The sequence below is a fragment of the Netta rufina genome, assembly GCF_964035555.1.
Source record: "Netta rufina genome assembly, chromosome: 7".
NCBI classification, from domain to species: domain Eukaryota; kingdom Metazoa; phylum Chordata; class Aves; order Anseriformes; family Anatidae; genus Netta; species Netta rufina.
In genome coordinates, this window is record NC_140130.1 from 9,716,554 (window position 1) to 9,860,421 (window position 143,868).

The 143,868-nt window shown below is 38.5% G+C and overlaps 3 protein-coding genes across 6 annotated transcripts in view; 2 read left to right on the top strand and 1 right to left on the bottom strand.

Moving 5' to 3' along the window:
- Positions 1-325: 325 nt before the first annotated feature.
- On the bottom strand, positions 326-17,830 carry LOC311211610 (mitochondrial import inner membrane translocase subunit Tim23). Its single transcript, XM_084290449.1, has 7 exons — positions 17,673-17,830; positions 17,384-17,442; positions 14,778-14,871; positions 14,490-14,574; positions 12,131-12,189; positions 9,476-9,586; positions 326-952 (listed from the first exon to the last, which is right to left on the bottom strand). Exons 1-7 carry the CDS (start codon positions 17,773-17,775, stop codon positions 837-839), a joined length of 627 nt encoding a protein of 208 aa, XP_084146575.1. The 5' UTR covers positions 17,776-17,830; the 3' UTR covers positions 326-836.
- Positions 17,831-17,871: 41 nt separating this feature from the next.
- PARG (poly(ADP-ribose) glycohydrolase) lies at positions 17,872-81,522 on the top strand. Of its 2 annotated transcripts, none has more exons than XM_084290443.1 (18): positions 17,872-18,183; positions 19,917-19,983; positions 22,472-23,446; positions 26,761-26,947; positions 28,192-28,314; positions 28,785-28,868; positions 30,944-31,018; positions 46,895-46,987; positions 49,038-49,195; positions 59,003-59,082; positions 60,904-60,964; positions 61,594-61,669; positions 62,978-63,125; positions 68,978-69,056; positions 70,016-70,124; positions 73,843-73,948; positions 77,771-77,899; positions 78,679-81,522. In XM_084290443.1, the coding sequence occupies exons 1-18, from the start codon at positions 18,045-18,047 to the stop codon at positions 78,840-78,842; spliced, it is 2,853 nt and encodes a 950-aa protein (XP_084146569.1). In that variant the 5' UTR covers positions 17,872-18,044; the 3' UTR covers positions 78,843-81,522. The 2 variants fall into 2 exon arrangements, with proteins under 2 accessions (XP_084146569.1, XP_084146570.1); XM_084290444.1 differs by having other exon boundaries at positions 26,764-26,947.
- A 14,160-nt stretch (positions 81,523-95,682) lies between these two features.
- OGDHL (oxoglutarate dehydrogenase L) overlaps positions 95,683-143,868 on the top strand; it is a gene marked incomplete at both ends in the record, with an annotated part of 49,395 nt that continues 1,209 nt past the window's right edge. Inside the window, 20 exons of one of the 3 annotated variants that reach the window (XM_084290583.1) lie at positions 95,683-95,889; positions 101,469-101,652; positions 107,380-107,523; positions 110,315-110,430; positions 111,742-111,896; positions 114,790-114,936; positions 115,553-115,643; positions 116,513-116,692; positions 117,071-117,199; positions 117,590-117,769; positions 118,033-118,185; positions 118,762-118,864; positions 119,585-119,713; positions 122,258-122,408; positions 124,779-124,906; positions 134,617-134,795; positions 137,912-137,983; positions 139,468-139,593; positions 140,755-140,827; positions 143,221-143,384. In XM_084290583.1, the coding sequence (XP_084146709.1) occupies positions 95,683-95,889; positions 101,469-101,652; positions 107,380-107,523; positions 110,315-110,430; positions 111,742-111,896; positions 114,790-114,936; positions 115,553-115,643; positions 116,513-116,692; positions 117,071-117,199; positions 117,590-117,769; positions 118,033-118,185; positions 118,762-118,864; positions 119,585-119,713; positions 122,258-122,408; positions 124,779-124,906; positions 134,617-134,795; positions 137,912-137,983; positions 139,468-139,593; positions 140,755-140,827; positions 143,221-143,384 (2,811 nt within the window). Of the gene's footprint in view, positions 95,890-101,468; positions 101,653-107,379; positions 107,524-110,314; positions 110,431-111,741; positions 111,897-114,789; positions 114,937-115,552; positions 115,644-116,512; positions 116,693-117,070; positions 117,200-117,589; positions 117,770-118,032; positions 118,186-118,761; positions 118,865-119,584; positions 119,714-122,257; positions 122,409-124,778; positions 124,907-134,616; positions 134,796-137,911; positions 137,984-139,467; positions 139,594-140,754; positions 140,828-143,220; positions 143,385-143,868 lie in introns of those variants that run through there. The other 2 variants (XM_084290584.1, XM_084290585.1) reach the window with 2 other exon arrangements.

Below are 143,868 nucleotides of genomic sequence, written 5' to 3' on the forward strand. Positions count from 1 at the left end.
GTCTTGGTTTCTGATTATTGGCTGAACAAGTTTTAAGGTCCTAGAAGGCCTAAATGTTTTTATAACCCAATGACAGGGGTCTTGCAACAGTTACTGGGTTTCAGGCACAGCACCAAAAAACAACTACTTTTGTGTTGGTTACAAGTCAGGGAGCAGGGTCAGCCAGCCCCTGCCCAGTATGCCTCACTACCATTGTGCATCACCCATTAGTTCATTTCCTCTCACCCAACTCCCTCATGACTCTATCCCAGCAGTCCTTCTAAACTAAATTAAGGAGCAGCCCCTCATTGTCTTAGCAGCAGGAACAGCAAAGCATAGGAAGAAGTGTTGCGTAAGTACCACCCTTTTTATTAATTCCAGTATCCCTTTTAACAGCTTACCCTGAGCTGCACGAGTGCCAAGCCTTGCCCTGTGCCAGCTGCTGCTGGGGCTCTGGGTGTTGAAGGAGTGCAGTGCAGCTCTACGGACACAGACTTTATTAGGAGGCGCTGTCGGGGTGGGACATGCCACCCAACCGAGCAGCAGGTACAGCTACGGGACTGGAGCATGCTGTGGAGCTCTGGCCCAGGGCTAGCTGGCGAGCATGTCAGGGAGACTCTATCTCGGTGGCCACTCTGCTCACTCGTGGGTCCAACAAATATTGCTGCCTCCAGCAAGCAGCTGGCAGGAGGGAAAGGGCCAGTCCAGCCAAATGGTGTCAAGAGGTTCCTCCCAGCGTAGCTTCCCTTGGTTTCACGCTAATTGTAAATAAAATAGGAAGGGGCACCAGACAGGTCTTGCAACTGATTTGATTGGTGACTGCAACCGTGTCCTCTGTCCAGCGCTGGCTGCCCTGCTCAGAGCGACTGCCGGGCTATGGAGCCCTTCATGTGCTCCCAGTTGTTGTACAGAGCGTAGAGGCCAGTGAGCGTCAGGCCTGCGATACCACCGCGTGCTATCCCACGTACTCCACCTACAAAGAAAAAGATTAAAACTCAGAGTTCTTGCTTCCAAGAAATGGTTAACTGCAGCAACTTCCAGGAATTTGTCCAAATCCAGAAACATCTGAACACCGGTTTGCTTTTTTAGAGTAACCTTCCAGCAAGGGTACCTGTGAGACTTCCACCCTCCCATCAAACCAGCTCCCAAGCTCAGGAGAGGTAACTCCCTAATCCACCCACTAATTCTGATGGTTTGGCTGCCTGTCAAATTCCTGCTGACGTATTGGCGCTGTGGCCTTAGCAAAGCACTACAGAGCAGTTCACACAGTAATAACTGACCACAACAGGAGCTGCTGTAGACATAACCTGGGGCACTAGAGAGTCATGAGGGCCAGCAGACAGAGCCTATCGCTGCTTTCGTGTTTTGGGAATTTTAAGAGCTTGGTGGAGGGGGAGGTGGAGATGAAAGGGATCAACTGGCAAGAATTTACTAGGGCATGCACTGGGTAACTTTCTCAATTTTTATTACTATTCATCTTCAAAGTCACCTTGCAATGGCAAAAACTGAGTCACATGGACAAACATGTTTCTTAAAGCTGCTTACTCAAACCTTGGTCAGGCTGTGTGCAGTTAGCAGTGTGTTCTGGGAACACCTGAGCACTTGAGCCTCCAACACTGGGGAAAATTCACTGAGTTTTGATTCTGCAATGTTTATCAATCCCAAACTAAGCAAGCCAGATATGTGTACAGTATATAGGACAAGGACAGTTTCAATGTACAGCGAGATAAAACCTGCCTGCTTTATTGGCAAAACTGACAGTGGGATTCAAGCTGCTCAGTCTTTGAAAGGAAATGCATCCCAGCAATTGGTGATTTACCCCCCCCCCCCCCCCAATTATGGCCCATAAACTGTCTCACAGGTTTGCCTTTAGGCTTGTAGTGAGGCAGGAAGCTGTTGGCTGCAGCTACACTGAGGCAGCCTTACATGTGTTGCAAGGTTAGATGGATGTCAGTGGAGCTGTTAAAGCAATTCCGGTTGCCTGGGCACGCAGCGGAACCAGGAAGCTGCAGAGGGCACAGCCGCACTCGGACTTGGAACTAGAGGTCACAGCTGGCTACGCTGCTCGGAAGCTTCATTGCCAGGCTGGCTGTGGGTTGGGTTTTTAGGGATACGAGTTTGCTGCCCTAACTGCTGAGAGCTCAACAGCTCTAAGCAAAGCTCCAAGCAGTACGGAAAGCTGTGCCACTTCAGTACCTACCTGCCTAAACCAGGCTTTAAGGGGACTCAAATATAGGTGCCTGCTTTTGGTAACTTATCCTCAGTTTGTTGCACAAAAAGCCTTTTCACATGAAGGGCTTGCAGCTGAGTACACAATGGTGTGCACAGGATAATCCAGCTGCAAACAGCTTCTGGCAAAAAGCCACAGGTGACATTTAAAGGACACTTTGTGCAACACTGATGTGTGGGATTACCTGTAAAAATACTGAATGCTTGTTACTTTGTGGGGAAAAATGAATGAAACATGAGCCTGGTGTTCTGCTGTTTATGTGAAGTAGCAATTCTTCATGGAAGAAACTTCCAAAAGAGGGCTCCTACCCTCTTGCAGCTATACAGGGAAATGCGTGAAACATGAACATCCTCACAGAGCACAATGCAGTACAGGGCTATGGCTGTTTCTGTAGGCCCTTTCCTTGACCTCCAGGTCTAATTTCCCTCTTTTCACCTTGAAATGGTGTTCTTCTTAAGGAAGAAAGGTAGGTTGGAGACTGATCAAGCCTTGTTTCAGGTTCTGGGAAGTTAGGATTGTCTAAGAGAAATATTTTTAATTTGGATAGCTGAGCCATTTTGTAGCATCCATACAGACTTGGGCACGGTGCTGCTAAGATGGCTTCAGCATATGGAAATACACATATACACACCTCTTAACACCTCCTTTGTGCTATGAGCAGTACACCAGGTGAGGATGGCAACCCTAAATCCACTTAAAACGTTTCAACTGCATAGGCCTAAAGCAATCTGTGGCTCCTGTAGCCAGTTTATGGTACCTACGACTTCGCTGAAGATGTTTCAGTAGAAGCCTTTCATGAACAGAAAATAACCTTGTGCAGTTCATATTAGATGCATTACAAGTTAGTTTGGAAAGAAATCAGAACAGGAACCCCATGAGAAGTGTTTCTTAACAAGTTCTCTGTTTCTGCTATGAAGTTTTACAAAAAAAAAAAAAAACAAAACACAAACAAAACAAACAAAAAAACCCTGCCCTGTAACTTGGTCTCTGAGCTACCCAAAGTAAATTAAAAAAAAAAAAAAAAGATTAAAGAAAGAACTTTCCTCTCCACAACTGGTTAGATTTGCATTTGAGTAAAAACCTCCAGGTCTGTGGCAAACATCAAACAGCAATGCACTGCAGAATGCAGCCCAGTTGCTGGGCAGGAAATATTAAGCCCTCTGAGAAGATTACCTTGTGTTTAAAAAAATAAAATTCTCCACTCCCATCTCAGCTGTGTTTCCACGATAGACCAAGTTCTCACCCCTCCTCTACAGTCACCCTTTGCAAGCCTCAGATACCAAGTCTGCCTTGATAAACCCTGCTAGAAATGTGGTTATAAGCCTCTAATCTTGCATGTTGGAGTAAGATAAAGTTCCAGCTGACAGACACTTGTGAAAGCAGGTATTTTTGAGATCGGGCCGCTTTCACAGCAGTTGAGAAGCTGTGGCTTTCTGAAGGACCATCTGATGATCTCTAAAATGACAACTTCATGTGCTGCTTGGCTGCAGCTGATGCACCCTTCCACCAGAGTTCTGTCCCTATGAAATGTTTCAGAGTAGACTGCAGTGACTCCAGACTCTAACAGCACAGCTCTGCATTTCTCGTGGCAGGAGCCACTTCTAACACTGCATTTGACTCACAGTAAGGAAGACCATGACCTACATCATATAACATAAGAACAAAATCTTTTTTTAGGACCTCACTGCCTCTATTTTCAGAATGTGTTACTTCACTATCACTTTGTGAGATATTTAAAGCAAGAACATCCAATGGTAAACATTAGAAATACCTTAACTGAAAACCCAGACCCTTATATTGCCATACAAAAGCACTGTAACAGCTAAAACATAATTAGTTTTGCCTTTCTCTCCGATACTCAGAATGCAAACAGCTTCCCTTCCTTTAGGGATTCTAGGAACAAAAGTATTTCTAAAATGACTTAAAAGGGTTGATTTTCCAGATGTACAAGGCAACCTCAGCTTTGCTTCCAAATTGAAGTGTGGTGGTAGCTAATTGGACACTCTGAACCTTCAGACAAATATTTGTTGAACATCTGTGGGTGGTCCCATTTCAGGAGAAAACTCTAGGAGTTTCCTTCTGTTGCTCCATGGGAATAATTTAATGAAATCTTTTAAGTGTGGGCCAAGTCTGTGGGTTCAGGAATTACCGAGGAAACTGTAATAATTTTCCTTTCAGAAGCAAGAAACATTGCAGAGAAATGTTCTGTTTTCAAACCACTGCAGCTCAGACAGTACCTCGGTGAAAACACAGAAACAAGAGCCTGAAAATGAGAAAATTTCCTGTAGCAACCATGTTGAGAAGGCCACATTAGGAAAAAATGGAAGCATTTACCATTCAATTTACAATTCATAGCTATTAAAGCTGTTGAAGTTGTATGGCATGCAATAAAATTCCATCTTACTGAGTGAGGCCAGCAGCACTTAGTTACAGGAGACCAGTGCAGGTACTGTAAAAGGCAGCACGAACCCTGCAGATCTCTGCAGCAGGGAGAGCTTCGTTTGCTGTTTCTGCTTAGCAGATCTGGTCAGATGGCAGCGCTGACTCAGTGGCCACGAGTATTGTTGGACACGAACTCTCAAGTAACCAAAAAAAAAAAAAAAAAAAGCCTTGACAAGCTGTTACCTTGAACATCTGCTTGGAATTTGCCCTTATCTTGCTCACTTCAGACCTGAATCAAAATTCTTTCAGCAGGCACCATTTGATTAATAGTCCTATAGACTTGTTATGATGTTAAAGGAGGTTTTAACAGAGATCACTCATTTCTAAAGTGGCTGACATAAAGCTTAAGTTCAGAAGCAAACCATTTACTTGCTTTTCTCCAAATAACACAGAAAACTAAGATATCCCAGAGCCATACCTGCAGCAGTCTGCAAACAGCTCCTTTCCATCTCCCCCACCTTCCCAAACAGAACTGAGAGAAGCCTGTCTGGCCCTAAGAAAAAGATTGAACCCAAAGGGAAGATCCTCTTACAGCTGTAGATGTACTTAGCTTACCCAGCTGCCCTCAACTCCTACCTGCTGCAGTCACAACACTGATCTTTAGTTCTGTCTAGACTTTACTGCTAGCAATATAATATTTATCCCTTCTTAATTAATTAGTGATATATTGACTGAGGTCTTAAAAGGACAACTATTGCCTTCAGTTATTGCCAGCATGCATTTCTCTTCAGATGGAACGATTTTATACTAAATGATGTACCATCTGCTGTGCAAAAGCATGAGGAATCCTATCAGTTCCCTACTGCACAGAAGTACAGTAAACAAAATAATTTAATTTGTCCAAAGGACTAGTCTGTTCTTGCTCCTATCTCCTCTGCTGTCCAATGGAAAAAAAAAATCTAAGAAACAGAACAGCTACAACCTGAGTAATGCTCAGATAAAAGTTAACAGTTATTTAATTTTTCTGTTCAGTGAACTCCATGTCGGGAGATTCAGTGAGAAACCACTGCCTGTCACCCTGGGTCAGAGCAAAGTCCCACCTGGTTCGGTATCTTTCCTCCTGACGGATCAATACCGTGAGCCGAAGAAGGCGGGTAGGATCCTCGCCCACCTGTACCTTTGTGACATGGCTAGAACCACGTGCATCACTGATGGGTGAGGGGGAATAAGTGGCAGAGTGCACAGGGACAGGCAGCGCTTGGAGTTCTGCTACTTTCAGAGTCCAGTATAACAATGAGAAAATGAAAGATGTTTGATTTAGAAAAGAGCTTGAAAACGTATACAAGAGCTAAATATGTATTTGTTCTGAGCTGGCAGAACTAACAGACCTTCATTTCTACCTTGGTTTGAAGCTGAAGAATAAAGAGTAACGTCTGATTAGAAGGAAAAGCCATCCTGGTGGACTTAGGGAATCAGACTGCCATCTAGTCAATCCTGTTTTAGTTTTGCTATGTTGCAACACTATTTTGTATGCCACTGACAAGGAAACACAAAGACTTTTTTTTTTTCATCCATCCCATAAACTGAGAGTTCTGGATAAAAGTCAGGGTGGGAGCTTGCAGTGTAGATTTCATGAAATGGAAAGTTTAGTGTAGCTAGCTAGTGCTGTACTTTGGTAATGCTACATTTGGGATAAAAGCTAGCCAATAATCCTAGTATTAAATTTCACTTCAAACCAGTGTGAAAGCTAGAGGTGTGCTGCCTCCAGGTTCCTCTAACTAGTTCTGCTTTCAACACATCTGTTCACCTAAGGCACACCCAAGATGGGTTCTACGTTAATGCTAACTGTGGTGAGCTGACAGCGCCTGACTCACTGCAGGCCCATCAGAAGCCCTGGGGGCTGAGCTGCTTCAGTCACTTGCAATGGGGAACTTTCAGTGACTAACCCTGCTTCCAACGAACACAGGAGGGCAGAACGTCCACAGTCCTCACTGCAGGCTTTTTTAGACCTCTGTGCACAAGCTGTGTGAGTTAGGTAGCTTTGCACAAAACTGCTTGCAAACCAATGGCTATAGAGTGTGGGTGCCTCAGACAGCCTTTTTTTTTTTTTTTTTTTTTTTTTTTTTTTTCTGACTGCTAGTATTTTGGTAATGATTAACACCTCTGCAAGGACAACTTGTGAAAACTGGGACCAGTTTGGGGCAACAAATTTCAACCTTCAAGAAATCTTTTCCTTCTGTCCACTCATCCCCCTCACCAAAGGCTTCATCACTCCAGTTTCAGAAACTCAGTCTCAGGGAGGCTTTGTATTATACACAAAAGGGGATTTTTTTTCTGTGCAGCGGAATTGCTGATGTTTGTTCCATCAGTGCTATGCCAGGAAGTCATAACAAAAAAAGCCAGGAAGTCATAACAAAAAAAGTTGCCTTCCTTTATACAGTTTCTTTTTAAACACATTCCTTACCTCTTTACAAAACAGAAATGATGGAAGTGGAAGCTCTGAGTGCTTGAACAACGCTGCCTCTACCAGCTCTGTGTCCACCCCTTCTGAATTACAGAATAGTCTTGATTTGATAAGGGGTGTTTATGGGAGCTTCCGGCTGTCACTAAACTGATGAGGGCTTTATAGGAAATATTTCAGCCTTCCAATTTTTCTTTTTTAATGCCAACACAACATGGCATTCCACAAAACCCCAAGCTTAACAAGCTTAATACACACCACAGATATGAACTGATCATTTGCATATGGCTCTAAGTATTTCAGGCTTTTTAGATACAAGTATTGACGCTGGGTAAAGGTGTAGCTTTAAAAGGAAGCTCTACGACACTGAATTAGGAAGGGCACTCTGGTATAAGGTGACTGGAAAGGAAGCATGGGAGAAAAAGCAAGATGGGTAGAACAGAGAAAGGGGGGACGGAAGAAAATAAGGTTGGAATTCAGCTCCTCAAACAGTTGTAGATATCTTTCACACTTCCAGAATTAAGGCTTTACCTTCAAGATCTACTTTGCCACTCAAATTCCCTATATATGGTGAAAATACATTTTAGTTCCTGTGCCTTTAGTTCCTCCTCCTCCTTAAGTAGGAGGCATACTTGAAATACAACACTGTAATGAACACAAACTTATTCACTATGTTTACCTTTATCAGTGTGACTATTACCTCAATAGATCTTATGTTACAAAACAGAAGTCCCACTGTGCTCGGGGAAGGTATTATTATGTCAGATGATGGCATGTGACAGGAGTACTTATGCATGGTTACACAGCACCAAAAGAGGCTGCACATCATGCCACCTCTACTTCTGAAAGGCACGGGGGAAGCTTCCTCTGGAGTGCAAGATGGCAATTCTCCTTAATGACTTTGTACAGAAAATGTTAGAATTCGATACTGCCAACCTATCCTGCTGTTGTTGGCAATCTGACACATCACTCATGAAATTCCAAATAAGTAACATTACAAGAGAGCCATATGTTCTTGCAAGGGTAAGTGCACAAGCTAGCACTTACAAGACTGCTCAAGCCAATTACTTTTGCTTTTAATTAGGTTAGGTGAAGAAGAGAATAAGATTTCTCATGCTGTCTTGTTCTATATATACAGATGACATTCAGGAATATTTCTAAGGCACTAAGGCTCAGTAAGGTATGCAAAAGCACATGGGTTAGCTGTAAACTATCTCCTTAGTAACATACAATCTAACCTTTACCAAGATACTTAAAACTCATGTATTTTTTTCCCATGGTAATGTCAATCTGTGGTACCCAATAATCCTCTTAAAAAAAGCATTTTTTCAATTGTTGAGCCTGGAATACGTGTTAGCAGAAGCTTTGCTGATGCAGTTCAGCCCCCCTCTTCTGCAAACAATTCAGTATTCATCAGCCAGCTAACCTTAAATCCACGCTGTTCTCAAATAACATTGTTTGCTGGTCTTGATCACTATGCAAAGAGTAGAGTCCTACCATAAGGCAACAGCTGCACAAACAACTAAGTTATATCTTTACAAATATATTGATTTTTCTGCACATTTTAATGATGTGAATCCATAAAAACTCAGCTTTACCAAAAACTTTTCTCAAGTATTAAATCTGAATTACTGTGTGCTTTTTTTAACCTTCCTTGCAAGTGATTTTAATTAACTCTCATTTCAAAAGTAATTCTGTCTCAAATTATTTAGAATTGTACTGGACAAATATCACTATTTCATCTACGGTTAGAGAAGGCCACAGTCTCACCTTACTTTAATATATCTGGTCGTTGCTTAACCTCAATCTGACAGCATCAACCTACGTTTTTTTCTTTACTTGCATAAATAAATAATTTCCATTAGCTGAAAGAAGATACTTAACTTCACTGAATCTAGCAAATAACTGAGACCTAACCCAGCCGTTTTTCATGTAGCTAAGACTCCTGATGGGAAACTTGCACTTCATACAAGTTCCTTTTCTTTCTAACTTGCACAGACCTAACAATAATCCTGAAAGCCTCTGTTTGTTATATACTGAATAAACAGCCTAGTGTTTACTTAGGTTTATAGTGAGATCATACAAAATGCACACCCAGCTCATTCTTAGCCATGTTTTTCAGGTATAGCAGGAATAAAAACCAACACTCTCAAGTCTGCTAGTGGATACAAGGGAATGGGAATTGCCATCCACAATGAAGGGGAGGTTTGGGATGGGAGGTGAGGAATATACAGAACACAACCTGATTGCTTCAAGGCGAAACCTGCTGCAAGTGACATAGCAACAGCTACCTTCCAGTTCTGTGCCTAACGAACCATTTTTATACTCTCTATTATCACAACAAAGCAGTATTTAGGAAAATTAATAATCTTAAAAGAAGAATAAAGCACAAGAGGAAAACTAGAAATATTCCGTCACTCTACCAGTGCTTTTGTATAGCATTCCTGTCAAGGTTCCAGCAGCTATGGTATTCAGGTCATCCTCTGCACCTCGTGTTTTTTCAATGACGACTCCAAATGCACTGTAAAGTAGAGCTGGAAAAGAAAAGCATTAAGAAAGCCATGTTAAAAGTCCCATTCTCTGAAATGTAAGGCTTAGAATTCAGGGTCAGTGTAAATACTTAGAGTATGCACAGATTCTTCCCTTTTCTTAAAGGGTGAGAATCCTCTACCAAATTCTGTCTGTGGTTTTTATGCCAGACCTATTTGTTTCCACAGATGATCTTTCCTTCTCTAGCTGTAATTTGGTTATAAAGTAGAAATTAGTACTAGACATCATGAAAAATGCTACCTCAAGACCCAACAAACAGAATATCTAGAGCACTGACAGAAGCTTAAGCCTATTTTCCTAGTTCCAATTGTTTTATAAAGCTTCTGAAGGTTTAACTCCATACTGGCAGGCTTTATATTGCCCTCTGCATGACACTACTAAGCTATAATATATGTATAATGCAAGTTTTTTAGGTGTAGCATTCAGATTATGGTATCAAGGACTGGACATCAATGGCCTACGTTTCCTGTATATATGCTTATTACATTGCTTAGGATTTGACATTTACGATTGCTTCACCTCTGCCTCATATGACAGCCTTGTCCCAAGGCTCGGGAAAACTCTGAGGACTGTCCCAGAAGGATTACAGGGTGTAATGCATGGGTTTCCAGTACGTATGCACATATAAACTAGGCTTTCTGAAGAAAGGAGAAGCTCCCCCATCTACCCACAAGGAGTCCTGTGATATGTTTCACGGTTACAAAGAACAGGAGTAGGTCGGTGTCTTAAAGTGAAAAAGACACTGCTACTTTCAGCCCTGGCCCTCCAAGAATTAAAATCCTTCCTTCTGCTTTGAGTTCTTCATAAGCAACCATATTAAAGTCAATGAGACAAAAGCATCTTTTTCATGCAGCATAGGCAATGATATTTTCCTTGTCTTAGTAGCATGTCGTATAAACAATGAGGGAAAGGAGGAGCCACATTAACCCAGGTGTTAATGTGGGTCTGCTTAGGAACAGAATGACAAAAATTGTCCGTAGGGACAAAAAGGAATTTGAGACACAGAAATACTGCAGAAGTGAAATCATATGCAAAAATAATTCAGCTTTTTTCAAAGATGTCTCATAACCAGGACAAGGCAGAGCTCAAACCAACTCCCAAAATATCAGTTCTGCTTAACCCTATGACTCGGGAGCTTATGCTTTACAAGGAAAATAACAATTTGTTGTTGGAATGCACAAATATCTTCTTGAGTAATCTTTCTTCAAACACAGCTGAAAGAAACAGTTAATGTGTCACTCATCCATGAACCTTGAACTGCAGTGTCCCTGCATCTCATCTTTCAGACGTGTTTTGATTAGAGTTGAAAAAGAAAATCCCCACCTCAGGCTCCCTCACAAAAAAAAAAAAAAAAAAAAAAAAAAAAAGAGAGAGAGAGAAAAAACTACTAGGCAATAGGCATCCCCTATGGAAATTGTCATGCCCGCTGTAGTCCAGGATCCCGTCTCTAGCCATGGCCTCTACATTATGCCTCAAAAGTTGATGCCTGAATTAAGCAGCAAGCTAACCTACTCTTTAAAAATAAGACTAAAAAAAAATGTAATAAATGCAACTTAGCCTGTGCTTAGTATTTTTTCAAAATTAAAATATTTGTAGAATGGATTATGATGTGATTTAACTTGTTTTAAAATATCGATGATTTTTCTTCCATTACCACTTTATGGTGTAATGAGTCCCATCATTAGTCTACTTCAAAGTAACTTCTTTTCATCAGTTCTTTCTCCTTTCAAAGTAGCTGAGCCTCATTTGTTCTTTTAAGACTGGGGAGCAGGAGGGGAATATACAGAACAAACCCAAGAGTTTGTTCTCTAGGGCATTAGTTATTCCCTTCACTTTTAAGAAGTTGTTTTTCTGAGGCAAACCATGTGATTCTCCCCTCTCCCCAACCTCAGCCTACAGAGAAGTTTCTTTCTCACACCAGGTTTTTGATTGCTCTTTGCCCCTTTTTAACCAGTAGTAATTCAATCTGTCTTAGTTATAAGCAATGTTTAGATCTGAAGTGGGGTAGAATCATCTGCAATTTTTCTAAGCTACCACCATAAAAGGATAAATCTTTGTAGTTGCTATCACATTACTTTCACAGAACATTTTGACTTTTTAACTGGAGACAGACATTAGGCAATTGCTCATATGACCAAAATCTTTTTAGGTTGTTAAGGTTACTTCAAAAGGATTCTTTTTTTTTTTTTTTTTTGCCTTAGGTTGCAAAATTAACTGAAACTTAATAACAAATAAGCATTGCCTACAGTTTTCTGTTATTCTTGTTATTCCATAGCAAGAGTTCTTGCTTCTAATATGCTAAAAATACTGTTTTCTAATTACAGGCCTCTGGCTACTTGTGCTTAAAACTCAATTTTGGCCTTTAATTCCTTTCCAGTGTCTGCTGAAACAACCTCATGTCTCAAAGGAAACTTTGCATTTCTTTTTTCCTGGGGGAAGTCATAAGTAACATTTAGAAGGATACACTTTGCCTTCAAATAGTTATATCTTTATAAATTATTTTCCCTTAAAATAACAAGTTCACTTACCCAGAGATCCCAAAGTGTTGGCCCATAATGCTCCTTGCCTTGTCACCATATTTAGAATTCTGTAAGGGAGTTTAAAAGGTATTAAAAGCTTTAGTACTGTGTTTACATTGAAGGAGCATCCAAAGCCATTGAATTAATGCTATAGGGTTTATGACAGCAGGTGTAAAGTGTTTACACATTTATTAATAAAACTGAACAAATGAACTAAAAAGCCTTCCAAAACAAAGCAGTGCTGAGAAGCACACAACTCGGTAGTACAATCTCTTCTATCATGAATACTACAAATGACAGTGGATGCAATACTCGAGGCAAATATTTATCCCTGTCAAGTCTTCAGAAGAATATCTTTCTTTCAAGTCAGACCTGCACCATACCAAGAGTCCGATCTCTTCCTTACAAATGACTTTCTAACCTTAGTACCTTGTTTGTTATGCAGTGACTTCATGTAGCTATTGGGAATGACTGATATGCTTATGCTGATTTAACTGGGTAGAAGAGCTCTAAGAAAGCTAGAGTGCTCTTCCAGAAGCTGCAGGCAAAACTGGCATTGTGTGTCAGGGAAAAAATGGAGTAGATATCAAAAGCAAGTCTGAAAAAAGAGCACATCAGGAGGAAAAGAGGCAGTCCTTCTGTGCTTCCACTTGTCAAAGGCAGCAGACAGCAAAAGCAAGGTACCCTGAACATTTCTGCGTGTATGCTTCCGGACTAGCACTAGAGGGATAGCAAGCCCTTAGCACACTCTCATGGAAGCACAAGGCCACTTCTCCTTGGTTTCAGCTGTCTCCAGAACGGAGACAACAGCCAGAAGAAGTGACTGACATTTATCTCCCAGCAGTGTAACACCATCACAGGCACTGTGCTGCCCTGGACAGTTGACTACCACTGGAGTTTAGTGCATCATTTAATGAAATGACACTATTACACACTGTGTTCCTTCTGATTTGAGTTCATTTCTTGCTACTTTTCCTCTTTTATAACTTTCATTAGCAGACACAGGCCATTTCCGAATGTGGTTAGATAATCAGCTAAATTATTACGGAAAACTTCACTTTGAAATCAGAAGAACACCCAAGAGACTGGGGTATTGATAATTTCATTGAGATTATAATCCCCAGCCTTTTTTTTTGTCAATATTCCATAAACTTAGAATTGATGAGAAAATTCTAACTTTAACATCTATGACATACCATGAGCTATCCGATGATGGGGGATTAGTAGCAAAATTCAAATTTCAAAAGAAGCATACATTAAGGATAAAATTTAAAGGAAATCTAGAAATGCATGTCACCTCCCTGCCTCTGACTAGGAAAACGTGGAACTTAATATGCTGCTTCAAGACGATGATGACCTTCAATGTGCCTTTTCCCTTAAAGGGCAAGGGCTACTAAACAGCAGCCTGGGCACTGACTGCCACCTGCTGGGCTGGAGCCATCAAAGTCACACTTAACAGGTATTTGACTCAGCTCATCATGAATGCGTAAGATACAATTCTGTTTATCTAGAACATTACAGAAGAGATGTAATTCTAGTGGAAATACTTTGGTTCAATAGTTTAAAAAGAGTGCAGCTAGTATAAACGGTACTGTGAAATACTGAACTCCTCCTCTAAAATTACCTCTTCCAAAGTATTTTGGAAGAATGAGAATGGTTTCCCCCAGTTATTTCACTTCTCTGATTTACTGTGGCTTCCTCACAGCCACTTGTTATTTTAGTTGTGTCTAAACTACCAGTAACTCTAGGAGTAGCAAACTGCATGAAAAAGGTGTCCCCAGTTTTATTGCAATATTTCAAAGTATCAGAGAAGGTGACAACGTGGGAATGCCATGAGTGTTCGTGGAGGCTGTGATCCAGAAAAAACTGTACCATGCAATGCTTGCTCAGTAGCAGACAGTAATTTCATCTCTAATGCAAATCCAGGCAGGTTCCCCCATTCCTCCAAACTCTTTCTGGTTTTGAAAAGTTCAGGAATGCAGAGAACTTGCTCTTAAATAAATGTGAGGGGGGGGGAAATATCTCAGATTAAACTACATTTCTTCTGGAAATATTTTCAACTCATAAGTGTTTTTATATGTTGCAATAGATTTCCAGTAAATATTGAAATAGTAACCTAGTCTCAAGTACTAAACATAAGTCAGGGAACCTACCGATTGTCACTAAATGAAAAGCAAAAACCTTGAACTGAACAACTTTATAACTAAAAGTGTTTCATAACCTTATTGATAAATACCAACTCTCGTTTGTCCTGACCAAAGACACAAAAAATACATTTATTTTTGCAACTTATTCGGATCTTTGTGCAAGCTAGAAGAAAAAACTTTGTCACCAAGATGAACTTTTTATTTTGCAGTAAGACACTTACTGTACATTTCTAGGTTTTGACCATGCCATGTTCTGAGTCTCCTTCAAGCCAAGCCGCAAACCGTTCAGTGCACCAAATGCTGCCCCTGGCGTTACCAGGAGAAAATGAACAAAAAGACAGTATCAGAAGCAGGCATTGAGAATATTCAAAGTGTACAGTGTGAAGTTAAATAGCTGTTTATGCAAGACTATACATAAAGATTGCAGAATGAGACACTTAAGATCTCTAGTTACTGCTGTAATCAGTGTCATCTGGACAGTTGGGAAACGTACAAACATGACCACCTACCTGTCATGCAACATCCTCCAATGGTAAAAAATGCTAGCTCAAATCTACCCCGAGTTTTGTTGGCTCCTGTAGGCAAGATGAATTCATCTGTATCCTGGCAGGGGAAAACAAACAAACAACTTTGTATTGTGTACCTGCTTTGAAATGTAGGCCTTTTTTTTTAAATGCATGCAATGCTCTAAAAGAAAAGCAGATACAATGAGTATTTCTGGATACCTGTTGTCTACAGCAGCATTCAAATGGAATATGCAACTTATCTATTCTAGTAAGAACAGAAATACTTCAAAACTATAAACTGATTTGAGTGCTCTTTCTTTTCCAGATGTCATAACTTTATAAATGGCATCAGGCAGCCATGAAATTTATATTCTGTGTTTTTTTTTTTGACAACTATTTGCTTATTTATTATCTTTAAGCAGGCAATACAAGACCCACTGTACTTTAAAGGCTCTCCTCTTGTCTGTGTAGTTCCTCACCGAGCAGCCTATACGGATGCAGTAATGCTTAAGGCTTCCCACTACTTTGACAATAAAGGGAAAACCGTCCTTGTATTATACAAAGTATTTCCCTGCACTCAGATATGTGACCTACTGTGAAGAAATGAGAAAAGTAAGGAATGCATTCAAAACCAGTGATGATTAGGCATGAAAAATATGAGGCTGGCAGTTTTTCATTTGTTGTCTTTCTCCCATGAGGACAAGCTTGTGTTCTTATAAAACTAATTAGTCTAAAAAGATGAACCGATAAAAAAACCTGCTGCTAATTAGCATGTGGTAGAGGTATGGTCAGCCAAAGCACTTTTTTCATTATGAGACACTAACAAGATGTACACATGTTGATAAGGTGCCTAAGCATTAAAATCTTTTTTTATGTTTCTGTGCTTTCTAGCCATGGTATTATTCATCCCCTTTTTATTTGGTGCATCACCACAACTGCAGGCACAAGGAATTTGACTCTAACTGGTTTTCTTAGTCCATACTTGGCACTAAGGGTGGATCGTAATAGAGAAGGACATGCAGCTTCTAAAATTATGAATATAGTATTAATAAACTGAACCTGTAACATATTTATCTCCTCTGTAACTACATATTTGGAGAACCGTGGCGTATACGCTAGTTAGCGATTTGTCTACAGCTTTTAATGTTCTCCAAAAAGTGGAAATTGAGCAATCACTGTATGTAGTGTCTGTTTTTGCACAGACAAAAACCTAGGAAATCCACCCTCTAGTTCTGTGGCAGAATGTCGTGCCTATTTATAGTGGATGCCTGATGAAGTAAACAAAAGCATTGCAGAAAACGCATTGGTTTCAACCTGCGTTAAGGAATTAACAAAGAAAGTAGGTTTTAAAGTCATGAGTACCACCATTAGAGCGTTCATTATGGCCAGCATTCCTGGCCTGTAAGGGCAGGATCAAAATTAAAGATTCTCAACAAAAACACTGGCTTTCACAGGGAGAACTATTCACTCAGTGTTCTGAAAGCGTATTGATGCTCTTTAAATACAAGAGCTATATAAGATGACTTTGGAGGGTATTTTGGGTTGAAGTCTAAATTTCTTGGTATTTTTTTTATTGAATAGTCAACAACAGCAAGCACGATAATTGTGCCAGTGAATCCCTTCCAAGCAGAGGCTGTACTGGGTCTGGCTGGAATGTCCCTTGTTGCCTACCGTTACAAGAATGTTAGGTTGCAATTTTGACTAGAACAGCTTTTAGTGAAAGAAATAGAAAAAACAGCCCTCACTACCACATTCAGAGCTTTCCACTTACAAAAGATGCGGTGACCCGGTGTGCCATGAAACAAAAGGCACAGATTAGCAGATACTATGCAATGGTTGACCTTCAGTGCTACTGCTGCAAAATTTCACGTTCGCACACAATGTAAGCCATATATAAATAAATGAAATAATTGACATGCATCCTTACTGGATTAACTTGAATCTTTTCAGCCTTTGGTAAATATTGTTGAAAAAGAAATACTGGATTTTTATTTTTTTTTCCTCACAGTGGATTGTAGGCTATCACGTTAATTACTACAAAGTCATTAGTGCAATAGCCATGTTATTCTATGTGAATAAAACCCAAAGTTTTACTTCATAAGGGCTTCACTCCAGCTGAGAAGTGACACAGGAAAAGCAGCATAAGATTTATGGCTGCTGTGATGACAGCACATATCTTTGTGGAACCCGTATCAGGTTTTGGCTGAACATCTCTGTCAACTGCTTCAGCTCGCCACAGTACAGAGCGGCGATCCACGTGCACTGCAGAGCTCCTGGCCGCTGTTAGGGGTTGGACGGGCTCGGGGGAGGGTGTGCCAACTTGTGCAAGGCGTGCTGGGCCCATGTGCCTGGAGCGGGAAGGAAGGAGAGCAAGGCCTCTTCTGCTCAACAGCAGTGCGCTGACACAGCTGCCTTGCCTATATTAAAGTGGGTTTTCTTCTAGATGCCACGGCACTGTACGCTTTTAGTGGGAACAACGTAAAAAAATGATTCTTTCAAGGGCTGAAGCCGGGCACGCAGTGTGGAGCACTGCGGGCATTTTGAGGTCTTTGTGCGTGACCGCCTCACCTCACCTCGCCTCGCCTCACCGCGGCCCGCGCTGCGCTCACCTGCACAAGATACCTGGGGTCCAGGTTCAAGTACGGGGACAGGGGGCTCATTCCCGTCACTGGAAGAGAAAAGAAACGCTCGGTCACCGCGGCCGCCTCCCCCCGCCCCGTCAGCCCGCGGGGGCTGCCCGAGGCCGGGCACCGAGCGGGGCTGCGAGCCCCGCACGCGCCGCGCGGGCTGCGCCTCAGGGAAGGGAGCGGGCGGCGCCATCTTGAGCCCGGCAGCCCCTCAGCCCCCCGCCACCCGGCCGCGCCTCGGGGGAGGGCCGGCGGCCGCCCGGCTACTCACGGGGCACCCCGGCCAGGTCGGCGTGCGAGTACCCGGCCCCGCCGGCGCCGAAGAGGCCGCCGAGGCCGCTGCCCTTGGAGTTGCCGCCGCTGCCGCCCTCCATGGCGCCGCCGGGCCCGCGGCCGCCGCTGCCGTAAAGCCGCCCCGCTTTGCGGCCGCCGGCGGGGAGGAGTGTGGTCGCCATGGTGACGGCGCCATTTTGCTGCGGGCCGCGGCGGCGGCTCCCCCCGCTCCCTCCGGCCGGGCAGCAGCGGAGCGAGCGCGGAGGATGCGGAGGGGCGGAGCGGCCGCCCCGTCGTCTCGCCCTCTCCGGGGGGCGGCTGCCGCCTGGCCCCGGCGGCCGCTGGCGGCCCGGAGGCGGCCCCGCCGAGGATGAGCGCGGGCTGCGGGCGGGACCCCCCCGGGAAGAGAGCGCGGCTCGGGCCCGGCCCCGGCCCCGGCCCCCGCCAGGAGGGGCCCGGGGGCAGCAGCTCCGCCGGCGGCAGCCCCGGCACCGCCGTGGGGAACAGAGGTGGGCGCCGGGGGGCGGTGGCTGAGGCGCGGGGGTGGCCGGGGGGGACCGGCCCGGCTGTGGGGGCTGCGGCTGCCTCCCCGCGCTGCCGGAGGGGAGGGCTCCTGTCAGGGACGGGTTTGCTCTCTGTAAGGCTTAAATGCCCTGAAGCTTTTCACCCAACGAGCCAAAGCTGTTTTGTTCTGTTCCGCTGCTGCTGTTGCTTCTGTTTACTGCGCTAGGTAATAAGCTTGCCTTTCTCCACACGAGTTTTTACCTCAAAAGTTAGCTGCCTTTGAGGAGGTTTTATTCATCCCCCATTTCAAGAGGGGATCCCTTCTGTTTTATCTGGCTGCTTCTTTTCCCCTCCGTGGTACAGGTATGCTTGTGTCCTTAATCTGCGTTTCTCTTGACATTACTCCCCAGTGACCTAGTCTCACATGGGCACAGTTTTTGCACCATTGTTTCTTTCGGATCAGCTTAAAATTACTTAAATAATTTGTGGAGATTTCCTCTTTGTGCTAGAAATTTTATACTTTCGATGAAAATATTTGACAGCCAGCTGTGGAAAAGCATTCAAGGCCTTGGCTGTTAGGGAAAGTGTCACTGAAGCAAAGTCCTGAAGTTGCCTATGGCCTAAAGTACCTGTGTTACGCAACTTCCAGCAGTAAAAGGGTGCCTTTCCTTAGGGACCATGAATCAGTATAGCTAAATCTGTTGTACTGGTTTTTAAGTTCCGCAAATCTACTGTTGCAACGAGGGAACTAGTTTTACTTGCCTGCCTGACAGCAGTGAGGAAACACCTTGAAAGTTAGAAATTACAGGCAGGTAAATTCACCCAGCGAATAGAAAGAAAGGGAACTGAAGCCAATTGCCAAATGTTCAGAACTGGGTTTGAGAAACAACAACAAAACAAAAAGAAACCCTGCTTATGCTAACGAAAATTACTTTCCAGTTGTGAAATAACTGCTTTGAGTTTTTTTCTTCCTCCCAGCCCTCCAGGGTCTCTGCATAATTATTTTATGAGATGTTCTTCTATTGAAAGCTTGTCTGAACTGTAGCCTCATGGAAGTGAGGCAGGTCAAACAAATGTGATCGATGTGGTTGGTATTGAACGTGACAGAAACATCCCTCGTGTTTTGTTGCTGTTTAGGGGAGTAAACATCAATAGGCTTTATCAACAGTTTATGGTTGAAGGGAAAAAACCAAGTCCTTTTTTCAGCAGTGGTCACTTGTAATATGCACAGTCTTTATATTAAGTCTCCCTCAGGATGCTACATATAAATAAAGTTCTCAGCTGGATGTTTTAGGATGCCTCCTCAACAGATTTTGCTTTTGAAGTTTTGTACTATCACTTCTTCGTTCTGAAATCCCACATAAGTCTTTCAGGGCTTACTGTGTTGGTGGCAGTAATTAAAGGTGATAATGACAGCAGTAAAATTCAAGTTGCTATTTCTTTAAATCTTAAGATTCACTGTGCAGTTTTAACCTTATTTTTAAAATGTGTTGGAGGGGAATAAAAACAAGAAGCCTGGAGTTTTTAAAGCTATACCTGCTTGCTATGTTACAGATGAAATACTGCGTCGCAGGTAGTTTTAGTAGTACTGGTGTCTGAATGCTTCCTGTGCTAACAATAATAGACCTAATGGAGATGTTTTTATCTTAATCCAATACAAGTTGTCTTATTCATATGTAAATGTGTTGCAATTTTATCATTTTCCATGTAATAATGTAGTGGATTGTGTTTTTTTCAGCTTGTAAACAACGGACAATTACCACTTGGCTGGAGAATAAAGGACCCAAGACGACAGAGTCTACAAGGTAAAATGCACAACATACTTGTTCATGAGCAGTGTTCTCTGAGTGGGCTTGTGGAGAGCTGAGTGCAGGTTGCTGGTACAGCTGACTACTGAAAAAAGCAATCCCATTTCTGCTGTGTTCCTTACAGTGCCTCCTGTCCTAATTATAACTGCCCAACAGAGTTTCACTACAAAAAGCTAATTAGACTCTACTGAAAAAAAATGTTTTGCTGACTTAGCTTTCTGAACCACCTCACTGTTTTGGTTGTTCTCTCAAAGGAATAGGTGAGAACGTGCAGCAGGGGAAGGCAGAGCGGGACTGCTGCTTTCAGTGGCAGCTGCCGTTAGGTCAAGTTAGCTCCAGTTATCAGGCCGTGTCCTTAGGCAACAGCTCTGCTTTAACATAACTTAATAATAGCTGGGGATTTGGGCTGTATTCATCTCTCAGTTCTGTTGTTAGTTTACAGACGAAAGTCAGTTTTGGTTTATCTCGTTGGACTGTGATTGTAGTATAAGTACATGTAACTTAATATAATTTTACCAGAAATTACAGGGTGTTCAGATGTGCATTCAAGTGAAAGATATTATATAAGTGTTACTTTTGAATGGTACCAGCTAAAGTTTTGAGAATATTTTCCCATTAATGGAGTCTGTCAGGAGCTATGTTTGCAATATAACATTAAAACAAGATACCTGAGCATGTAACTATCTGATCCAGACATATATCAGATATCACTCTTCTGTCATTACAATTATAAATATGCAAGTTTATTTTTTGTTGGTGTTTGTTAATAATTAGAGATCAAAATCTATAGTACTGCTAAAATGATCAACAAAACCAAGGAAAACTTGTGAATATGATTAATCCAGCAGTATGGAGGGCTTGGTTACAGGCTCACGGTTGCAAAGATGTTAAAAGGATGCTTAAGGAGGAAGTGAATCTTTCTTCTTTAAGGTTCCCTTTAGAGTGTTGCTTTTAAATGCCCTTCCCCAGCCTCACTGACCAACTAAAGCCTAGTCAGTTTTAACCAGTTAAGCAGCCATGTAAACACTTAGCCTTCCTCCCTATGGCTACTATTGGCATGATTTTAATTTATTCTATTGGAATTAGAACACAGCATTTTTTCAGATTTTTATCTCATTTTAAGTTGCCAACATGTTTTGTCAATATCTTTAACCAGTCATTGATTGAGGTGGTTGCAGTAACGTAACATTAATTTTTCTTCATCAGAATTTTGGTGCAGGAACAAATGCATGGTGGGGATAAGGTAAATTGTAATATGAAAGCCTCTAACATCCAACTAATTTTTCTATGGGATAAGTTCCATTTTATCGTCTGTTAATTCCAAGGCCCCTGTGTTTCTGGTGCTGTGTTTTTTTTTGTTTTGTTTTGTTTTTTTTCTCCTCTTCTGTAGTGATAAGGGTGTGAATGCTTTCTTTTTGTCCAGTGCTCTTCTAGAAGAGGTTCTGTTCATTTGTGAAGCAAATGAATGCCTTCAAGAATCCATTAAGATGTTCAGTTGCTGAATTTAGGATTGTGTGATACTTGTGTATTTCCCTGTTAATTGTAGATGGGGAAACTGGGCAATAACCGAAGTTTAACATGCTTAGTTTGCATATGAAATGTTTTAACAATATGTTCAGGAGAAGGTGTTGTTTGGAATGGTATGTTGACCAAGACTAGCCTTTTTTTTTTTTTTCTTTTTAATATTCCTATATCATCTTAATATTTCTCCTCATCAGTCAGCAGACACTGAGATTAGCACATAGGGGTGAAATGACTTGTCAGTGCCTTCCCGAGAAGTTTCAGCAGATCATATGAAGTTTAGTGCATTTTCCCTTGTAATTGTTAGGACATATTTGTTTCCATTCTTTGTATAAGACTTGGTGCAGGACAAAAAAAAACTAACAGTTGATTTTATGTGTCTTTTATTGTTTTCTTTTCAGGTCTAAATATACTGTACTATTACAGATCTTCCAAAATCAGAATACAAAAGCAGAGGTTGCTTATAAGACTAAGGAAGGAATATGACACTGTTGAGATTGTGGGTTACTATGTCCTGCTTTTATAACAGATGAATTTGTAGCACTGAGGGAATAGCTACAAAATTCAGTTCTTACTCTTGCTCTATTTAGCTGATTAAAAATAAAGTTAAGGAGGATGATGACTTTGAACTTTTTATTTGGAGAAAATACTTAAAAAACAAACAAACAAAAAAGACTTAATACTGATTTGATTTGAAAACAAGTATAATGAATGACTGGAATAGATCACTAGGGTGAGCAACTGATTTATCATCCTTTAGATCCTTTACATGGAAATAGGCTATTACTGGAGTACATTCTTCATTTCAGTAAAACTTGTTGGTCCTGACAGTGCTCGCTTAGGGTGTAATGGGTGAAATTCTGTACTTCCTGTTGTGTGCTTATAATGACTCCCTTAAAAAAAAAAAAATACAGAAATTTCACTTGGAAATAAGACATTAAATTTCTTTACTTCTCTTCCACAGTGACAATACTGAAGCAAGTACCAAGATGACTTCTGTTAAAAAAGAAAACTTCTGTGAGCATGATCTGAAAAAGCTAGAGAATGTTTGCCAGCAAAATTATCAAAAAATATCTGTGGAAGTTGGTGCAAAGCACGTAAATTTGCCTCAGACAGGCAGCATGTATAACTGGGAGGCTGAGGACAAAGATCCAATCTCGGACAGAGAGCCAGTGAAGGTTGGGCAGTCCGGAGACCTCTTTAAAAACGCCAACATCGATCAGATGCACAAAACTGGCAAGCAGGTTCAAAGAGGCTGTGAAGAAAGCGGTGATGCTTGGACTCAGAGGAAGCTATCATCGGGCCGGTCTTTGAAAATGGGAAATACAAAACTTTCTTCAAAAGACACTGAGATAGATGGACAAGTGGCTTCGTGCAATTCGCAAAAGCCGAAGATTTGCAACTCTGTCAATGTGGTCTGTTTAATGGGTGAGCAAGAAGAAGGGGATGTAGTTCCAGAGAGCCCACTTTCAGACGCTGGGTATGATGCTTGCGTACCTGATCTGGGGGGTCCTGGGAAACTGAGCAAATGTCCAAGTAGTTCAGGGGATTCACCTGCTTTTGAGAAAGAAAGTGAGCCAGAGTCACCAATGGATGTAGACAATTCTAAAAATAGCTGTCACGGCTCAGAGGCTGATGAAGAAACAAGTCCCTTTCTTGATGAACGAGAGGATAATAATATGTCCAAATCCATAAGCAAGTCTTTTAGAACTCAGTATGGGGATGCTGAACTGGAGTCAAGGAAGTCACGATTTTCTGCCAAGGGTTGTGAAGGCTTTGAGGGAATAGATAACTCCCTCAAAGAGGACGATCTGCATACAAAATCACCTGGGATCGCTCCTGCTACATCATCGGAATGCAAAGGTGCAAAACCAAGTGTGAAGAAAGACTCCAAAATCACCTCTCACTTCATGAGGATACCTAAAATTGAGGAAAAAAGGTAGTGTTTTGTCTGCCTCTTCATCCATCTGATTCACATTGAAAATTTCTCTATTGATAAACTTCAGAGGCTTGTGTAAAGAGTATTGCAAAACGTATTTTAAGACATAAAGACTGCTTTGATGCTGGCTTGAAGTAATTTATTTATAAAGGGACTACTTTTTTTTTTTTTTAAAAGGATACCTTTGCCCAGTGCAATTTTCTTTAAAATCATTAGAGATTTGTTAAAACTGGGAATTAATGATACTGTAGGAAGGTGATTTTCTTTATTGAAGAAGTGATTTAAGATCATGAGATTTGATGCTGGAAAACAGCTGGTGGTACAGGATTGCTTTACAAGCATGGTTCTAGCATTCATTATTTCATTCAGAACATTTAGGGAAACTGACGTATTATAGTTTTACTTCAGTTTTTATCTCTGCTGTCAAACTACTGAATCAATTTTGTTGAAGCAGCAGTGCTCCCGATGCTCTGATTTAGATGGACATGAAAAATTTCATTTTTGAAAGAAGTTGTAAAGATGTGGTTGTTTTTTGGTCTTTCTAATCTGGTGGAGAGGAGGACTAGTGACTAGATACTACATCAACAGAAGCCTGAGCATGACCCAGGACTCTGTATGCTAGATGTTCCATAAGGACTAAAGGATAACCTCTGTCCTGAAGAGCTTAGGTTCGAGAGGGAGCTGAGAAAGTGAATAAACAGCAAAAGAGAAAGTGGAAACGAGGACAGTGTGTGTTGGTGCCAAAAGCAATTGTCTCAGTAAGCTGTCTCCTCTGAAGTCCCAAGGTAGGGCAAGAAGGTGGCTTTGCACCTCTTTGTTGGGAGCTTCTTCCAGACATGAGTAGCTGCAGAACCCGTTCTTTCCAAGGAATTGAGCCAGAGGGTGCTGGAGGGTAGCTGCCTGTTGGGAGGAGCTTGTGTTTGGTAAATCTTGGGAGATGAGTAGGCTGGGGGTGGACTTGGAAAACAAAAAGCAGAAGTTTTCTAGAAAGTTGGATGGAAAACTTTCTAAAAGTATGGAAAAGGTGGTCATAATGTTCAAAGTGGGAGTGGGGGTAATTAGTGAATATTCTTTTCACTAAATTAAGTAGTGGCTTTTGTAACAAAGCAGCAGAGGTTGAGAGAGGCAGGCCTGCAGTTGTCTGTGTAGGCACATAGTATGTTGCCATAATTGCATGTTTAAGAAGGGAAACTGACAGTTTTTGCTGTATGGGTAGATGGAAATCCTAATAGTGCTTTACAGAATAATTACTGGGTAGGGGACGAGGCTGTGGAGATGTTCTGAGTCTAAGCAAGATGTGAAGGTTATAAACCCCAGTGCCCTGCAGGGTAGTGGTGTGGTCTGTAGTGCTTAGAAGGCAATTAAAAAATACTAAAGCTTTCCTCTGAGTCTTCATTAGACTAGTTCTACAGTGGAGAACTTAACTTGGGGAGGAAGAAGCAGAAGTGTATGGAACAGGTATCAGTAACAGGTAACTCTGCCAGAGTCGCTGTTTGGCTGTCAGATAATGCACAGCAGGCCCCTACCAAGCATGGTGGGGCTGTGCCAGTTTGCAAGTGATGAGGTCGGGGCATTATCTGTGCCTGAAGGTGCTGGCTTATGCAGGGACACAGCGAACAGGTTGGACAGCATCTTTATCCAAGGGTGGAGCAAGTTTGCTAAGGGGAATTTAGGGGTGTAAACAGGACCTCAAAGTGTAGGCTTTCATCTTGTTTTGCATTTTGCTCTGTGAGCTTTTGGTTTTGCATGAGAAACATCTGGTTTCACATCAAATATACAGCTATGGAGAATTCTGATCTCTAGGAATGGTCATAGCTGCAGTGCAGAGGCTCTTAGCTGGTCTGGCCAAACTAGGTGGTTGTGATCCAGGGGGAAGAGGAGTAGGAAGGTCTGCTGAGAACAGCGTAGGGGCAGCGTAGAGAAATGCAAGCTGGGCAGACATGCAGTTAGCACGGTCAGTGCAACATGCTGAGTGACACTGCATGTTGTGTGATGGGGGTGTTTGTGCTGGGGGAAGGGAACCAAGTTTGTAACGGATTGGCATTTCTCTTCTTGTTAATTTCCAAGTAATATTTGTCTCCTGTGTCAGTTTACAAGGCTGCTAAACTTGGAACGCATTTAACGCAACAGTAATCTAAAAGCAGCCTTCTCCAGAAATAAGGTGTAAGTTAAGAGGGTTTCCCTGTAGTTATATTTTCTGATATCACAGCAAAACATGGGGAAAAAAAGAGTTGGTTTTTTTTTTTTTTTTTTTTAACAAATCGTGTGGATTATATGCTTAGCTCCACAAACTTTTTTTTCCTGTTTGAATCTTCTTTAAAGGAAAATTAGTGCACCCATTGCAAATGTTCCATGCTATTCGAGCAGAATTGGTAGAGGTTTCATTTTTGTCTTAGGAAAAAAAAAAAAAAAGGAAGCTAAAAACAACAACAAACCGCAAAGAAACACCAACAGAAGAAACTGGCACATTCTCTCTTATGGTATAAAATTTTTTGATGCATTTCACAGCTTCTCAAGAGCATTACTGCATCAAATGCTCAATCAATATGATTATATTGATAAACTTACTTGTATCCAAGTTTTATTTCTATCATAGGATAGATTTAGTTCTGTTACTGGGCAAAAAAGGTCTGTTTTCTCTGTATCTGTGTGTAACGAGAGTCTCTTTTTTTGTTGGTACAGAGTTGGTTTGTTGGGCATTTGCATGTTTTGTATGGGGGTTTCAGCAGGTTCAGGTTTTCTTCAGCAAAATGTCTTGGATCCGTGGAAATACCTATGATTGTTGAAGATGCTTTGTTCACCTGTGTTAGGTTACTTTTAAATTTAAACACTTACTGCAAATATAGTTGGCATGACAAACACAACCCTGGTGAGAAAAGGTGATAGAGTAGGTACTAGTTTAAAGGAGTATGTGCATCTGTGCATGCACGCATCTGTATTCTTGAGAAGAGTCTGTAGAAGAGATTCTGGCAAATGCTGACCTGTCTTCTGTGCCTGGTGAGGTCTTTGCTAAGGAACAAGATAATGATTGAGCACGTGGTTAAACAGAGCCTGTTGGGAAAGAGCATGGCTCTTCAGAGGAAAAAACTGCCTTGCTAACCTCCTGCAGTTCAGTGAAGGTGCCTGTAGAGAAGAGCGTTTTGATGGGCACTGTGTACGTGGATGTGTCAGGGATGAGGCTGTTAGTAGTAGGTGTTTTCCCAAGACTAATGTTTAACCTGGGCTCACAGCAAAGACTAGCAAATAAACTGGCTTGTTTATAAATGTAGGCTGAAGTGAAAATAAAATGTTTCAATGTATTTCTGTTTTAACAGCAGGAAAGAAAAGTGTGAATTCAAACCCCAGAGGCCAGGACGGAAGATTCCTAAGTATATGCCACCTCCTCTTCCAACTAATAAGAAGTGGTTTGGGACACCAATTGAAGAGATGAGAAGAATGCCCATGTGTGGGGCCCGTCTTCCTCACCTGAGACCCTCAGCAAATCATACAGTAACCATCAGAGTAAGATACTTATGTGCTGAAATCAAATTTCATAAAGAGTTGGTCAATAATGTGAAATGCCATATGTTAGTCTCGCAGTAGTAGCAGGTTTTGGGAATCTTTCTTTGCCATTCCTTGTGGGACAACTGACTTTCCTGAAAATTGACTTTTTGATGCATAAAATTAGGGTATTGGGATTCTAAAGAAATGTAATTTGGGCTTTACTGCCTCTAGACTATTAGGGACAAATATTTGTCTTTTGCGTAGGAGCATGTGTCTGATTTGAGAACTGTGGGAGTTTAAATATGTCTGCAAGTAAAATTTATACTTCAAAACTTTTACGTTATATTTTAATTTTAATGCAATTCTGGTTTTGGTTTGGGATATACAAAAGGTTCAAAGTGTTCAAGATATGAAGAGAGAAAGAAAAGACAAATTGCTAGCAATTTTATCACTGTATTTTAGGCCAAATCTGACATATATGCCTTACTACTTTGGAGTAATATGCAAATTATTTTTTAACATAAAATGTGACCAGTAACCTGTAAGGTTATGGGTGAATCCTAAACAAAAGAAAAGCACATGATGTTTGAATGCAAATAATGAGAAAATCAGTGCTGCCAGAAAGATGTACAGCAGATTAGATCTTCAACATCCCATCACTTATTTTTACATTTCTGATACTATGTGGAATATACTTGAAATATTACTACATCTGTAATGATTTATCATTCTTTTCAGTCTCAGATTAAAGAATGGAATTTCTATACATGGCAATGGTTACATTTGGAACTCTATTTTAAGTATTTGGAAAATATTTGCATGAAACTGTATAGATGCTTAAATTTATAAATGAGGAAGTCTTCAGCTGATGTTTGGGACATAAAAATAGTGTCATGTATAACCTTTATTTCACTATGCATCAAGAGGTCAAATGATATTTTTTTCACCAAGTTTAAGACTTGAGGGGATCTTCAAGATTCTGTAGTTTTTACCTCTAGTCTGAAAGGAGATACTGAATATTTCCCACTCATTTGTCACTGCACGTACATCTTTGGCTTTGAGCTGTGTCTAACGTTACTGTGGATTTAAAAGAGTGAAAGATGGATTTTTCTAACCAAATAACTTGTAGCTTTCCCTATTCCAAAAGAGGTAGTTATAGATGAGCTTTTTCTTAACTAAATTTCTGATCTTTATTTTTTCCATTTAAAAAAAAAAAGAAAGTAGACCCTAAGTGTTTTCTTTTTCCTCCTTCTTTGTTTTAGGTAGATCTTCTGAGGGAAGGAGAGGTGCCTAAACCTTTCCCAACTCACTACAAAGATTTGTGGGACAACAAACACGTTAAAATGCCGTGCTCAGAACAAAATTTATACCCTGTAGAGGATGAGGTAAGACAAAATACTTACAGGAGTGCAATAAAATAAAACTGACTTACATATAGATAAGTTTTCAGTGTACTGTGTTTTCATACATACTTGGTTATCAAGCTGTGTATGGAAACTGTAAGATCTAGTAGATGAGCATCTGGTCTGAAAAAACTGAATTCTGGGTTGTGATGTTTCAAACAAAGGGGAAGACTTTTTCTTTTAGTTGTTTTACCTAACCCTCTATGTGATTATGTGATGGTGTATGTTACATGTTTAGTGTTTTTTTTTTTTGTTTTTTTTTTTGGACACCAACAAATATGAATGAAAGTGATACAGAGGTATTGTGCAGATACTCAAAATATTTTGTTTATTTTAAAGAAATTCACAAAGTAACCTTTAAAATTTTGTGGCAAGGAAGTTAGTTATTACTAAATATATCATTCTGTTTTGAATAACTTCATCTGACTTTATTTTGGGCTTTTGTTTTAAAGAATGGAGACAGAACTGCTGGAAGTCGATGGGAACTAATCCAAACTGCCTTACTTAACAAATTTACATGCTCCCACGATTTGAAGGTAAGTTTATTGGTTTGAAATCAGGTCTATATACATAAACGTATAGAAGTACTTTCAGTCTTTCTGTGTACTGTTGTCAAGAAGTCTGGTTCAGTCCTATATATTTGTTATTAAAAATAAATGAATAAACAATCTCTGCTGTTCAAGGCATTTCGTAATGAATTTTACAAATTCAAAGGTGGAAGTTGGGAAACGTTTTGATTTTCTCCCTGTGATCACTTCTGGTACCTTAGATTTTTATTAAATAACAGCTTTGCTGTACTGCTGCTCTGAATATAATAGCTGCTGAACAGCATTATCAAGGTCGTGTGTTTAATTCTCTTAAATGAGGTGTGTGGTGTTAGCTTTTTGTCTGTTTTTTTTAAACTCAATTATAAAAAGATTATCACACTGTTTTTGGAACTTCAGTGTATAATCTATTTCCTTCCCAATTAGGACTCTCTGGTTAATTAAAAGAATTAAACTGAAGGTTTAAAAATAGTACTTTCAGTTGTTTGGAATCTATAGTCTTCCTCTACCTTTTTTTCACGTCTTCTGATATAGTTCTATTTTGAAGAACTCTGCAGGTTATTTGATGCTTGAAAAACAGCTGCTCAGAGTGCTAGGCAGCACACACATTGAATAAATAATGCCACCAGTAATTTTAATCAGAAATTATTCAGCAGTCAGTTACAAAGAAATTACTTTATTGTGGAAGCTACAAAGACCTTCATGATAAAAACGTCCTTTGTAAATGGCAAGGACGTCACGAAAACTGGGTTGTGATGAAGCTGCTCTCGGTTCCTGTTAGATTCTCTGTTGGCTTGTCATTTCTTAGATCGTGGGATGGAGCATAAATATCCCTGTTAGCTCTGCAGTTCCCTATGCAGATGCAGAAAGAATTCTAAATTTTCATCTGTCTAATGAACTGTTAAACCTTGCTGAAGTCTTCATACTGACATCTGCTGTCAATATCAGATGCTCATACGTGACTCTTAAACCTTGGTATTTTGCTGTATCACGTTTAATCAGGGAAAAAGATTTTTATTACTGTGTTAAAGAGGCGATTCTATCTGAGAGTTTCTATGGCTTGCTTGATGTGTTTTCTTGTTACCATACTGCTTAGAACAAAGTCCTGTATATGCAATGTGCTTGCATACAATGTCTAGGAAAAAAGTTCAGGTTCTTAAGTGTTCCCACTGAATTTCTTAGCTCTTGTTAAAACAAATTCTACTCCATATATCTATACAAAGCTGTCCAGAGGTAGCTACTGCTTTGTTGATAAATATAGCATGCAGGCTTCTTCTATAGCCAGGAAGGTAGGGTGATGCACAGAAAAGTGAGTTTGAAAAAATAACTGTTCACAACAGCATGCTCAATTCTAGTTGCTGCAAAAATCTTCAAGTTTTGGAGACTACTGCTCTGTTGATAAATCTTATTGTTCTTGTTGGCTCTTCCATCAGGAATTAATGAATTTTAATTTGTAGCAGCTTAGAATTGCTATTAGTGTGTTTTTTTTTTTCTTTTTTCTTTTTTTTCCTAAAATTAACATTATTCAGATTATCCCTGAAAGGCAAAGAAGACTATAGAAAAGCTGCAGATTCACTTTAAATAACTTCTGTCCCCCAGCAACTTGTGAAACTTACTTTTGTTAATTTTGTTTTTATTTGACTTTTTTTTTTTTTTCCTGTGAGCTTTTTAAAGGCTGAAGGGTCTAGTTGATTTTGTTCTGGTTCTGATTCTGTAGTCTGCTAAACTGGTAAAAATTCTGCTAGACTGCAGGGGGATGCTTTTTCTACCTCTATAAAGAAAGCAAGTTCTGGGCAGGGTGGAATGTTTATATTGTGTGTTGTAGGCAGATGCAGGTGTACCATGGAGCACTACCGACTCTAGTGTGCTCAATGCTGGACCTAAAATACGGGGTTCAGTATCATGCAGAGCTGCACCATATTAATACAGTTGCATGGATTTAGGTAGGCTCTGTGACAGGTTGTATCCACTAGATGGTACTATTCCTTCAAAAAGGAAATTAATAAAATTATTTTTCTTTTGTTAACTGAATGTCTCTGCTTTATTTTGTTGTGCTCTTTCCGCAGGAGGCTATACTGAGATACAACGTTGCTTATGCCAAGAAATGGGACTTCACAGCACTTACTGACTTCTGTGACAAGGTAAACCAAGTTGCTTGAAAATGGGAAGAAAGGCAAAATGTAAATGACTTTTGTCTTTGTGTCATAGTACTTCTGGCTTCCTTTCCCTTTTCAAGAGTAAAGGTATTGCAGTCATTTATGGGGATAGTTACTTGCCAGATAACTCAGTTAAAATTATAATTAGACTTTATAAACTAGATTCATTTTAAATCATAAGAAGCTGATTTGAGTGCATTGTAACTACTAAGGTTACTGAAGGTAAGGTGAGCAATGCGTTTTTTTTATGGAAACTGTGCTTATTAATCGTTTGTTTTGACTTTTCCAGTGTCATGGTTTATTGTTTTTAAAATGTTGCTTTGTACTTCCTTAAACAACTTTAATGCTGTATTACAGTGATGTTTATATAGACCGTGCTTTGGTGGTCTAGTGTATGCTGGGATGATTAATTTAAACTGTGAAGACTCTTGAAAGGTTGCAGTGGTTTGTATCATTTTGTATTAGCTTCTCAGAAAAGAATGGAATAGAAAAATGAGTAGTAGGTGACAAATGCAGGTTGGGCTACTTTTAATATATATCCTGACTGATGGTAAGAAACTAGGCTAGTTAATACAGTACGGGAGATGAAAATGAGATGTAATAGAGAGCATATTATTTTTTTGCAACTCAGAAGTTGTGTGTACCTGTGCTTGTTTTTTGGGTAAGGGGTTGCTAAGTTGAGTTAAGGTTCAGTAGAAATTAAATTTGATTTGAAGTGGATTTGTTAGTTACATATGTTTAAAACAGATGTCTGCTCTGTTCATGTGATCAGAGGACTGTTCTTTGGTTGCCTCTTTCCGTTGCTGTTAGGGACTGCTATTTTACAGGAGTTTTGTTTTGCATGCAATGCAATGTTACTGCTGAGAGAAGGTAGCTACAGAAATGCTGGTGGTATCTCTCACTATCTGTTGGGCATCAAATCTTTCACCAAGAGTGAAAAGGCAATTTCTGTCACCTGGGAATGATGATTTACTTCTGGGACTCCCCGATGAAGGGAGAAAATCAGTTTAAAAACATGTATTTTAGACTAACTTGAAGAACATGCAGCACTACGTTAAACGAGTAACAGTGAAGCACTATAGAATAGTGGCCCCTTAACTATACACGTAGGAGCAAAATCCTAGCCTGGCTTTGTTTGTGGAATATATTGAGTTCAGTGAAGGGAATGTGTGGAGGGGAAACACGCAGAAAGATGCTTAAAATCGCTATTATCAACAGATGTGGGAGCTCTTCAAGCTTTGTAAATCAATGAGGCGTCTGCTTTCAAAGCATTTACAGTCTGCTTATCTGAGCAGCTTCTCAGTGAGAAGGTGAGATCCTCTCTGGAAATGCCCTGAATACAGTAGCTGTAGTGGAGTGTACCTTTTGGAGCTCTTGTATTTGGGAGCTAATGATTAAGGGCTTACCATTGGCTGTGTGTTTTCTTGTTTATCCCATGGTTTTGAGGGAATAGGGAAAGCATTTCAGGTGATATTTGCTTGCCAGAAGTTGAATAGTTTGCTTGAAAAGAAAGCTGGCTCAAGTAATCAGGCAAAGGGTGGAGCAGCCCAATAGAGAGCTGTGGGAAATAGTCACAAATATGTATTAAAAGAAAAAGATAAGACAGTCCTTGAGCCTCAGACATCTGTGCTCCTGGGCACTGTCAACTCCTAATACGTTCTTAACCAAGAATTCTGAGGTCTGATTTAGAAGGGAACTGGTTCCACAAATCTAATGGTGTGTATTTCAGTGCCTCATTTGGGCCATTGTGTTGAGATAGTACTTTAATAGGCCTGTGTTTGAGGAATTATAAAGCCTCATTTGATACTGTATATTCCAAATCTGGGCACAGCTCACCTCATCTATTAATCCGTTAAAGTTTTCGTATCAATGGGTTTCTCTTACTTTGTGTTTCATACTTTAAGTAGCTTCCTTCCAAGTTACACAGACAAAATAGGTGATCTTTTGAAAACCTACCTGTGAGTTTCAAATAAATTTTCATCTAATAGTAATTACCAATTTCTTGGACTTGTTTTTCTGTAAGATGAAACACTTTCAACTTTCTCAAGCAATAGGAAATCAATGCTGTGTATGTGACCCAGGTTTTCTGCTGTGTAGGTGTGGGTCATATTTTTTCCACTGTCTGGTACTAAGATGCATGTTCACTACCAAAAAACAAATTGACATGAGTAGACATCTTTGTCGTCCTGTGCTATATAGAGACACTTACTTTTGAATCTGTCACATTGAATTAGTAAAAGAGTGATTTTTGTCTCCTGAAGTGGACTTTTCTGTCTTGCTGAAGTTTTCTTTTTTAATGGTCAGACTTGTTGGGTGGCTTGGTGGAGGCTTCCAGGAAAGCCTGGTGGTTTTATGCAGACTGTATGGCTTTACTTGGTCCCTGTGCCATTGCTTGCTCTATAGGGCTGACCGCAATACTGATGGTTCTTGGATGGCAACAGGAGTTCAGTGGTGCATTAAAGCAGATGAAGAAATGTATATGCAATAAAATAAGTGCCCCTCTCCCTCACCATCCTTTATACTTGCAGTGCAGTTCCTGGCATCCAGAGGTAACCCCAGCATGTGGTGTAGAGCTGAGCATCTTTGTCTTTTCCTAATACTTAGTTTGCAAGGTGCGCCCCTTACGGCTGTGGACAGTATGCTAATGGCAGTCTTCCAAAGGTAGCTCATTTCTTAGACCTGTAGCTCAAACGCAACATGAAGGATATTTTCCTCCTCTTAAGACTCTCTACCATACTCGGTCTTCTGTGTAGCTGTGAACAAGAGTCTGTAGAATAAAATGTAATATAATGAGCTCATTCGGGGAGACAAGTTTCACAGGCCAATTCAACTTCGTCACATAAAGCCAACAAGTTAATTGCTTTGGAATACCCAAGCAGCACCAGGCTAAAGCTTTGTTTTATTTTATAGTACTGTTTTACAGAAAGAGCTGTTATTTGGGAGAAAAAAATAAAGTCAGGTATCAGCACAGTAATGGTTACTTTTGATGTGTTTCTGGCTGGGTATGTTTATGAAGTTCATTGTCCTTTTTCACCAAGCTTTATCCCAAAAGTTTGTGTCTATTTACAGTCTTCGGGCATAAATGGAAAACTAGGCATTTTGACATTGTAGGCATAAATTTATCAGCAACAGCCAGACTGGATTTTGTGACATATTTTGCTTCTTTGTGTTTCAAATCTTGGATTTAAAATATAATAGAAGTCTTTCTGTATTCTTCTCAACACAAAAACAAACTAAGAAAAATGAAACATGCGTACATACCGTGACAAATAGAGGTGGACCAGTCCTACAAAGCTTCGTCAGAAGAGGGAGCCCTCACACTATTTTCAAAAAACTTCAATGCCAGTCAATGTTTGAAAGTAAAATTCCTATTTGTACAGTGAAGTAAATTTGGGGGCTTGGTGCTGTTTTTTCTGTTGTTGTTTCTTTTAAAAAGTTCACGGTACCCATCAGCAATGTACATAAAGCTCTTGGTGGCTTATTTGCTTCAGACATCTGACAGGTTTGTTGTCCTCTGTGGAATTTCCGCACAGTCATATTGATTTGTTCTTCCGTCTGTTTGTTAATATTGGCAAACAGGCTTAGGATTTATTCAAGTTATTACTTACTGGGTGAGAATTATTAGTGCTAACATTTTTCATCTTACTTGCAAAATTCTTGTCATTTGAAAGTCATCCTTGCATTATTTTCCCAGAAGTTAACTAGAAACCAGAGAAGAAAGTACAGAAGGCAATCAGAAAAGGGAACATGAGGAAGCTACTGTGGATTCAGCTGTCTTGAGACCCACACCAGTGTGCATGTGGATGAGCTTTGTTTACATGAATGATGATAGCACGTAATACATGGACAGTCTTGCAATCTACACTGCTATGTACTATAGTAGGTTATTTTGTGTTTGTTTGTTTTTGTTTTCCCTTGTAGATTGGCCCTTCCGCTTCCAGGCAAGTCCAAACACCTCTGTTCTTTCCAGAGTGCAGGAAATAAAAAGTCATCGTTCAGGACTGAAGCTTTATACTTACCTCTAGCAGTAGCGCCTTTATTTAAAGGGAAAAAGACTGTTTATCATTTAAGATGATCACGTGGCCTGCTGCTTTAGTTTGGGCTTGTTGTACTGGACATTCTTTATTATTGCATTGTTCTAAAGTCTCTTAGTGCATAAGCATAATTCTTATTAAGGCTGTTTTATGAGTTCTTCCTCTTAAGGCTTACATTTGTTCTGTTCTTTCAGGAACAGGGAAGTGTTTTTAAACCTGAAAGTTACATGACCTTGTATACATGGTGCCTAAATTCCTGAACAGGTGATCTTTTAAAAAATAAATAAATAAATAAATCCATTTTAGTTGTGTAGTGTACGAGAACTTAAGTCTGTAGCACTTAACATTGTGAAGCTTCAGGAACTTAATGATATGGAACCACTGTCATCATTAAAATCTGAGCTGTTCTTAGATGAACCTGTCTGTGAACAACCTCATGTTTTGTTTTTGTCCTTTGCACTAGAACTGCATGAAATTGAATTATTGGGTCATACCTGAAACCTGGGAGATTTAGCAGCAATACTTAATAACAAATCTACTGGAAAATATGCAGGAAAGGCACTTAAAGTTTCGAAAAGGAACTCTTCATGCAATGAAGCAACAATGGGAGCTTTTATTGCCTACATTGTTTAATTTCAGACTTCTAAAGTCCTTTGAAACCTGGAGGATAACTATGGCACTTGCATCTTAGTTTTAGTGTCAGAAAACAAAGGAGTATTCTTTATAATTTTACCTTGCAAGCTATCTAAGTTATAGGTTCTTCTCATATGAGTTCTGTGAGTTACTGAAAAAATGTCATACTATCTCTTACAGATGTTCACCTTGAATCTGTAACTATTTTTGTTTGTCTGGACTCCTTGAGCTTGATCCTATTAGTGAAAAGCTTGTACCTGGGAAATGGAGAAGATAAAATGAGAGGAGTCAGGAATGGATTAAGGATATGTAATAGCTTCCATATGAGGAACATTGAAATAGTCTAGGAATCTTATTTTTCGTCTTAGTTGAGAGAGAGGTGAGGAATAGATATGACAGTGGTGTCCTAAAGGAATATAACAGTCAAGAAGAAATGACCATTTATTCCTCTAGTACAACAGTTAAGGGACACTGCACAAATATTCCTATTAGGTGTGGATTTCAAAAATGAACAAAAGGAATTACCTAATTAAATAATGCATAAAAAGCTGTGGAACTCCTTTTCTCAGGGGGAGTTGAAGATGCTAAGGGTTTACATCAGGTTTTGAAAGGACTTGCACAGATCCCTGGTACAGAGATCCTGTTAACGTATACACAGATACTGTGGTGATCTCTGGGCATTTTTTAAACACTGATTACTACAAGTAATGGTGGTGTGCTGAGGGAGTGTTGCTGACTGCTTGCTGTTAGACTTTGCTAGCCATCTTTTATTCATCTCTGTCAGACAGGTTTGAGGATATTGTGGACATTTGTCCATTTTTACATTCTTCTGACTTTGGATTGAGGATGAGAGGCAGAAGTAGCCTTCGCATTCAGCCTGCACTGTGTTGTAACACCAATATGAGATGTTGCTGACAGAAAGACATGGGAATCTATATGCTACTTGCTTTTAGAAGGACAAAATAGTTATGTTAGTTGACACTTTAAGTGAGCATCACTTGAAGGTGCTTATGCCTTTTAAAATTATTTTTTTTCAGGTGTGCTGCAGAACTTTAAACCCCTTGTTCCTACTTGATGCAAGTAGGAAGGCTTGAATGGAATACACTATCATTATCTCTACAAAGAAGCTCTCTTTCTCCACTACATAATGCTCGGTTTTCAGTGACTGGGTTTGGCTTTTGATGTTCAAAAAAGCACGCGTGTGGTTGCAGTGACAATTTATGGACATTTTGTGGTCTTTTTGTCTTCTGGGAAAGCTGTTTGAAGCCAATCAAACTGTGTAATGACAAGGATATACACAATTGATTACAGTGTAAGCAAGACTCACTGATTTAAACCTTAAAACTGGCTATTAGAAGTTGTGGGTATGTGGGTTTGGTTTTGTTTTGTTTTTCCCTTATGGCAGTCTCCTTATGGCAGTTTCCCTTATGGCTGATTCTAAAATCTGGTACAAAGCTATGTAGCAGGAAAACAAGGTCAGTTGTCACATTGAAGCAATGCATTGTAATTTTTCTTCACTCTTTATGCTTTTATGTGATTATAGGATATAGGCTATTAAAAAACATTGTCTTAAAACTGCAACTAATTAATTTTGAACCAGGATTAGAAAAGGAGTCCTACTTCTCCCTGCTTCTTTGCATTAAAACTCACATGATGATCATTCTTCTGGATGTTAGATCCTTTTGGAAGTCTGGAACAGTCAGGGCATAAGGCTTCATTGTCATCTATTTTTATGCACAGGAGTCTGTAAATTTCTAGAAGAACAATAACTCTTTCAGATTTCCTATAAATATTTATTAAAATTTATCAAGTTTATATATTCATTAAAGATAAACGTGTAGCAAATAGGCAAATAAATTTATAAATACAAATGTATAGTCTTTTCTATTTTCTGTAAATATCATACATCCATATTACAGATGTTTTGTTCTTTCAAAAGGCTCATCTCCTTTTTCTTGAAAAAAATTAAGTTCTTCATTGTACCACAAATTTTACATTTACTCAAATATTTATTGTCTAAAATTTGGCTTAGCAACATTCATATGGAAATGTGCCCATACTTTATAAGTTAGCACTTTTTTCTACTGTAGATGTTCTGTGCAGTTTCTAGAATATAGGAGGATGTTCTTAATGAGTGGTGCAGGAGTCTCCTCTACAAGGAGTCTTATTCCTATTAGTTGGTGCTTTGTATTTAGGAATAATACAAAGAAATGGAAAAGAGATGTGGTATGTTACACTGAACAATGTAGCAAGTGTGTTATGTTGAATTGTGGCATAAAACTAGTAAAACCTGGGATAAAATCTACAAGATGCCTTTACTGTATCTTTTGGTGGAAGTATAGTTTCACATTGGAACGTGTTGCCACATAGTATACTGGTGCATCTGGCATGAGCTTGTTACTTTTAGAAGATGTCAGATACAAGTAATTGATGTAAGAGGGACCACATTTAAAGCTTGATAACTTAGTATTTGCACCTCTGATTTTTCTACTGACAGTTTGTCTACTGCTTCTCTAAGACTTCCTTGTGTTTTGAGATCACCAAGCTGATAAGAATGAAATTAAAAAACGTGCTCTTAAGTAAATATTTCCATTGAAAAATTGAAATTGCAAAATTTCACAACCACAGAACCTCAGCCTGTGGTCTTAAGCTTTATTAAATACCCTTAAATTTAAGATTAAGAAAACTTAGAAAATACCTGGACAATTTTGGAAAGGATACTTCCTTTGTTTTAAAACATTATTTCCATCTTTTCTTCTAAGAAAGAGAATGTAAACTCAACGTATCTGAAGATGATTTGACTGTAGTTGGATTATGACTGAGCTCTGGATTTTCCTTCATTTTTTGAAAAGGACTACACTGTTAAGAAAACTATTGCTGTTTAGTATATGTGTATTCTGAGAGATTTTCGGTTCTAATAAGGCTTTACGCTATTCTTGACTCCTAGCAGGTCTTAGGAACTATGTCAGTCTTTCCTGTATGTTGTTTGAATGACCTGCTGGAAGAAAATGATTGCTGTAATCAGAGGTATTGGAACAGAAAGAATTTTAAAGGACCAAATTGTTCTGGTGACTGGTTTTTTGATAAATCATTTTTATAATTGTTTGGACAGTACTAACAGAAGTGAGCATTGTACAGAGATGTCAGCATTACAAAGGTAGGCTTTTAAGCAAGAAACAAAATGTCCCAAGGCTGAAAAGAGCCTATCCATTGCTCTTCACTGGATTTCATTTTAGTCCAGATGTTTTTAAACAATTTTCATTGCATCAGCCTACCTTTTTCAAATCTAAACTGAAAATGTCTTTTTGAATGTGCTGAGAAGGGTTTCCTTTTCACAGCATCAGAAAGGAATTTGTCCCCATATTGTAAAAAAAAAAAATAAAAATGTAAGCTTCTCTGGGGAGAGAGGGAAACATGCATTTTGTACCCATTCAAAATGCTAGTAGCTAAGCATTGTAGAGGTGAAATGGCAATGTGTACTGAATTGCTTATTGTTCGTTTTCTGTACTTCCCAATAAAACAGCTGAGTATTTTTGAAGTGGTGCTTTATAAGCACCATCACAATGACTGTTGCATAGACTCAGGATTACCAGGGAAGGGATTTCTACATATACCAGGTGTAGTTCTAATTATAAAGTCAAAAGTGTTTGTGGATATGTAATGCTTTGAGACAATGGAAAGATAACCCGTAAGATCTCTTCAATAGTTTTACCCTGTATTGGGAACATTCCTGTTTAAAATAATAATAATAATGAATACGAAGATCTGTGGTTTAAAGTCTACCTTCTGTTAGTTGTTTTGTTTGTTTGAGGGCAGAATGCTGATGGAAAAATTTCTTCGCTTCCATTAGATTACATTTATTATTTATCCATACTTTACCCTACTATCGCAAATGAATGAAAGAAACTTCTTTTGTTTGCTATGGTTTTCCTTAGCTGCTTTATGCCTTTAAGTTTTTAACGTCTGGAGCAGTTAAAACAAAAAAAGTGGTGGTGGTAATAAAAAAACAACAAAACCTCATGAGATACTCTCTGAAATAATTGTTAAGTATCTGATAACTTTTAGATGTTCCCCTAGTATAGGTCTTAGCAGATGTTTTCAAAATCATAGCAGTAATGAACTTTCCCCCCTGCCCAAGTATTTTTTTTTTAGGGAGGTAAAAGTTTTGAATGAATGTGGAAACTGATCTATTTTATCCTCATCTTTTCAGTCAGGTGAAAGATGGAGGTTTTTCCCTCATGTTACGGCCCTGCTATAAAAACAAGGCCATAGCCTTTTTCAGTGCTTTGTACTTCCCAACTCAGGAGCATTTGGAAAGTGGTATTTGACTCTTCCTTCCAGGAGTCTGCCATTGCTTTGGATATGGTTGTGGCACTTCCGCTCAGGATAGAATTGCTTTTCAAGCATGTGCAGGTGGAGCCTGCTTGTGGCCTGGGGAGAGCTGGGACGCAGGTTTCACTCCTTGCCAATGAGTGTGGTTGAGGTTAGATTTCTGGTACAGAGGAAGTATAAAAGGGGTTTTTAAAACCATTAAAAGGAGATACAAAATTAAATATATTTATTTTTTTTCCTCTCATAAATGACTGGACTTTATCTAGAATGTTGAAAAGCTTTAAGAGCAAAGCTGCAGTTGTTAGGGATGATACACCTGAGAGAGCATTTCAGGGCTGGATTGGCAGAAGACGTGAATGAGCCTTCAGGGGGGAAAAAAATAAACAAAAGTGAATTAACCTCTGCCTTGTAAGCTGTCTTCCTTTTTCCTTTTGAAGTGTCAGTTTGTGGTTTTGATAAATGTCAGAAGCATTCTTCTTCTCAAATAAGAGTCTTTTCTGCATAATCCTGTGTTATGTCTTTTTTTTTTTTTTTTTTCCTCCTCCCTCCATAGATTACTTTGTCCTTGCTCTGGTTTCTAATCAGACAAGGGCTCAAGAAATGAGATGGATTTGACAGCTAAGTGTGTTACCTACTGAATTAGTTTTGTAAGGGAGCTAAAGGAGGCAGGTGAGAGTTTATTATTTCCTGGACTTGTAGAAGTTCATTAACTTAAATAGGAACTAAAGTAAAACATTGGGTTTTCCTTGCCCCCTCTCTCATCTATTCCTCCCCCGTGCTTTGCTTCAAGGTTTCAACCTTGTTTATATGTATAATATTTTGCATTATGGCCAACAGCCTGTTGTACGTATGCATACAAGTCAGTGTGCTGCAGCCTGAAGTCTCTGTCTAGGTACTGGGTATGCCAGTAGTGGAGGCACAAGAAGTTTAAATAGAGTTCATCTGCTCTCTGGCCAGAAGAAAAGACTTTCCAGAGAGTATGATTTAGTGAAGCTTTTTATTTCATGCATATTAAATTAATATACTAGTTTTCAAAGTCACTTAACAAGAACTTGTTTGGGCTTTTTTGTTTTGTTTCCCAGCTGTTCCGAATAACCCATTGAGAAAGTCTGCTTTCAGGATTCTCTGACTCTTAAAAGTACTTATGAAAAGAATGAAAGTAAGGAAGGCAGTGCAGATTGGCAATCTGAGGCTGTTCTACGTTCTGGTAAAAGACTTGAATAGTGTAGTTCTGGTATTATAATTCTGCTAATAGACTTGAATATAATGGACAATGACTTGGTTATTTTATTGGCACTGAAGTGCTTTAGTTGTGGATGGAGACTCAACCAGGTTTAAGTGTTGCACAAACAGTGAACAAAAAGCATTTGACTTCTATTTGGGACAGAGGAGAACAAGTATGTAAGTGTAGCGTGCTCAGGAATTAAGAGAAAAGGAAGACATTATACTGTACACTAACGATCTGTTACATGATTGCTTAAATACACAAGTTTTTGTATAAGCATCATCTCAAAGGAAAGCTTTAGCTTAAGGGGAGACACTTCAGGATGTCTCGGAGGGTCTTTTGTGGAATACACTTTTGGGAAAAAAAAGTGGGAAATGGAAATTATGAACATTATCAAAATGTGGACAGGAGCTAATATTATGTAGAAAAGTGAGAGCACAACAGAGCTTTTCTCTCAAGTCAGCAATAGAGGACCTCTTGGAAGGGAGGTACAGTCTGTGCACTGAATGGGGGAAAAATATTTTAAATGCTTACAAATAGAAAAAAGGTTTTAATGCTCTTTTTAATTTCTTAAGAAATTAAGCCTTCAAACACAAGTTCCTATTCTCCTTTTTCTCCCAAATTAGTTCTCACTTTTTTCAGTTTTCTGTTTTCCCTGTAATCCTCACCAAAATTGAAAAATCACAAAAGTTGATCAGACTTCTATTCAGAAAACCATTCTGAGTTGCATTAGGCTTCATGGTTCAGACTGATACCAGATTTCTTGCATGTGGCACTGAGCTAGTCTTCCTCTTTGGAAAAACGTGACTAGTACTCCTTTGTTCACTTTCCTCCTTCAGGTCTGCGATTCAAAGACAAGGAGATATATTAATGGTATGTCTAGGTAAACTAGATACGTTATATGCTACGCTTCTATTTGCTGTCAGGTTTCTCAGTTCGGAAGTGTCTGATATGTAGATCTTAATGTCTTGTAAATAAATACAGAGTTTGTTTTATTTGAGACAAATTGAAGGTAGTGAGGAAAGAATCCTGAGACTAGTAGAATAAGATTACTGTGAATACAGTAGATAGAAGTTACCCAGTTGGTCTAATGTATTAGTTAGGAGGCCATTACCACCTGTAACCCTATGAGATCTTACATTAGAGCAATTAGGAAAACTCACTGGAAAGGCAGTTCAGTGCAGTAGCTGATTATACAGTGCATTTACAAGCAGGAACTGAAATAAAGCAGTTCTAAGAAAGTACAGGCAGCACTGTGACAGATGGGAAGGAAAAAGGAGGCTGAAACCCATTAGAATTAGGGAACGAGACATCAAGTCTGAAGTCTGACCTCTGTTTTTCCTCTTCGTCCTTAAGAATGTGGTTCAGGTGGTCATTGTCCTGCTGCTGAAGTTAATATGGGGAAGTAAAAACAAATTGAAAACATTAAGCTATTGCAGTCTTAGCATCTTGTTTTGCCTGCTGACTTGATTATTCTATCTATCTTCCCATGTGATAGATGGAGGTGTCCAAGTTTGTGTTCTGTATGTGTAGCTGGTTTGGTTTGATGAGCTGTCAGATTTAGATTTAAACTCTACCATCACTATCAACCCATGCTACCTCAGATCCTTCTTGCTGGGACTGTCAGGCATGCTCATTCGTTACATTTTGGAGGACTAGTTTATAGTGACAAGAGGCTATTACTTACAGCAGTAGTTAGACCTCTTTGCTGCTCTGTAAATGTTCATTTTGTAAAATTGCAATGCAAGTTTGGCCAAGAGCTCTTACCTCTGCTACAGCTCGCTGAACCATTTGCATCTTATGAATTGGAGCCCTAAGTCATTTTTGTTTAGTCAATCACTCCACTGCAAATACTGATGAAATCGCTGAGGGATTTCTTTGGAAAAAGGCAATTCATGTTTTATAACTCTGATTACATGTACTTTCCCGTTGGAGATAACCCCTGCTCTTATTCCATTCCTAAATAATTTTTGCATGATTGGAGGACTATGAATAAAGTCAACAATATATTTTTGTTTTGCTTCGAACCCTGAAAGAAGCTGCAGAGGGTATGTATGTATAATAAGGAAAGGAGAAAAAGATCAATTCTTTAAAAAAAACAAAATTGCTATGGTAGCTAATGTATTTTTTATCAAAAACTTTTGAAAACCATTTTGTATTTTAGAACTCTTTAAGTTATAAAACAAATACTGAACATTCAAAAATGAAATTCACTCCTTTTTCTTAATGTTTGCATAGTTGCAGCCTTGAAAAAGACTGTATATAGTTAAAAGCACATTACTGAATAAAGTTACTGAATTTTAAAATACATACAATAAAATACAGGTGTCCCTGTACTAGACATTCTTCAGTGAGATTCTTCTTGCAACAGCTTTGCACTAACTGCAACGCTGCTTCTTCAGCAAAGAGTTGCTTTGTAGCCCATTGGCAAGGGGACTGTCTGGTTCTGTTTTACCTACCCTGCACCGGGTTGGTAATGCATGACCCTTTGGTAGGCTGCTCTGACTTACCTGTCCTCCACTGCACTAGTCCCCCAGGTTATTTTCCTGTTGGGTCAGTAAGCTGAAGGATCTCAAGAACATGGGGTGGGTGGGTGTATTTGAGGATGAAGAATTATACATCCCTCTTTCAGTGACAATAAGTAAGTAGAATATGCAGTACGACTCTAAATAGGTTGCTTCTTATATCAGTACAAGTCATTGCTTTCTGAAAAGAGGGTTTCCTTCTAAATAAATCTGTATTCAGTTCTGTGACCAGGTGTTCTCTGTGCTGCTGCAGGGTTCTCCCATGCTGGTGTTTGTATCGTGGGATGTCTGTCAGGTGTCAGCACTCCATATCCTGGAGTCCGTTTACCTTCCATGGCTGTCATTTTTTTCCTTTTTTTTTTTTTTATTGTTTTCTACGTCTGAGAAGTGTGTTACAGATGAAAACCAGGCTCCACACAGCACTGAGCATAGCTGAGAACATGTACTGATAGTGGGTGGCCTAAAAAGCTGCTGGTATGCTGCTTTGGTGGTCAAGAGGATGAGGGTGAAGCAGACAGGGTTTTGCAGGTGTTCTCTGCCTATGAAACCTCATAGGAAGAACCTGGGCAGAAAAGGTAAGGGTAGGATTACACTGATGTGGCTGTGACTCAAGTTACTTGGTTCTCTAGGAACTTAAAGGTGAGGAAGGCTGTGTGCTTCTGACTTATTGCTGCTGTTCAGTAATGGCTTATAGCCTCAAGAGAAGCACAGGACTGAATATTGCACCCAAAGAGTTGTTTTTAGGGAGAAAGTTTTTGGGAGAAGTCAGAAGAGCTGTACCCAAATAGGGGAGCATTTAAAACAGGGACATTTAGGCTGCTTGGTTCAATTAGAGAAGGGTAGAGCTGGCAGTTCCTTGGCAAGGTTTGTGAGCTTAGCTCTTGTAGTGGTCGTATTGAAGTTGTGGGGTCCTTCAAGTGACTTACCCTGTGACAATCCTTTCAAAAAATACAACAACGGCAGCAATAAAAAGTCATTTGTCATTTAGATGTAGGAATAGCAACAAAAAGCCATTTGTCATTTTGATGTAGGCATAATCTGTCTGAAGTCCAATGAAAATGCTTCTGAGCATTAACAGCTTGCGATTTTGATGGTTTTGTTAGCGAAGGTCTAGTAAAAATTGTGTATGGGAATAATTTAGAAAGGAGGCTGTTCTGGTACAACATTAGGAAGATAAGGAGAATGAAAAGTAGCATTTCAGAGTTGAAAAGTAAACTTTCTGGTTATGTATTCTGTATCAGAGCTGAGCTGAACAGTTGCTGGCCCTGCTTCTGCTTTGGGAAGAAATCATCTCATACCATTGTTATATTGTTTTAAAAGAAGCATAAAGAGAAGGTTGAAGCCTTGACAGCTATGACAAAGTCCGGTGCCGTAATGTGTCACCAGATAAGTGATACTGTACAGTCTGTGGCAGTCAGCAAAGCACAGCAGCCACTCTTTATGTGTCAATTCTAGAAGAGAAGAAGTGTTACCCGAAGGGGAGAGAATATCAGAATTTGACAGCCTGGTAGACATCTGAGGTTAAGTGTCATCTCTTGAATAGATTTAACTTACATATTCATTTTATTTATTGAGATCTGAAATTCAGTCCTTAAATGCATATTTGGTTTGTTTCTGGTAAGTAAAAGCATCACACATAAGAACAGGGAAAAGTTTCCTGCTAGAGCAGATGATGATAAAGTTTGGGTGATAATTTTCAGTATCTGACCTATTCTGTGTAAAACTAAGTATATATGTAGCCAACAGCAGTAGAAGTGAGATAAACATTTATTAGTCTTAAAAAAGAAAAAAAAGTTAGTTGCATTCCTCCTCCATTGAATGATTTTCAGATCTCCTAGGTTTGCTGTTCTTTGTAAGTTCTTGTTTCAATTCACAATTAATTCACCTTGTTTGTATGTATCCCTGAGCAGCATACGTAATGTATGGGAAGTAACTATGTAGGCATTGGGATTATTATTTTATTCTTTCATACAGACACATACCCACAGTGTGCTGTTTGTTCTCTGACTATTTGTTTTGTTGTTTGTTTGTTTGTTTTTTTAACTTCCTGAGCACTCGGCATTTCATATCACTTGAAAGAGGATGGACTAGAGCAGAGATACTTCTGTTATTTTAATGATCTCAGAAGATCCGAAACTGCTAGCCTCCAAACAATATTTTCAGCTTGTGTTTCATGGGGAACAGTACGTGTTGGAAAGTAGGCATCTTCATTTCCGTTGGTTGAGCTTGGAACTGGCATTTGCAACTTAGAAGAGAGAGCTGGGCTCCTTGCTGGCAGCTCTGGCTGCATTGGCTTGATAACCAGATTGGACTTGCCAAAGCTGCCAAACACACAGGCTGCGGGCCAGGCAGTGTCAGGAAAGGAGTTGAGAATGGGGCAGAGGGGCTGGGTGTGACCAGGTCTTGAGTGTAAAAGCTTTGAAAAACCTTGTGTAGTTGCAGTCTCTCCATCTGGGGAAGCCAGTTACAGGAAGAGGCCGGTGAGGTGGCGGCTTCAGCATGGGAGAACTTGAGGGACCCGGCAGGTTGCATCCTTTAACAAAAGTAATCCGGTGGCTGTGGGTACTGGGGGAACATGATGGGATGGGGGTGAGGAGCAGAGTGGCCAGGCTGGCGTGCTCTTAGAGCATTTCCTGTTGCTGCTGCTGAGGACCATCGGTCTGCCCCACAGTGTGTTCCTGTGTCCTTAACAGGAGAATGTTACAGGTGCTTGCCTTGGTGTACGGCCTGAATATGAAAGTAAATCAAACCACGCCAGTACTTCAGTGGTTATGTAGTGATTTGTGCTAGTGGAGAATTTGGTTCATTGCTTTGAAAAGAGTTAAACTAACTTATTCAAGATTCTTTTGTAGTGCATTTGATGACACGCAACTTTTTAGAGAGAGAGAATAGTTTGTATATTTCAGTTTAGTGGATTATTGCATAGTAAAATGCAGTGAGGTACTATGATAATAAATGCTATGGATTTGAATTAAGCTAATAGAACCTGTTTTTTCCTTCCATTTCTTTTGAATGCATCCTGCCTTCACAAACTTGTTTTTTACAGTTATTTCTGAGATTATTTTTTTTAATTATTCTTTATAAAAAGGTCTATTTTTTCCCTCTTGAATAGGTTCTTGAAGATGCAGAGGCCCAGCATTTGTTTCAGTCCATTCTTCCTGATATGGTCAAGCTTGCGCTTTGTCTCCCTAGTATCTGCACACAGGTAAGTAAACATAGCTAGTAAAATGTTCTCTGGCAGACCGGTTTTCTGCAAACTGAAACTAATGGCTAGGGTCAAAAGATCAAGCTTACATTATATTCTTAATAAAGATACAGCTTTTGTATTGAATGTAGCTGAAGCTGAGGGAACAGAATGGACAATACACATCTATAACAATATAATAGAATCACACTTATCAACTGAAATACTTCAATAAGCTTGAAACACCTGATTTTCACTTCTTAGAGCGTAGAAGTAATGTTTTCATAAAGCATTCTGTGAGAGCATACTTTATCCTACTTAGAGCATTGCAATACTTGTGCACATAAAAACTTCAACTAATTCTTTGTTATTGTTACAGGAATCAGTTCTGTGGGTTGTAAAGCTAATAAAAGCCTTACTGTGAATAATTTCGTTGAAGTGAATAAGACTAATCAAACAAGTGAGGTTGCATGATAACACACTGGCAGGGTTAGGACTAACTTCTAAGCTCCTTTGTCACAATTTTCTACACTGATTTTTGTTGAACTGGTGCAAGTTCAACAAATTTTTTCTTACTTCGTGCAGAAGATGTTCTATGACAGGTAGGTAATTTCAAGCAATATGAATATTGAAGCTTTTGCTTTCATTGGTAGGACAATTTTTTGAGACTGCCAAGAAGTTTCTGAACACAAAGTAACACACAGGATTCAGAAGTTCATGTAGTAATGCCTATTATAAAGATGTACTGTTAGCCAGTACAGCCAGTTCTTAACCATTAATAAATGGTTAAGGACTTCGTCAGACTTCAATTTTGGGTTATATGAAGCTAAACTTGTTCCAGTAAAATATACTGTTCAGCATAACCTAGTTTTGTAGGCTTATAGGACTGAGAGCTTCTCAGACTTCTTTTCCCCCCCTCTACCTGTGTGATTTCAGACATCATAATGTAGCTTGTTACTTAAATAGGCAGAAAACAGAATGAGATGCAGTGAATGTAGTAATTACAAGAATGAAGGAAAACTTGTGTTGTGGAGTAAACAGGGCTGTGTATTCAACAGTCTAAATTAGCAGCAACTTCTGTATTCATAACTGCAAGGATTAAAAGGTAGCTGCTCAGCTCTGCTGGGGCTAGGCTAATGGCGAAGGCTGAGTGTTGGAAGAAGTGAAAACTCTGTTCTCTCCCTTCTGCCAAGGGGATTTATCATAATTGTTACTGACTCCTTGGTAAATAGAGGTGCATTTTTTATTGATTTTTTGTTTTTGTTTTGTTTTTAAATAAACTACCTTGAATGTGGTGAGGGAATATTCCATATCAATAGACTAAACACTGATAAAATGGAAGATGAGTAACACCTCAGGTTTGTTCCCCCCCAATTTTGTTTCTATTTAAACTGGAAAACAACAACAACAACTAGAGTCAAACCCCAAAATGAAAACCAAAATGAAGCTGTGCTTTTTTTTATTCATTCAGATTATAAAAGAATCAATGATCCTATACTTCCTGCAAAGATTATCAGTCTGTTTTCTAGTTCAGGGAGGATGGAAAAAAAATGAAGTCATAGGATGATCTGTGGAGTGACCTCCACCTTTTGTTGTAAAGTACAATGCTTGATTATTGTAACTGAAAACATTCATTAGGGGTTTTTAACTGTACAACTGTCAAAATTGCTTTTTTTTTTTTTTTTTTTTTTTTTTTTTAATTCGGTTTTTAAGATTGCCCAGGAATTGCAAGCCCTGTCTATTTTTTGTCCTCTCTTTCCCCTGGTTTTGTTTGATAAGTTGTGTGTTCTTGGTCTCTTTTTTTTTTTATTATTATTATTGATTAGAAATCTGCAGTTTGTCAAGCAAGCTTTTTCCCAATTGTCTTGAATAAACTGTTCTTGACTTTAATGGTGCTGCTGATTAAAGGGTTCGCCAATGGCCTAAATTACTCTTGCTCTAATTTAACAAATGTAATTTTGCGCTGCTGTTTTTTCTTTTAAAATGGGTAAGCTAATTATTTTTCTCTCTCCTTCCCTCCCTTCTCTCCTGGCTCTCCCTCCCCCTCACTTCTTTTGTTCCCACTTGGTAGCCAGTACCTCTACTGAAACAAAAGATGAATCACTCCATCACGATGTCACAAGAACAGATTGCTAGCTTTCTGGCCAATGCTTTCTTCTGTACTTTTCCACGTCGCAATGCGAAGATGAAGTCCGAGTATTCTAGTTATCCAGACATTAACTTCAACAGGTATGGCACTCTGTAGTAAATGGAACTGTTAACCCTTCAGTAAAAATACTGTACTTGTCATTTACAGGTAGAAACCTCTTTCCTCTTCCATGTTTTTAGAAGACTGTGCTCACTTGTTTCAGTAGTTTGTGTTCTTCTTATTTTCTTCTTACCTCTAAGGGACAAGAAAGCTATGCAACTACTTAAATAAATAAATAAATAAATAAATAAAAATGGGGGGGTGCAACAAAAAACTTGCATGCAGGAAGATTGTTTAATATTTTCTTTTTTGTTTCCTTGTGCGCATGTGCACAAGGCACACTCTCACACTGGCACAAATAAACTGATGCAATTCCCTGCTTCTGTATAGCCATTTGTCTATGAATGGCCTAGTTTGGTTTTGCTTCAGATATTTTGTATGTATTTAATTTAAAGGTCAGGGCTTCCGCAGACATGTTCCTGTTGTCTCCTTTGTGTTAGCAGTAGTGATCGACATGTTGAGTTGGGACTAGGACTTGATTCTTCAGTAACCATACATCTGCCTATCATTTTAAGGCAGTTGTAGAGCTTCATGTTAAAATAAATCTGTCCTGCAAATTAGTCTAGGAAGCTTCTAAGACCACAACATTAATTTAACTGAAAATACTTTGATTTCTAAACAAGCCCTTATTCTTTTTTTTTTTTTTCCTCAATACTAGCATGCATATAGATTTAATTGAAATATTTTCTTTGTATCTTTTATTGCATAGATGTCCTTATTTCAGTTATAAATGGGGGAAGGGATGAGATCATTTTCTGCTGCAGGATAGTGTAGTTCGCATAGACTCCTAGATAGATAGTTTCTTTTCTCTGGTCATTTCCGTACAATTCCATGTGGATTAACCTTAGGTTTATTGGTCTCGGACAGATCATCATCTGGAGGTTTTCCTCATTCCCCCACAGTTAACAGGTAGCATATATGCTCTGAACATTGAGACGAGATACAAAGATGCAGTGTTACCTGTGATCCAGCACTTGAACATTTGTGTCGTAAGAGCTACACTAGGCTCTAATTTCCTGAAATAAATCATGTCAAATGTGCTGGTACACTGGTTTTGGTGCTAAGAGTTAGCTTAAGTTTCTCTACACTGAGTATTTCAGAAGAGAGACCAGAAAGCTGTACTTGGTAAATGTTTCCTGACTTGGTGTTTAATCCAGCAGTGCAGTGGGGTAGAGAAGTGTGAGTGGTCATTTGTGCCCCCTAGGGGCTCAGCGTATTTTGCACCATCAGCTCCTAAGTACAAATAAGTGAGAAGTAACCATCCATTCGTTAAAGCAGCTTATGTTCAGAGTAGTGGGAGAGGACAGCAAGGTTCTGGACAGGGGCCTGTTTGACTGTTTGTTTTTGTTTGTTTGTTTGTTTTTTAAAGTACTTGTATCAGGTTTTTATTGTACCTTAAAGATAGTCTAAACCAAGCAGTTAAATTATCAACTGTAGAATAAAATGCTGCAAAGTCATTAAAATAAATTCACACAGAACATTGCACAGGTACATAAAGTCACAGTATTAGTGTAGTGGTTAACTCTGGACATAACGTTTTGAACTACTTTTAATACAAAAAAAGCCTTGGAAAACTATTAGGTAAATAAATTACTGCCATAGGTTTAAAGAATAGCCAGTAAAAAGCTCTAACTGTTCAGGATTTTTGCCTTATTCTGGTCAGTCCTTTGCTCTTTCTTACTTGGCTTCTTAGTGCTATTACTCTTAGTAAATTCCTGTAATATTATTTAAAAGGGATAATACAACAGGCAATCTTCCCTCTTGTGTTGTGTCTGAAGTAATGCTCTGCTTTTGGTCACAGAAGGTAGAAAGGCAGTTTTACTTGCCTAAATGCAAGAATGTTGTAACCAAACTGGAGAAAAGAAGGAATGCTGATGTCCTCTTTCTCCTGAGGTTTAAAAGTGTGCGTTCCTCAGCGTTTGTCAATGCATGCTTTTGTGTGTTCTTGTATAAGAAGGCTCATCTTTGTGATCCTTTTTATTTAATCATTTGTTGGCCTAAGGTTATTTTTTCCCGTGGTATTTTGCATTTGATAACATGATTTTTTTGATTAGTGAAGTAGGAAAGAGGTGTGACTAGCGGTAGATAAAATAAGAGCAAATGTGTCTGTGAGAGGGGAACTGACGGGATTACAGCAGGAGATTGAAGTGAGCGGTGTAGAGAATACTACAAGAAATTGCACTGTGTTCTATCATGCTACTGTATGTAACCTGACTTTGTTGAAATCTAAAATGAAGGGGAGGAGGATGGGCAGTATCCCATTTCTCTTCCTCCTGCCAGTCCTGTATTTTCTCATCCTGAAAAGTTTTTTAGGAGCAGGAAAAGACAAAATGTCATGTTTTCAGCTATTTTTTCTGTGTACAAGATGACAAGGTTTGTTCCGCTGCAGTGTGTATCCTCAGGTTTTACAGAAAAGCCTTTCATGAGAAGTTGTATGTGTTCAAAAGGCAGCAATAATGATTGTTGTGACTTTTTTTTTTCTTTTTACTGGTGTTTTGATTTAAAGGCTTTACAGGCTATTGGTCTGCTCTGTTTAGGGATGGGCATAGCAAATTGTTCTACACAGCAGCCCTTTCTCCCCACAGTATTGTGAACCTGCAGTTTTTTCCAGACTTGGTTCTTTCCTCAGCATAATTTCTGCTGCATGACTATGAATGAATTATTGCATTCTTGGGTGTGGAAAAAAAAAGTAAATCTGCCATGATTCCCTAATAAAGCAAAATTACTAAGTGCATGCTAGCATTTGGGAATTTTTTTCAGCGAATGCTGTGTTCCTTAATTCCACTGTGCATGCACCTTATATGTTCATACAAAAGGCTTCCTTCCACTCTTTCCTTCAACTCTGAGACTGAAAAAAATAAAACTTGTGCCTTAAGTTAGAAACACGAGTGTGTAATCTGTTTCTTATGTTTACAGTTTTAAACAGTAATCATATATCAATTCACTTTATGCAGACTTAAACATCAGTAGCTGTTTATCCACTATAAAGTAGTTATGTTTTCTGTATTTTAAGTGCTGTCATGTTCCCTTCTCCCTTCCAGTCTTTGCCCTGCTGTAGGTTTCTATGTGGTGTTAAGTAGGATACTCTGATACCCACTGTCCACGCCCAATCAAGACACGAATCTGACAAAATGACAGATGCTGAGTGCGTATAAGATATTAAGAATACATTTTTTCCTCCTCTGTTTAGTACTTTCTGGTGTAGCAGTGCTTGGCGCTGTTGCTGCAGGGATGATGGCATGTGGCTTGAATGCTGGTGCATGCGCTAACAGCAGCAAGTGATTGGAAGGAAGGGTATTTTGTATGTTAGTATTAACAGAAATCATCTGTGCCCCTCCTCTCCTGTCTGTGTTTCTGGATGAAGGGAGAGGAGAGCGAGCCTTCCTCATTTGACACTGAATCACTTGGGTTAATGGTACGTTGTTACACTGAGTGTCTAGTTTGATTGTTCATCATGCTACAAAGTTGCTTGTATAATGAAATACTCTGAAATTTAATTATTTCCTTTAGAACTTGGCAAGGATCGGCCTCTTACAGTTCTTAAGTCATTAATGACATAATTCATTAAAATTGTAGTTAATATAATGGCATTCATAGTTTAACTTTGAGAGCTTGAATGGTTATGAATTTTAGTAGATGGAATGACATCTGTTCAGTGGCCAAATAATTAAATCATACAAAACAGCAGAAAGCATTGCTTTCATTCAAACCAAACATCAAACCAAAATTTAAAAGTTCAATTTGAAAAATATGCTTTTATAACATACAAAAAGAATAATTATATTTTTCATTTTATCCCTCATACTGATAAATTTCCCGTAGAAGTTGCATGCAGTTTGAATGTAAAGAATGAGTTGTATTGACTCTTTGGAGATCATATCTCAGATTATGATGATGCTCACATTTTAAAGCACTTTCTTCTGGCAATACTCATAATGAATCTTCTTTGTGGATACTTCGTGTTTTAGTGTAGAATTTTCATAAAGCATTTTCCTTCATGAAATATATCAAAGTTAAGAAAGAACAATGCTTTCTTGTATTTATTTTTGAGAAGATACTGAAACCCAATACAGTCCAGTGTCATATAAGGCTTTGCTCTGGGGACTTTTTTCTTCCCTGTGTATCTTAAGGTTATAGTATTTGGTAATTTTGGAAAACTATCAAGTCTGATTATATGTAAAAGAAAAGTATAAAGAAAAAACCCTGCAATCTCAAATCTGTTTTCTAGATGACTGAAATGAAAACTGGTTTGTTGAAGAACCGTTCTTAGCTGTAGTGTCAAGTTGCAATAACTTGTTTATTTTCTTTTTTTCAAAAAACTACTGTAATTAAACTGGAGATATGAGGCATCTGTAATAGTTCCTGTCAAAGCAAGCGAGGCTGTAATACAATTAAAAATAGCATGTCTAGTAACAGAAGCCTGGTGGATCTTTTAGCACATACCTTAGTGAGATGCTCTGGTCTGAAACCACCGGCATTCTACTAGGACTGAATTTCTTCATCTTTATCAAACAAGCTTTTAAAGTAATTTCAAGTGATTAGAAATGAGGGGAGAAAAAAAACCAACAACAGTAGTTAAGATATATATGTCTTTTATGGATTGTATAATATATGAAAGGAAACGGGCAAACTATGGTACGTTTATACAGGAGAAATGAAATCTAATTTTCTAGTAATGCAATTGTCTCTTCATAAACAACATCCATTTTGCAACACTAATGAGGGTTCTCTGGGGAATAAATTATCTAGTGACTTTGAGAGAACTTGATTTGGACAGAGAGATGTATTGCACCTCTGAAAAGTAATTCTAGGTTTTCTTTGTCTATAGGCACTGGTCCTGTTACACCTGCCTTAGGTCTGTGTACTAATTAGCATAGATTTCAGTGGAGCATCATTTCCTAGGAAAAGTTAAAATCAACGTGTGTGGTGGATGATGAAATGATCTTTAAATAGATGGCTTAGAAGGACGCCATTCCTAACAAGTCTAGTAATTACTTTGCTCTGGTGATTGCAGCAGTACTCTGAGTACTTCTTTGATACCTCAGTAAATACAGTCATTGACTTCAGAACTCAGTTTTACCATGCTGTGGTAAAGCTTTTTGGGTTAGATGTTCACTTTGAAACATTTTACCCTGCTGTTTCTTGGTGTTGAGTACTTGGGGTTAGCGTTTTTATCATTCCATCAGTCATATATCAGCATGCTGTTTCTTAGACTCCTAAGTCACTAAAGCTTTTTCTTAGGAGCAACTTAAAATACTCCAAGTTGCTTTCCAAAATGAATGAAAGCACAAAATGAAAAGTACAGAGCAGGAGTCTGGTTGTATGTGAGAAGGAAAGGTGGTTTTAGCCTCTAGACGACTAACAAAGTCACATTGCTTAATTTCTGTATGCTTATACAAATCTTAAAAATTGATATTTAATCCAAAGATGGAGTCCTAATTAAACAAAACGGTGTTGAATGGTATGATGCCTTAAATAACTTTGAGATGATGACAGCTTATACCTATAACACAGCAGTAATTAAGAAATTGCCTATGAGGTTGAATCATTGAATATATTGTTTTTATCCCACTTGATGCCAAGGGAATTCAAAACCTCTAAATTGCTTTCTGTATAGACAGAAATAGAAGGCTGTTTTAATTCAGAAAGCTGGGATTTGGGTTATTAAATGGGGAAGACGTACACTAGCCACCAGAAAAACAGAACTGATATTGCTGTACTTGACTCACTTAAGGTTGTGCTGGAAGTGTGAGATCTAGATAGTGACTTCTCCTTTTGTGCTCTCACAGAGCAAGTTATTTTGTCTGCCTTTTGTCTCTGGGCAGGTTTCTTATCTAGATTATCCTGCTTTTGATTCCTATGAAGTCCAAAATACATGAATTGAAATTTTGCTATTGAAAAGCTTTATTTTTAGTTCTCACTTAAACTATTTTCAGTAGTAGCAGGACTTTCTAGTAAGGGTTTCTATTTTACATTGTATGTAAGAATTCCAATTTTTAATTTGTTTAAGATGATTTCCTCATCTTAGATTGTGCAACTGTCATTTAAGTTTTTAAAACTGTCTAGGGCAGGGGTCTCCAAACTTTTTTGATCATGCACCCCAAGAGAAAAAGTTTTTTGAGCACATAATATATGTTTATTTTTTCCAATACATATACTACTGTGGTAGCATTGTCTGTATTTTATGAAACACAAAAATAGGAATTAAAAAAGATGAGAGTTTTAAATAACCATTGTTTTAAAAATGTTTTTTATGAATGGTACAAAATTTTTTTCTTCCTGTAAGAAAGTACTCTTTCTGTAAGAAGGTACCTGTGGTAGTTGAGAAAAAAGCTCAGGTGGTTAATTGTGGGGACCATAACTATAAAGTTGTGCACCCGTATTTTTTGCAAGCAGCACATATGAAATGTCATGGATTTATGAATGGGAATTTTGTACAATGCTTTGAAGTATAATCCATACTGCACATTTTTGCGTGTTGTTACAGTGTTGACAGTTTTCTGGGCCTTAGGATAGGTTCCAATTTCAGTGTTAGAAACACCTGTGTACTCTTTGCCAAGGAGCATTTAAAAAAAACTACAGCCTGGGGGTGGGAAAATGCAGGCTGGGAATGGAAATACTGATAGGAAATTCATGTTAACTAGCAGCCTAAATCACAAGGTTGTAATGGTTCTTTCTGCTTGGGAAATTACAGAGTCAATTCTTGGTGTAACATCAAGGGATCAGTTTAGCTCCTTGGAAATTAAAGTTTACGAGTAAGCTGCTATATTTTGAATTACACCTTAATCAGAAGCAGTGTGTTATGAAACCATTTATCTAAACAGTTTCAGCTTTTCCCCAGTAAACTGTTTGCATGCCAAGGACACTTCTGAGTAGCTCTTCATGTTATTAGATCATGTTGATGTTGCTTCATTGGAAGTGTACCCTTAGAAGTACCTTTCAGATTGACCACTTGCCAAGATACTTTAGATGTATAAAACGCCACGTGAGAATGCGTTTCTTCCATTTGTGTATTTGACACTCTCTTGCATCTGTGTTTCTTGAAAAGACAACATGGTGTTTTCAGCATTACAAAAAAAAACAACTTAGGTTTTGGTTAGAGAACTGTTTACAGTTTCCAACGCACCAGCCCCATGTGAGGTGCTCTTCGAGGCACTTACAAGCAGGTTCCTCAGAGCTCTGCCTTTCTTTTTGCTTCTGCCTTTCCAAGGTAGAAATGTTGGTTGAAAATAAGACAATTCTGAATTTGCAGTCAGTGAGGCTTCAGAAAGCAGAATATTGATTATACTTCTAAAATACTTCTTCCACCCTAAGATTTCAGGAAAACATTACTATAAAATAAGAGCACCTGTTTTTGCAATAATAAATATTGAAACAGTGCAAACTATTGCCTTAAAACTTTACTGCATGTTTATTGATGGATGTTGAGAATTTTTTTTATTGAGCACTTTTTTTTTGCATATTCCCAGTAGCTGATCTTGCTGTTGTTGGTGTTTTCTTTCTCATGTAGAAGATTTCTCTTCAAAAAATTGAAGTAGGTGTCTGACTTAGCTAGGAAAGAGTCTACATGTCGCCACAGTGACTTTAACAATCTTTAACAGTTTTACCCACTGCTACAGGGCAGGACAGAAGTACAGATCTCTCTTATTGTTGTAATTATAGAATGTGTTTTGGGAATTTATCTGCTGTAAATGAGATTTCCGAAGCAATCAGCATTACTCTAGCTTTAATCCCAGGAGAGAAAGAAAAGAGGTATTTATCACAGCACTTAACAAGAGAAAATACAGTCTGTTGCTGATCACTTCAGGTTAAAAAAAATGTCTATTTGGTTAAAATTCCCTACTGACACGGTGACTACATTTTGGTGAGTAATTGTAATGGATGAAACCGAGTTCATCTGCCTTGCTGTTGTTCCCTTTTAGCTTGATCTGCCTATTCCAAGCATAGTTTTTTCAGCTCTGGACTTTTAGCACAGTGTGCTAGTTATGCTACATCATGTACTGCCTTTGTGCCATGAAGAACTCACTCCTGGGAATGTGCAACATGAGCAAGATTTCAAGTTGAAGTTGAGGCAAAAAAAATAATGATGAAGGCATGATTAGGCTAATATATAAACTAACCAGTTTAAAGGATTCATACCAAATAAAACTTCCAGATAAAAAGTCAGAGATAACATAGGGATTTAGGCAAGACTTAAGTGCATAAAGACTTAACTGCTTTTTATGGAGCCCCTTACTAGTTGAGAAAGCACAACCCCATGCTAGAACTTAGAGATGGGTCCGTTTTAAAGTAGGACATGTACATATAAAGTTTGCCTTCTTAAAGTCCTAATTTGTTGTTCCAAGACTGAGGTTTTTATAAGACCTTTCCAACCTTTATTAAATGTATTAACATTACAGGTACTACATCTTGCTTACAGATTCTGGGTCAGGTTTCAGATTTCATGCAGTATACCTATTTAGTCCTTTGGGACAACCTAAAATTAGCTTCTGTAACTTAAAACAGATTTTGGATAAAATTTATGTCTTCAGCATGCGTATCCCATAAGAATTTTTAAATACTGGAGAAAAATCTATTTTGCTTTATCACTAAAAGCTAAGTTTACCTGACAGTATTCTGCTTTTAAAGGCAGGTTATCATTCCAATGCATGGAAAGAAATGAATAATGTTGTGTCATTGCTTTCCTCACTGTTATGGCTTTTCTGTTGTGTTGTTTGTTTGGAGGGGATGGGGGCTGTTGCACCTTACATCCTCAGGGCTTTCACTGTATCAGACATCTTATAGTGACCTTCCTGTTCAAAGGATATTATTTCTGAAGTCCCCACTATTCTTCCTTCCAGATAAATTCCATTATGTTTTGCCAATAACAATGCCTTGTCACTTTATTGGAAGTGAAATTAAGTAATGTCTGTTCAACTTGCTGGAAGATGGATGACGCTGTAAAAATATTTCAGTTAACCTTAAAAGCATACATTCACTTAATGGCTAAAAATTGGATGCTTCTTTTTAATGCTTAGTTTTTTACAGATGAGTTTGAGAATGCCAGTAGTAGCTCAGTGGATAAAGCCGTTTCTGCAGGGGGAGGATTCATTTCTTTAGAAATGCTGCTGGTATGATGCAGCTCTTCAAAGCAATATAGTTGCATTATATTCTCTTCTGCAACTCACTGAGCTGTAAGTAGGGTAAGGCATTTGGATCCAGGAATACTCAATGTGCTTGTTTTCACTCCGGGTCACTGATTTCAATTCAAGACAGTCTGCTGCAAATAAAACTCATAGCTTTCTTGGACATTCATATTGATATTATATTTTTTGATATTACAAAATCAATAAAAGATGGATATTTCATTATCATTTCATCAGAAACTTATCGAGTGAATGAACCTAAGAAACAGCTCTACTTTGAAGAATGTGCTTTTATGAAGGTGTATGGTTTTGACTGTCTGCCTTTAAAGTGTACTACACATATAAGCACGTAAATGTACTTTCCAAGTAGCTGTGGGAAATGCATCATCTCAGTGTTTGTGTAGAATTCAAGCCCATTATCTGAATAATGAGTGGTATGAACGGCATAGTTTCTTTTCATGATCAAGGCAATGGAGGCACAGTGTAGCAGCCTTGTGAGTAAATACTTTATGGAAAGAACTGCTTGGACAGCCCCTTTGTGGCTTAGAAGTGGTTGACTTTACGGAGGGCAAACTGCTTTTCTGTTTTTACATACTGCATAGTAATTAGGCGAGGTGTGTTTCCCTGAAATCTAATCAAATTGCTTTTATGTCTGTTTTCCAGATTGTTTGAAGGACGGTCACCAAGGAAGCCTGAGAAACTTAAGACGCTTTTCTGCTATTTTAGAAGAGTCACAGAAAAAAGTAATTCTTGTTGTAATTCTTTTTTTTTTTTTTTTTTTTTTGAGCTATGAAGCAGACACATGAAGAATTTAATCCCATTCAATTTAGAAATGGCTATGTGGCATTATGATGGAAATGTCTAACAAAAGGCAGCACACCGAGTGCACTGATATTCTTCTTAGTGTCAATTTATCCCATATAGATGAGACATGCAATTTCATTTTTTGCATGGAGCTTATTCTTTGTTCCTTTTTTCTGAAGAGTGTTTTTATGTATGTCTAAAATATCTGTATTTGCATACAGATATTTTCACACACACATTTATATAAAAGCTATGTATCAAATGTGTAGTTCTGTATCCATAAACACATATTGTGTGTGTGTGTGTGTATAATATATGCAAATACTTGGTGCACCATACCAGAGTGAGAAAGCAGAAGGAACTTAACAACATATATAGTCATTAAAATTACAGGTACTGTCTCTTGCTTAAAGATTCTGGATCAGTTTTCAGATTTCCTGTAGGATGCCCATTTAGTTCTCTGACCATGACATTTTTAATTCTAAGTGGTTTTTCCTTGCTTGTGTTGATACTTCAGGTTTTTCCCTTCTGTTCATCCAAAACAAAGCTGCTGTGAACTTTTCCCAGTTTAAAATAAAGTAAATGGTATCAAGAAGTGGGATGTCTTCAGCTCTTCTAGAAATTAGCATGGTAGTTTCCTTAGTGTGCGTGGTCAAATATTCTGTTGTTGCCATTAATTTGAATGCCTGCATAAACTCTCAAAAATATATTTATCAGAGTATGAACTGTATCAGATCTTATATATTACATTTTTAGGAGAAAGGGATTTTACTGCTGTTGCATATGTTGCATCTGCAGCGATATCTTAAAGAATTTTTATCGAACTTTCTCTTTTTGTGTCAGTATTTCACTATTAGCTTCATATTCTCTCAGAAGAGTTTGTTCTAAATAGGAAAACAGCTGCAAGCTATTATAGAAATCCTTGTACTTGGTTCAGTCCATCTTTAGTTCATCATTTTCATTCACAACTAATTAAATGCTACCTCCTGTTTCAGCTAACAAACTTTCAGCAGTGTCAATAGAAATAAATCTCTGGGGTAAAATGTAAGTTGTGATCTATGTGTGTAAGTGAGAAGGGCTGTAGTGTACTGGCTTTTTCTTACTAGTTTAGTAGTGTTTTAAAATTTTTGCAGCTGTCTCTGGCCCCCTGTGCATCAGAAATCTGTTGGGAGCATGCTTTATCAAAACTACTGTATTACATTTCTTAATGTTATAACTTCAAACTACTTAATGACATTTTTGCATGTTGTTTTCTTGAATTAAAAGTTTGTATTACACTTTTAAGACCCAATTTCTTGGTTTGTTTGTTTGTTTTGAAAGGAATTAGACAATAGTAACTTAGCTCTATAAATGACTGTAATAATTTCACAACTTTTTTATTGCAAATGGTAATTGAATTCCTTGTAAAGGAATACAGTAGGGGCTATGTAAACTGAAGATGTTGTCAACAGGTGAATGCTTAATTTTGTAAATAAATAAATATAAATAAATAAAAATATAATAACAATATATATAGCGCCACTGATAACAGTATTCCCTTGTAGAGAAGCATTCATTTATTGAAAGCTTTTTGTTTGTTTTTAGAGCAAGCAAATTTATTTTTGTTCTCCTCAAACCCATACATGCTTTTGAAGTTAACTTCTGTTTCTGTCAGGAATTATGCTTGTTGTAATTAAAATAATCTAAAAGCCTAGCAGTTAATACTTTTTTTTTTTTTTTTTTTTTTTTTTTTCTTTCCCCTGGGGTTTGTTTGCTTGTAGAACCTACTGGGTTGGTGACGTTTACAAGGCAAAGTCTCCAAGAGTTTCCGGACTGGGAAAGGTAAGTCAAATGTCTCGTTAAATGTAAGAATTTGCTTAGTGATTAACCTGAATCCCATTAAAGTTGAATTGATTCAGGCCAGCAAGTGATCCGGAAAATAATGTTTGGTTTGGCTTGCTATGGAGAGAAGAACAGAAAGAAGTGGGTGAATGGACACCGACAGTTAGTGTGACTGGAGCTTGTATCTGTTTGCCTGTGGAGCAGACGAGTCTTAAGAGATTTTTTTAAAACAGTAATACCTTTTTGTTTGTTGCTTGAGAGGAGAGAAAGTGAGAGCTGACTTGATGCCAGAAATGACAGAAAATATAATGAATTAAAATGCTATGCTTGCAGCTTTTTTCCTGGTTAGCAAGTTAATGTGGTACAGACTTGTGTGAAAAATGTGGAAATGAAACTTCACTTTTGGGGCTTTGTAATGAAAGAGGTGGAGAAACTGACTGTGTTATTAAGCCTTAATAAATTGTTTCAGAAAGGCAAATGCATTTTCCTTAATCCTTTGGATTTTTTTAACCACCTTACGCTTTAACCACCTTAAGCTAGGTTTTAGACGGGTTTTCTCTTAAATGGATGTCTCTTTGGGGATCCTGTAATCATCTTTTCTGTGCAATATTTTTTTTCCTCAATGATAGATCTCAGAAAAAACTGTCTAGATTACATGTCACCTATGAGGGCACTATTGAAGGCAATGGACAAGGTATGCTACAGGTAAGTGCATATACCAGTAAATGTGGCTTTATCTCATGTTTTTGTCATATTTTTTAGAGTCTGTCAGTTTAAAATTGTTTATCCTCAATTGACAAGTGACAAAGCGTTATGCATGTAAATGAAACATCAAGATGAATTCCATGGGCAGAACTAGTGATATCAGTATTCCCTAGCTCACTGAGGCTGGTAGATGTACCTGTTACAGAGCTAGCTGACAGAAAATCACAAGCCCTGGACAGCTTCAGGTCCTTTGGTTCAAACTGGGATCAAAGATTGACAAGATAAAAGTTTCAGGCTGGAATTTTGATGAGCTGCCAAGGGTTTTGGTGTTCTTATGCCTTTTTTTTTTTTTTTTCGTTTTTGTTATGATGGTTGTGCCCCAGACAGTGACCAGGTCAGGAGTTCAGGAGACTTTGCTGCTACAGCACCACTGTTCTGGTCTGAGAGCCAGTCAGTTGAAATAAATTGATAAAGGAAGATGTCCTGTCCATATCGATAGCAAGGAATACACTTGAGTTTTCAAATAACCTTAAAGAAAGAAGGAAAGCAGTCTGTCTTCTAGAGTTCTGTTACCATAAATTAATTAATTAGAAAAAAATTAGTACTTCTTGAGACAGGAAAAAGTGGTGCAAACTTCTTAAGGGTTGGTAACTTACATAAGTAGTAATTTATTGAATAAAGCAATTGCTTTTAAAACTGTTGTCTATATAAAAAATGTATTATTGTAGCAAAAACTAGAGTCCATAGCTTCCCTGTATCAGGCAGAAACCTTGGTGATCAAAACTATGGCGTGCCTTGTTCCAAGTGTGTTTCAAGGACAATCCATAAGAGATTCCTCTAAGTACAGAACAACTGGTACAGGGCAGTGCTGAGCTAAAAATGCTTCTGTGTGGACAGCCAAGGCAGAAAGCTTATTAAAGGACAACTTAATAATTCTTCTGTGTCTGTAAAATGCAGGAAGGATACTGTAATCTGCTGTTTCCGTTTTTCACACTTACTGAAACTTTTTATAATTACATGCATGCCCTTTCAAAACTAAAAATGGGATTCAGAGCCTTTGATATGCAGAACTTTATTTTGCTGTATAATATCTCACTTGTCTCATTTTGATTTTTCTCAATCAAAAGAAAGGGAAGAATGAGATGGGCATGCTGTGAATCAGGTTCTGTCCTGCTGTTTGTATTTTTAAATGGTAGCAGTGGATCTCAACAGAGTTGAAATTTGTACAGGACTTTATTTACCTCAGTAAATGAAAGGATTTTATGCTGTTTGCTTATCTCTTAATCCTCCTGAATATATTTTTGTTAGGTTGATTTTGCAAACCGTTTTGTTGGAGGTGGTGTCACTGGGGCAGGACTGGTACAAGAAGAAATTCGGTTTTTAATCAACCCAGAACTGATTGTATCGAGGCTCATCACTGAAGTCTTGGATCACAATGAATGTCTCATCATCACAGGTTAGTTGTTGCAGTATATGTTTCACATCTTGTTCTAGTTTTCTATGTAGAAAAATATATTTCAACTTGTTTAGTATGCTTAAATGTTGTAGGAAAATAAAAAGATTGTACTCACTTAACAATAAGTTTCCTTGTTCACCCGACTTCTTAAGACTGTAGGGCCACTGTTCCAGTACATCCTTTTTGAAGGAAGGAAACAATATGAGCAGATGAGGTGTTACAGAACTCTTCTTACCTTATATAAATTTGTTTAAGGACTCAGCATCTTTAGGCCTACATGAGGAATACTGTTGGGCAACATAGGTAAAAGACAATTACTAGCTATTAGCAGGTAATGCTTCTGATGTGCCAAAGCAGGGTGGGTTTTGTTCCTGTCTGGAATTTGTAACATTCAATGTAATCCATGGGACTGAAAGCTCAATCTGAGAATAGGAACTGTCTTCTGGTTACCAAACAGGGAAGGAAGCGGTAGAAGAAAAAATGAGCATCTGTTAAAAAATGATAGAAAGTCAGGAAATGTTTCTTGAGAATGTTGATTTAGTAGGTTACAAACATGTGTTCGTATTACTTGTTATCGGTTGTGTTCATAACTTGCAACATCAAAAGCTAAGTGCTTCTCCAGTATATTGTTGTGAGTCTGTGTGCACTGTCTGTCCAGTGCTTCACTGAAAATATTGTTCCTTTTGTTCACCATCTGTTTTAAAATTTGTGATGTTTTATTACACATTGGATCAAAATAATTAGGTGAGAAAACAGCTAATGTCACTGGTAAGAACTGGCCAGTCCCAGGTAATGCTGCATCCTGGTTGTATACATGGTAACACAGCAGCTAGACACTGTGTGACTGGCAAAATAATAAAATGTTGATAGATTTTTTTTCTTTATAGCTATTCTTTGGAGTAAATAAAAAATATTTTATCAAGAGATACACTATTTGCTTGGACTAATAGATTATGTATGTTATTTTTCAACCTAGTAGAGTGTAAAAAAAAAAAAAAAAAAAAATCGTTTTTCATTACCTGAACTGACTCAACAGACTGGAATTTGTGGAGGCATTGGAACAGTTTTCTTGGAAAAAGTCCTTCCAAAGCACTCATTCTTTCTTACATGCATGGACGGTAGAAATTTGAGCTTATATCTTCCAAATCTTACCCTGCCCTGAAACTATTGGTTGTAGTGGCCAGCACCTCTTTTGTTTTCAGTCTTAACCTTGGTAATCTTTCACCCAGTGTTTTGGTTTGTTTTTCCACCCACCAAAACCCTTGCCTTTTCTGTGAAAACTTTTAGGTAAACTTGCTTTTGTGATTATTTTTAAAAATAAATGCTAAATTTCTTGGCCAGTTCTGATTGCTGTCTTGTGTTTTGGATATGATGCTGTAACAAAAGTAATTTATTCAAGTATTGTCCTCTGAGTGAGCCTTTTTTGGGGAGCATAAGAACAGAGTGCAGCTATCTGTCTGTGTACTAACAGATTCCAAATACAAACGTTTTGAAAGAGCTGCTTCCATCCTTCTCTAATGGAAATGGCCATCCCATCATTTTCATTTTATCCCTGGACTTCTTCCATCTCAGTTAATAGCCAAGCCTCCACTGCATGTCACAATCCTCCTGATGAATTAGTTTTGTGATGCATCTTGACTCAGTGGCCTAATGGGTAGAACTGTGTAGCTTAAATTTGCAGTAGAGTCTGAGAAATGGGAGAGAAATTGAATTCATTGTGATTGCATGGTATCTGGTTAAGATCACCGCTGTTCTGAATATGGAAGTGGTCATGCACAGTCAAGTTCTTCAACACAGACATCTACCTACTGAAATGTCAGCAGCAATGCCAGAGATTCCTACAATTGCATTTCTGGTAGAGCTGTGAAAGCGAGTCACGGGTTTTCATTCAGAATTTTTTCTTTATTATGGTATTTTTTTTGGAGGGTGCGTTTTTTGCTTTTGTTTTTCCTTCAAGTTTGCGTATATTCAGACACTGTTAAGAGTCAGTGAAGCTGTGTTCCATGTTTGCTTTAAAACTGCGGATTGAACAATGGCCAGTCCTATCTGTGCCTCAGTGGTGCATGTTCAGAGACTTCTAAGCACGTTGCTCATGCAATAAACTTGATCAGGTAATTTGTGCAGCTGAGAATTTACTTGTGATAATGTGTTTTTTCAGCTGGATTGGCTGATCATGCCATTGTCTGGAGGGCCAGGAGAGCCAGAAGACTAATGCTGATGCATATGTAATAAGTCAGAACTGGTTGAAAGACAGAGCAGGACCTTCCCTCATCTTTGGCAGTAAATGTGCATTTATGGCAGTAACTACAAAACCACATCCTTGTTTTTTCCATGTACTAATTTTTATGAGGTGCTAGTGGTACTATTTCTTAACAATCCCTCTAAAGAAAAACGAGAGGGGACAGTGTGGTACTTCTTTCATCCCTATCCTAGGGAATTTGATAATGCTCTTCATTTGCATACAATTCATGTGGCGAGACTGTGGAATCTGAGGAGGGAGGGGCATTGTCCATTTCATGGACCAGGTCCCATAAGTGCTAGTACTTGGAGATGTCATTATTCTTCTGCTGAAGAAAGTTTCACTATGGATGTGTTTTTTCAGTCATCCTTGTATATACTTTGTTTTGACTTTGGGTAAGTCAAAATTCTTTTGTGTATTTTGTAGTTGCTTTTAAAGGTCAAGCTGTGTTACGCTGCCTTGTTTGGCTCTTTTTTTTTTTTTTTATGGGATGTGGAAGGAAATTCACCGGAAACAAACATATCCAATTTATCCTGTATTGCTTCTAATCTCCCAGCAATAGCAGTTTATATCCCAGTGGTTCACAGGCCAAAGTGTTGCCAGTTGAATAATTGTTTTTGTCTGACATATTTCCAGAGCTTTGCTCATGAAAACCCATTGATTTTCATTATCCTTGGGTTGCTGGGACATGAGTTTAGTGTTTGTGTGTTTTGACTTTTTCTTCTTTTTATATATGCGCTTGCTTGCTTGTTTGCTTCTTGGTGCTTTTGTCATTATGCACTGCACTTTCATAAAAATTAATAAAAACAGCTTTTGAAAAAATAATCTTAATACGTTGTAATTTATCTTGTTACAATATCTTGCTAATCCAGTCTTTTCCCTTCATATGCTTTCCATGTGCTTTCCATTTCCACAAAGGAAATGCTTTCTTCGCAAAACTGAAGTTTTGTTGGTTGTCCTCTAGTAAGGGTTGTCAGGGAAGTTAAACGCTTCTCTTGTTTGCCTTTTCTTATTGTTAGCTCAGACAGTATTCCCAAGTATATCAGTAAATCTGAATTTTAGCTAAGTCAGGAGGTCTTAACTGACAATTGATAGCCTACAACTCAGTTTGAAAGCTGACCTCTGAATATCTAAGCTAATCACAGTTGTCGTGTGTGTAAGGTCATGGATGAATATGACTGTATAGGAATGTTCTGCCATCACATGGTTGTTTTTTTTTACTTTGATTTTGCAACAGTGGGTTCTTGGTGAGCAATCTTTTACCATCACAATCACTTCGATTAGCAACTTTCAAAAATAGCCTTGAGTGGAGCTTTTGTCCTCAGTGTGGTTAATCGTCTAGACATATCTAAATAAATAATGAGTGGATAATAAGGCAGATGAGTTAAAGAAGCACTGATAAGTCATCTTAGTAAAAATGGATTTGTGTAAGTGGGGAAAATGTCTTGAAATATAAGCATCGATTTAAACATTTTTAACAGCTTGTGTTTCATATAGTTAAGGCTACTGAAAACAAGCATCCAGGTTTCCTTGTCAGATAAGATTAAAAGTGAGCAGTTTTATGTTTCTGATTTTCAATGTTTTTAATTTCCTATTTAGAGATTGAAAAACTTGTCTTCTCAGAATATCACCAACCTGTGCAATAGTTAGGCATGACTCTCTTCTTAGTAATCACTCATTTTGTGCTGTCAGTGATTTTGAATGCTTACAGATCTTTCTAAACTCTATTTTTCTGTTATATTTACTGGCATAACTGATGTTGCTGTTTGTGTTTAAGGGGTTGCTTAGCAGTTGTCATCTTTTTTTTGCACTGTTTATAACGTGCCAAACTATACCGGTATGAGCAGAAATTTTCCAAACAAGGTGTTCTCTTCAATCATCCACCTTTTGAAATTCAACTGAAAATAGTTCAGCTGTTACAAGCCCAAAACGGGGAAGACTGATTTTGCTGTGGCAAAATACTTCAGGAGTGTTTCTTTGCATTTTTGCATATTTGAGTTTTGAAGCAGGAACCTGAGGTTAGGTAAGATGGAGTGGCCTGTTAGGGTTATGATCTTTACCCCCTGTTAAAATGCTCTCCTTGTTCTCAGGGTAAACCTTTGAAAAGTAGTTTGTGTAGTAGAGCAAAAGAGCTAAAATGACTTGAGCTACTTAATGTGCTACTTTCCTACAGCCTTTAATGCTTGCAAGATACCCTGCTGGGCTTCTTCACAGGGCAGCCAAGTATGTACAAGACATGATTTTCTGGGTCCTCAGGCTTTAACAGAAGTAGCCTCCTGGTACTGGCCACCACAGCTGGGAACAGCGGCCTTTCAATATGTTCAGTGCCATTAATTGCAGTAATATTTAAGAATTCATGTCAGCAGTCATAGTGCCAGAATCATACTGAGCAAACGCAAAACAAAATAACAAGAGGAAAGGAGGGATTACTGGGCAGTGAGACTTGGAAGCTTAACAGTCCTACCTAGCCTTATATAGGGTTGCCCTCAAGAGGTTGTAGGGCAGCAACTGGAGTAACAGTAGTGTGTTGGAAATCTTTGTTCCTACCATTGGGCTTCTCTGTGGATTTGTAGACACTAATTTTGCGTTAGAGAAATAAAATAATTCAGTGGAAACATGCAGCCTGCCACATACACTTAAATCTTCTTTATATCCTTCATCTCATGTTTCTTAAACCATCAGCTCAGCTTTTGGCTAAATTGTGATGAGGTAGTATTGCCAGGTTTTAGGTAGTGGAGCAACTCGTGTTTACCTCAAAAATGTCCTTAGATCTGAGTTGTGCTAATTAATAACTTGTATCATGTAGTGAGTATAGACTGCATGTAAATGGCATGGTTTTTCTTTGATTCATTTAGAATTTATTTCTTCTTCCCTGCTTGGTTCCTATTCCAATTTCAAAGCACTGGAACTGAGCTGCTGTCTTTAAGAGAGTCCTGATGGTTAATAAACATATGCCAGTCTACCAAAAACTATGAAATTATCTAGTTTTTAGAGGTTACCAGGTAATCAAAACTGAGAAATATCCTTGCTGCTCTGTTTTAAACAAAACAAAGCAAAAACCAGCCACACCTATGGACTTCTGGTTTTCTATATTATTCAAAAATCATAGCCTTCCTTTGTTAGCCTGACATTGTATTCCAGTAATGCTGACCAGACACTTTTTGCTCTCACGTTTTGCTCCTCAATGCATTTTAAAGGAAACCTTGCTTTCATTTTGGTCCCCGTGCTGGAGGGGAGACGGGCAGTCTTTGTTAACCACATATTAACCAGGATGACTTCAAAGAAGACAGGCAATTTATTGAGAGCCTATTTGATATGGGGGTGGAAAAATCAAAAACTACCTTCTAGTTATATACTGGACAGCACGCATACAGGACAGCACACATACAAGATCTATGTTTGCAATGTCTGCCACAGAATAAACATTACATAAGGTGACAAAAAAGCCCGTACTGGTTTCAAGAATTGTATACAGCGATGAATCTCTAGCTTCTGTTGATGCTTCTGAGAGGTGCGTTTTCATTCAGAGAGGCAGTGATTCCTATGAAAGATTTTCCAAGAGAAAGAAATATCTAAATATTTTGTATGTAATATGGTAAATCATTTGTTTCAGGTACTGAGCAGTACAGTGAATATACAGGCTATGCAGAAACTTACCGGTGGGCAAGAAGCCATGAAGATAAGACCCCAAGGTAAAGTTCCACATATATATTTCAAGTGAAGGAATAAACATACGTCTTAAACTTGAAAACTTGAGTATTTGTCTTAGCAGAAAAATGTATTGCTTGATCCTGTTCTCTTCAGTAGACGCAACAAGCTAAGAAAGTTATCTCCTAATCTATTGTCTTCCTTGCTTTACTGATACTAATGATGGTACCTGCCAACTTGTCAGTCCTTAAATCAACAGCTTTTATGTTATATGTATTGAATCCAAAATTTTCTGAAGGTACTGACTGAACTGCGGATTTTAATTTGTCACAAGAAGTTTGACAGTGGTACTCTGAGTGTCATGGTATCATTGTATACATCATACTACTATTCGTATGGCAAAATCAGATTTAATATTGTGAGCCTAAGTAGAAAGCTCTTAATTGTCTCTTGACAGCATTGTCAGGAAATTAAATTCATAAATATACAAAATTATCAATTTTGTATGGAAATGATTAAAAAAAAAAAATAAAGTACTCTCCAATATCAAGTGTTTAAGGTCAGGTTGTATGGGACTTCTAAGCAACTTGCCTAGTGGACCCATGCTGGTGGCAGGGAGTTGGGACTGGATGATCTTTAAGGGTCTCTTCCAACCCAAACTATTCAGTGATTCTATAAATTTTAGAGGTAGGTAAAGAACCAACGTACTCTTTTTTTGACCATATGGTGTTCCTCTGTACTTAATAAACAGTATTGTTTAGATTTGTGCCACGTTTCTACTTTTACAATCAAAGTCTAGGACAAAGTATTTGTAAATTTACACAGAAACCTGTCTCTCTTCTGATGCTATATTCAGTGCCCCATTGTTCCAAGAGTACCTTTCTAGCTTCTACGAATGGAGAAGCTCTGCAGGGAATTGCTTATTTTAGATCATGACTACATAGCCAATGATAATAACAATAAACACTAATTTTACTGTCATCTTTTCTTCCTCCAAATTTAGGGATGAATGGCAGCGACGCTACACTGAAATTGTAGCTATAGATGCATTCCACTTCAGACGTTTCCTTGATCAGTTTGGTCCAGAGAAAATCAGAAGAGAGCTCAACAAGGCAAGGAACTTTTTACGACAGCCTGCAGTCTAAGGCTGTTTCATTGTTTGCCATAACTTTCCAAATATTTTTGTATTATCATCTTCAAATAAGAAAGTTTTTGCTCAGTTGTCTTTTACAATAGCTGTATTTCAGGGTTTTGCTGTATGTTGTTAAAGTAGAAGCTTGTCAAATAGAATGATTTACGTGGCATGGATTCAATGGGTTCAAAGGGGCATTTTACTTCATTTTCAGAACTATAAACAAAAGCTATATGTTTTGCAAATTCTTCCCTGTCCTGCTTCTAAACTGGTAAGTTCTCTCCATGATTGGCTCTGCTGAATCCCAATCAGCCTTTCGGTCAAGGTGGAGAAGGGGGCACCTCATGTGTTAACATGGTGACAAAACATAAATATGGTGCCACTTCCTTCTCTTCTACCTTTCATGTAAACTCTTGGAGTATTTACATACTATGTGAGTTGTTTGGGGGTTGGTTTTGTTCTGTTGTTTTGTTTTGTTTTTTCCCTTCTTGCTTTGCTGCTGCTGCTTTTCTTGAAGCAGAAGTTCTTCAAATTCTTGAAGCTGATTCCCATCTCTTGAGATTGTGTTTTTGCAATGACTAATGGTAGTTGCCATCAGGGAGCTGTTTTTAAACCAGGGGCTCTAGTTTTCAGCCCATATTAATGTTTTCAAGACCTTTGCTGTTATCTCATTCTTAAATTGTGTCATAACAAGAGACACCTGTCATCAGTCTGCACACAGCAAATTCTCATAATAAGTTGATAACAGGGCCAGATGGAGGGCCTTGTGTGGTTAGCATAAGGCATAGGTAGTGCAATGTCTGCAGCCTGTTGTAGCAATGGCAATGTGATTTTTCTGGGCAGTTGAGTGCAAGAATGCTTATACAGTTACACTGTATTAGTGTGCTTATGTTTGGGTTAAAAACAGGCCAACAGTCTGTGTAGCGTGCTTGTACGTTAATAGATGCAGCAGGCCTATGCTTTACCTAGAGGGTTAAATATAAGGCCACGAGCCTACAGGTGTTAGGTCTCCTACTTTCTGTGGTGTAGGAGGGTATATAAAATATTCTAGGGTGCATCTGAAACTTAAACGTAGATTAGATTCCTTATTTTCAGATAAAAAAAGAAGAGAGGAATGCTAATCAATTTTTTTCCTCCCAGAAATGATGTACAGGACTGAAGGACTTAATCTAAGGTAGTTTTAAAACCTTAGCCCTGTGACTAAAGTAACATTCATCAGCTCATTTCTTTATGGTTGGCAATTAAATTAGCCCTGAAAAAGACAGTAAATCTTGTAAACTTCAGTGATATCTTGGTACAAAATTCAAATTACCTATGAAAGTGGATTTATGATCTGCCTAAAATTTTCAGCATTATTAATTGGATTTGGATTGTTTTAAAACAAATCATGGTAGATCCATGGAACTTTTATACAGCGTATCAGTTTGGATGGTGGTGTTTGATGAAGACTGGTTGGTATTTAAATAAAATCTTAATGTGAGTAAATGATATTTTATAGTAGTAAACAGAATTAAATTTATTGGAGACTAATGTTCTAACAAATCAAACACCTTCAAATGTACTGTAGCGGCTTTTAAGTCTGTTTTAAAATTTGTATTAACTTTAAGATTTGCTCATGGGTGTAAGCAAGTTGACAGAATAAGCTGCATCTTTATATCTACTGTTTTCCAATAAATTAGGACTCCGTAAGGACAGTATATGCACAGAGGCTGTAAAATATGAGTGTATTATGGATTGGTAGATGTAACTCGTCCTCCCTTTGTTTCCAGAGGCTCTTTTGTCCAACTGTAATTTTGGAACAATAGGAGATGATTGAAACAACTAGAATGAAGGGGTCCTTCTTACAGTTCATGTTTTCTTATAAGCCTGTATGATTTTTCCTTTATAAGATCTGTTTGCTTTATGGAACCAGATGTTCACAATCAGTTTCCTTGCAAGCTGCCTGTCTGAGGCTGACCCTTGCTTCTAGTTTAATTGAAAACAAGATTAATAGTGTCTAAAGTCACCTTTTCAGAATGAGGAAAAAAATGGCATCAGATTTCAACATTAAGATTTGCAGATATTTTTGTAAGAGATGTGATCTTTGTTAGCTTTGCTAGCCCCTTGAGATTATTGCCTCATGAAGTCAGTCCTATCAATAACTCTGTCACCATTTCCCAAATGCTAAGGAACAACTGACTTAACAGTTGTGCTTGCAATCCCAGTCATAAATGTCAGGAAGCCTATTTTGATGACCACTGATTAAAAATAATTAAAATTGCTACAGCTTCATACTTGGCAAGAAATGCTTCCCTAAAAATTATGGTACACAGAACAGTTATGTTTCAAACAGGCTTAGCTGTGAGAACTGTATTGAACCATTTTAAATGAAAAAAAACAACAACTAATTATAAACATCACACAACTTCTAAATAAGGTGAGATGCAATTTATAGAGGGTTGCTTATAACTTAAAGCAGATTCATTCATGTAGTTCAAATGGAACAGCTCTTTTTTTCCCATACAGAAGCAGTTGCTTTAAAAGTACCTAAGTGGCTTTCATGTTTTTGTATTCATAGGTGAAAGCTATTTAAAATATCAGTGCATTGTTTCTTTTCTGGGAAGTGATTAGTTCTAGCTTTATCCTTTACTTGCTGTAAAAAATCATAGGGGAGTGAACACTAACTTAGATAGTCTTTTTGCTGCTGGTGTCCTTCCAAGCATTTGCTGACTTCCTTACTGTGTTTGACAAGACAGTTTTTATTCTGTTTTCTTTCCTGGCTAGCTGATGAATACATGCCCATTAAGTAGAATGTGAGAAGAAAATGTCATCCTATTGTGACACCACTCCATTTCTCTCACTGGGAGGATGGAGATGGATCATTTTCCAGACAGCCAGAGTATGCTTTTGCTTGGCCCGCTTTATGTATGCATTTAGTTAGTCATTATAAGCATGCTTGGGACACTGAGGGTGCTGGTAGTTCTGACTCGAGAGTTTAAGAAGCTGGAGGCACCTGATGGTGTCAAAGTGCTCTTATGCAAATTCCGAATCATGGCACACTGCTAAAAATGTAAGTAGCAGAAGTGTGAATTTACTGCTTAGATCAGGTAAGAGTGAAAACATGTACTGCGATCTGTACCAGTGTTAAATAATTTTTTGTATCATTGAAAAACTTCCTAGAGGGATTTAGACACTTTTTTCTGTATATGGAAGCACCTGCCTTTACTCAAGATTTTAGATAGTATTTGCTTTTTTCTCCTGTCCTTGCTTATTGTTTTAGACCTGTATTCTAAGATGTCATTTGGTATCTTAGTTTGTGTTAAGGAGTTTTAGCAATACTGGCTGCAGCAGTTTAGCTGTCATGTTCAAGTGTGCCAACAAGAAACAGATGTAATATCATCTACTCCTGAAGTTATATTCTCTGCTCCAGCTATCCTGAAAACTTTCCTGTAGCTTTGAAATCCTTAAGAATCTGCACCTGCATCTAATTGTTATCTTGGATCCAAGTAAGGCAAAATTCTCACCTTAAATTCTTTATTGATACCATGATTGACTTTGAGTTTAAAGAAAGACTAGTGATATACTGAGTTTATTTTGATGTTTTTATTGCTACAAGACAGTACTGATTAATGTTATCATCTAGTTGTTTGAAAATAGCATACCAGATTGCCTGTCAACTTCATCTTCTGACTCATGTCTGCCTGTATGTCTGCCTGCAGGCCTACTGTGGCTTCTCTCGACCCAGTGTTCCGCCACAACATCTGTCTGCAATAGCTACAGGAAACTGGGGATGTGGTGCCTTTGGAGGGGACTCCAGATTAAAAGGTAAATTGTAGTAATACATTAATGTCCAAATGAATCAAGTAACTTAAATTTTGATTTTTGACCTTACTCTTTTTTTTCCAGGTAAGTACATTTTTTGGCTTTCTATAGTGTATTAACTGTTGTTCTGATTCTTGGCTAAAGTTGATTAAACTGTTGATAGAACTAGTTTGTTAGCTTTGATATTTAGTATATGAACAATACGATCTTAAACAATAAAAATGCATGCTGCTTTTCTATGCTGTTTTCAGTTTAAGGTTTGGAATAGGTACGTGGTGGTTTCTGAAATGCCAGGCTTACAAGGATTTGTAGCACTGAAAATTTCAGAACCATGGATATTCAATACTACTTTGCAAAAGAACCTACGCATTCTAGTTCTCAGTCATATAAATCAGTTGATCTTTCTGGACTGGTCTTTCTAGCCTATGCCTAAAAATTCATACTCTGCAAAGAAATTCACGTTTTTATTAATTTCTAACATTTGGAGAGTACTTTTTTTTTCTGAACAGCTTTAGGGCATTACATTATCAAATAAACAATCATCAGGCTATCAGTTTCATTAGTCTTCGATCTAATCATCTCTTACTCATTGAGAATCTATTTTTCTTTCAAATTTCTTTGTTTTCATGACAGTTGTTTTTGATTTCCGTTAAACTGGTTGCCAAGTGCAGATTGTCAATACCAAAAGTAGGATCTGATCATGTTTTATTAAACCTTCCTAGCATGAATCATAATCAATGTTTTGATTTACATAAGGACTCCTAAGGACCCCTCTTGGATCTGATTATAATATCCCTCTTTTTCTGTTGTGTTGGTGTCTGATAAAAAATACTGCTCATCTGTCTAGGCTGTAACTTGTTCAGCACTGGATGTAACTTTTGGCCTAAGGAGTGCTTCCTGGATTGCTTTATTTCTCCTCCATCAGTCAGAGCTCAGAAGCAAGGTATACTGACAAAGACCACCAGAGTTGAGTCCATTTGTTGAGGAAGCCCATAAGAAAAGATGTCTTTGTCAACAAAGAAATGAGCCATGAGCTCATGAGAGTCAATAAATCTGCAGTGAACTCTCTTTAATTTTAACATAAATGAAAGCTCAAAATAAAATATTATGAACTTTTCCTCTGGTTTCAGATCAACCTTGTTTTTCCCCCCAGTTTGCCAGAATTAATGTTTAACAGCCAATTGCCGCTGTTATGAAAGTGCTCATTAAAATGTGTGTGTACTCTTAAGTCATCTCCTGGTCTTTTGGCAGGCCTTACAGAGAAAGAGATCAGTAACTCCTCAGTCTAATGTTGCTCTCTTGGAAACTGAGCTTAATTTCTTAGTTGACTCTGCAAAATCAATACTTAATAAAGAGAATTAAATGACAGGGACGTGCTATCGGATATGGACATAGTTTTTAGCATGTGACATCTTTCTCTGAGCCAATGCTGACTGGAAATAGGATGATTTAATTTTTTGGTAGACGATGAGCTAGGAAGATGGTACAATAATTTGTCTTGTGTGTTTTTTATGAGACTTAGAGTTGCACTTGATTTGTGATAACCAAGTGAAACCAATGTTTCTAGCTCAGATGCTTTTACATGGCCTTAAGTAGTAAAGGCGTTTCTCCCTTTGTTCTGGAATACTGTATAAGGTTGGTTTAAACTGCAAATTCTCTCAATGGTTTCCACTTCTCTTTAACCAAATTATACTGCAGAACAACCTTTTATGCTTCACAGGGATTCATAAATTCCTTGTTTCAGAATGTTTTTGAACTCTAAGATTATCAATACGACAATGTTATGCAACTCCCCAGAATCTTTTTTGATTACACTGGCTTGGCAGCGCATTGTAATGTCAATTTTCATAATTATTAAATTAAAGATGAAAATACTTTTCATGTGATATTCTTAAATATATACACCGTTATCCTTTCAAATGTAGTATCTGGATCTGTAACAGGGACTTCAGAACAACCAAGTGACTTTATGTAAATGGATATAATTGGATAAGTTCCATAATGCAGTATCGTATTTTACCATGATTTCTTTAGTCATGAATTGAAGGAACGTGACCATGTATAAAAACATGGATACAATCAAGGTCATAGATGTTGTGAAAACTGAAGTGTTTGAACTGAATCTGGCTTTATGAATGAAAGACCTGATAGCTGGAATTTTTCTCATTTTATCTAAGTTAGGGATGTTTCCACAAAACATTAGCGTGAACATAAGACTTCAAATACTGAAAATGTATGATTATATGATTGGGAAAGTTGGAAGATCTTGTCTTGGTTTTGAAACCAGAGGATGATTTAACCATTTATAGGTGCAGGTAACCTGCTGATAACCTCTTTTCCTCTGGGAAATTGGACTGAAGCAGAACTTTGTTGTTCCAGCTGCTGGGTCTGCAAGGCTGTGTGGGTCCCCAGGAGGATCTGTATTATGCTGGTGTCCTGGGCTCACCAGGTGGTAGAAGAAGGTCAAGGATGGCAGCAAAACCACTCCTTCGGGTGTGGGTCCTGCAGAGCCAAACACGGTCACATCAGGTGGGGCACAAGGGACATGAGTGCTCCAGTCCCCTGTACCCCAAGCTCTGTTACTGGTGGTCTCTTGTGTTGGTACGATGGAGGTTTTGGATGGCCTCGTGTATTGTTAATGCCTGGAAGACTGTGAAGCCTGGCTCTTGACAGAAATTTCGACCCCTGTTTCATGAGATTTATAGCAAGCCAAAATAAACAGTAGAATACTTTTAATATGTCTTGTGTAAAGTGAAACTGCATTGTTTGTTTGGAATGAATATGAAGATTCATTAGATTCTGTTCCCCTATGCAAGCTAGTTAATTAGGCCCTTTAAAAGCTGAACTACTGAAGCTTTACCAAATCCACAGCTGGTTCAGTAGTTTAATTAAAATATCATTCCCAGATTGAGATTGATTTCGCATGTGAATCATGTAATTTATAATTTTACCTATGGATTTACAAGAGTTTTTTGATTAGAGAATGCAATATTTTATTAAATTTCTGTTCAGAGCTGAGCTCTGAAGAGCTTTCTACTTAGTTTCCACTAGCAGGTAGTAATTCAGTACATATGCTGTTTTATTTAGAATAAAATGTTTTCTACCCCGTAATTAATTAAAATGTGATTAATATTGTTATTGCAAAGATGATTATTGAAGCAGTACCCATAAGACCCCCCCTTTTTGGAGGTCAGAACAAGCCATTGTATTTCATGCTGCATACTTCTATTACGAGTAAAATTGATACCTTAAATTGCACAGTAGGAGGCTGCCGAATCACAGATCTCTTGGGAGATGGAAGTAAGATCAGCTCCTGCTTTGTGTGGCTAAGCCAGTAAAAAAGTAAGCTCCATTCCTTCAGAAGGAAGGTGGAGAATAGAAACTGTGACTTGCTACAGTCACTTTGTACCCAACAATTTTGACTCAATTATAAATAGATTAAACCAGGATATAAGGTTTCTTGGCTTGTTTCCTTATGCTGATGCACATGTTTAGTGGATAAGTAACAGCTGTGTGCATCTTGGGACGGGGGATGGACTTCACATTTTTATTCTTACTTTTTAAAGAGTTTATCCAGAAAGTAAGGGCAATTATTGCTAGTGGCTGCACCAGAATACTTGAGTGTTCTGAGCTGCAATGCCCAATATTCTGTACTTTGTTTTAAAAGTGGAAGCAGCTTATCTGCCTATTGTTCAAATTGCTTTGCAGTGTTCACCTGGAGATGGGTGGTATGGTGATTTGCTGTAAACCTTAAGCTGTTTTTTCCCTTCAACAGCTTGTTTTATCCTGCATTCATGAATGTAATCTCGTTTTCTGTTATTTCAGCCTTAATACAGATATTGGCAGCTGCTGAGTCTGGACGCGATATTGTTTATTTTACCTTTGGAGATGTGGAGCTGATGCGAGATATTTACAGCATGCACACTTTTCTCTGTGAGAAGGGCCAAACTGTTGGTGAGCATACAAAAATCTTTTCATTCAGCAGAGACTTCTCTATAAGTGGAAACTGTCCAGTAAGAATTACTGTAATCAAGTTCTGAACCCAAGCAAGTGGATCTCAGTTTATTTGCGCCTGTTTTCAGAGCAGGGAGCTCTTGATTCAGGGTCAGCTGAACAATGTTAATCTGTTGGACTTCTAGAATCCCTGAATAACACACTTTGGAGTTATGCTCCAGAATTTGGAAAATGAAAATACATATGGTAGACCAAAGATATGTAAAAGTTTTTTTTTAATGTAACTCAAAATAATTCCCCAAAAAAATATATCTGTTTACACCTTCTTCACATTGTTGATAGAGATGTCTTATCATGGTTCTGGCTTAATCCTGTAATGCTGTAAGAAGAATTAGTAGTCAGATCTGTTACACAGCAGCAATACAAGAAAAGCACTACATCCCTTGCCCCACTGTAACTGAAGTGTCTGAGATAGAAGCACAAAGCTAGGTAATTGGCAGTACGTTTGTAAGTGGTACGTATGCAAAGTAAAGGTCAGATAGCTTCTGCAGAGAGCTGAACAGAAAGTGGAGGGAGTCCACCCTATGTTCTAACAAACTTGGAAACAGGAAGGCTCCCCTTATGCAGTTGTCTACCTCCTCATTCACTTCTCGTGTAAAGAATGTTCCTGGAGAGTGTTTCAGTGTGTGCGCGATTCTAGTCTTCAGTTGCAGCCATACATTCTTTGCATAGCATGATCTTACTTTTTTTTTTAAACATTACTCCTTTTTATTTTTAAGGGGACATTTATAGGCTGTTACTCAGATACTACAACGAAGAATGCAGATGCTGTTCTGCTTCAGGACCAGATGTCAAGCTGTACTCGTTCATATATAACACCGTTGAATCCTATGCAGATTCTACTGACGATGATGAAGAAAAAGGGTTGTGCTTTGAGGACTAAAATAAATGTGCTTGGTCAGAATACTGTTCAGCTCCTCCTCCCACTGGTATATTGTTTGAATTGCTGAGTGTAATGTATGAATTGGATAATTTAATATATATTGATTGCATTGGTGGTTATCAAACATCAAACAAAAATTGAACTATGAGAGGTTTTTCTGTTTGTTTGATAGTTTCATACATGAAAACCTTGTTCATGTGTGTACAGAAGGGATTTCCTTGGTAAATCTAGTTTGCATTATACCTTGTTAAGCAGGAGATTTTGGACACACTTGTATTTCAGTCAAGAGATTGCTGAAGGACTTCAGAAGATTTCTCTGTACTCTTTTGCCTTTATTTTTGAGAGATCTTACCTAGATTTCTTACTGAACTTAGTGCTGGAGTATGTGGAGCTCTATGGCTCCTGGGTTGATTTTAGAGAGAAGCATTGTAAGGGTCACTTGTACTGAAAGTTGTAATAATTTGATTACCTCGTTAAGACTGCCACGGTACTTTCATTGTTCTTACCAACTTTTTCATTCATTTAACTTAATGTCCTGTTTTTAATATACTTTTTAATAAATGGCTGAAGATGAAAAGATTGTGGAGGGAGCTGTAAAGTATTTCACAACTGCTGTATCTTTACCAAATCAGACAAAAAGTTATCATGAAGAAGTAGAGAAAGTCTGAAGTATAGAAGGCTGGGAAATGAGAAACATGATCAAAGTTACAAACAAAAAGAAACATTTTTCACATCAAACTTAAAAGCCGTTTTGTTGGTGCTGTTACAACACGGAACAAGGTCTTAAACATAGTATATCTGAAGTTTCTCAAAGTTCACTGTTGTTGGCAACTTCATCAGAATTAATCGTGTTTATATTCTCATATCAGTTCTCCTTTATTGCAATATGTATGTATGTGAGCATAAAATCCCCATGGGATAACATAAGGTAATGGAAATCGTTTACTTATCGGTGGGAGGAGCATCTTCAAGCTACAGATAAGAACTAAGGTCTTGTTAGTTGTTTGTGCCCTTGTCTTTCGAGACATGGGAATGATTATGTTGAAGAAGGGTCAAAAGCTGTGTAAAAGCTGTGCTATTACTGTCTCTGTGAGTAACAAATTAACGTTTCTATAGTACATTAATATTTTACACAAAACTGCAGATAAATCTGTGAAAAAACTTCTCCAGGTCTGCATACAGGGCCAATTCAATGGAATGTTAGTTTATCAGAAATTTAAACTGAGTTTAAGTTTAAGCCCAAATTGCTTAGTTTAACCTCTTCTGTATTAGATTTGTCTGGTCTGTCATAGCTATTACCAGCTTAGCAACACAAGTAAAACAGCAGCAGGAAACGTAGGGAGCTGAGGCTGTAGTACCAACACATCCTTTTGGCTAATGTCTGATAAAACCTCTCTAATCCTGAAGTATAATTTAGACTACCAACAGCTTCCAGCATTTAGTTACTGCCTTGCAATAAAGCACTCACTGCTTGAGCTGCTCATGTGGGAGAGCAGCAGCAAAGAGTTTTGGTCATTTGCAAGTACCTGCAGAATTGACACTGCAGTGGGAAGGTTGGAAGTGTGTTGCTCAAAAGGTGATGGACACAGCAGCTTAAGCGATTTCTTCCTATTATTCTTACCAGCTGTGGTTTTCTCTACTTGTGTCCGTTTTAAGAAAAAAAAATGGGATAGAATTTCAGGCTGTTTGCAGCTTGCATCCTCTAGGTTAGTGGAACTCTTTTCTCCTGCTCCTAGTGTTTCAGTGTTGGTTGAGATTCTGTCAATAGGAGTAAGTGTTTTATCATAAGCTCTTATTCTGGCATTTAGGTTTAACTATGACAGCATTTCTAGATGCACTGCTGATGACAAATGCCCCTGGTTAATTAAGAAGAAAGAAAGAAAATTGGTGCTAGCTGCCAAGTTTTCTTCACTTAACTACTCAGGATTTCCTATAGAAAAGGTAAACAGAATTTGTTTCTAACCAACTGGAAGAAGATATAGCAAAAAGCTTTAGGTGGCTAGTGGTGACCTCCCCTTTCTTGTAAATAAATACATCTTTATTAGTGCAATATTGTGAGGGGAAGTGATGTTTTTGTGTATGAAAAATGTACCAAATAAGATGGCAAAAAAATCTACTTCAACTCTTTTGAATCAGCCCAATATGTGTTCTGCATCTCACTTCTTCCATCCAGCCTCTGTTCTCCATTTATAAACTACCTGAGATATTTCCTTCAGCTAGAGATGAGTTTTGGTGCTCTGTTTGGAGCAGTGTGGAGTGGAGAGGCTGAGGATCTTTGCAGCCTAGTAAGCTTCAGATTCACTCTTCCAGAAACTTGTTTATGGAGTATTGTTTTTTTTGTTTTTTATTACTTTAAGGATGTTTGATATATGTTTTCAAATAAACTTCTTACCAAAACTATTGTTTTATACTTGTTTTAGCAGCTAAATTGAATCCTTAATATGAAACAACAACAGGCAGTCATTTAGATTGCCATGTTGCCTCATAGTAAAGTTGGTGACAGAGCGCTTCTGTTTGTTTTACAGCTCTTTCACCTAAATTCCTCAGTTATGAGGTGTTCTTACCTTAGGATGAGTACCCATTACTGTATATATTAATTTATAGACTGGTGAACTGTTCCTGACATTCTTCAAAACTTACAGTTTATGCATCATTATATTATATTGATTTTTTTTCTGGATCTGTATGCTAATGTTTACATGATTTTTGTAGGAATATAATTAAAAAAAAAAAGATTGAAGCAATGTGGTCTGCTTTGTCTCTTAATATACTTCTGAGGACAGAGAAATTCCCAGCACATTTGAATGTAGATGACAATGCTAGTGACTACAGTAATAGTTGTACCTCGTGACTGTTAATCCTACAACAGTAGTTAATCTAATAATTATTCTGTCTCAAAAATAATACGTTTATGCTGTATGACAATGTAGCAGATGATTCAGTCTGCACAGCAATTTAAAACGGAAGTAACTACTGTGAATATGGAGAGTGTGAGCATTAGTGAGAGATTTCATAAATGTATATAGCCATATGCAGACATTTTGATATTAATCCCTAATTTGTGTTTGAGAAGCAACTAATTGTTCAGTTAGTCTTTGAACTTCATGAAGGAAATACACCTAAGAGCCTAAGGAAACAAACAGTGAACGTGTTGTGTAAATGTTTTTCATGGTTTGTAAAAGTGGGACTGGTTCCTCCTAAATGGGAGAATGTTACTGAGTTTTTTTTCAAAAATCAGTAAGGAATTGTATTTTTAACATTACAGAAAATTAAGATAAAATAAGCTCTGATTGCTCCTAAGGTTTTAGATGTATCTGAGTTTATGGAAGTTCGCTGTGTGATTGAAGCCATTAAAGTCTATAGTCCAGCAGCAATTGCAACAAAACATGGATTTCCTTAGAGATATTTTAACATTTGTATCATTCCAGCCAAATATGTTGGATCCTTGGATTTCTCAAGTAAGAATCAAAAATGACATTTGGTGCGTCTAAAGAAGTTGCTGTTTATAATGTCAGTGGCCTTGTGGGTTTTTCATCTCTATTTTGAAAGAAGAGGAAGCAGGATTAAAAAAAAAAAAAAAAAAAGGGCTTGTTTTTAAAAGGTGCAGTTGTAGAATTAGTAAAAACCTCCACTTGCAGTGTGCAAGCAGCCACCACGTTTACTGTTGCAGTAGACCAGGGGTCTGAGCTGGTTATTTGCTACCTCAGGGCATTTCAACTAGCTCTAGCAATACAGGGTGGTGTTTATGTGGGGGCAGATGAACCAAAGACACTGAGAACCCAAGTTCTCAATTACCGTGAGCAACTGAACGCTAAAATATTTTTCTTAATTTGCCTCCTCAGTTTGGACATGCACTGAGGATGTTTGTGTATTTAAATACCATGCAAATCAGCCTTAAGTCAACCTCAGGGCAGTTCAAATGGCAATCCCTCAGAGCAGCTCCTAAATTAGATGCTCTTGGTGATTGCTCCTTCCTATTGCTGTTCCATCCTGCAGTTGCTCCCATTTCCTGGCTTATTTATGACCCTCTTCTTCTAAGAGTAAGCCATACCTAAATCTGCTGTGTGTGTTAAGTAAGTTAACAAATATGCAAATCTATCTAGCGTATTTGGTAAAGGAAGGTTGGTCTGAGGCAGAACTGTGCTTGTAATGCTCAAAAAAATGAGTCTTTGGTGGCAAACAGAACAGGGAGGGCCTGATAACGAAGTGAACCAGAACCACGTGAGTGAGCGGTGCTGACCAGGGGTGTCCTGCGCAATGCTCTCTCCGGCTGCCCATGCGCTTGCTACTACACAATAGTTCTCCCTTTATCCTCAAGCACTGCTTGTTGTTTCTGGTTTTAGATTTAATCTTTCTCGCACAAGTGGCTGCAATATTATCACTACGTAAGAGGCATCTGGCTAAGCATTGGACAGCCTGGAGGTGGTAGGCTTCAGGTAGTTGGACTGGGTAGAACAGGGTTGGTGCCGTTCATGTTATAACCTGTAAATCCCAGGTGATGAGGAAACATGAGAACTTGCTCCAAGACTCTGCTTCTGCTTTGGGAAAGCGGCTGCCAGTCTCCTGTCCCAACCTGCCACCAATCTAACTGCGGCTGGCAACCTCGCTTAGGAATAAATTTTGTTAATGGCAAGTACAGCCCTGACGAGAAAACTCCTTGGGGATAAACCACAATTGCAATCCCACAGTTGTCTTTTTCTTTCTCAGTTGCAAACCATTGGCTTCCCAGCTATGTCAGTACTTGGATACTGGAGTCCCAGACAACCAAATTTCTCAACACCCAATGTTTACATTCCAAGCTGTTAAAATGTTCTCTCAGCCTAAGCAACTTCCCAGGAAGGATGGATGGATGGATGTAGAACGCTGGGTTACCAAGAGCGGCTTCAAATTCCTTCAGGTTCACTAATGTATTTGTGGATCAGCCAGAGTATGGTGAAGCAGTATTAGTGAAATCTGGGTGGAGAACTTGTGTGTGTGTGTGTGTGTGTGTATATATATATATACACATCAGTACATATCTATATTTATATAAGCATCCATATATCTACCAAAACCCTCCTTTTTGTATTTTGTGGTACATTTTTGACAAGAGTGAACACAGCCATAAAGCCATGGAAATTGCAAGATGCTGCAGCTGTCTGAAGTTGCTTTTTTTTTTTTTTTTTTTTTTTTAAACTAAAAATTGAGTATTTATGATCTTGGTTTGTGCTAACAGTGTTTTATGCTCATTTATCTATCATTGCTTAAGTGAGTGTGACCTGGAAGCTGTACAGGAGGTATGTGTCACTGATAACTCCATTACAGCAATACCATCAATTTTTGTTTAACGGAGCTGTCAGCTAGGGTTAATTACGTGGTTCTGGCAGGTGGCGCTTGGTGCGCAGTTAAAGGAAGCCCTGGTATGTTCCAAGTCTTCTCAGTAATACTGTGGCGCAGGGCCAAGAGGTTTATGGAGGCATGGGGATGCGCACACACCATGCTGTGCACGCTGGTTGATGCATATTTTGCAGCAGCTCCAAGAAGCTGTCACAAACAATTGGGAGAGCAGGTTGTTAATGCATAGTTAATCAGCTGTAAACCTCCCAAGCAGAGAGCAGTGGAACCTGTACACAGCAGAGCTTCTGCAAAATATTTTTTTTCCCATTGCAGGAATTTGGACTGTTTCACTTCGAAAGGAAATCTACTTGCTGAATTAATCTGTTATGCTGTTTTCACATCAGGTGTACCTACAAAGGAACGAACATTCAGGCAAGTTAATTATCTCAAACGATGACCTTTATCATAGAATAGAATCGTCGAATATCCCAAGTTGGAAGGGACCCAGAAGGATCATCGAGCCCAACTCCTGGCACCACACAGGTCAACCCAAAAATTTAATGTGTGTATAAAACTGTTTATTTCCAGTTGGAAGCAAAGGAAGCTAAATCAAGCCAATTAATTTTGAGGAGTATCCACTTAAGATTTAGATGTAATTTACTAAATCTGCTTTAGAGATGCATCGGAAGAACCCTCTTGTGTGCCTTTATTAGTAAGGACATCACTCCTGTTCAGATGTACACTGCTTTCAGCTGGAATTTGATGGAAAGTGCTGAATTTGTTAATTTATTTCATTCTTCAGAAAGCCTTGGCACACCAGTTACAAAAATGATATTGTATAAATCAAAGTGTGTGACCATGGCAAGAAGTTCATTTTGCTAAGATCTGAAGATTTACATTTTCAAAATTAAAGGTTAAGAAAACTGCTTTGAATAGCTAAATTTCATCATTGAATAACGACAAGATTTTCTTTAATGTACTAAGAATTGATTGGATCCGAACCAAAACGTCATGAAAATAAATTAAGGTAATTGTGTTTTGCACCCTTTTATATAATGGATAAGGTCCTAAAAAATTGTATTTTCAAATCCAGAGCTAACTCTGTCTTCAAAATGCCTGCATTGTAAGGTAATTATTCTGCAGGAGTTTTAAGTCATTATTTTGCCTGTTGCCTGAGGAATTTTACAGCAGAACAGTATTAATAAGATGCCAGGAGTACAAATTTAATAACTTAATCTCTGTCATAAACAAAATTCGTATAAACAAAGTGGCATTTTCATTCATAATTACTTGACCTACTCCAAATATGGGTCAGGAATTAAGGGATGCCTGATTGCTACAAGCTGTGGAAAATCAAAACTTTTGCATTTAGAGGAGAAAGACAAAAAGATCAGCGTGTGCTGAGGAAGGACTGAACATACCATAACTGGAGAGAAGGCGGCTTCTAATTCTTTCATGCTGTAAATCTCAGCCAAGTGGCGTTTAGACTTTATTGTTGGTGATGACAATTCCCTGAGCATTGATGATGAAAAAAACACCTACTGATTGATTGGGTCCACCAGTCCTTCATTCTGCCATCTCCACACACAAAAAATAACAGCCAAATACAGGAGATTAATAATGCAATGAAATTTAAGCTTTTTTTTGCTATCTGAAATTTGACCACTTGATTATGGGCAATCATGAGGACTAGATTTTTTTTTTTAGTGCAAATTAAGTACCTAGTCAGGTGGAAGACAGATGACTTTATGATTTTTTGTTTTTGACTGCTTAAATTTGTTTGTCAGTCATTGGCATGTGAGATCCAGGAAAAATCAGATGAACTTGCACCTTCTGCATGTCAGTTTTGGGCGTTGTTTCCTTTGCCTATTAGGAAAACTTTTGGTCCCAGCAGTTTCAAGGGTTTCAAGGCTAATTGAATTCCTGTTTGCTTTAAACAAACATCCCCATTTTTGCCTCAAATCTTGATTACATGCAACCTTCAGATAGCCCCCAAAATGTCAATAAATTACTTTTAGATTGGTTTCTGTTACAGTCCAGTAAAAGCTCCTGACAGATTTGTGTAAAATTGTACCCATTAAAAACATTTGGTCTATGGTCAAATAATGCATTTATACATTTAAATGACCAGGCTAAGTAGGGCTTTGCTGTTCTGAAAACTTGTGGCAATGATCTGATAGAACTATGACTTCAGAAGTTAATTCCAGCTTCAAATCCTGATCCCTCGTAATACTCAGCCAGTGCTTTATTGAATGGTGTGCATGTGATGTTTAGATCACAATGACCAGATCTGTTGTTTTAAAATAAAAGATAATGCCAGGTATTCACTGCTGCTTTAGTATTTCTTCAGGGTTGAGACAAAATACAAGTAACTGGTGGCCAGAGTACCATACTGTCATGTTTAGTAGTTTGTATCTTAGGTATTTCCAAAAATGAATATGCCCAGGTGGGGGAGATTATCTAAGGTCGTCTGGGTGAGAGAATGAGACAGAAGGTCAGGGACCTGAGCTGCTGTGTTAGGGTTCAGGTGATACAGGTTGTACGTTTTTGTTACAAAGGTAAAACAGAGAAGTGCCACAAAATTTGACCTCCCAGATGAGACCCATGTGTGTTTTGGCCTGTGTTTGGGAAGGTGCTAACTCTGTCTGAAAGGCTTTGTTTACACAAAATGCTTGCTTCCTCTCTTTGTGCTCTGGTCTGCTGGCCACACTGCAACTCGGCTCCTCAGTGGCGTCTCGCCGATGAGCTCAGCCATGGCCTGCAAGGTTCACCCTGTCTGCACGAGGGATCGTAATTCAGTCTCCACCTCGCTCCATCTAAGCCTCTGTCGCACGCGGAGTGCCCGTGGTGACAGTGTGTGCCAGCTATTCTTAGCTGTTTTAGAGCACTGAGTGAACTGTCAGCTTCAGACCCATTTACGTAAGACTTGGGCTAATCACAGTCCCCAAAGTGACACGCAATCCTTGCTACTCAGAGCTAGATCCTTCTCTTGCTACAATGTGCAGCAGTGGTAATGAGTGAGGCTCATGACTTGTTGGCTGGATTGAGTATGAAATGACAGGTAGGATTTATCTCTCACTTTCCAAACATCTTTACAGAGTTCTCTATTTTTTTCTTTAATTGGCTTCAGTGACAGCCTTCCACAAACAGTGTGCAAGTCCATGGGAGTGGGTGTTATGCCAGAAAGGTCCTCTGCTCTTTTAAGGCAATGTCTGTAATTGCCTTTGACTGACATGCAACGGGATAAAAATAGGGATAAAAATCCAAACCTAACATCATTATGATCTAAATCTCATCTCACTGTGGCTTCTGCTTTTCACTTGATGGTTTTCTTCTTCATGTAGCGTACTGTGCGATCAAGGTGATATTATGATTAATCAGCCCAGGATTTCACAAACGCACTCAAAATGCTTTAAAATAGAGCTGTAGCAGCACCGCTCTCACCTTAGTGAAACAAACACCCTAAAGGCGCCCTTTGTTTGCTGGCCTGGCAAGAAAACTAGAGAAACAAAAACTTACAGTGTTGGATCCAGAGCCCCACAACTGCCTCATGTTAAGAAGTGTTGATATGATTCAGTGAGCTCAGCATCCAGATGAAGACTTGTAACATGGGAGGACGCGTAATGTGAAAGCCTGAGCTGTACAGCAATTTAGTCTGCAAGGAATTTAGAGCAAATTGAGAACTTACGTTGAGCTAATAAAACAAGCACAAAACAACATGTTGGGGGCAAGCTTTGGCTGAGCTGTTTCATTTTTCCAATAACACCACCATTATGTTTTCTGAAAATCCATCTAGTGATATGGCGGCTGCTAATGGATTTGCAGGCAAGGTGAAACACGAACTGTGAGCTCATCTTGATGACTGAGATTCTCAGACTATTTCCTACTCCTACAAGGAGTACTTTCCTACTTTCCTACAAGGAGAACAACTTTACAGTAAAATACAGGCAACAAAGATTAAAGGAAGCGCAAAGCTGCTTCAGTTATAAATAAGAAATTCTAATATGGTCTAGCTGCTTCCAGCGTTGTGAAATTTTCCTAATGGTGGCCATTTAGAAACAAAGAAATTATTGTTACTCTGGATGTGATAGATTTGATGTTTACAGCCCACCCTTGAGCCCTTGGATATTTTACATTAACACTTTTGATAACAGTCCATTTGGGTCAGGCAACAGGGGAGAAGGCGTTGGGGGCTGCAAGAGGAAAGTGTTAGAAAGAAATTACGAAGTTTTAACTGTACAACAGGTTTGAAGAGCAGCTTCAAAGGATTCCATTAAAAAACAAACAAACAAACAAAAAAAAAAAAAACAGATATGGTGCCAGAACAGAAGTAAACAGAAAAGGCTGTATAGTTACTGGAGAATAACTCGGTAGGAACAGTGCATCTAAGAGAACTCAGGTTTGAGGCACAACATGGTGTTGATTAGTGCAAATAAACCTCTTCAAGAATCACCTTTCAGCAATTACAATCAGACACTACCACTGTGGCTTCAAAAGCTTCATTAGCAAACCTACTCCCAGTGAGAGCTGCAAACCTCAGATACCCTAGAAGTTTTAACTGATGGTGAAGTGTCTTGCCTTATTTATTTTCTTCCAAATTAAAGAAGAGGTAAGATAATTACACATTCCCTCATCAGGTTAAATAGCATTAAAAATCAAAATAGATCCTCCTGAAGAAAACACAGCCAGTGGTATAGAATGAAAGATGAGGATAATTATTCCATTGCTGATGTCAGGATACCTTAGAGTTTTATTTTTACCTAAAAGGACAATCTGAAAAAAATGTGGTGTGTTTTAGATGTAGCTAAAATAAAGTTATCAAGAATAAATACTTTTTGTTGTTGTTGTTGTGAGGAGTCTCTTATGAAACACCTGCAAATATTGAAAACAATTTTCTAGCAATTTTCTCCTAACTCATTGTTAAAATAGAAAACTAGCATTTCAAATTCTTTCTGAGTTAAGGAAACGGCAGTTAGCACTGCTTCGCTCATCATCAACATACCAAATGCTGGCAGGCTTTTTTGCAGTGCCAGCATTGATTCACTTCCACAGTTAGTGGGAAGACACTTTGCTGCTTCCATTGCTAACTTCCCAATAAAATACTAGGATAAGTTTAGTGTTCTGTGTAATTTCAACAAGAATTCATTATCTGGAAGCTAAATGTTGTATGCTGGTGTTCTTCCCTAGCCTACCCCTCTTGCTGCTTTGTATGTGCTTCCTGGATATAATGAAGTCACATATCAGAGAAATAATTACAGCAAAGGGTTGCTGTTATTGTATTTGTAGTGGGCTAATCTACTAGCAAACACTTGTGAAAGCCAGACAGAAGTTACGTTTTAATGATTTTCATTTGGCTTTATTGCCTAGTTTGTCTCTCTCAAATGGATTCACGGACCCATAAGCAAGTTCCTACAGTGTGATTCTACCTATGAATATGTTTGAAGAACAAGAACAAACTTGAAAACAACCTGTTGGCCAGAATTGGTTGAGAAGCTTCTTCAGTTACCTTCACCTTCAGGAAAGCATTCTGTACTTCTAAGGCACTGTTTCATCCAGGGCAATATAGCCTGAAAATTTAGAATGAAGAAAAATTGAAAATGAGACAAGTGCTATCCATCTAAAACTACAGGTAAGAGTTTAACTGTTGACCAAATCATAACTGCATGCTTAACCTTAGATTTGCCATGACTTCTGCTGTGAAATTGGTATGAAACACAGATGCTTCTGTCATGCCTGCAGGAACTTTGGAGGCCAGACTGGGCAACCTCCTGCTCAAAGCAGGGTCAACACTGGAGTCGGACCAGGGCTTTGTCCAGTCTTGCCTCAAAACCTCCACCAATGGAGCATCTACCATGTCCCTGGGTCCCTGTTCCACTGACAAAAAGCAAAAGAGACTGGGAGAAAGCACTGGTGCGTTAGGGGCATGGATTCACATGTTGACTTCATAGCAGTAGCAAGTGGAATGTGCTGAACCTGGCTGTGCACCTGCTGCAGATAAGAAGCAGGGAAGGGTGTTCACTGGAACTCCTTTGAGCCAACTACTGCAAGCATCACAGGATATGCACTGCTTGTATTGTTAGGCTCATACTGAGCACATGCCTTAGCATTTCCCATGTGCCTTGCTTCAAGAGATGGTACTCTAGATGCGAACCTATGAATACGTTTTTAGATTTAATGTGTAATAAACACATTGGGAAATAAAGTAAAATGGAGTTTCTAGACTTGGCTTATGAGAACTTCTGGTAAGCATCATCTCTAGTGGAATTGCGTTACCAGTAACAATGAAGAGTTGCCAAAAATAAATACTTCTATCTCAGGAGGGGAAGCTATTAATGAGATTGTCCTTCTATGAGTAATCCTGTATCCAGACCACCTCCTATGAGATTACCCTTTGAAGAAACAAGCCTACTGAGAAGTCATGCTGTGCTATTGAGAGAGTTGTGTGAAGCAATTAACCACAGGAACCGCAACGCTGATTGCAAGTATCTGCCGATCCGGCAAGGATACTGATATACCAAAACCAAGCAAGGACAGAGGACGGCGTTACGGAGTCATGAGATGCTATACAGTAGAAAAAATGATAGGTCACATCAAGCCCCTTGCTGTTCAAGAGAACCAAAGGGCAACGCAGTGTATTTCCAAAACCAGTTTGGTTCTGGATTTGTTAAAGTGTGCTTTGTTTTTTTTTGGTTTGTTAAAGCAGGTTGGTTCTAGTCTTGTTAACTCATGCCTGAGTTAAGAGACAAATGAAGATATAGTTAGGCAGTGTATTTTTTTACACAATATCCAGTTTTTACATCCAACTTCCATTCCAGAGGCACTATTGCAACTATCCCCTATTACATATTTAAATAGTGCAAAACTTCTCTGACATATAAACATCAGTTTGGTACAGAGCTGGCATCAGATCCTTAGCGCAGCAAGAGCTGATGGGACAGGCATTGGCAGTTGAGTGGGAGTGACAGGAGGGAAATAAATAGTTCTGACAAGTACTGGGAAACTTGGGATTTGCTCCAAAGCACAGTAACACAGTTAGAATTTTGCTGTTTCAATCCTGCATATTCCCAGTGTATGAAGCATTAAAAAAAAAAAAAAAAGTTGTGAAAAAGGGGAAAGGCTACAGGGAACAAAATAAACGCTTAAACCCTACAGTAAAATCTTGGTGTCCACCCAACCGTATGTGCCCTGTTCACTGCGATGGCGTTCAGTCCGATGGGACACATGGGTTTCCCTCCCAAGTGGAGGGAAGGCCTGCTTGTCCTCACCATAATTTTTAATTGAATTCATGTTCAGTCAGCATACCGTGATTGCTCTAAAGATGACTTCTGCCTGCTCCTAATGAGGTTAGCGCTCAATTAGCAGCTGTAGCGCCCAGCCATGTGCCACCCCTTGCCAGGAGGCTCAGCCAGCACCTAGCCAGCCGCGAGCAGCGGGGGCAGCGCGTCTCCCTTCGCAGGGCTGGTCTGAGCCCCCAGCACTGAGGCCGTGCCACAGAGCACCGTGAGGCTGAGGGGGACGGCTCGGAGCCTGCGGGCAGCCGCACACCCGCTGCAAAAATGCGGCACTAATAAGCGCTGAACACCATCAAGGCACCAAGGGTGCGTGACCCGGCCCCAACATGGCGGCGGGGGCGCCGCGCTGAGGGGCCGCGGGGTCCGGGGGAAGGGGGCGGGGGGCGTGGCCTGCGCGCGGCGGCCCCGCCCCGCCGCGACCTCCGTGCGCGCGCGGCTCACGTGACGCAGGTAACGGTCCCCACCCGGCCCCGCCCTCCCCTCCCCTCCCTCAGCGCGGCCCGGGCCCGGGCCGGCCAGGTCGGTTAGCGGCGGGGCGGGGCGGGGGGCGCCGGGGCCGGGAGCTGCGGCCGGGCGGGGGGCGGCGCGGGGGTGCCGGGGGCAGCCTGCTGAGGGGGGGGGGGCGCTCCACGGTTAAACGCCGGCCGGGTGGTCGGGCCCGAGGGGCTGAGGTGAGAGGAGAGAAATCCAGGCACCAGCCCGGTGCCGCGCCCTGCACCCGGGGCGCAGCAGCCCCCTGGGCCGCGCCGAGCTGGCAGCAGCCTGGGTGGTGTCAGGAACCGTGTGGCGGCAGGGGTAGGGGGGTGATCGTCCCCCTGTACTCGGCTCTGGTGAGGCCGCACCTCGAGTACTGTGTTCAGTTTTGGGCCCCTCGCTACAAGGACATGGAGGGGCTGGAGCGAGTCCAGAGAAGGGCGACAAAGCTGGTACAAGGTCTAGAGTCTGCTGAGGAGCGGCTGAGGGAGCTGGGCTTGTTGAGCCTGGAGAAGGAGAGGCTCAGGGGAGACCTTATTGCTCTCTACGACTGCCTCAAAGGAGGCTGTCCCGGGGTGGAGGTTGGTTTCCTCCCAAGCAATGTGTGATAGGACAAGAGGTAATGGCCTCAAGCTGCACCAGGGGAGGTTTAGGTTGGGTAACAGGAAACATTTCTTCACAGAAAGGTCCGTGCAACACTGAGAAAGGCTGCCCAGGTGGTTGAGTCACCATCCTTGGAGGTATTCAAAAGGCATGTGGGTGTGGTACTTAAGGATGTGGTTTAGTGATAGACTTGGCAGCGCAAGGTTAACAGTTGTACGTGGTGATCATGGAGGCTTTTTCCAACCTAAATGATTCTGTGGTTCTATGAACACATAGCCTGTAAGCTTCCTCCCATTCATTTTTTTGGATGGAGAGCTGTGCACCTTTATACAGTGTGGTGCCATGGCTGAAATGAAAAGCACTTAGCGTGTGGAGTTACATATTCCTGAAGCAGCCTTATTTGATAAAACTATTCCGTGCCCCACTAGTTTCAGTGATCTGTTGCAGCTTTTGGAGATGCTTCCAAAAGATACTAGCCTTCACAACATATTTATATTTAATGTGATCTTGAAAAAAGCTGGACAAACACTTTGTTATCAGATTTGTTTTCTTTTTCATGTGCTTCTACACCCTCCAGAAACCTAGCTAGAACAATTCCCACAACTGTCTATGACATTGGGTCACATCCAGACTTGAGGGTGCCAGGGTGAAAGCTAGCTCATATTGTGAGATACACATCTAGTACTGCAGAACAGCTGTAGAGATTTTCACTTGCTTAGGGCTTTCATTTACTTCCAACATGGTAAAGGTGCTTTGGTGCATTAAAAATCAGGTATTTGTTCTGCTTCATTGCTTCTTTCTTATTTATTAGATCTCCGGTAGAGGTTTAATTAATATCTTCCTTTAGGTTGTTTCTTGCTCAGCTTGATGTCTTGCCAATCACTGTTTTCATTTCAGGGGTTGATTTAGGAAGCGTAGCAGAGTGAACGATTCTACCTATTTCTGCTTTCTGGCTGCTGTCTTGTGTACTGATTTTTGACTGACAGTCTGAAGGCTGAGTAGGCTGGAATGGTCTGTGATCATGCTGGTGGCCTCCAGTTCGATTAGCTGCTGACAGCTGCACTAAACGGCGGCATGTGCAAGAGAAGGAAGTAAGAAAAAGTCAGTTTCGTTGAGTGAAATGAATCCGTAGTTTAAATCTGACTGGAATTACACGATTGTCAGCTTTGTCCTTTTTATTTTCATATCTGCGTATGAACTGAGTCATTAATTTTCCATCAGATGGGAATAGTGTCTGTGATAACAGTTTTCTTCACCTGTGATCTTTATATCTTCACAGGAATGATGTAGTGCGTATCTGCTCTTGTAGGTGACGTGTTCAGTAGTTATACCTCGAAGTGTGGTTCTGACCCCATTTCAGAATTCAGATGGAATTTGGAGGAAGTGACTGGTACACTTACAAGCTCTTCGTTTCTAGTATATATTATGTCATATGCGTAATTTGCATCCATTTTCAAATCTCCTAAATTCTTACTTTCCTATACATTTTTCGTTGAGTGCTAGAAAGATCTACACATCTGCCAGGCAAGCATTTTAGCACAAAGGAACGTGAAATTACATGTGCTTGAGAAGTTTGTCACTGTAGTATGATAAGGAACAAATCTGCACCCCCTGAGGTATGTGTGCAGATGTTTGGTGGCAGACGGTGGGATTCACATGGGATAAGATCTGCGCAGTAAGAATCTCTAGCAGAATGGGCACAGGTACAGAGGCCATGTGACATATCAGCTCTTACTGTTCGAGCACATTGCAATGCTACTAAGTTGTGTGAAATTATGTCATGTGTCTATAGTGGCTTTAGTGCAATTATGTCTTAGAGAGAATGATGTATGTAGACAATACATTTTTAAGTCTGTTGTCCCAGTTGCTCTGAGCTGTTGCAGGCTTTATTCTGGTTTCAAACCAGTGATGGTATTTATCTCCCTGTGGTTGACTAGGAGCCCTAATCATAGGCAACGTGTTGGGACAGGAGGAAGTCAATGTTGTAATAAACTTTAGATCTGTAAAATGGGAAATGACAAGTGAATACAGGTAGACAGGAAATAATGCTGATGTGTAGAGGATCTAGCATACTAGTAGCCTAACCCTTGCCAGTTGGCTGAAAACACCAAGTGGAGAGAGAAGATCACGTGGTTTTGAGGTGGTTTTTGTTCGTTTGTTTAAAGGAGGGTTGCATACTGCTTTATATGATTTTGGTGATACTTCCTTGGGGAATAATTTCCAGGTATCTGGGCACCATGGAGAATGTGAAAAGAATAATTTCTTTTCACATTACTGTTATTCTTTTGCAATTTTAGCATCTTCAGCGTTAGGATTAGACTATTTTTGGTCTGTCAGTAAGCTATGTGTGTTCTTTTTATTCTCAAGGGAAGCTTTGATTCCCTTTGCTAGTCAGCATTTCCAAGATTCACACCCTTTTTTTCTTTTAATTGTGTTCCAAGTTATAAGGGAATCTGCTTTTTTGTTAAAAAGTTGGTAAGAGGTCATTAAAAGGATGGGTTAAATGTTGTGAGTTAGGAGAGAAAATGGAACTGAGCCTTATTTTAAGGTAACACCAATTCATGTCAATATGAAGGCTTAACTAGCACTCATTATTGGTAGTATTTAATTATTTTGTTAGCATCATTGCATGTGGCCTAACTTTATGGCAGTAGGCTTTTTTCAGCCACTGTATTTGTGATTGGAACTGTTTGTTGAAGCAACCCCAGTTTGGCTTCCTAAAAGGTCACATCTTTTTTCAGCTGTGCAACAGCAGCTGCAGTTGCCAGGAGCTCTGGAGAAGTCAATGATTAGCAGGGCCGTTTGTTCGCAGGGAACCTGGGCTCCGGGGGCACGCAGCACGAGCGGTGTCGTGATTGCCTTAGAAATCAGGCTGATGTGATCACTTACAGGACCTGTGAGGTGAACTGCGTTGCGTGGGGATGGCCAGCAGCAGGTCCACTGCTTTTCGTGTAGCTCAGCCATCAGCCATGGAATGGCCTCTCTCCTGAAGATAAATAACTTCCTGCCTAGGCCTGAGATCTGTTGAAGAGCACTCCAGCCATAAACTTCAGCTTTCACAGTGAGACTGAATGCCTCTGAAATTCATTTGCTGTTTTTCGGATTTTTTTGTGTGTCTTATTAATAGGCTTGGATCTTCTGTCAAATAAACAACCATGAGTCATCTGAAGTTGTTTGCGGCTACGGTGAAGTGGCATGGCATTAAACTTCTGCGAAAGCAAGATATAGCCAGAAGGGTGTTTTTACATGACCAACCGTATGTTTCATCAGGAACCTCAGAACCGTTCCTGAGTGGGAGTAATTCGAATTATGTGGAGGAAATGTATTATGCGTGGCTTGAAAACCCCAAAAGTGTACATAAGGTAAGTCTAAAACTTAACTGTAAATGATGCTATTAGGTTAAGAGTGGAATTGATTTTCCTGTTTTTAACTTGTGTTATAAAAACTCCAGAAAGAAAGTCTTGTGCAAAATGAAAACTGTGAAACTAATTTCCTACATATTGATTGTTCTAAGATGTGATATTGCAGTAAAAAAAAAAAAAAAGTACAGAGGAGCCATGGGTATGGTGACCTCAGCTGAAAGAATGAGAAGTCCACACTAGACTCAGAAACTTTCAGCATTCTTCCATGGAAAGGCTGTTAAAGCAGATAGATAAGTAATTAATAACACCCTGAAGAAGATCCAAGAAGTAAAAGTACTTTTATTTATTTTTTTTTTCATAATGGGGTTATATCAGTGAGTATGTTATAATAAAATGGCGTATGTTGGTGTTGGTACTTCTAAACTGTCTTAAGTGAACTGTACAATCATCTTCTTAGCTAACAGCAAGTTGTAACCTTAAAACTGAACCTGAAATTGTCAGAAAAGCATTCTTAATTATCTTGAGAAATGAATTCTTCTGTCTCTCTCCAGGCTACTTCAGTGGTTTGCGTTTTTTTTGACAATGTTATTGCTAAATTCCTATCTTAAGAGCAAAATATATGGAGTTGTTTATTTGTTTAACAAGCTTTCTGCTGACAAGCAAGGTTCTCTTATGGTGATACATGTATATTAACTTAGGTGGTTGATGAGAAGTCTGATCAATTCTGAAACAGACAAGCCATTTTCTGTAGAAGCATTGTGAATTGTGTCCAAAATGTTTTGCCAAATTGGTTGTGTGTTTCCTTATTCTTGAGGCACATATATCAAAATGCCACTTAGAATTTGTTGCTCTAAGTCTGATAATCTGTCTAGAGAGTGAGGAAGTGACTCATGTTCAGGAGAAAAAAGGGAACCAAAAGTAGCAGTTTGGAAACTTTTTTTCTGGATGCTGTGTATGATCTTAGCTCTGCTGGGAGGTGGCAAACCCAGCAGCGACTCTGAAGACAAAGTAGTACATTGTGTGAATGCATAGATTTAATTTGAGATGCCCTCAGCAGCTGTTGGTGTTCCATATTGATTTTAGCCTTTGTTTTGTGAGTGCGCTGGATAAACTCACGCACAAATGCTGTGCAGGGTGACGTCTCCGTTTTAGGTTGCATCAGCTTGTGTCAGCTCCCTGTCCCTTAGGAGGAAGGAACATGCTTGTTCAGACCCCTTGCAGCAGAGCACCTTCTGCAGCGGCGAGGTTCCCCTGGCATTGCGAGGCTGAGCCGAGCCCTGCCGGAGCTGCCCATGGTGCTGAAGGGCTCGGCCCTCCTCAAGCACCTCGCGTTAAGGAGCAGGTCCTGGGAGCCCAGCAGCTCACTTTTCTCATGCTCAGGGATGGGTGGAAGTGCTAAAATCCCACCAAAAGGCTCTCCGGCTTGTCTGGTGGTCTTCCATCACCTCATCCCGAAGGTGGCAGTTCGTATGTTGAACAGCAACTGATAAATTGTTGGGAACAGACAGACAGATGTGCTGGTGGAATAGGTTGTGGCTTAGGGAGTGGATCCCCACTGATTCAGGATGCATTTTAAAAATGTGTGAATTCTTTTCCAGGTTTAGTGTGCGTAAGGTAATTAGAGCAGTAATGAATTGAAGTAAACTCACTGTTTGACAGGTTTTTGAGGCTTAAAAGGATATGATTGATGGGTACCATCAATGCCTTTACAGCTATTTTTCCTTAAATAATTGTTTGTTTATTTGTTTTTTTCAGTTGGGTGGGGGAGGAGAACAGTGTTGTGATCATCTTTTTTTTTTTCTTACTTTGTTTCATCAGTAAAATTAATTTTAAATTTCTTGAAAACCACAGTATTTCATCAGGTAAAAACTAAGTTATCCACCCCTCCAAATTTTTGTTGACAGAAATTGTTTAATTTGGCCTTTAAAAAGAAAAAAAAAAGAAGGTAAAAATATTGAGAACTGCAGTCGCTCTCTTTTCTTAAAAATAAGGAAAATGTGTGCTGTAGCTGTATGACGCTAGTTGAGGTTGTTGTTTTGTCATTCTGCTATGGAAAGCAGTGGAGGTGTTGGAAAACAATGTCAGAGACACCAGCAGCTTGTTTGGTGTTGGTTATGGTTATCACTAATAATTTGGATCTCTCTGCAGGCCACTAATATTTCATTGTTCTGTCCAGTGTGTCCTGCATTGCTCAGAGACCCAGTTTGTGCTAGGCTTTTAGACATTACTTTTTCTTTCCTCTTTTTCCTCATGTTTTTTTCCTCATGAATATCTCCTTATCAGTGGGGATGTACCTCCTTGTTGTTAATGAGATGAAAAAGCTTTATTTTTTTTTCTGGGCTTTTAAAATGACGCTCTATCCATTTTTACTTAGAAACTGCAATTAATCAAGGCTATTCAAATTATTCCCCTCTCAGAAGAATCGATTAGGCATGTCTTCCCATGTATGCTTGCTTAAAGCTACTGTTTGAACTATGGCTATCACATGGAAATAACCACATTCAGTGCTACTATTGGCGCTTTTCCTAAGAATGTCTCCTTTCTTTATATACTGTGGTTGTATGTCTAGGATATACATTTTTTTCCATAGGAGCTTTTATTCCTCGTGTAAATCAGTTCCTGGTGACTTCCTGCTCTTCCTTGTCTTTTGAATTTTCCTATTCTTAAAGCAGCTAAAACAACAATCAGAATAAAATGATGTGGGCTTTGAGAAAGGCATCATTATTTCTGCTTGAATTGTGGCGTCAGGGCCATAGATCATAAGGGAGAAGCTTGACAAGGCTCAGTTATTACTATCACAAGATTAATTACAAAACTGCATGGCTGGATATTGAGTACATAATGGCTACCATTTTATCCTGTATGCAGCTGCTCTACAATGAGTGTGTAATCACTTCCTTGTTGTATGTACTTGGAAAAAAGGTGGGCTTTTTTGGTTTGATAAGTTTGATTTGCGGTTGATAAGTATTACAATGTTACTAGAAAAAAAAATCATCCAGATAACTAATATGTTGCTTGTTACACTAAATGTAACACTTTTTATTAAATGAGTAGAATATTGCCACTTAATCACTTGAATTGTATTAATTGGGAAATTAGAATTGTGGCTAACTACAAAAAAAAAAAAAAAAAAAAAAAACAACAGAAAAAAAAAACACACGAACGGGGCAATGTATCATGTATCACTACATTTTTTTTTTTTTCACAGATGTGTTTTTCTTTTATTAGCCTCCTCTACCATTTTTTAAAGAACTTGACTAATTTAGTTGAGAAGCTCTAGGTTTGCTGTGAGACCAAGTTTGTCTTCTTCAGTAACTTGGCAAATGCTGTTGCCAAAGACTGACATTGATACACAAGACTTGAAGACTATAATCTGGTATCAATCTTGAAAGACACTGCAGAAATTTTTAAAGGCTTTGATGGATGTGTGTCTAGAAAAAACTAATTTTCTGTAGCCAAATGATATATTTTCCCTCCCCTCTGATTAAATGTCAAGCCGGCTCAACAAATCAATAAGTTCAAAAATGCAATAGGAAGAAATAGTGTGGGTTCCTTCTGTCCTGGCTGGCTGCATCTTCAGGTGTAAACACTTGAAGGTATTTCTTTGTATTTGTGAGTTTGCATGAAGAAAGGGTCCTCTGCATGTTCTTGAACGGGTAGCCTGTTGGGCAAGTCTCCCTGGGTTTAGTTAGCAACTGTCTCAGTAGACCACTTGTTTAATATTCCTTTTTTTTTTTTTTTTTTTTTTTTTTTGTGGGACTGCGCTGTGATAACTTTTAAATCTGAATGAAAAGGTTTTTTTTTTTTTTTTTTTTTTTTTTAAATATGATCATCCTTGCATGCGTGTATATGATGGTTCGAAAAGTTGAGGAAGGAACCTTAAGATAAACAAAACATATTTCTTAGTAAAACTTTGCATGAATGCCAAATGTCAGATTTGTCACAGTTTAAAATGTGTGTTTGGAACCTATTAATTTAATGAAAGTTAATAACCGTGTATTGCCAAAGTAATTCCTGCAGTTTAAGTAGTCTTATTTGTAACACAAAGGTCTTGTGTCTGCTTACCACATTCTTGGGGCTGCAAACTCCCAGATGAGGTGCTGTATAGGCATGGAGTAAAAATATGGTTCTTAACAGACAGTAAGAGGGAATACCAGGGGCAATACATCTACGCTAACAGTCTTGTAGGCCACTTATACCATGTTCTGTAAATTCAGTCGTCTAATCTGTGGTTGGTGATGTGTCAAGTGAAGAAGAAAATATGAAATAAGCGTAAGTGATAAGGGGTGAAGAATGAACTCTTCATTCATATGTCTGGAACTGACCACCAGCATGTTCTGCCTTGATTTGCCAAGGCATATAAAATTAGGCTGTGTTTAGATCAAGTCTGAATAAGAGAAGTGTGATTAATTACATATGTTTAGCGTATTCGTAGCAATGCAGCTTAATGACAAACCAAAAGAGGTGTCTTTAAAGAGTTTTTCTCTGGCATTGGACACATGTTCACGATGAAATTCTTGCATACAGGTTCAGTGTCCCCCAGCTTCTACAACCTAAGCTTGGAAGATTGGGTGAGGCTTTGCTCTTGTAGGCTGGCCCCCTCGTAGTGTTCCTGAATGTCTTGAAGCTTGTAGGAATTTCTGTAAGAAGACTATTTATTAATGAAAATAAAATTTTATAAATACTTTTCTGTTGTGTAATTAGTATTACACTACAGAATACACAAAGGAATCAAAACAATGAATATTTTAAGTGGCTTGTGTAAAAGTATAGAAGGGAAGGATTTTCTGCTTGTTGTAATTCAGTTTCTGTAATGTGTATTCTCCTGAAGTTAGGACCTGCAACTGAAACCAGGGCCATAATTTCTTTTGTAGTAAGGTATCCTGAGTTAGTCAGGAGAGCATTGTAGACCACAAGCCTCCCTCAGCACAGCTGTAATTGCTTTTCAACAATTTTTTCAAGAAAGGCCCTTATGGACAGATTTGGAGTTAGCATATTCATTGAGTATCTTGAAGTATCATGAATTCTTTTAAGTATCATTACAGGAATGGATTAATTTCATTTATTAGGGTTTTCAGTTTTATAGGCCTGATAGCTCTTTACCAGCCAGCGTACTTATTATACCCATTACTGGTTGCTTGAATAAACATATCAGTTAAAAAGAGCTGCGTGAATGAATAATGTACCAAGATGATTTGCTGGAGAGTTTTCTACTGAACAAGCTCAGTGTAAGAGATCAGACAAAAAAGTTTGTGTGTAAATAAAAATATGCAGTTGCTACAGAGGTGTGGAGCGTATCATGTGTAGGAGCTGGACTCCATGATCCTTGTGGGTGTCTTCCAACTCGGGATATTCTCTTCTGTTTTATGTCATTGCTTATGATGTTACAGAGACAGTCAGGACATACAGACCTTTCATCTTGCGTTGAATTTATGCTCTCCTGTTGCTGGCTATTAGTCATGCTTAATACTGTAATGCAGTGAGGTATGATTTCCAGCTTGAAGCTGATGCATTTGATGGAAACTTTATTTGAAGTAATAAGTCTTCTTCCTTCCTTTCTCCTCTGTACATATGTCCAGTCCTGGGATTTGTTTTTCCGCAATGCTAATGCTGGCCAAGCATACGATCCCCATCTACCAGATCAGTTGGAAAGAAAGGCATCATTTCTTCAGAGCCATGGCCTGGCCCAGACACCAAGTAAAGCTGAAAAACTTGTTGAAGATCATCTTGCTGTGCAGTCTTTGATACGAGCATACCAAGTAAGTATACTTTGGGCTGGAGGTGGGAGGTTCTCTCCTTGGCAAACAACATTTTTCTTTCTTTTAAGGTTCTTGTTTGTCCTCTGATCTTAATTTCTGTCTATTAGGATTTTTTTTTCTTTCTGACTTAGTAAGACACTTGACTAAGTTGGAATGCTAAGTAGTAATTACCTGAAGTAATTTTCCTTCATATGAAGAGAATTGTCCTGGATGTGGTGGTACTAATGGATGTCCTGATGTGTGCAATGAAATAAGAACTTTTCCCACTCTTCAGCTGCAAACCTTTTAATGATCCAAATCTCTCCTCACCTCTGGGGAAGCTGTTACAGGTCTAAATGCTTCAGTCTTTCTGTACGACAGGAGGAAATGTGCTTTCCTTCTCATAGTGTGAATTTTGAGGTTTTTGACTTGAGCAGGATTATAAGTAAAAAGAGAGAGAAGTAGTAATTAATTAAACAGAGATTGAATTTTGGGAGGCTGAAAGTACTGAGTTTGGGTCAGCTTTGATAATTTCTCGTAGAAAAGATATTCATCAAAACTGACTGTTTCACACAGATTTTTTTTTTTTAACCCTTTTCCTAAATTAAGAAATTAAGTGTAATTTCATTTTTTCCTCTAAAAGGAAAAGGATTCTGGAAATGCTACAGTGGTTTTGGTTAGATGTTTTCTAAATGTAAAACAAGATTAAGCATTTTTATTTGGACTTGTGTTTAATATCTTAAATTCAATAAGGGCTTGAAAACAGTGTGAAACAAACAAATAAACAAAACCCCAAACCTATAGATGTGTGTTGAGCAGAATATTCCAGTTTGATTTTTAAATGTATTTTTGTTGCCTTTTTTTTAAAAAAAAAAAAAATAAAAAAAAATTTATAACTTCTCGAGAAGTTAGCTACAGTTTGACTTGAACAGATCTGTTCTTCTCAACACTACGAATTTTATCTCCTGCTTGCTATGATGGAGGAACAGAAAATGAATGCTGTTTTTTTTTGTTTGTTTTTTTTTTTTTAAATAAACATCTTGCCTTTCTGCATACATTGCCTTGTCACTGTTGATTCAAATATGAACCCTGCTAATGCAGCTGTTGGAGAGGTATGTTGTTGGAGAAAGATTTGTGAATACAGACAAAACAGGAAATGCAGTTTGAAATATCTGTGCAGTAAACTACTTCAGCCCATTCACTTTTGCTTGGAGTAAAATTTTGTTGAAGAATCAGAGAAAATTAGAGAACATTGACCTGCTTTGACAGCATTTACTTGGAATTGTGTTGTTTTGTTTCCCGTGTTTGAAAAAGTGTGTTATCTGACTCAAGTGATGGAATAGAAATGTCCGTATAAATGGCAGGCACCTATGTGTCTGTGACAAACAATGAAAGAGGATTACCTAAGACAACTGTCTGTTTTTAAAAGGTATTTAATACCCTCTAAATTCAGCGTTGAAGGGATTAGATCAATTTGTGACCTTCCTTTGCCTGATAATGAAATGAAACTGAGAAAGATACAGAATTTTCATTTCTCAAACCTGTCAGTGTTTTATGGTTTTTGTGGTAAACTGCTTTGTGGTCTGTTGAGCAGGTCTCCTGGAAAGGCAGTTAATCTACTGCTTTCTCTAAATCAGAGCACGGGATGCAATGAAAGAGGGATTTCCAGTGAAATGTGCGTGCTTGACAAAAATGAGCTTAGACACTAAAATGACTCTAAATTAAATGCTTTGGTTCTTCTTTTCTGAAGTAGATTTTCTTTTTGGAATCTATGTCTAGAAAGCATGAACAGTGTATTAGAATGGTGTCTCTGACTACTGCCTCTGCTTTGATGCGTTGTGACTTGCTGAAGTGTTTATTAAATGGGTGGCTGTTTTGATACATTTAACGATAATGACATTTTAATTTGAAGCTGAATCAGGTTTAGGGTTTAAAGTTCTGTATCAATGCAAAACACTCATGGATTTTGTTTGATATTTGGAGCAAATATTTGAAGTCTGTGGCCCAGCAATTCTTGGGACTTTTTCCATTTTGGCTGAAATTCTTTGAAAAAAATAAACTTGGCACTAGCTCAAAAGTGCACCTGTTTTTGTCCTGTTTCCATTTTAGTAATGTGGGGAGTTCTTTTTGTGGTTTTGAGAGAGCATCATTATCAGTGCTGGCTCAAGGGGTTTTTGGCTTGGTCCTTCAGAGTTTGTGAATCCTTTGACCCTGCATATGGCACATTTGTATTTTGCTGTTATTGATTTAACTCTTAAAATGTAAAACAAATTCAATTAAAATACAAATACTTTTAACATCTCTGCTAAATATTAACTAATTAAGATATTACACTTATCCTTCACATTATATTAGAAAGGGTTTATCTTTTCCTTTTCCTATCTGTAGCAAAGGATCTCATGTTCAAATTGACTGTCTTCTTAAACTGTGTTTTCATAAAATAATACAGAATAAGACTAATTAGTCTTGTAGCACTTGTAGACTGTGTAGTATGGTAGATCAGGGGTAATTTTTCTTAAAATTTCTCTTTTCTTTTAAGTTACAACAAAAATTGCAGGAGTAGCCATATCCATTTGACTTTCTCTTTTTTATGTTTGTAAACAGCGCTTCTTAGCACTGTGGTTGATGAAATAGTACAGAAAGCCTTCTGGAGGTGTGAAGGATCGTATAGTGTCTTCTGAAGTGATGTGTACGTCAGGATAATAGGAGGCAAACACTTCAACTCTAACTAAAAGTGTTAAACTGAAAAAAAAATGTCTTTATGACTTTTGTTAGTTGGAAAAAAAAAATAAAATCACATTAAATTTAAAAACATTAAAATTGTCCTCAGTGCACTAACCGTTGCAATGGCCTTCAAAATGATAACTTCGTTTACAAGACATTACTAATTTTTGTTCTTGTTACACATTAATCTCTAGTAACTGATTTGTTTTCAGATTAGTAATGTATTTCTCTTCACGTTAAAAGATCCCTCAACCCAGGAGGAGAGTTAAAAAACAAAAACCAAACCAAAATTTGTTTGCTCTGAAACAAGAAAAATAATGAAACTTTTTTTTGCCAAGATCTGCAAATTGCTTTACAAATGATGAATCAAAGTGCAGTGTGGTACAGTACTGTAAATTTAATTTGATGACTACAGTTACGGTATATAGCATATACCGTATATAGGTTTTGGTTTTGTTGCTGTCTCATAAATCAAGTCAAGAGCAAATTGAGCCAGCGTTGTGGTTTAACCCAGCAAGCAGCTGGGCAGCTGTGACCAGCTTGGGCCAGCTGACCTGGCTGTGTACAGCTCTGCAGTACCACCAGCCTCCTCGCTGGCAGGGCAGCATGAGGAGCTGAAAAGTGACCCTTGGCTCTGTGCAAGCACTGCTCTGCACCAACTAAAACATCCGTGTGTTATCAGCATTGTTCTCAACATTGTCCTTGGTTCTCAATGTTCTACATGGTCCTGAATCCAAAACACAGCGCCGTGCCATCTACTGGGAAGAAAACTAACTCTATCTCAGCTAAAACCAGGACAGCCAGTTTTAAATACTGTCAGTTGTGATGGCACATTATTCTTATGAACCAAAGGATGAGGATGCAGCTGTCTATAGAAGTATATTGTGTGTAATTTTCATTAAGTACTTATGCACTAGAAAAATACAAACCTTTTTGCTTGGGAGCATAGACGTGTATAAAATTTGTGGTATATGTAGTGTTTTTTTTTTTTTTTTTTTTTTTTTTTTTCCTCCTATGGGCAAATCATGGCAGGGCATGGGGAACCTTTCCAGAACAGTATCATTGTAGTAACAGTCTCTAAATATTTTTACCTTTGCATCACTTTATCATCTCCCAGATATTTGTAATCTCTCCAGGACTAGTGATCAGAAGTCTCTTGTAGATGATGAATCTCACATGTGGCAGTTTTGACACTCTTACTTTAGGCCTTTTCTTGTTTTGTTAATTTTTAAAAATACCCCTTCTCTTCCAGGGTTGATGAATTTAACCCATCTTGCAATGATGTTTTTTTTTTTTTTTTTTTTTTTCATCCTTTTGGTTTCCTTGAGGTCCCACTTATTATGGGTAATAATGACTGTTCTGCAATCAGAGTATGAGCTCTGTTGTGTAGCTTGTTTGTAGGTGGGTAGAAAAGAAGACAGCTATGATTTTCCCCATCCTGTACTACTGAATTAATACCTCTCTTTGTATTGTGTGTATTGTATTAGGCACATGGTAGAAAACTAGATTATTGTATACATTTTCATTATAATGGAGTGTCTAGTGTTAGCTTACCAGTTATCTGTTGCCAAATTGTTAAGTTTCCCATTTTGGAGTGCTGTTATTAAAAAGTAACTTGATATTGTGGGAAATACTGTGCTTTACTTAAAGATCTGACTGCTCCTGGCATGTAACATGGCACAGCGCTTTACTGATTTGCTCTTTTGGGTTTTGGCGTTCTTGCTAATCCTCATCTTCCTGCTAATACTGCGCAGCAGATGTAGCTTAGGGAGGTGAATTCTTTCCTGTTGATGATGCTTGAGACAGAACTGTTTGCTTAGTTCCAGTCAGATAGACTTTGTGCTGCTGGAAACAATGAGGTGGCACAGATGTTGCCATGGGCATCATTTGGCCTGTCAGAGCTTTTTGCTGGTGATTCATGAGATGCAAAGAATCTCAGAGGCCAGACTGAATTTACACGTCTGGTGGTTCTACAAAAGATGCCTTAGTTTGGTTTGTTTGCTTATGAGTGGAAGGGATTTTGTTGGGAACTTTCCTGCAAATGTAGAATATCTGAATAGGGTTTTTGTAAGTCACTTGTAAATGAGCCACGCTTTAATGACTCTTTATTACTTTGTGATGTAATTATTATTATTATTAATATTGCAGTGTATTAATATTTTTCCCAGAGACAATTAGAATACTTAGTGTGAATGAAAATCTATCCAGGTGATCTGAACTTTGTCCTTAAAAAGAAAAGTAATAAGGAGAAAACACTAATATGTTCATTAAAAAAAAACTTTCAGTGAGCTAATTTGGTACATTTGATTCACGTGTAAGAGACATTGCATAAAACAAAAAACTTGTGTGGCTCTATTGAACCAATTAGTTATTTCTTCAGCAATGTCACACATTAATATAATGCACTAATCTATAGCAACTTGTGGCACGTGTTGACACCAGTATTTTTGCTAACACAGAGTGTGTTCCTTGATGTCTTGAATATCATTCATATGGTAGATGAAATTACCAAAATTCCTTGAATGAAAATAGATGCTGCTATGTGATATGGAGCCAGGCTCATGAAGACTGATCCATTCAATTCCAATAGAAATTTCTTTTTCATCAATCCATGTTTTAGGTCAGCAATGCCATATTTTTGTATTCTGCAGCTGCTGAAAAAAGGATTCAGACAAAAATACAAAATGACAGAAATAGCAAATGATTTATAGACTAGTCATCTTTTCTTAATTTTACCCAGAGATTTAGATTTTACCATCTTTAGCAGTTTCTTTACTTAGATTTCAGTGTAATTTTACTTTAAATTGTGTGCCAAACACACTAAAACTTGCATCCTAATGTATAGTAAACAGCTATTAATAGAAATAGTGTACATATCCTGAGATATAATGCTTATTTTGTGTTCTTAGGGGGAAAAAATGCAAATCTGACTCTCACTTGACTTTAGTAGTGCTTGCTTATTTTGACTTCATGGCCTATCTACATACTTTGGAGAGATATTGGTGACTTTTTGTCTGACTTTCGTTAGCATGTTTTTTCTTTTTCTCTTACTTTCTTCCTTTTTTTCAGATCCGTGGCCATCATGTCGCTCAGCTAGATCCTCTTGGGATTCTGGATGCAGACTTGGATTCATTTGTTCCATCTGACTTAATCACTACAATCGATAAACTTGGTGAGTACACTGTATGCCTTATTATTTGCAATAGTTACTTGTTTTTTTGTCTCCTGTGTTGAAGTAATTAAAGAAGACATTTCAGGGAGGCTTCTACATTTTCTGCTTGATGATATCACAGAGTAGTTCTTTGTGCCTCTGTAAGGAGGCTCAGGTTTCAGGATGATGGAATTTTTACTCCAAAAGCAAAGTTAAGGTTCCCGTGAATTCACGTTCTCATCAATAATGATTATAAGCACAACATAAAAAAGGAAGTCCTCTTTTTTTTTTAACCACACCAGACATTATTACTAATCAGTACAGAAGGCCAAGATTCTGGTGTTCTAAATTGCTTTCATATCCTTTATGCTTGATACTTATTTTGACTGGGGACATACGTAGGCTAATCAATATGGAAAAAAAAAACAATAAGCAAAATTGTGGCTTGAGGGAACTTGGTAGTAGTTCTATGCCAAAGTTGGATTCTAGCCTCTGCTACTTATCCCTTCTGTTAGACTTTGAGAAGTCTGAAGTTTTCATGAGGAAAACATGAAAACTGTAGAATTCTTGAATTGTATGTAATCCAACAGTGAGCATTTTAGTTTGCTGCTGGAAGAATATACTACACTGGGATCTGCATTTGCAAGGGGTTTTCTGGTTGGTAAGAGGATATTTCTTTGAGGAATTGTTCTGATCGTTTTTTTTGTTCCAGCTCTATTTCAATAAAGAAATGTCTGATTGATTTTCCTCTACTTTTTAATCCACCTGGTTTGCTTAAAATGGGGTATCCTACTTGCTAAGGACAGTGAATCAATTTTTCTTTGATATGTAGGGAAGCTCTTTGGATCTTACATAAAACATAGTGCAAGCAGTAGATAAAACAAGTTCTGCTTAGTTTTACTTTAAGTACATCTACGGCCTCTTTGCTTCTGTTCTTTCTATTTCTGGTTGTAGGAAAGAAGCAGTTCTGACCTTTGATTGTTCAAAGGCACTAGTAGAGTGCGTAAGTCTTTAAGGGCAGAGGTGCTTTCACAAATCAAGGTTCACTTTGAAGTTTATCAGTTTTAATTAAAGGGAAGTACTTACTAGAAAACACAACAGAGTTTACTAACTAAAAATAATTTGTTCTGATCATGGGTAATTGTTGGAAAGTCAGTACAAATTTCTTTACGTTTTGCAGACAGCTTAGTGCAGTGTTGTGACTGACCAAAAAGGATCATGCTGAAGGCGTTGTGAGCACCAGAAAAATGTGCTGGAACTAAATGATTTGGGAGGGATGTGCCTCAGAGTGTGGTAACTGAAGTGACATTTCACTTTGTGAGGGGAAACAGTTCCTAACCTAGTCTTGGAACAGGAGGAAAAAAAAAATGAGGGGAAAAAAAAAAAGTATTTCAAATGCTGTCTGACACAAAAATCCTTGAATGTTCCAGGCAGAAAACTTGTGAAAGGCCTCTGATAGTCCAGGAAGTATTTTAGTGTTTTTTTTTTTTTTGTTTTTTTTTTTTTTTTTTTGTTTGTTTGTTTGTTTTGTTTTGTTTTGTTTTAATTTTCCTTGTCTCATTTTCTGGTTTGTTCTTCTAGAAACTTCATGGTAGGCAGTTTATTCTGAGAGTTTCTTTTAAAATGCATCTAGTTACAGCTGTACCTACCAAATAAGTGGTTCAATTTCTAGAATTGCTTTTAGTAGCTTTTTTTAGTTGCTTTTAGGATTTCAGTAAGATTGTATCTCTTTAAACATGAAGTGATGCTTCCATAAATATGTAGTGCTATGGTATGAAGCACAGATGTTCTGTGTGCGCCTGCATGTGTTCTGTTTTTTGCATGACACAGCATGAGGAGCCTGTGAAGTCTGACAGAAAGACAGCAAAGAATAATAATATAGGATGGTAGCACTACTTTGTTTCAAATGAAACTATGCTCTCCATTTTTGTGTATGTGTGTGTTATAGAAAAAGAGAATTAATTTGGTCCTGAAGAAGATAAATATAATGCCAGAAAGAAGACAAGGTGGTACACAGACACCTGTTTTAGTCATGTCAGATACAATGCTTTAAAATGTATTGTTTTACTATATATTATTTTAAAATATCTATGAAAATATATTAACTTTAAAACAGAATGTGTTGTTACTGAAAGTGCTGTATAGTAAAAGTGATGGCGACACGGTTCTTTGGCCTGACTCCAACTCAAAATGCTAAGTTCCATACTTACTCAATCTTTAAATTGCTTTTTTATCTTCAAGAAATAAGTTTAAAAGGGAATGCAGAGCACTATTATACATTGATTTAAGAGTTATGTGCTGGTTGTCAGATCAGTGGATGTCTGCAACATATCTTGAATCAAGACAAAGCATTCAAAAATAAAAATAGAGAAACTTTATTTTTTAATATTTAAATACTTTTAAATATTTTATATGTGCACACATATAATTTCTCTCTATGTAAATATTTATTTATAGAATGTATTTTAAGTTTAATACGTATATACACACACAATTTTAAAAAGCCATTTTTCCTTTTCCCATTCAAGTTTAACATTGTCATGCATAGTCTTTAACTTGCATTGATATCAGTCTTGTACTCCTTATCTAACAATAGCTATTTAATGAACACATTTCTTTAAATTCCAGAATTGAATTCAGCTCATTGTACCAATGGATGCATTCAAAATATTGACATTTTCAATTCTTGATCTGTGTCGTTCTTTTTTAATATCTCTTTATTAAACTTCAGTTTGTGGTGGCTTGAAAAACAATTCTAATTTCGTTTTTGTTTCATACCTTGCTTTGCTAATAGATAATGCATATGTTGTAGGGTTTTATGGTTTACACGAATCGGATTTGGACAAAGTCTTTCAGCTGCCTACAACCACTTTCATAGGAGGAAATGAGAACAGTCTTTCTTTACGAGAGATCATCAAACGGCTGGAGGTCAGTGTGACATCTTTGATTTGTGATTTGAGATCCCAAGACAAGTGAACATTTTTCTAGTTGTAAGTCACAAAGAACTGACAATTATTAATACAGCAAATGACAGCAAAATAACCCTTGAATGTTTTTTTAGAGATGGTAGCTCCATTAGTTTCGTTGACTGGATGTCTGGAATGCATAGATTAAGGATGAGTATAAAAATGTGAATATGGTAGAATACTAATTTAGGCCCTAGTTTTGCAAAAAGAGCTTATGTTGCTTGAAAGGAGTAGAACCTTTAGTACTTTGTTTCACAGATAAAACACTTGCATTCAGTTACTAAGGGAATGTGTTGACTTGCACATCTGACCCATGGTTAGAGCTGCTTATCTGATGCATAGGCACATTTGTGTTGTGCTTTAGAGCTCTGTATTTGCTTTTTGTTTTTTGTACTTCTAGCATGTCTGTGCAGCACTTTTCAAGAGAATCCTTAAAATCATAATGTACAAATAAATGGAGAAAATAAATAGGAAAATCTAAAAGCCTCAAGACACTGATTTGTGTTAAAGAGGAAATAACCTTCCAGTTTTCCCTTCTCTTGCCAGAGCTTTAGATTTTTTTTTTCTGCTGAAATTAACATTAAATTCCTTTTTAGAGGTAGCAGAGAGCACATACTGTTTGTTCAGAATGGTTTTAACTCAAACTCACAATGTGTTTTTTTATTGACTTTGTTTTGAACATGTTTTTGGGGTGCAATGTTTTTTTTAAAGTAAGAAAAAAATAGAAGGAGCTAAAAGTTTTGAAGTGTTTTTGCCATTTTTTCCTCTCATTTCTCTGGTCTGAGCAGCTTGGTTTATTTTTTGGATTTTCAGCCTTCTGAGAATTGACAGCTATCAAGTAATTTGCATGAGGCTTTATAGCTGTCTTATTGCCATTACTTGACTTTAGGTGGTGTTTTAAAAAGACAGGATAAATTTTGATAAATCACTCAATCTTTGCATATAAGAAAAGACTGTACTATGCCAGTAAGAAAAGCTTCAAATTAGGTGAATAAGCCAGTAAGTTTAAGGCAGATACGTTGACCTATTTTGAAAGTATTGCATGATGCTGGATCATCATGCAATACTTTTCATTTGAAATGTTGCTTTGTAGAGAAAGTTTTAATTTACCGGCACACAAACTGGATTCATTAAAATACTTGTTTGCTTACAGGACTAGTGTGGGGAAGATAGCTTTCAGAAAAGTAACAGAAAGGATAATTTTAAAAATATACTTGCTTCCTCATGGCCAGTTAATTCCTAAAGCTTCTGTATTGGTGCTTTGGCATCCTAGAATACCTACTGCCAACACATAGGCTTGGAGTTTATGTTCATCAATGATGTGGAGCAGTGCCAGTGGATCCGGCAGAAGTTTGAGACGCCAGGTGTTATGAAGTTTACTAATGAGGAAAAAAGGACTTTGTTGGCAAGGCTGGTGCGCTCAATGAGGTATGCTGGAGTGGTGCTGGGAAACTGCTCTGTGATTGCTGGGTGTAATCTGGTGTGGGAAGCTAGTGGGCTCAATAAACTGCTGATGTGGAGGTGAAGTCTAAATGAAATCTGGAGTACAGGTAAGTGCAGTTAACCTGGCTATGATGACAAGGCAAAGTGTGAACTGTGAGGTATGTCAAGATCTGTGTAATGACTTCATGTTCTATTTTCTTAAAAGGAAGTCTGTGTACTTTAACGCTTGCACAGGCTTTAGTGGTGAATCTGGCAATGTTTTCATTAGCTTCTGGAGAAAGACTGTGAAAAAAATGTTTCAGCAGACTAGTTGAAACATCTTACTCCTATGTGTTAAAGATTCATAACCTGTTTCAGAAAACAGAACAACTTTGGATACAGATCTTCTGACATTTGGTATGTACTGTACATCTTTCTGGTAGCATGTCATCAAAAGAAGTTGTCTTAACTGTCAGCTCAAGGAGGATTTGTAGATGGGTGAAACGTTGACATGAGCTTTGTTTGACTCACTGGGTTGCTAACAGTCTCTTTAGAAAACAGTGCCAAGATGGGACTGGATTTGAGAGAGACAGTGTTATTTCAAGTCATGTTTTTGACCTTTGCCTTTTGAGGTACACCAAAATGTGCTCTACTGTTGCATGACCTGGCAGAAAGAATTTTGTTCTCTGCAATATCTGAAAGTATGTTTGGAAACAGCTCATTGATTGCTCCTGTTGTGGCTATCTGTATAGAAATACTGTATCACCAGAGGTTGAATTACCCTTTCTTCCCTAGAATAAGACTCTCTTCTCAGGCATGAGATTTATTACAGTTCTTACATTTTGAAACAGTTTGCATATATGATAAACATGAGAGTTAGCAATATTTACAGGCTTGTTTATCGATTAAGCTTCTCTGTTCAAATACTTTAAAATGAAGTACCCACTGGAGGTCTTGGAAGATATTTTGCCAGGTATTTTGTTTGCCAGTATCGTAACAAGATTGTCTGGCTAAAAGTTAAATTTAAACAGAAGTTTAAAAAAAAATAATAATAATTAAAAAAAAAAAATCACTTAACAGCAAAGTGAATATTGCACTTGAGTAAGTTTGTTTAACAAGCCCTCAGTATGAACCATCTCCATTTATCTTGAGACAGCAGCAAAAATGCCTATTCCTGCCTGTCCAAGCTGTGGAAAAATCTTCAGTTTCTAGTAGCATGAAGGAGCCAAATGTTCTTCTGATAAATTGTCTGCTGAAAATGGAGGAAAAAAGTTTAAATAAGTTTCCATTCATCTATCTCTAGCATGTTTGTTTTGTCTGAAAATGATCAAGAAAACTGGTTTTGCGAACAGCTGGTTGTGCTCTTGAGAATAGTGGCTTTGTAAAGCCCAATCATTTTGCTCAAGAATCTGTTCTTAAAAATGTTACTTCGAAGTACTACATACTTAGGTACTTGAAACTGTGTTTTACAACAAGATTTCTCATCCTTTGCGGTGTTTACAAACAGTTTATTGAACAAAAGGTATTCCTGCCATAAAACACTGCATATTTTGAGTTTCTATGTGTGTGCATCAGTCAACATGTCGAAGAGAGATGACGACTGTGTAGTCTGGTCTGAGCATCTTCTTACACCTGTGCAGGGTCAAGTCTTTCCAGATTCCTCCTCCTGTCAGCAGCTGTCTTTCATCAGACTTGCTCCTTGCTGGGTACTGAATACATGCAGCGACAGCAGAGCTGCCTGCCCTTGTGAACTCACACTGGCATATGTGGGGGACTTATGAAATACTGTAATTCTATACGCACAGTGACAGCCTGCCTCAAATGATGAACTTTCTACTTGTGCAGTGCTGGCTTAACTGGCAGCTAAAGGAGAAGGAAAATGGTCTGTCCAACCACCACTTTGCTTTGCCCTGTAGGGCCTGCTGTTCACATAGGACCCTGCTTTCAGTTTATATGAACTGGCATAACCTTACTGACTTCTGAGGAATTATGGCAGCATATTTTAGCTGAGGATCTGGCTTGTTGCTCAGATGCCTGAATTGTAAAGGTATTCATGGGTTAGCTAAGGAGAGTCTTTTCATTTCATTTCTTTTACAATTTCATTCTGAAGAGGTAAATGTCATCATTCTAAGTGAGGAGTAAGCCAAACACTAATGGATTATGGCAGTGTTATAAGCCCAGCATTGCAAAGATGATGTAACTAATACAGTTGTTTTCATGAAGATGTATTCTGTTTGCATTTTGTATCTCCAGGCTTTACAACATACGACCCTTTCAGCATTTGTTAAAAGGTACATTTTAACCACTTGCATTGCCTCTGGCCCAAATGCATTAAAGAATGAAAAAGCAGAGAATTGTCAGAGATGGACATCTGTTCCCAGCTGCAGCTGAGGCAGAGATTCCAGTGTCTTTGTTCTTGGCATGTTACCAACCGGTGCCTCACGTAGTCTGTGGAGCTCTGTCATTGAAATAGGCATGCTTTCTGCTCCTGTTTTCTTCAAGTATTTGTTACTTCCAGCAAATACCAATTCTCTTGTGCCTTTTTCAATCCATAGAGGAGACTTCTTTGCTGGAGAGGGTTATGCATTGAAAGGAGCAGGGTTTAACTTGGGAAGTGAATTTTGTCTGAGGTGGAGACTCTTCTTCTCATCTGAATTGTTTCAAAGTTGTGGTAAATATTTCTCAGATGGAGGAGGAAGACTTAATTCTGTCCAGGGTCTTCTCCATCTTCCCACCAGAGGGCTATAAATGTGCATTCACAGATGTTTTAAAACATGGTAATGTAATTTTATTTGATAAAAGATTTTGACAATACTTGCCACATTTTCTTAATGCAAACACTGTTTCTTTTTTTTGTGTGTGTGCGTGTGTTGTTTTTTTTTTTTTTTTTTTAATAAAGATTTGAAGATTTCCTTGCTCGCAAGTGGTCTTCTGAGAAGAGATTTGGTTTGGAAGGATGTGAAGTAATGATTCCTGCACTTAAGACCATCATTGATAAATCCAGTGAAATGGGAATTGAATATGTTATAATGGGGATGCCTCATAGGTAATGTCAGTGGAAGCCCCTCAGTGAATGGACTTGTGTTTTAAGACAGGCTTTAAGTTGTAGAATTTTATTAACAAAGGTGATACTAGAGAAGCTGGGGAAGCAAGAGATTGTTATAGTGATTAATGGGAACACAGAACTGTAACAATATGTCAGTGGGAAGCTACAGGCTTCACAGGTGAATGCTAAATGTAACTGTGTACTTTCAAGATGAAAATAAGTGTAGCAGGAGCTGCAATAGTTACCCCATTGAGTCTAGAACTGAGAAAGCTAGGCAAGATAATCTCTCTTACTTCTGCAGTCTGTCTTTAATTATTAATGCTATCATGTAAAAATTGCATGTTAAAATTTATTTTTGTAAAATTGCTACAAAATTAATTGTTTATACCTGGATAAGTAGGTGTTATGGGCTGTCAGTGGGAATGTGTTGGAGGAACTTTGCAATGGGATGGTGAAGGGTAGAATGAAAGATTTGAAGTTCAAAAGGTTAAAGTGAGTTTCTGAATTGCAAATTTCTGATGGAGGTGGTGGCTGTTTAAAAAAATAATAATAATAATTATACTGTTAATTCTGTTATTACCATTTTTGAGACATACTTGTGTTTGGATTTTTTTAGAGGTAGGCTGAATGTATTGGCTAATGTCATCCGAAAAGAGCTGGAGCAGATCTTCTGTCAGTTTGATCCCAAACTTGAAGCAGCTGATGAGGTAAGATGTTTCTTCAATACATCTACATAGAGTGATCAATATTCAAGGTTGTTTTTAGTCATTTTAGGTCATAGTTATTATCATAATAGTGTTATCAGCTGCTGAAATGCATTGTCTTTTTCTCTAGTTTGAGAAACATGATCTGAAATTAACAAATTTAAAGACTATACTGTACCTGTAACATGCAGAAGGTATCTTAGTTATAAAGCCTAAAGAGTGATTGTAGATAGGTCAGTTACACATCATATAACAGTGTTTGTAATCTTTAGGCGTCTTTCTTTGTTTTATATATGGGAAATGAGTATCAATTCTGTAAGAATTTGTGGCTTCATGCTGGCAACTAGCTAAGCTCCTCCACACCAGTCTCTCATACCACCTTCTTAACAAAACAGGGGATGAAAATATGATGAAACAAAAGCTCGTTGGTTGAGATAAGGACACTCACCAGTTACCATCACGGGTAAAGCAGACTCAGCATTGGGAGATCAATGTAACTTATTGCCAGCTAACAGACTAGAGCACTGAGAACTAAAAGCACAATAAAAACACATTTCCCCCTTTCTTCCATCTTTCACTTCCTCCTCCCAGGTGGCTCAGGGGAACATGGAAAGGGGGTGCTGGTCAGTCCGTAACACTTCATCTCTGTTGCTCTGTCCTGGTCACGCTCTTCTTCTGCTCCTGCCCAAACTGATTCTACTTGGGCTTATGGCAGTCTGGAGTTCCTCAAGAACTGCTCCAATATGGCTCCGTACCATGGGATGCAGTCAGTTTGTGAAATCCATTTAACAGAATGAAGCAGAATTTATAGGCAGTTAGATATAGTTTGTATGAATAACATTCCTGAGTTGTGACTACATCTTGCGTGTTAGGGATCTGGGGATGTAAAATATCATCTGGGAATGTACCATGAGAGGATCAACAGAGCAACAAACAAGAAAATCACTCTGTCCCTGATGGCTAACCCTTCGCACTTGGAAGCAGTTGATCCTGTTGTGCAGGGGAAGACAAAAGCTGAACAATTTTATCGAGGGGATACGGCAGGGAAAAAGGTAAGGGTTTAATGTTGCAGTAAGTCTTACTGGTACATTTTAAAGTACTTTTAATAAAAATAATTTACCAGTAATTTTGTGTTGCAGTCTTCTTCCATTTCTGCTTCACAGAAGGGATATAGCACCCATTGAACTAGATAAAGCTTTTAGCATGTTACCTTAAGATTAACTTCAGGAAGCAGGCTTAAAACTTAACCTCATTTGGGAACTCAACAAAGGCAACAGAATGCTGACAAGTCTATATGGTTTATTATAAAAATACGGTTCTATTTTACAAGCACTACAGAAACATGGAGTAGAGAAATCCTGCTGAGAAGCTTAAATTGCAGTTTTGCTTTTAAATATATGTGTGTTTGTGTGTATTATCTTCCCTCTTAGGTTATGTCCATTTTATTACATGGGGATGCTGCCTTTGCAGGACAAGGTGTGGTTTATGAGACATTTCATCTTAGTGACCTTCCATCCTATACCACAAATGGCACTATTCATGTTGTTGTCAACAACCAGGTAATAAGCAGAGCATTTCCCAATCAATTTGTGTGCTGAGTAGTTGCTAGTGTTTATTCCTTTTTATTAGCTTGATGCAATGTCCCCTCTATTCATTACAATGGCTAGGATGTTCCTGAAACAATTGTAGTATGTAGTAACTCTGACTTGATAATATTTTACCAGCAACGTTTATTTCGTTCAGTTTGTAACAATTAACTGGATTAGGTTTGTTTTGTTTAGTTTTAGAGGGAGCAAAGGAAAAAAAATAATCCTATAGGTAGCCAAAATGAAAAGCCTAAGACTACTGTTGTGTAAAATGACTGTCAAGTGAAAACATCAAGCATTCAAAGCAAAGTATAGGGAGATGCCCACGTCATCATTTTAATGGAATTTTCTGGAATTTTTTAGATTGGCTTCACCACAGACCCCCGTATGGCACGCTCCTCTCCATATCCTACTGATGTTGCTCGTGTAGTCAATGCTCCTATTTTTCATGTGAATGCTGATGACCCTGAAGCAGTGATGTACGTGTGCAGTGTAGCTGCAGAGTGGCGGAACACATTCAATAAAGATGTGGTAGTTGACTTAGTAAGTCTTGGGTTTCTTAACTTTTCATTCTGTGCATTTATGTATCATTCTCTTAATTTTAATGTGTCTTAGAAGACCCAATCAAGAAACATAGTTTGATTTCAATGACCTTTAGTTTCTTAATTAAAAAAAAAAAAAACACAACCCCACAAGAATCCATAAATGTTTTTATACCATAAGGCTAAATCTCTGTAAAACTATGTAAAATGAAGTTTTTAAATTTCATCTTTCTTTACCAACAGAAACAATCTTTCCATTTGTAGGTTTGTTACCGTAGGAGAGGGCACAATGAAATGGATGAACCGATGTTCACCCAGCCTCTGATGTACAAGCAGATTCATAAGCAAGTGCCAGTGCTGAAGAAGTATGCTGACAAACTGATTGCAGATGGAACTGTAACACTGCAAGAGTTTGAGGTACAGTATGTCAGCAGGCTTAAAGGGAACTTACAAAGCTGTCAGTAGGAAGACACAACTGCCACTGCTTAAAAATCTTCCTCCCCTTACTGTGATTGAGTCTTCATCCTTTGACGCTTTCTGTTTCAATTTGGTTTTCATGTAAAATACAAAGCTTTAAAGCTTATTTCCATGGAGGTATTACTTTAGTAATTTTCTTAATTCTTGCTATATAATGTAATTAGGAACAAATCTCATATAAATGTACATAAATGTTGCTTTAACAAAGGGACTGAAAGTGCTATGAAATACATAGAGTAGAAAAAAATTGACTAAATTCCAACATTTGTAGAAGTTGATTATGTGCGAATGAATCCTGTTTCAGCAGTGAGATGGTATTTGAATGCTCACGGGTACGACTGTAGCTTCATGTTGATCACCTTATAGAAATGGCAATTCTATCTAGCAATAAAGAAGTAAAAGCAGCTTAAGCTTTTTATTCCCTTGCAAAAATTTATCTGCCTTGCCTCAGAGATAACAGTAGGTATCATTTTCAGATAAAAGGGTGTTCTGAAAACAAAACGTCTTGTTCCACAGGAAGAAATTGCAAAATACGATCGAATATGTGAAGAAGCATACACTAGATCTAAGGATAATAAGATTCTACACATTAAGCACTGGCTTGATTCACCTTGGCCTGGTAAGAACTGTCCTTTCGTATATCCTAGTGTTAATATCACTGTGCTTTTATTTTGAGTCCTAGGTCTAGTACTCTTAAATGTACATCAGTGAATGTTTCTTTCGAATAAAGTTGTGTGACTTTTAGTTTTCCTGTGTTAACAGAAAACAAAACATTCTGCCAGAACAATTTGCAAGAGGAGCCTTTCTAAAAAAAAAAAAAAAAAAAAAAAAGGTGGAAAACAAGGTGTGACTCTGAGCAACCTGGTCAACCATGGCAGGGGGGTTAGAACCAGATAATTTTTAAGGTTCCTTCCAACACCAACCATTCTATCAATCTATTCTATGATTCTGTGAGAAAACCCTCTCTTCAGTTTACTAAAGAGGGTGTTTTTCTTACAATATTTTCTTTGTTCCTTTGGGAAGAGGGAGGAGTATGTCTCATGCTCCCTTCTTGGAGGGACTGAAGTGCCGGATGCCTTTTATTGCCTGTCTCTGCCCACACAGTTGGACTTGATTTGCAGGGAGTGAAAGTAGGAACAAAACAGATCATGGTGTGCCTGTAAGATCAAGTACTCTTGTCATGCAGAAAATGGAAGTGATTGTCTTCTTTTGAAAGGTGAAGAACAGGTTTAGGCTGCTGCTTAGAATGTCTATTAAGAGTTGCGTATTTTTAAATAAATTGTATATAGCATAGAAATCTCTTAATTGTTCCCTGAACTTGCTAGTTTTCTACTTCCAGGATTCTTTAACGTGGATGGAGAACCCAAGAGCATGTCCTGTCCTCCAACTGGCATTTCAGAAGACCTGCTGACTCACATTGGCAATGTAGCTAGTTCAGTGCCAGTCAAAGACTTCAAAATACATTCAGGTCAGCTGGAGTCTTTGTTTCTCCTAGTGGCTGCATTTCTTGCTCAGGTTTTGTATTTCTGCAAATGAGTTGCTGTTGGGTCTTTTACCAAAGAGGAAAATGCCTGTGACTCGTCTTTTATTTTACTTCTTCTACCCTAGGGGCAAGGAGAATGTGACAGTTAAGGTTCTACTCTGTTATCAATGTAATATCCTTTCAATGTCACACCACTTCTGTTCCCTACCATATTAAAACAGATTTTTCTCTGAGGGAGGCAAAACTCATTGTAATGTTAAGTTAATAGTTCTTTAATTCATCAAATGCTCATGGAAAGTGCTGCCTCTGCACAGCACGTTTTGGGACTAACTCGGAAGTAAGGTATCCGTCTCAGAAAGCACTGTTATGGTTTTTACAAATGCTAAAACTACTGCTAATTTGGGATTCACTCAAGATGCTTTTCTTGTAGTTAGACAAGTTTCTGCTCAGGAATAGAGCTTGGTCTTTTCAAACCTGGCAACACTGCTGTTATGCTATGAGCCTAATTTTAGTACAGCTGAATGAACTTTGTGTGGCCAAATTCAGCCAAAGTTTTCCTTTCAACTTAGCAGGTAATGTTGATGATAGCACAAATCCAGCTTTTTCTCAGAAAGTCTTAGCTCTTGGGGTGAAGAAATCTAGTTTTGAATTTAGCATCTAATTGCAGTAAAAAGCTAAATGTCTCACTTAGGGATTGCTTGGCATTATCTCAGGCTTCTGAGTTAATTCTTTTAATCCCTGGTCAGGTTGAAGTCTAGCAGCTCTACAGGGAACAAGGATGTGTTCATTTCATGGGGAAGCATGGAGCCACTTTGGGGATCTTTTTTTCCTTTGGGGATCTTTTTTTCTTTTGTTGCCTTGTAGGGAATGTACAAGGATGTAGGATCAAGAGAGAGTACTTTTTTTTTTCTGGATAAATTTTTTAGATTATCTTTCATCTCCAGAATCATCCATTGAGGAATAAAGTGTGTTTGCCCTAGATGTTCCATGAGTTTGTGTTCCTTTGGCACAACTAAGCACTGCTACAAGCAGTGAGAGTAAGGCATTCCTAGTTATCAATAGCAAACGCATTGAGCGCATACAACTAACAGGTGTACTTAAACTCTTCTACATGTTTGTGCACTTTGGTGATACTGATAAATTTGAAATTATAGTTAGTCAATGAAATTTAGTATTAAGCATTCTAATTAAAAAGGTAAGTCAGCCTCTATTAACTTGATTAAATCCTTGACTCAAAGTAATATTTGCCAGTATATGAGATAGGTTCATCTTAGCATAAAGCATTCCTATTGGATAAATAGCTATCAAACTTTGGTCTGCTAGATTCTTTTATGCAGTTTAAAAGGGCATGAGAGAGAAAATGTGGGGATAATTAGAATTGGAAGAGGATGAAGTACCTTTGAAGTACTTTGGCCTTCTACTAAGAAAAAAACAGTTTAGTATCTCCTTGTCTTTCAAAAACAAAACAAAACAAAACAAACACACAAAAAAACACACACAAAAAAAAAACAAATTGGAAGACAGTTTTGTTTTATCAACTGCTTAGTATATTATAAAGAAGATATGGTTTTCAAGATTTTCTTGTCTAAAGTGAGATGATTTCTAAGAGAATAGTTGTACACGGAGAGGAAGCAGGGTGATTTTTGTAAAGATGGGGAAAGTAACAAAGAGAAGAATGGGAAAATAACAAATAGAACAGCTTGCCAGAAGCATAAATGCAGATGTGAAAATAAGGTGGTGTCAAGTGACACTGAATTCAGTAAGCTTACATAACTTCAGAGCTGGAAGCACCTGGATGCATCTTCAAAGTTTTTTTCTGTTCCCTTTGAAAGTCACAGTGTTGCAACTTGTGTTTTGGCTCACCAAAGTATGTCTTCACTGTAAAAAAATAAATAAATAAATAAATAAAACAAAACAACAACCATTGCTTACCAACTGAAAATCCATTGGCAGCTGGTACAATTTCCTATTTGCCTGATATTCATCATATTGATTAACTCTGCCTGTTTCTCTCTTTGTAGTATCTCCAGAATCCAATAAGACAAATGCCAAGAGAAAATGAGTGAGAAAGAGAGAAGAACCCAATAGATGACATTTTCAGTCTTTTACAAAAGAGTACTTGGTGCTAGAAATGTGAAAATAAATATTTAGGAAGAAGTATTTGACCATGAGTCATTTTAATTGTCCTCAGTAGTTTCTGACAGCCATATCTTATTTTCTTCTGCTAAAACAAGGTATGAAAAACATACAACCCTTTGCCTAGGAAACAAGTTATTTTACTTTGCTAGCAGTTCAGGCCTAGAAGAACTACTATGATAAACAAATTGAATTTGTGTTTAACTTGGCTGCAGTTATCCTGCATTTGATGAAGACAGTAGATCAGCAACTAAGACTTAAAGCATCAATCTAAGCTTGGTTGGTTTTCCTGTTCTAGCTTATTGTAGCCAGTGGGGAGAATGGTGAATGTAATATGAATGTCAAATTTCTCTAAAGTAGGACCATTGATTTCTTATCTTTATTCTAATGTAGGACTCTCTCGGATTTTGAGAGCTCGCTTGGAAATGACCAAGAACAGGGTTGTTGACTGGGCTTTAGCAGAATACATGGCTTTTGGCTCTTTTCTGAAAGAAGGGATCCATGTCCGACTAAGTGGACAGGATGTGGAGAGGGGTACTTTTAGGTGAGTACTGAGATAACTCTTAAAATCTGTCCCATACATAAAGGAACATGTTTGCAATTCGTAAAGAATATGTGCTTTTAAGGGAAGGGGAAAGCTGATACTGTTCAGCATCAATCTTAATGTCGTTGTTTCCTTCAGTTGATCTCCTTTAAAATGCTCTGTTTACAGACACAGAATAGTAGTTAAGGTAGAACAGAAGTTCTTAAATATTTTCTTCCTTGCATGGCTGAAAAGTAGAAATTATGGAAATTATTTCTTTTGCTTTCCAAAAAAAAAAAAATCAGCCACATTCAACCTAATTGCTGAGAAGTATGAGCAAGGTATTTGCTGCTGCAGATTCTGAAGTGTTTAAATACTACTGCAGTGGTGGCTGCTTGGAGCTCTGGTATCCTCTGAGCAAATATCTTGCCAGTTGGCAAGGCTCTTCTAAGTGAAACAAGATCCTTTGTACTGAAACTCTTAAAGACTGTGGAGCATGAATGAATGCTGAATCTGATCACTTGGTAAAATATATACGGTTCTGCTGCCTTACCTGACTCTCCATGGAGTAAAATCTTAATGATGTATTTAATTGAACCCTTTGATGCGAAGCCCATTGCTGGGGGTGAATGAACGAGCAGCTGCACCATGCTTTGTTGTGAATGCGTGCAGAAAAGAGATCAATCTTGGTGCCTGTCTTGTGTGGTGCAGTGCTCTGTGGTGCGACTCTTCTGTGCTGAGCTTCATTTGGTATCAAATCCTTTGGGCTTTCTTCTTTTTTTTGTCTCATTCTAATGGTAATTTAACAAAATCCTTCAGACAAGACCTCAAAACAAAACTGAAAATCAGGAGATTCTCCCCTCCCAACCTCCGATTCCTCATCCTCCTTGATTTCAGTACCAGGGTCTTGTAAAGTTGTGAGCACCTCCTGGGAGAGGAACACATGTTCATTGTTCAGCAAGCTAACTGCCTGAGTCAGGTGAGTGCTTAGTCAGGTCTAACATAAACCTATAGATTTGTCTTAGGAATACCAATCCTTTCTATTCTCAGCTCTTTGACTGGTGCAAGAGGATTTTCCTGAGCTACTGTCCAGACTTTCTCAATGTTTTAGAATAAAAATGGTTGTTCTCACAACAATATAGAGAAAACAAAAACCAAATAAGACAAATAAAAAGCTATTCAGACTGGCAAAAGCTAGCTGAGGATTACCGTGCCATCTTGATTTTATTATTCAGTCTTTTAAAAAAGAGTAAAAAGATGCTCACATAACAAGAAAAACTTGATTTTATATTAGTATGATGTCACTAAAACTGACAATTTTTTAACAGCAAAATCTGAGTTTCATGTCTGTATATTTCTGGCTGTCCATCTATGCTCATCGTAATCACCTTTTCCTGAGGAAACACAAAACTGAATGTTCAAGAAGTGTATTGCCTGACTAGGCCTTTTATCTTTGTCTGAATGACGAAACTAAAATGAGTGTTGAAAGTTACTTCTGCTTTAACAGCTGTTTGTGTGTGTGTGTTTGTTTTCCTCTTTCTGCCTCTCTCCTTGTGTTGGTCTTCAAAGATTCTGTCTTTTCCTGGTTGTATTTTGTTGACTTCTAAATAGATTTCAGAGGTTTTCTGCTAGCATTCATTACAGTGAAGGGAAATACAAAAGAATTCAGTCTTCAGTGCTGGCAGCTATACAACACACAATAGTTGTTACTAGTGTAATAACTGTCCTTCTGTTAGCAGTTGTAAAGCTGGACATATTGGTGTGATTCACTCAGTTAGTCTGCTCAGAGAGTTAATGGATTACAGTACTTACTTCAGTCATCTTTGTTTTCATAGTGCTCCTTGGTGCCCCATTCTAATGCTGATTAATGCTGTTCCAGAGAACTGTAAATGGTGTGAATGGAAATAGTAGGAAAGAGGATGCAACTGCATCACGTTTTGGTGCACAGATTAGATTAGGTTTTTGGGATAAAAACCAAACAATTGTCTTAAGGAAAAAAATAATAGAATTTGCCAGGAAGGCAGAGTGGAACATTTTGATAACAATTTTTCCTTCTGCTTTTTGGCTTTTATTAGTCTAATATGTTTTATAACACCCACCTGACCCACCCAGCCACCCACCCTGTTCTACTAGTAATGATGAATTTTCAGTTTCCTTGAGTGCTTGAGACCCAGCCTGGATAATCGGTGAAAGTCCTTAATGGTGCAACAATTCTATTGAGACAATAATATTACTATATTTCAACCAAACTAGAGCGTTGTGTAAACCACAGATAGTTCTGTTGCTTACATAATTTCTAGAATTCATTTTTGAAGGTTTATCTTTGAAAGTAGCAATGTTAAAGCCTAAAGGTTTCTTAGCTAACAGATTTGTTTTAACAACTCTTTGCAGCCATCGCCATCACGTGCTTCATGATCAAGAAGTTGACAAGAGAACGTGTGTTCCCATGAACCACCTCTGGGAGCAGCAGGCCCCCTATACTGTGTGCAACAGCTCCCTTTCCGAATACGGTGTCTTAGGTATGTTTTGGGGTAATTATTTGAGATTTACTAAAGTTTTAATGGGTCTCAAACAAAACGTAGGAATTGATGACTGCTAATTAAGAGGATTTTTTTCAGATTTTGCTTTAATGAGGTTAAGCCTCCTGGCCTACAAAGTTTTGCTTTGTTATTTGAGTTTGCCAAACTTCAAAACAAATAAATCGCTCCTTCTGCTGGCATTTAAAAATGAAAACACTCTGCTTTTGTTATATTTCAATATTACTGCATTTGTAACCGTTTACAAAGAGCCTGGACATACAGAACATATATCCTGTATTATGAGCCAGGATTTAAAGAACGGGGGCCTAAAATCTAGTCAAAATGCCTAAACTGATTTCCCCACCTGCTCCGCCACCTGAAAGCAGTAATTCTTCCAAGAGATTCAATGAATGTACCTTGTTCATTATAAATTTTGCTCTTTGTTGCCTTATCTTGAAGGGCTTTTAACAATTGTTGTATTATAAACTTTAAGCCAAACTTTTTTCCCTATAGCGTGCTATGATTGATCTCTTGATTTTAACATTTTAGCATAAATTAAAAATGAGATGGGAAAAAAATCAACTTATTTTTTTCTAAAGTTTTGAATGTGTTGCCTCTTGTATGAGGAATATGAATTTGCAGTTTTCAATGTGCTTATAGTGCAAAACTTTCCATACTTTCCTAATGGTACATACGCCTATTTACGTAGGCTGCTTAGAACCTGTCTGTTCTTCAAAGCATGTAAACTGGGAGACTTAAGTAGCTTCTGTTAGAAAAGGTATAGAATATACTAGCATTGGTCTCATTAGTACTCAAGAAAATATATAGTAATGACAGAAGGTAAGTTAAGTATAAGAGAAGCACAGCTCAATGAGGATGAGCGTGTTGGAAGAAAGCTTTGAAAGAGTTATATATGAGACTAGTATCAAAGCTCTCAAGTCCTGGCATCTCTTAAACAAGCATTTTCACGGGCTACAGTTGTTAGATTAAGATGAAAATAACCATCTGTTGTGGTTGATTTTAGCAATGCTGGAACATTCACTTAATGCATTAACAAAAGGGGAGGAACTGTCAACAGGTCACTTTGTAACAGATATAGAAATCTATCCTAGCTTTATCTGAACTACTACTCTGACTGTGCTGTACTAAGAAAACAAATCCTTGTTACATGTAGCATTGATCATAGTGGATTACATTTTTGCTACAGGAAGACATTTAACTTCACAGTGAATGGATAACTTCACTCTGACATGATGAGGGTGGCAAGAGGGATGTTGAGCACAGAACAAAGGCATCTAATAATTTATCAAAAGTGTTATTGATTCTATGGATAAATAATGAAATACTATTTCATATCCAATTAATAACTTATAAAAAAGGAAAAGATGAAACATCGTAATAGATAAAGATGGTAATTTATAACTAGTTGCCTCAAGTTTCCATAAATATTTGATCACATGGTCATTATTACTTATGCTACATATTGCCTATTGCTAATAATATTAAAATTAAAATGGTATAAAACAGCATAGTTGGAGCATGGGCTGACAAATTGACATTTTTAGATATTTTTCTTAGCTCTTTGGCAGAATTGGTGTGAGCGGAACTTTGTAAGCTAATACAAGACATTTACATGTAAACTCTGAATAGGAGAGTACAAGAGAGAATGTGTATAAATATAAGAAAATGTATTTGGCATAGAAAGCAAGAATTTAACTTCAGAGAATCATTTTTTGTTGCTGTTCAAACAAAAATTGTTCCAGTTTCCTACTGTTTCTCACAGTTTTGGTCAGAGGTTTCTTAATCTGAGTGTATTTATAGTGTTGCTACAAATTTTATGGGCAACTGGGTCATAAGTTTCTGGTTTTGTTTTCTTATATTCAAATAATGTATCCACATGTGAAAGTGACAAAGTGATGTGTTCCTGAATATTGTTGAATCTGATATAGTTCCAGAAATTACATCTCAATTGATCAGTCTAGGAAGTCTAGTGTTGATATGGAGTGAAGGCTAATTCTTATTGCAACAATTCTGTTTTTTAAAAGGTAACCAACTGAGCTTCTTTTGGCTTTTCCTGTTTGCTTTTTTTTTTTTTTTTTTAATTTCATTTCATCCTACTCACTTCTACCTCCCTCAGCAGCAGAATGAGAAAGTTGATATAATATCTTGCACTGAATGCAAGCAATGGGGCAAAATATAGGTTTGTTTGTACACTGAAAACAAGAGTACCATTTCTGTGCAATTCTGCTTCAGCAGACGTGATGGAAGATTTTTAAAAGTTAACAATACTGATTTTTAGGTTTTACAGACTTTAAATCCTTCTTGTCTGAGACATTTTCTGGCAATAAAGGACATTATGTTGGTATAAATAGTTGATGGGTGGCGATTATTTTACTGAAAATGCCATATTTCTATGCTGAAATGAATTTATAATTAAGCTTCTGCTCCCTTGTTAACTTTTGCATATCAGCTTTGTCAGGTATGTTTACTTGTGTATTGTATCCATACACGTGACTTCTAGTTAAGCACTATAGAGAAGCTATTGGAACTGTTACCTGTTTGGCTGGTAACATCATCATTTTAGTGTCTGGAAGAATGAGTGAATGTTTACAATTCAAGGAGTCAATTCTTCAGGAGTTCGTAAAATAGGGAGAAAAAACACAGATTTGATTTTAGTTACCTGTTACTTCTGCTGCATAAGCCTGTTATGCAGAAGGAGTGCAATCAGTGTCCTAAAGTATTTGGGGGAAGGATAAAAAAAATAATAAAATAAAATGCTATTAAGAATTTGATTTACAACTGTGTAAACATGCAGCACCTCGGAATTATTATGGGAACTCCTTTACCTTCTGTGAATTAGAGCTAAGTAAAAATAGATTGAGCAGACTGATTCTCTGACATGATTAATTTGGCTTAGAAAACAAAGGCAGTCTTGTTACCTTATAGCTCAAACAATCGCTTATGTCTTGTATACCAGAAGCAATGAAGTGTTTGCAATGGGACATTAAGTCAGGGTATTTAGCAGCCTCTAATAATCTTATTAGACATCTTATGTCTCCTATTTTTAGCTATATCTAGATTATTAAAATTCACTTCTGTGTCCACTCATCTAGCTATAAGTTTTCATTTTCATTGAAACTGAATGTCTGGAAGTATGAAGTCATGAAGAACTTTGTCTGCATTTATTTGCTGATCAGCATAGAAGAGAAAAGCAGAACTAACTTACAGGCTCTCCACACTGCCTCTTCAGCATTTTTAAATACTCAAAAGGATCTCCTGTCTTTCTTTACTACCCTCAGAATGACTTGTGTAGTACTGATCCTCCAACCAGGAGGAGCTATTCTCTCTCAGCTTCAAAGCTGCCTTTAAGAGGTCTTGAGCTGTAGCATCCCCTATCGGAAACTTCTAGAGAGTGTTCAAGCACGATAGACTTGGAGCTAGTGTAAAGCTCAGCAAAGTCTTTAAGAGACTTAGACTACAGCTTTTTCAAGGGGGAAGGTCGTGGTTAAAACAGAAGACAAAGGGAAAAGGACAGGTGTTCATTTAAACTTTTTTTTTTTTTTTTTTCCACAATGCACTCCTAGAATGAAATACATAGTGTTACTGCTCATTCAGAACAACACGTTTTTAAGGTTAGGAGTACAAAATATTCTTAACTGTCAGAAATGGTGTTGGGGAATACGACAGACTAGTAACCAAGGATCAGGTTTTCAGTGGCATCTACATGGAGCTCTAAGGCTTCTTAAGTTTTTCTGTTCTGCAGGATCAGCCACCACTCCTGGGCTATGTTTGTTTTTTTGAAAAGATATGCATCCCTCTGTTAAGCTCTGAGCTTAGATTTTCCATTAAACATAGCACATTTTTCTTTGTAACTTTCCTCATTCTGCTGTTACATCCCTGCACTGACAAGCCATCTGTGGCTATTAGTTAACTTTGATGCCTTGAATCCTTTTGAAATCGCACTGAATTAAGCTGTAGCCTTGCTTATGTCAATTGGAAAAACTACAGTTCTTATGACAACGATGCAAAATGCTGTGGGGGAAAACCACATCATCATATGCTGTGTAAGCTGCCACTTTGCTTGAAAGCACCCCTTTCTCTGCCAGAGTGATGGAAAAACAGTAAGGGAGCACAGCAGGAACTGGGCTAACAGACACATGCCTTTCTGCTATGGCTGCCATCTAGGGACCTTAATGAACTTCAGCAATTAAAACATTAGTTTTGCAACCTTAGTCAAGTGCTGTGTATTTTTGTTTGGTAGGCTTCCAAACAGAGGGAGAGAGACAAAACTGCTGTGTGGATACTGGTCCCCTGTGCCACGGTGTGCTCTGAGCCCTGAGAGGCTGCTTGCGAGTTCAGGAGCTGCTTGGGGGCTCTCAAGCACTTTCTGGATGGTACAGATGCTTCACCTTTCCTTCTTTGAATCTTACGCCCTGCAGCCTGCTTGACTTAGCACTCAGTTTTGTCACAGCTTAAACCTGTTCTCTCAGTGTCTAGCTGTATAAGAATTAATGCTTTAAAATGACAAAGTTTGCATGGGGTTATGAAGAAATGTTGTTCAGTTCTGGTCTCTGCGGACATGAGCAATACAAGTTTGTAATGTCTTCTGCAGTTTTTTAACCCTTTACTCTTGTCTGAAGTTAAGCCCTCTCAGGGGGTCCTGGATAGCAAGCTGCTCCCCTATAGTCACACTTCATCTCTAGAACTGTGGAATCTTTGTAGCGCAGGTCAGCTTCCCTGACCTGGATGCATCTGGTGCCCCAACAAATCCCTTTCAGGAAAAGCACCTCACCCTGTCCTCCTGGCATCTGTTTAGACAGCTATCTACCTATATATGTATATATATGAATATATATATATATTTAGCACTATTTAGCTCTTTAAATACTTTTCTCCACGTGCAGCTAGAAGCAGTAATTGTCAACAGACTTCTTAGCAATTGCTATAGTTCCTGGTAGAACATCTTTAATGTCTTTAACATCTTTAAGACTCTTACTGTCATTTTCATGGTGGAAAATGAGTTCTGATATACCACAGACACACGTTCCATGAAATAGTAGTCCTTGTTGTAGTAATTTCAAAATATTAATCAGAATGTGTAGGTAACATTTGAATATACTTTCTCAAGTATATGGATGTCAGAAAGCTTGCAAAAGGTATTGGTGTTGGGATCGTATAATAAGTTTTAATACAACTTCACCTGTGACAGCGTCACCTTGTGGAGGTTACTAGCACAAAACAACAAAATAGGTAGTGAGAAATGGTGCTCTTTTTTCTATGTGAAATTTTAGGGATGGTTTCAGTATATGAAACAAAATCGTGTGTGCTCTGACCAAGTTTTAAATGCACATTTAGCTACATACTCTTCAGGAAGCACCGTGTGATTACTGAAAGCTCAAAGTGGTCAAGACCTCAGGTTTTTCTTCTCTAAAAGCTAGATTACCCTATCCTTACAGAGAGCAGCATATGCACAAATAAGCCTTGAACATATTGCATATTTTCTCAACCATGTCACCCAATCAGATGAAATGGTCTCTTAATGCTTGTGTAAAATTAGAATGGGTTTCAAGCCTACCTAGGGAAATCTATTTCTCAGATACCTTTGGGAACATGCATTGAAGAGTTGTGTAGGTTTTTCCCCTGTTTGCATTATGCTAAAATCAATAGTCACAGAAATAAGGAGGACAGAGATTTAAAATACGTTGTAAAAGAAAGGCCTTCCAAGTAGTCAGGCTGAAGGGAGTGGTCAGCAAAAAACATCCTCTTTGGTAACGCACTGGCATAGCCAGACTGTCTTTAAGTCGCTAACTTATTGATCTCCTTTTGCCCTCACAACCTGCCTATTTCCTTTTCGTGAGAACATGAGCATCTGCTGGAGTCATGGATGATTTGTTTAGAGTTCAGCAAGTGACTGAAGCCAAGTGACTCGAAGATTTCTTGCTATGGAGATGGTAAACAAAAAGCTGGGTTGGAATCACTAAGGAGTATGCTATGAAGACACTATAAAAATGTAATAATAGCTAAAGCTGTTATCTCCACAAATAGACAATTTCACTTGGAGCTTGTCTTGCCTGTTCTCTCATGCAGTTAATTTGTCCTGTAGTTGTCCACCTACAAGAAGGGCCAGAAGGTCGACCCAGGAAACTGTAGGCCTGTTAGTTTGACCTCAGTTCTGGGGAAGCACGTGGAGCAGATTATCTTGAGAGTCATCACACAGCACTTGCAGGACAAGCAGGCGATCAGGCCCAGTCAGCATGAGTTTATGAAAGGCAGGTCCTGCTTGACAAACCTGACCTCCTTCTATGACAAAGTGACGCGCTTGGTGGATGAGGGAAAGGCTGTGGATGTGGTCTACCTTAACTTCAGTACAGCTTTTGACACCATATCCCACAGCATTCTCCTCAAGAAACTGGCTGCTCGTGGCTTGGACTGGTGCACGCTTCGTTGGGTTAGAAACTGGCTGGATATCCGGGCCCAAAGAGTCGTGGTGAATGGAGTCAAATCCAGTTGGAGGCCAGTCACTAGTGGTGTTCCCCAGGGCTCGGTGCTGGGGCCGGTCCTCTTTAATATCTTCATCGATGATCTGGATGAGGGCATTGAGTGCACCCTCAGTAAGTTTGCAGATAACACCAAGTTAGGTGCATGTGTCGATCTGCTTGAGGGTAGAAAGGCTCTGCAGGAGGATCTGGATAGGCTGCACCGATGGACTGAGGTCAACTGCATGAAGTTCAACAAGGCCAAGTGCCAGGTCCTGCACCTGGGATGCAATAACCCCAAGCAGAGCTACAGGCTGGGAGATGAGTGGTTGGAAAGCTGCCAAGCAGAGAAGGACCTGGGAGTTGATAGTCGGCTGAATATGAGCCAGCAGTGTGCTCAGGTGGCCAAGAAGGCCAACAGCATCCTGGCTTGCATAAAAAGCAGTGTGGCCAGCAGGTCTATGGAGGTGATCGTCCCCCTGTACTCGGCTCTGGTGAGGCCGCACCTCGAGTACTGTGTTCAGTTTTGGGCCCCTCGCTACAAGAAGGACATGGAGGTGCTTGAGCGAGTCCAGAGAAGGGCGACGAAGCTGGTGAGGGGCCTGGAGAACAAGTCCTACAAGGAGCGGCTGAGGGAGCTGGGCTTGTTCAGCCTGGAAAAGAGAAGGCTCAGGGGTGACCTTATCGCTCTCTACAGGTACCTCAAAGGAGGCTGTAGCGAGGTGGGGGTTGGTCTGTTCTCCCATGTGCCTGGTGACAGGATGAGGGGGAATGGGCTAAAGTTGCGCCAGGGGAACGTTTAGTTTGGATGTTAGGAAGAACTTCTTTACCGAAAGGGTTGTTAGACATTGGAACAGGCTGCCCAGGGAAGTGGTGGAGTCACCATCCCTGGAAGTCTTTAAAAGACGTTTAGATGTAGAGCTTAGGGATATGGTTTAGTGGGGACTAGTGGGGTTTAGTGGGTTAGTGTTAGGTCAGAGGTTGGACTCGATGATCTTGGAGGTCTCTTCCAACCAAGATTCTGTGATCTTCTAAACTTCCAGGAAAGTTTGTATACTGCCATTGGCAGAAGATTCTGTTTCTGGGGCAGAAGGAAGAAATCCTGTAGTCCCAGTTTGGCTGTAGCCATTGAGTTAAGCTAGAGCAATTTCAGTCTCATGCATAGATGACCAGTGTCCGTGTAAGGTGTTGGAGAGGTATTCTTGTAGTTCTTGTTAAGAGGGGGACTTGCTTTGTGTGTGCCTGGCTTGTACTAGTTTTGCTATGGGTTTTCGCTGTGGAACTGGACAAGCTAGTTTAAAGTTTCTGTAATGATATGTTCATTGGTTAGTCCTTCACTCTTTTTTTCCAGCTTGTCAGTAAATCTCTCAGGGAAGGAACTACTTGTATGTGTTTGTGGCATCCAGCACGGGAACGCCTCAATCTTAATTTAGAGCTCTGAGTATCTCTGTGATAGCATAAAGTCGAACAGCATTAAAAAGGGCAAAGAAGGTCTGAATAGGCTTGACTTGATCCTGAAATATTCTTCACAACTTAATCAGTTAGCTTGCACCGATAACCTTAAAATAACTCGTATTCTGCACATGCCACAAATTTTCTACCTTTTTTCCCTCTATTCCTGGTATGCTGGGCCATCACACAAGTATTTTTATTATTATTATTATTTTATTATTGTGTATTGTTTTCTGTTACTGCTTATTGTTCTGGTTTTATAGTTTTGTTTGAAGTTATTCCTGTATTCACTGAAGATAAGCCTAGGTATAAATCACAAATTGTATGAGGCAGGCCAGCTCTCACTTGCTGGTGACTGAAGCAGTTTTCTGTGTGTGGAGAATATTGAGATGCCAAATTCATCTCTTCCAAGCAGTTTGAGTTTTTCAAATACAGATTTAGGCATTCAGTATGAGACATGGTGTAGAAAAATACCCTAAATTTAAGTGTGGTCATTAATGTGAGACAGGTACATTGCACATAGCTAGGTTTCCTTATTCTGCCTGACACGAGATCCTGCATGTTAAAGCTTCACAGCAGAAGCCATCTAGCACCTACAAACACCCTTGTAGGTTTTTTGTGGGTTTTTTGCCTTAGAAGAGCCACTAGGAATCAATGACCTAGCTTATACTGCAGTAGCAAGTTTTTTTTTTCCTTTCTCTTCCAGTCATCTCCCCAGTCCCTGTCATAGAGCTGGGGCTTTATCACACTGTTGCAGGGCTTTCAATGAGAGAAGCAATTCACTTCTGACTTCATTTCTGACTTTGAGAGAGATTCATGGAGCCTTCAGTTATGTTCGAGTCTTGACAAGATTTAAGAGCAGACAGCAAACTGCCTGGCTTGCTCTGTGCAGAACACCTGTGCTGTTGTCAGCACGGCTGCTGTTGTATGGTTGTCCTGCTGTGTTAACTTGACGTAGCTGAGTAAGGAGGGGTGCAGGGCTTTTCTGTTCTGTGTGGAGTTGTTTGAATTCATAGTCCAAACAGCACAAGGTTAAGGAATTTCTGCACTTGCCTGTCACTGTAAACCACCTGGAAAGGGGCATAGATGTGTGATAAGGAATGGAGAGAGAGGAGCGTGTCTTTGTTTTCGTTAGCTGAAGTATGATGTCCTCTCCACAAAGAGCACTTTTGGTCTCCTCTCTGCCACAGAGGCAGAGACCTAAAGGATTCATAACCTTGCCGAAGGCTTACTGTGCGGTGTGTCTCCACGCAGCTCTTAGTTCCAGCTCTTTTAAAGATCTGAAGGCTGTAATCCTGCATAAGGACTCAAAATTGATGTCACCAATAATTTTGTTCCTGCATGAGTTGGGGGGGAAAATTTTATGGTGGTGTGCTGGGCCGTGCAAGTCAGAAAATTAACAATTAGGTTGTTGAACTAGTCCTAGACCATAAGTAGATTTCTACAAGAGAAGATGGTGTATACCTCAAAGACCTCTTGGGAAAACTTCACACAAAATTCTGAGCTGGAGGAGGTGTTTTAATTGTTCATTTAATAATCCTGTGATATTTACCTGTTTGAGGAAATTTCTGAAGGATTGGAGTCAATATTGCAAAAAGGTTATTTGCTAATCTTTCTGTTGAAAATGTTACTACAGAAAACTGCTTGATTTATAACAGGGCTAAAAAAGTCCAGCTCATGCTCTCATTTTGGTTTTCTTTTAATTTAATTTTATATGAGAAATTAACAGCATTCTCAGCAAGTCTGTTTCTTTTTTAATTCTCCTACTTCTCTTCTTCTTAGGTTTTGAACTTGGCTTTGCTATGGCGAGTCCCAATGCCCTGGTGTGCTGGGAGGCGCAGTTCGGTGACTTCCACAACACGGCGCAGTGTATCATAGACCAGTTCATCAGCTCTGGCCAGGCTAAGTGGGTTCGTCACAATGGGATTGTTCTGCTCTTGCCACATGGCATGGAAGGAATGGTAAGGGCTGCTGACTGCGGTGGTTCCACACCAAGGACCGTCTAAACTCCACCACACTGCACTCTTGCTCCCTCTCCTTGAAGGGGCGTGGAGATAAATATAGTGGGGGAAAAAAAAAGCTCATGGGTTGAGATAAGGATAATATAATTAAAGGAAAAAGAGAATAAATAACCTTAACCCTAACCCTAGTGCTACAAAAATTAACGTGAACAGATTGATCAGTGAGAACAAAAGAAAAATATTTTTGAGTGCTTAGCTCTGTGTTCTGTTTAGTGGTATGCACCTCTTTTTCCTTGCTGTGTGACAAACTTAATGTGTTACTGGCTAGTAGCATGTGAGTGCAAGAAAAAAAAATCACAATAACAAAGAAAGCCACATAAGACACTGCATCCTTTCCCTAGAAAGCTGGATTCTTAGTGTACAATAAAAAGGAAAACATGCAGTACTCAGTTTTAAACTAAGCATGTTTGTGTAAACTGCACTAAATTCACTTGTAATGAAATGATACAAAACTTTAAAACTTCTAAAATCATTGGCATTAGGTGACTGGTATTTCCATATCATGTTCATGAAGTTCCTACCAGCAGTAGAATTGTTCTTCAAATATTTTAAATTATTTTTAAAGGTTATATTTGCATCATGTCAGGCTAGGTTGATTTTCTGCTTTTCAAATACATTGACATTCATGAATTGATGCATGCATGTTTCTAATTTTCTATTAAGAAAAGCATGGTGTGAGCCACAGAAGCAATCTCTAGCAGTAAAAATGCTCCAATCCTTTTGCTACAAACTGCGTCATTTCCATTCTCACAAACAATTCAGTTTATTTCCATTCAATTACAATCCTGTCCTGATATGCTGGGGTGCATTCATATCTTATGAATGGCTTTCCATTCCCATTTGTGTGTATAGAATGAAAGGTCTGATGCAGTTCACAAGAGTTTTGATAAATTAATATATTTTTTTCAAGCGAATCAGGAGGGACAGCCTGAATGTGCCCTCAGCAGGAAGTGTGGTCCTCTGCAGGGAAGCACTCAGCTGAGGGGAGTTACTTCTCTGCTACTTACAATACATTAATCTTTCTTTTCTCATAACCACTTGGCAGCTAAGATTTGCCCAGCTCTTCTGAAACATGCTGATTTTGCTGCTAGTGTCAGGTGTTTGGGGAGTATTTAAGAATCCCACCAAGCTGCTGAAATCCGTTATCTTCCTGGAGGAGTTTTCCATTACAGGAGTGCTATTCTCTCTAACTACAGTGGTGGGGACAGAATGATTTGGGGAAGGGTTCGTAATGGGATATGGATCCCTTCACCTCTAGGTCATGCATTCACAGGCAAGTTGGCTGTGATTGAAAGACTCTGCTGCCGAATGGCTCCGTGGGGACTCATCTGCAAGTAGCTAATGGATTCAGTATAGGTCTCACTGGAGAAGTGGTCACAATAGAAATAAACCCTACCCCATCCTACGCAGCAGCCCCTGGCAGTCTGACTGGCATTGTCAGTAGAGAAACCCAAGATGGATGGGAACACTGAGGCTCTGGATCGAGGTTGTTGCTGGGGCAACGTGTGTGTGCGCATGTTAGGGAAGCCTTGTGTGTCTCTCCTGTAATTGTTTTTTAGGGACATCTCTGCTTGCAGCCTAGTCAATTCAGTGTGCTTGCAGAGCAGTGTGTTTGTACACGTGTAGTTTGTACTCAGTGTAGTGTTCAATTTACTGCAAATAGATGTGTACAGTAGTGGTACTGCAATATTGGGCTGTTTCTGTGCACCATAGTTTTGCGTGGCTTTGCTGCTGCTTCTTCTCAAGCACTTACACATTTCTAGCCAGAATATTTGGCATCTCAAAAGTGGAGACAGATTTCAAGAGAATACTTGTGCAAGGCACAATTTGTGGCTGTTTCTGTTTCTCATTCATTGCCAGTGAAGAAACTTTTTTTTCCCTTTGGGTTCCCTCAGTGCATGGCGTACAGTGAATCCTGCACTTGAAAGCAGAAACAATCATGTGTTGAATCAAAATAAACTACTAGCTGTCAAAATAACGAGTGATTTTGGAGACCGTACATTAAGGTTTCAACACAGAAAGTTATGATGACAGACAGAGACATATAAAGAAAAAAGCTCTTTGTAAATATCATTAGCTTAGGAGCCGTGGAGAGATTTGAGAGGTGTAATAGTTCATGTCTTAAGGTTAAAATACCTTGAGCCTGTCTCCAAAATGAAAGTCCTTCCTAACAGTAACTGTCACTTGAACAAGCAAGGGCCGCCAGCATTAGCAATAAATAAAAAAGCACACTGTCTGACTCCTCACAGCTTTCCCTCATTCATTACAAATGAGGATGTGAGAAGGAAGACAACATTGTGTTACACTTCTTATTCCTGATATTGACTGTGACCAGCAGGCACGTTTTGCTAGTATAAAAAGGATCTAACAATATCTGAGCATTAAAAGAAATCACCTTGGGTACTACTGGTGAGAAAGCAGATGTAAGTGTTCAGTTCTTTGGCAGAATGCAAAATGCCTCTTGAGGCAATAATCATAGGCTAATTTGGCAGATAATGTTTACTTGCATTTTGATCCATTGTAGCTGTAGGCTATTTTGTCCCATACTGGTCAATGAGTGATGGTAAGAGAGAGATCCTGAGCCTGCATTTTTTGCTAATGTTACAAAAATAATCAGCAGTTAACATTGCTTTGGCTTCTTTTTAGCATACAAGTGTGGTTTGCTCCCAAAGTACGAGACACTGCGGTATGCTAAAACACACAGTGTTTCTCCTTCTGACATTCTTCCTGCACCTTTTTGCCCTGCATTAGCAAGGTTATTTTTTTTTTGTCCAGATGGACCTATTACCCTTTTTCAGGTAAAAGTGTTGGAAATTCATGTGAAACCTAACCTTCCCCTATGAAAACAGTTTGTGGAAGACAATTCCAGTCCTGTGGTATGTCCTTTCATCTCTTCTCACTGCTGCAAGCTCTGATGTCTTTGTCTGGGGAGCAGGTGTGCAGTCCGGTGCGGGGTTGCGAGGGTGAAAGGAAGTACTTATGCAGCGAGTGGCCTAGACTGATATCCAACGGCTGATTTGGCTTTTTAATGTTGTTTTAAATTATATCATTACTAGGGTCCAGAGCATTCATCAGCCAGGCCTGAGAGGTTTCTGCAGATGAGCAATGATGATTCTGATGCTTATCCGGTAAGTAGATTTGTCAAAGGCCCTATCCTTTTTCTGCTCTTTGCTTCTCAGAGATTTATTTTGACCTGGGTTGTGTTGGCTTCATCATCTGAGAAATCATTTTATTGCCATGAGTAACAATCAGTTATTTGCCGCAGAAGAATAAAATTTGAGTTACTTTTTTTTTTTGGTCAGAATCATGTTTTTTTGGCTAGGTGTAGTGCGATAAAATTCAGCTTCAAGAGTTGGTGTAACATTAAGTTGATCCCAGTAAAAATAGTGGAACTGTGCAGTCTAGGCTGTTTCATTTCAAAGCTGAGATCATATACAATTAATCTCTGTCTGCATGATCTCTTTATGGCTGTTCCTCAGGGCCAGTGATTCTGCCTGTATGTATTGCTGTGCATACTGCAAATAGGTTTCTCTAGCAAATTTCTAGTGGACGCCATGTGAAACTACTCCTGGATTTTTGCAGTAGTCCCAAATTATACTGCTGGGAGCATGAAAGTAAAGGCAATTTCTAAATTTGATTCTGTTAAGACCTTTAGAGTTTGATAATTCACTTCTACAGAAAAAGTACTTATCTCTACAGGATATGGGGCATCCTCTTTCCCACTTCAGATTCCTAAGAAGCGCTGTTATACATCAATTGAAAATGCCATCCGTGTGTGTGTGTGTGTGTATTATATATATAAATAAATAGAAAATGGATGCATTTCAGTTTTGGCCCTGATTCTGTTAACTTGGTGGTAGTGATAGTTACAGATCAATGTTCTTCCTCATCTAAAAGTGTTTTTTGTCAGTCTACTGGCAGAATAAAGACGTGTTTCACTGACTAATTTCAAGGACTGTTATTTGCATATAATAAGCAAGTTATAAATTTTATCATATGAGCTAAGAGTTCAAGACATGAACCTGGATGTCACTGTGTTAGATGCTGCACCAGTCTGTACTGAGATTATACCTGCGTGTATGCTTGCTTATATCCCTATTTGCATTCATATATGTTTATAACAAAACTGTAGTTATAAAATACGTAAGCGTAGAACGTTAAAACTGTGTATTAAGATAATATAAGAGGGCAGGACACTTAAAAAAATAAAATAAAATAAAATAAAAAAAATAAAAAGGGGAGTTAACTATATACTCAAAAAAAAAAAAAAAAAAAAAAAAAGAAGAATTGGGGAAGCAAAGGGGATCTGCTTTGTGCCTTATACCTCCTGAAGTGCTAGTCCTCCTCACGCTTCCTTCCTGGACTTCCTAGCTTGCTGAAATTAAAGGAAGCTTTTTGCCTTTATTTGCATACGCTTTTAGGAGTAGGAACAGAAGAGTGCTTTGTAGAGACACTTCCCTAGCTAATAAAATAATCTCAACAGAGCTCTGCTAATTAAGTTTGCTGAGAAAGGGAGTTGGTGAGAGTCAGAAATAGAAAAATGTCTTTTAAGCCTTTTTTTTTTTTTCTGGTCTTTTTGATATTTTTCTGATGGCTTTAATATCTCTCTCAGGAGTTCAGTGAGCAGTTTGAAGTTTCCCAGCTGTATGAATGCAACTGGATTGTGGTGAATTGTTCAACTCCAGCCAATTACTTTCATGTTCTCAGAAGACAGATCTTGCTGCCTTTCAGAAAACCGGTAAAGTTACTGTTATTCTAGGTGTATTAACCCTCATGCGAAGAGGGGATCTTTGTTTTGTGTCTGTCATACTGCTGGAAGGAAGGTTAATCCTTGGTGCTTTAATCCTGAACGCAGGTTGGAGGTGGCCAATTTGGTGGAATAAAACTCATCTCTCTCTAAAATTCTAAAACTTGTTTTTCAGCTTTACTTCTTTCTGGTTGTGCAGAACTTTACATGATTTTGACAAGACACTGTGCAGCTAACAGGTTACGTAATCTGCATGTCTAAGTGCTGGTACTTCGAAAACATGGGTGTACTTGTGTAGGCAGTGACTGCCATCTTTAAAACCGGCTCTTTGTTTCTGGAGACTTATACTGGTTTTACTCCAGTGCCAGACACTTTCCCTCTCCTATTTTAGAGATATTCTACAATATTAAGAAGAATTCACAACGGCAGATTTCTTCATGTTTAAGCTAGGATAATTACATAGTGTAAGGCACTGTGATTTGCATCACTGCATTAAGGTGTTTACTGTAACTACAATAGTGGCTGCTGGTACAGCAAGAGAAAACTTGGAAGATCAGGCTGGGTTTCCCTAGAATACAGCTTCCCAGCTGGTTTCTATTGGCAGAGTTGACCAAAGTCCTCCATCACTCTGAGATGTTTATCCTTTTTAGACTTTGTTTAATGCTAAAATTGTGTAGTGTTGCTGTTGTTTCTTCCTTTCAAAAGTAACTGCTGTGAATTCTTTCAGATGCTAGCTGACTTCAGCCATGGGTGTCGAAACACAGATTTTTGGAGAAAGCTCTATGTTTACCTTTGAAGCCATTTGGCTCCTCTGTAACTTGAATACTAAGATACAACTATTGGATATTTTAGTGGTTCATGGTGCTTTGATTTTGTTCTTAAAGGGGACCATAAAGCAATGTTTTTTGAGAACCTTTATAGGGAATGAATTAACCAAATCTTCTGAACAATTATGAAACTTCATAGGCTTTCAAAACATGAAAACAAACAGCAACAACAAAAAAAACCACATAATTTACTGTGTGTGTTGTTCACTTTAATTAGATCTATAGCATTTTTAGTTTGTGGTTTTTGTATGAAGATTGTTAAAACTATTGCATATAATAACATAGATAAAGCTGCTCTTGAGTGCTGGAAAAATTTGTTTTACAGCTCATCGTTTTGACACCCAAGTCACTGCTGAGGCATCCAGAAGCTAAATCCAGTTTTGATGAAATGGTGTCTGGTAGGTCATCTTAAAATACTATGAACAAATAATGAGCTATACCAAGTCACACATCAAATTGGAAGTGTGAAGAAGATAAACTGTTCTAGGGAGTTTGCCTTTTCCTTCGGCTCAATTTCTGCAGAGCTGTTGTAACAAGATCTAGCCTGGACTTTGGCTGAAAACTCTGCATTCAAATACAGATTCTTGATTTTGACAGGTTGTCTAGTAACCAGACATTAATCTCAAGGGCTGTGGAAAGTGCATTCCCTTCTCTGTAACGATGTTCTCCTTAATATTAGGTTCCCCTGCTCTTTTTCATTTAAAAACTTGAATTGCTTTTCGTACTGTACCCATAAATGTGAAAGAAGGGTTGTAATCACACTCTGCCCATTTGGAAGAACAAAGATTTCATTTCCTTATTACAATACTCAGTTCTGGGGCTGCCATGTCACAGCAATGATCTAAAGTAAGATGAGTGAAATAGTGAGTTCAGATCTGGACCCTACTGCCCATAGCTGCTGTTGGTGAGCCATCAGCACCACCAGATCATGTAGCAGCAGCAGATGTTAATATCAAAAGAGGAGGAATTGGTCTTGCCATGCACTGGCTAGAATGGCTAGAATGTATTAGAGTGGCATAAGGAAATGCAGTGAAACAAGTGAAACATAGTAAATTATTAAAGTGGTTGTTTAGAAGTGAGCCAGTGTGCATGGTTGTGGTAGTCTGTTTCAAGTTCTAGCTAGGGTCCTGATTGCTGTCAGAAGAGAGCTCAGGTTTTTAAAAGTGTGTTATAGTTGCCTAAACATTGACTGTGTTACATGTCTAAACCTTGCAATGTCTCCGTATTTTAAGTGAGTAAAGTTTGCTTCTCAAGCAAAGAAATTTGTGGGTTTTGGTTACTACTTAAAAGCTTTTTTGAATGAATCAGATTAGAAATTTTATAGGGATTGTGATTTGTCTCTTTAAGTCTTGGGATCCTCATGTACTTCAGGCTAATCCTCAGTAGCAGCCAAAATTCCCAATTAACATCCAGTTCTTCATGTTCCTGCTGAAGATGACAGCAAGAAGTAAAGTACTGCTGACTATGAGCTAACTCTTTTTGCTTTGTTTTTAACTGAAAGCTGAGCCAGCTGACCCAATGAAGCACAGATTCAGGTTTTTTTTTAATGATGAATTCTGCTGTTCAGTGAGACAGGGTAATTCTGACATAAATCAGTTCCTCTTTCATATGTTTGTGTTGCTGCTTTTCTACCCCCAAGATAAATGGTTCTTCAAGCAGTAGCTTATTCTTCTGGTAAGTGGGTGTGCTGATTCAGACTGGGAGGTCATGCCACTGTCTGCTGCCTTCCAGCTGGTTAATGTGGGAATAGTTCTAATCAATCATAGAAAGGAGCAAAGAAAAGGATCTTTTAGACCATCAAGTCCCTCTTCCTGCCAGTGCAAGACTACTGGCTTTCATACTTCCCAGTTTCATATATCCCAAGCAAATTGCTCTCCTGGGAGATGATATCACAGGGAAAAGATATCTAGCAGTCAAGACATGCATCTGAAATTGTATCTTAGCACTTATACATATGACTCAGTACTATGCTAATTCTTCCTTTGTCTAATGCTGTTTTAGCTCTCAAACAGAGGTTTAAATCACATAAGTATACATCAGTTGTGTGGGTGCTTTTGTAAATATTTCTACAGTTACCATATTTAGTTCCAGTATGAATATGTGCTCTGCTTTTATATATAAACTTCGAAAATTCTGTAATTGTGTTACTGTTACGTGGTTGATATCATCTTGGAAAGAAGAAAAAATATTTCAGGTAGATCTCTGAATACAACTGTAAGCAAAGGTGAGCTATCCCAGCAACTTTAATGGCATGAAGCTATGACAGGGGAGGTTCAGGCTGGATATTAAGAAAAAGCTCTTCACTGAGCGGTTGGTTGGATGCTGGAATAGGCTTCCTGAGGAAGTGGTCATGGCAGCGAAGCCTGCTGGAGTTCAAGAAGCATTTGGACAACACTCTCAGACACATGATTTGATTTTTGGGTGGTTCTGTGCAGAGCCAGGAGCTGGACTTGGTGATCCTTGTGGGTCCCTTCCACCTCAGCATATTTTATGGTTCTGTGATTCTATAACTTAAAACTGAAGGTGTAATGCACAACACAAAGCTAAAAAGGAATTCACTGTTAATATATTTTTCCTTTTAAATGTGGAAGAATGGATTATTGTCAGTCTTTTAAATTCTTGTGAACAGTCTGAGAAGAATGCAGGTCTGAAAAGTTGTGAGAACAGGGAGGTAAAAGGATGCCATGACCATTGCAACCTGATGATTACTCAGTAAAGGACAGTTTCTAATGCTGCTGTATTCCACTGTCAGTTCCACTGAGAGCACTTTTCTAATTTTTGCTCTAATTAGGTACCACCTTTCAGCGTGTGATTCCTGAGAATGGACTGGCAGCGCAGGCACCACATGAGGTCAAGCGAGTGATTTTCTGCACAGGAAAAGTGTACTATGATCTTGTGAAAGAGAGAAAAAATCAAGACTTGGAGAAACAAGTAGCTATAACCAGACTTGAACAGGTGAGCTCTCTGACACTCAGTAGATAGGATCTTTGGGGAGACTTTCAGCAACAGGTTGCTATACTTTTAAAGATGACACTTGCCAGAAATGATGGCGATAGCTGGCATTCTTAAAGAGCTAACAAGACATTATCTAATCCTTGTGGCCTAGTGGAGAAGGAGCACATCAGTAGTGTAGTGGACAATGAGGTCCAGAATGCTTGCTGAGTTTTCCAGAACAACATAACAACAACAGAAATGTTACAGCGTGTACAGCATGATGGCACCTTAAATTTATTTATCCAGTCTGTTGGGTTTAGGTGTTGTGAATAACACTTGGCAGCTATATTGTCACACCCTAATTATGGACTTGTATTGTGGCAGCTACTTTACTAGAAAAACTTGTAGGAATGCAGGAGATATGGACTATATATGGAATATATGTAGGAATGCAGGAGATATGGACTATGGACTACTTCTGTTCATATCCGTGAAACAATAAAAT

What these genes read in the sequence shown, in the direction of transcription:
- LOC311211610 (XM_084290449.1), bottom strand. Translation starts at nt 17,775, where the DNA reads ATGGAGGGCGGCAGCGGCGGCAACTCCAAGGGCAGCGGCCTCGGCGGC. An exon ending in ACCCCAGGTATCTTGTGCAG is followed by an intron (nt 14,872 to 17,383) that starts GTGAGCGCAGCG and finishes TTCCCCTGCCAG; the next exon opens with GATACAGATGAATTCATCTT. An exon ending in TCAAAACCTAGAAATGTACA is followed by an intron (nt 12,190 to 14,489) that starts GTAAGTGTCTTA and finishes ACTCCCTTACAG; the next exon opens with AATTCTAAATATGGTGACAA.
- PARG (XM_084290443.1), top strand. Translation starts at nt 18,045, where the DNA reads ATGAGCGCGGGCTGCGGGCGGGACCCCCCCGGGAAGAGAGCGCGGCTC. An exon ending in CACCGCCGTGGGGAACAGAG is followed by an intron (nt 18,184 to 19,916) that starts GTGGGCGCCGGG and finishes TGTTTTTTTCAG; the next exon opens with CTTGTAAACAACGGACAATT. An exon ending in AGGGGACTCCAGATTAAAAG is followed by an intron (nt 73,949 to 77,770) that starts GTAAATTGTAGT and finishes CTGTTATTTCAG; the next exon opens with CCTTAATACAGATATTGGCA.